Source organism: Pantherophis guttatus, chromosome 2 (assembly GCF_059756535.1).
Source record: "Pantherophis guttatus breed Tessera chromosome 2, ASM5975653v1, whole genome shotgun sequence".
Taxonomy (NCBI): Eukaryota; Metazoa; Chordata; class Lepidosauria; order Squamata; family Colubridae; genus Pantherophis; species Pantherophis guttatus.
The window spans coordinates 189,018,437-189,147,021 of NC_142064.1; the positions used below are offsets into that span (position 1 = coordinate 189,018,437).

General features: G+C 40.0%; 1 protein-coding gene and 3 long non-coding RNA genes across 9 annotated transcripts; 3 read left to right on the forward strand and 1 right to left on the reverse strand.

Moving 5' to 3' along the window:
• Window positions 1-1,450: 1,450 nt before the first annotated feature.
• On the reverse strand, window positions 1,451-48,265 carry LOC117656711 (uncharacterized). Of its 4 annotated transcripts, none has more exons than XR_015732562.1 (5): window positions 48,112-48,265; window positions 39,723-39,821; window positions 7,747-10,807; window positions 2,878-6,676; window positions 1,451-2,533 (listed from the first exon to the last, which is right to left on the reverse strand). It is a non-coding gene; the product is annotated as an uncharacterized LOC117656711 (long non-coding RNA). The 4 variants fall into 4 exon arrangements; XR_015732564.1 differs by lacking the exon at window positions 1,451-2,533 and having other exon boundaries at window positions 5,791-6,676; window positions 7,747-7,893; window positions 10,637-10,807; window positions 48,112-48,253; XR_015732563.1 differs by lacking the exon at window positions 1,451-2,533 and adding an exon at window positions 29,098-29,245 and having other exon boundaries at window positions 5,791-6,676; window positions 48,112-48,253.
• SPRY4 (sprouty RTK signaling antagonist 4) lies at window positions 47,274-68,596 on the forward strand. Of its 2 annotated transcripts, none has more exons than XM_034404822.3 (3): window positions 47,274-47,599; window positions 49,937-50,032; window positions 63,419-68,596. In XM_034404822.3, exon 3 carries the CDS (start codon window positions 63,447-63,449, stop codon window positions 64,335-64,337), a length of 891 nt encoding a protein of 296 aa, XP_034260713.1. In that variant the 5' UTR covers window positions 47,274-47,599; window positions 49,937-50,032; window positions 63,419-63,446; the 3' UTR covers window positions 64,338-68,596. The 2 variants fall into 2 exon arrangements, with proteins under 2 accessions (XP_034260713.1, XP_087743553.1); XM_087887427.1 differs by lacking the exon at window positions 47,274-47,599 and adding an exon at window positions 48,498-48,872.
• A 6,521-nt stretch (window positions 68,597-75,117) lies between these two features.
• On the forward strand, window positions 75,118-76,719 carry LOC117656717 (uncharacterized). Its single transcript, XR_004588997.3, has 2 exons — window positions 75,118-75,197; window positions 76,431-76,719. It is a non-coding gene; the product is annotated as an uncharacterized LOC117656717 (long non-coding RNA).
• A 6,628-nt stretch (window positions 76,720-83,347) lies between these two features.
• Window positions 83,348-89,258, forward strand: LOC148115461 (uncharacterized). Of its 2 annotated transcripts, XR_015732566.1 has the most exons (4): window positions 83,348-85,168; window positions 85,652-85,846; window positions 86,004-86,165; window positions 88,571-89,258. It is a non-coding gene; the product is annotated as an uncharacterized LOC148115461 (long non-coding RNA). The 2 variants fall into 2 exon arrangements; XR_015732565.1 differs by having other exon boundaries at window positions 83,385-85,846.
• Window positions 89,259-128,585: the final 39,327 nt, after the last annotated feature.

The following is a 128,585-nucleotide window of genomic DNA, read 5'->3' on the forward strand; positions in this document are numbered from 1 at the left end:
TTGCGACGAGGCCATAAAGAGTGTCTCAAAAAACAGTGCTAAGATCCCCCACTCTCAGAAGTAACATGGATGATAGCTACTCTTTTTCTGTTATGGCTACCTATCTTTGAAACTCCTTTTTCAAAGAGGTTTTCTTGTGTTCTTTTCAGCGCCAGTTTTGCTCTTTTATTTTTCCAGACCATTTAGTTGTTTGCATTTACACTGGACTATATTTCTTCCATTTGTTTTATTATTGATACTTATTCTGTGTTATACATCAATAATTTACATAAATGTGATGCCAAAATGATTGCACTTAGTCTGGCATTCTAATCTTAGTGAACATGTTCTGTTCTTGTGGGTCCCTCAGAATGAGAAAAAAAAGTCCACACAGCCAAGACCAGGAGAAAAAATATTAGTCTTATTGTCAGACAATAGGAACATTCCTTGGTTTCTTTGGAAATTGAAACTCTAAAGAGGTAGGAAGGAGACGGATGTTGATGCCAGTTTGAAATTAAAAAATATTGTAGATATTGGCTGGGTAGCAGCAGTTTTAAAAGCGTCTTGTTTCAATTGGAGTTCCATGGAAGTCAGAAAAGATTGATCATGCTTTAACCAAGCCATGAGGTTTATGCCTCTTCCTATCAAGTTCCCTTGCTCCTCATATATCCACTATGTAAGTCATCCTGTTCACAAAACAAGTAACAAAACTGATCATATAATTCAGGATCATTAGTTACAGTGGTGGGTTGCTACCGGTTCGCCCAAGATCGGGTGAACCAGTAGGTGAGGCGGCGGGAGGCTCCATCCACCCTACCCGCCCATCTCTGCGCATGCGCAGAAGCGTCACACACATGCATGAGTGTGCACACGCCCACGAGTGAACCGATAGCAACGGGATTTGAAACCCACTACTGATTAGTTACCTTTCTTCAGTCGGTTCCCACAGATACTTTTTTGCCACATGACCCATGTTAAGCATAGTATCTGGCTAAGAAAAATATAAGACTTATTTAATTCACCCAAGGGAAATAAACTTAATAATAGATAGGGTATTTCAATTATTATTAAAGAATACTTCAATAAATATAAAATATTGATGCAATATAATAAATAAAAAAATATAATAAATTCAATATAAAATAATTGAGAGCCAGTTTGGTCTGGTGGCTAAGGCACCAGGTGAGTTCTAGTCCAGGGGTGTCGAACTTGATTTCATTGAAGGCCGCATCAGGGTTGTGTTTGACCTCTGGGGGCTGGGGGGCATGGCTGGGGGGCATGGCCAGATTGACATCACTCATTAAGGCTCCGTTTTCAGGTGCGATGGCCTGCCCGGACTCTGTTTTCGGCCATGATGACCTCCTGCAGCCCTCTGCCAGCGAAAACAGAAAATGGAGAGAACAGAAAACAGAAAGCCTTCGTGGCTGAAACCAGAGCCTGGGCATGCTGCACACGGCCTCCCTGAGCTCCGTTTTTGCTGGCAGAGGGCTGCAGGAGTCTGTCATGGCTGAAAACAGAGCTGAGGAGGGCCGGACATGGCCCTCCCAAGCTCTATTTTCACTGGCAGAGGCACCATAGGCCAATCCTTCGCTGTTTCCAATGTGGGCTCGTGGTCCAGATCTAAGCATCCCATGGGCTGAATCTGGCCCGTGGGCCTTGTGTTTGACACCCCTGTTCTAGTCCCATCTTAGCCATGAAAGCCAACTGAAAGCCAGCTAGGCCAGTCTCTCACTCTCAGCCCAACATATCTCACAAGGCTGTTGTGGGGAAAATAGGAAGAGAAGAGTGCATTGGATATGTTCAGTTTATTACTTGTAAAAATAATAAAGGCGGGATATATATAAAAATAAAATTATCAGTATCACTACCATGTAAATAATTGTAAATAATATTTCAGTGCAAAATGTTTGTTACATTCATCACCTAATTTAGAATATTAATAATATTAATATTTAGAATATAAATAACAGGAACTCCCAAAACTTCTGCTATTAGTTACTTATCTTCCTATGCTTACCCAGGAAAATGGAATAACTGACCAATTCCTTTTGCCTGGAAACACTAAAAGTCCTGATATCAACAGGTACTATTATCTTATTGATTATTGATCTCGTTAAAGTTAAGCACTCATGGGTGAAATAGGCTTAATGTAAGTGTAACATATGAGGATAGTATTTGAGCACCACAATTCCAATTACATGAATCCCTTCCCCAACCAGATATTTTTCAAATGAGTTAGGATTATAGAATATCATGCTGGCTAACAATTCTGAGTCTTGTGGTCCTAATGCAACTGAAAGACATTATATTACAAAGACTAAAGTATATTCTTGCCTTGCACTTACTACATTAGATCGTTCACTTGTAGCTTTTGGTAGAACAGTAGAAAGTTGTTTTGCTTTTCTTCTGCTGTGCAAACTATCTTACTTTTATTAAAGAATAATATAAATACATTTTAACATGTGGTCTCAACTGAATTTTCATATGACCCAATAGACAATGTTCCTTCCATTCTGCTCCATGATGTGGTCTGGATTATGGTTTATGGTTTACTCTAATGGAAGATGAAAGGGAGAAAATGGATTAATTCACTGATGCCAAGTCGTCCATTGCCAAATACACTGTAAATCAGAAGGAACTTCACTTCTCTGGCTATTCAAATTGAGCAGCTGGTTGCTGCTGGGAAGATGATTTTCCACTACTATAAAGAGCATCTTGGGAACTACAACTGCATCTTTGAAAACGTTTTTCAAAATTTATACTATAAATTTATACTGCAGAGTATCATTGGATTCTATCTTCATTTCAAAGTTTTTCAACATTTACATAACACCCTTGGGAGAAGTCATTTAGAGATTTATGATGTGATAATGTCAATACATTGTACTAACTGTGTACCTTTATCACAGTTCCAGTTGAGGCAATGGAATCTCTGAACAGGTAGATTCACGATGGGGCTAAACATGACCAGTAAATTAAAACATAATTTTATTTATTTAATTGTATTCCACCTTTATTATTTTTACAAATAACTCAAAGTTGCACACGTATTCAACATACCTTCCTCCTCTTATTTCCCCCACAACAACCCTGTGAAGTGAGTTGGCCTGAGTGAGAGTGACTGGCCCAATATCACCCAGCTGGCTTTCAAAAATATGTGGGACTAGAACTCACAGCCTCCTTTTTCCAGCCTGGTGCTTTAACCACTAGAGCAAACTGGCTCAAGTATAAGGTTCAACATGACCCAGATGGAATTGAACTGCCTCAAATGATCACGATCATTCTAGAGTTCTATTCTAGAGTTATTTCTGCATCTAAGGAGATCCAAAAAGGCGTCTACCAAGGAATACCTAGTAACAACTCAGGCTAACATGCTAGATGTAACTTTTTCTGGAGAGAAGTGACCCTGGGCACAGTTTCCTGTTTTGTTAAAATGACTACTTTATCTAGTGTCCTATGCTGATTGAATTATCATCTAAGGTATATTTATTCCACTTTTCTACTTACAAAACACTCAATAGATGAAGCTGTTTTTGAAAAGAAGTCAGAAACTTAAATTATCTGGATGGGACCTAAAGCCAACCTCCTCTGTTCCAGTCCAGCTAATGATCCCCAGCAATTAGTTTAGTGTCCTATTGCCCCTTATACCAGAAGTGACATGTCCTGCATGTATTGAAAGAATTTCATTGCCTTCCCATCCATCTCTGAGGACCCTTCAAAGCGCTGGCAGCTTAGAGCAAAGCTATCAAAAGAAGTCTACTCCATACCAATCTGTCTTTGTGCTGATGGTTATCTGTTGGCAGACAGACAGCCCTATCCTCATTTTATATTGCCATCCAATGTAGCAGAATAGTTTTAAGGACACCTACTCCAGGAATAAAATTGCCATTGTGACTCTTAATTATTTTGCGGCTTCCACCAAATTGACATGATTTACTTTGTCCGGTTTGTTGATACAAAATATATATGAACTCTTCTTCCAAATCTAAAATCAACTTTAACTGGTAGCAAGGCCCCTTTTGTTCTGGTTTCTGTTGCACTCTTTCCCAATCCTCTCGACCTGTCATCCAGCTACTGTTGTCAGAGGAGTATTGTCAGACTAATTTAGATTGAAAACATCTCACAGTAGGGATCCTTCCTCTTGCATTTTAACTCCTGTCCTCTGTTTCCAAGCTCAATAAAAAGGTGCAACAGAAGTAAGAGATAAAATAGTCATGAAAAGGAAGTGACAGTGGAATGTTTTTGAAAAGGATGCAAGAATGAGGTGGGAAATTAGATAATAATTACAGGAAAGCTTTCCCAGCAACATCTGGAATGACTGAGCACTTCACATTATATTGTTTCCTGGCAACTAATGAAAATGCAGAATGCTGGCAGGATTGAAGAATATTCTCAATATCTTGATTAGAAGATATCTGGCTAGCATGCAAGTTGAATCCCATTCCTATTGCGTTTATCTTCAGTGTGCCAACACATGGAAGCCCTGTCTAATCCTTTTTTTTTTTTTTTAATTTGATTTATATGTCGCCCTTCTCCAGAGACTCAGGGCGGCTTACAATGCGTTAAGCAATAGCCTTCATACTTTTGTATATTTATACAAAGTCAGCTTATTGCCCCCACAAACTGGGTCCTCGTTTCACCTACCTTAGAAAAGATGGAAGGCTGAGTCAACCTTGAGCCTTGGAGAGATTCGAACCAGCAGTAAATTGCAGGCAGCTGTGTTAATAACAGGGTGCGTAGACCACTGTACTATCAAGGCTCCTTGGTTACACAGAAGTAAGTCATTTTTCCCTCAGTGGAACTGATGTCCAGTGAATGCACAGCTGCAACCTTCTCTCTGTATTAAGTAGTTTAAACCTAAACTTAAATAAGGAAGACAATGTCTTATTGTTATTATTATTAATAATTTAATTATTAATCAATTATTAATCTAATTATAACTTAGTTGTATTTATTTGATCAATATCTTAGTGTCTCCTCGAAGTTCAGATGTCAAAGGCACAGAAACTCTGTGAGGCTCTTTGAAAAATAAGTATGTATCCCTAACACCACAAAGTTGAAGATGTTGGCAGCAACAATGAAGACAATCTCTCTGTGCGATGCTGGAAATGATGTTATATTCCCATAAGTCTCCAGAGTGTTACTATATTAAGTGACATTTCCAGAGCAAGGGCTCCAAAGCGTATATGAGATAGGCAGAAATTAACAGACTAATGTCCTTCTATAAATACCTTTTTGGGCTAAGAAAAACCTAGATTTCTGCTTGGGATCCTGATATTGAAAGAAGAAGGGAAAAAAAATAACAGGGCTAACGTCCATTGCAATTTGGTGTATAGGTTAGGGCACCAGGCTGGGAGGCTGGTGAGTTCTAGTCCCAGCTTAGGTGCACAAAATCAGCTGGGCAACCTTGAGCCAGTCATTCTCTCTCAAGTCTAGGAAGAAGGCCATGGCAAACCACTTCTAAAAGTTTTACCAAGAAAACTATAAGAACTAGTCTACACAGTTGCCAGGAGTCAAAACTGATTTGAAGATGTACACAGAGCATCCATTAGGAAATTCCCAGCTTATTCAGCAATTAATCTTTTAAAAACATTCCAATTCAAAATCATCTACCTTCTTTGGTTCTACCTTTTATTCTTTTCAATTGTGAAGATAAAAATTTTGTTCAAGTCTCCTTTGAATCAAGTTAATCTCTTGGTATCTTCGTGGACAGCTGTCTTTGAAGTTTTTCATGCAACTTTACAGAAACACTTTGCCACTTTTTCTTTCCTTCTGGAATGTTTTTGAGACTTCCCATCTTGACCTGCTTCCTTTTTTTTTTTTAAAGAACCTTTATTTTCTCCACCATAATCAAAAGACCTTCTGTTTAACTGATGACTTTCTTGGTAGACTCCATCCCAAATACCTGACCAACAGGATGCAATGAGATTTTTCTCCCATCCTTTTTATGCACATTGAAGGGACACACAAGATGTATGCCCTAGAAGTTCTAACTAGATCTAAAAGGATAGCAGGTATTGCTGTTTAATTAATGCCAAGAACTATGAGGTGATCTTGTACCTGAGATACTTAGAGGTGATGCAGTATAAATAGGAACTGAAGAGTATTCTTCCCTATGGGGTCTCCAATCTGGCACCTCCAAAAGCATTAGCATGAAAACTCTTCAATTGCCACCTTTCTGGCTGAAAAGTTGGAATCATTTCTGGAAGATTCCAGATTGGGGAAACTGTTCTACAGTAAGAACACTGCTCAGCAACAAGTCTCCAGGGCACACCCCTTTATACAGAAGCTAATTCACATTTCCAATAAAAGGTTGTGTTTATTTAAATAAAATAACACAGCAATTCTCCTTGCAGTTAAAAGAACTAAAGATAGAAACACATTCCTCTGATTACAGCACTTCCTGGCACCTGCCTCTGGCTGAGATTTGTTCTGGCGTAGAGGAATGAAAACAAAGCAAAACACAAAACCGACTTGATAAATGAGAGGGATATAAAAGGAGAGGAGTGGATTTGTGGCTTTCACCAAAGATATAGAGTGAAGTGAAGGCAGTTGTTGTTTCAGGTGTCTTCCTGGGAAGCTGCTTTCTTAGAATCTGGAAATGACACGTGTTCGTCAGAAAAGCATGTCAACAGAAAAAGCACCACTATAACATCTCATCTCGATCCTCTTGTACTTCCTGAAGACACTATAGTTCCTGGGAAAGAAATCCAGAGGGTAAAAAGAAAGCGAGATGAAAAGACTTTACCATATATGTTCTGAAGCACTGGACTGATTAAATCATTATCTTAAGCTTGCTTCCTAACTAAGAGGCTGGGTGGGTATTTAGGACTAAATACTAAATGACATCATCAATAAATACATCAAACTCCTGGATTTACATTGAGATGCCCATCAGTACCAATGCACCAACAGACATTATCCCTACCACACCGGACTGAATGATTGACAAATGCCTGTGTAGATAGATGAATGGATGGATGGATGAATGGATGGATGGATGTACATTGTTACTTTAGCAGTAGGAATTAAAAGCTTGCTTCAAAACTAAATAACAATTCTGAGCATTGTAAGCATGACTGCAAAATAAAAATTGCAGGGCTATGCAGCCCACTGCTCTGTATACCCCACCTGCCAAGGAAGAGACAAAGGTAAATGATGGAGAGGTTAGATAGCAGCCTGGGGAGTTGATTGGTTATGGTGAGCAATCTTTGGGGAAAGGAGTATTTTATGATATGTAATTCTTCCCATACCAGTTCTTACCTGGGGATATGCCTTACAACATTTGATGCCACAGCATTCTACATATTCATAATTCCAAAACTATCAAAATAATCCATGACACCAGTACTACACGACACACCTGACCTAACCAAATACACTAAGATCAAAATAATCAGATGTATGAACCGCATCAATTTCTTCCTCACTACCTAGATAGACAGCAACAAATCAGAAGAACACTGATAGGATCATCACTCTAAGGACTCATAGCAGTGACTCTAATGAAGTCTCTAGAAACTATAGCACTCTCATGCGTTCACCCAAAATTATATGGATTCAATATGTAGTTGTTATCTTTGTCATAATAAAAAAGGAACAACTAAAGAACAACATGAAACTCTTAACAACATCTTCAAAGGAATAAAATTCACAGGTGAAGAAGAAAATAAAGCACTATCCTTTCTGGATATCCTCATCAATAAAAGAAATAATAGAAAATTAGAAATGCAAGTCTACAAAAAAAATCAGCAGTAACCACCTAACCTGGTGTAGATATCAACTTGACAGGTTCATAGTTTCCTGGTCCCTCCTTCTTCCCCTTTTTGAAGGTAGGGACAATATCCTCTTCTGAAACCCTTTCAGTTCTGCTGAAATCTGCAAAGTCCCCTGAAGATGGGCTCCAGCATGAATCTGAAAGCTCAAAAGACAAAGTCTCTGGTCCCAGTGACAGACCCAAATTGGATCCTGAAATAAGGGTTAGGTTCAGGGGTGAAATGCTCCCGGTTCGGACCGGATCGCCTGATTCGGTAGTGATGGCGGCAGGTAGTTCGGAGAACCGGTAGCAAAAATCCCTGCGGCCCCCCCCCACACACACACACACGCACACCATGCCCAGCTGAGCCGCATGATCATCAGAGGCTTTTTTTTTAACTTTTAAAAGAATTTTTTCTACAACTTCGTCCGCCGAAAAAATGCTTTTAAAAGCGAAAAAAAAGCCTCTGATGATCACGCAGCTCAGCTGGGATCATCAGAGAGACTTTTAAAGCATTTTTTTCTGCAACCTCTTCCGGGAAAGAGGTGGTTAAAAAATGCTTTAAAAGTCTCTGTGATGATCCCAGCTGTGTTGCCTGATCGGCAGAGCCTTTTCAAAGCAATTTTTTGCATTTGCAGAAAAAATGCTTTGAAAAGTTTTTTTTTTTTAAAGTTGGCCACGCCCATCCAGTCACATTACCCCACACACACACCAAGCCATGCCCACAGAACCGGTAGTAACAAATTTTACATTTCACCCCTGGTTAGTTGCTGCATAGTATATAAAGAGAAAGTGTTGGGGGATGAAAACCTTATTGAATGCGTTTGGCTAATCACCACACTCCTGGGAAGATCCAGTTGGACCTGGCTCTTCCCTTAGGCATTTGGGCCAGGAGGTTAGATGAGTTCTGCTAGTAATGCTGCTTTTATTACTTGAATGTATTGTTTTAACTGTGGGGATAATGGTTTAGATGTTTTATCTGGAAGACAATGGACATCCGGCAGTCTCATATAAAGTTTGAAGATAGTCACTACTGGGACTCTCATCAAAAAATCACTCACTGACACACCCTTCATAATCTTGAAAGTGATTCTCAGGTTTCTTTGATTTGTGGCGGTCCAAGCATATCTCTCAGAATTCTATGGCAAGGTTGCTTCACATCAAGGAGGCTGTGGATTATCTTCTAAAGCACGGGTATCAAACTCGCAGTTGTCACGTTGCTGTCACATGATGTTTCGTTATGTTTTTTCCAGTGGTGAAATCCAAATTTTTTTACTACCGGTTCTGTGGGCGTGGCTTGGTGGGCATGGCTTGGTGGGCATGGCAGGGGAAGGATACTGCAAAATCTCCATTCCCACCCCACTCTGGGGTGGTAGTTGCCGGTTCTCTGAACTACTCAAAATTTCCACTACCGGTTCTCCAGAACCTCCATGGCATAGGACCTAGCTATCTTCGAGACCACCTGCTGCTACCGACGACCTCCCATCGACCCGTGCGCTCCCACAGAGAGGGCCTCCTCGGGGTGCCATCAGCCAAACAGTGCAGGCTGGTGACCCCCAGGGGGAGGGCCTTCTCTGTGGGGGCACCTACCCTCTGGAATCAGCTGCCCCCAGAGATAAGGAGAATCCAAGACCTCAGTGCCTTCCGTCATGCCCTTAAAACCCATCTTTTCAAGCAAGCCGGGCTGGCTTAAGAAGAAATTTTTAAATGTTTTAATTGGTAGTGAGTTTTAATTGGGCCAAATTTATATATCTTTTAATTGTTTTTTAATATTTGTACTGCATGTTTTTTAATTCTGGCTGTACACCACCCTGAGTCCTCAGGGAGAAGAGCGGTATAGAAATTCAATAATAAATAAATAAATAAACCTGTCAGAACCTGCTGGATTTTGACCCTGTTTTTTTCCCTTCGCGAAGCGCTGGGGTGGACATGACCTATGCATGACGCATCCGGCCCACAGGCTGCCAGTTTGACACCCCTGTTCTAAAGGGAAAGCCTACAAACTCTTCCTGAGTTGCACTGACCTTGAGTGCATTTTGACTTTGGGGGGTCACATGTTTTCACATGTTGATCTGGTCAAAAAGAGTTTTATTTATTTATCAAACAAATATAGGATATCAAATCAAGAAAACTTACAATCATCAATCAGATAACAGTATAATATAATACACAGAGATGAAGAAAGTTTCCTTGACCCAAGCTTTCTTTCATTTCAGGTAATTCTCTCTTAACAATCATTCATACAGCAACCATTCAAAGTTACAAAGTCATTCCCCTCTCGTCATCTCTGCTCTTTTGACCTGTTCTTTAGTCCCCTACTCCCCCTATTGCCTCAGTCTCTCCAGTTGACCTTCACCATCCTCTTCCTTCCACTGCTGATGAGGTGCGTCCAGTCAAAGCAGCTGCTGGCCCTTTTACAAGTCCCTGCAAGGCTCCCCAAGGCCTCAGAGAGGACTCATGCAGGGCTGGCAGCTGACTTGACCAGGCATGCCTTGCAGCAGTGAGAGGAAGAAGGTAGCAAAGGCGTGTTGGGGGTGGTAGGGGTAGGCAGAGAAGTGCAGGACAGTCAAAAGGGGTAGGCAGAGATGTGGCAAGGTGGGTGGGAGATGAAGTGTATCTATGGACATGAAAGTGGGCAGGGGGCCATGGTGGCTCACATGGTAAGACACTGAGCCTGCACTCCACTGCGGTTGACAGCTCGGCATCTTGATTCCCGTGAGCAAATAAACCATGTAGAGACAAGAAAGGAGTCTCCCCCAATTGCCTACTGGCATTCAGGCGTCCCGTGGGTAAGATAACACTGCACAAAAAAATTCCTTTCACAGGCAGCCACTTTGGTGATCCCTGGCTAACACGTGCCATACGCTTAAAAAAAAAAAATGCGGGCAGACTTCCAGGCACCTGAATTTTGATTGTGTGGCCACAGGGACGCTGCAATGGCTGCAATGTTGAGGACCAGTTGTGACTACCATTCGCTCAGCATTGTTGTAATTTCAAATGGCCACTGAATGAACGGCTGTTTTTCTCTCCAAAGACTAGTGAATCACGCTTTGGTACAGCTGTCTGGGAAGCCTGCAAGAAATTAAATGCAAGAAGTCAAACTTTTATCTACTAGCTTGGTATATTTTCATTCTATTTCTCTGAGATTTTGGAAGGATAAACTATCCTTCGTTTCTATGAGCCAAAAATCCAGCCTACCCTTGACTTCAACATTCCTCTGTGATGCGAGTATACCAATTAGAGCTGTGTTGATTTTTTGTTTTGTTTTGTTTAGAAAAGAATATCTTGCATACATATGCTGGTCTTGTGTCTTTAACGCAGTTCCGGGACAAGCAACTTCAACCCAAATAAGACATTCCAGGACGGACACTGTGAATCTTTTGTGTACTTGTTGTTTCAGGTGTCCTATATCATAGCTCCCATTGGGGAGAGGAAGTGTCCCATGTCACACTGCTTTGTCCTCTAGTATTATGATATCAAAGGATCAGTTAAATAGTTCCTGTGATCAGTGGATTGTGGTTTAGTTACTTTCCCATCCTATCCCATCCTAATACCAGCTGTTATGACTCTGAATATGCCTGGCTACTAAAATAAGGAACAAAATAAGGCTTTATTTAAGAAGCTTCTTTGAACTGGACAAAATAAAGGAGGGAGGGAGGGGGGGAGGGAGGGAGGGAGGGAGGGAGGGAGGGAGGGAGGAAGGAAGGAAGGAAGGAAGGAAGGAAGGAAGGAAGGAAGGAAGGAAGGAAGGAAGGAAGATTCTATTGAAAAGGTAACCCGATTTTAATCCCTGACAAGAGAAAGAATGATAAAACTGTACAGTGCAGAAGACCGAAAAATAATTCTTCATATAAAAAATCAGTAGTATTGTTGTGTAGTAATATAATTTTAGTTCCTTTCATGTGAGCACCAAAAACACATAGCTCCCACTCACCACACACGTTTTTGTTTCTTGGTATATTGTCCTTGCAACTGAGAAATAGATGCCTAAACCAGTAAACCTGTAAATTTGATGTAAAATCATATAAAAAAGGCTTTCTACATATGCCGACATACAAACACACCAATGTAATACAGTATGCTCTTGGAAAAGAGAGATCCCTCAACAGTGAGTACACAGCACAGACCTCCAGATATCTATTGTTACCATTCCTTTGGAATGGTATTTGGAAAGGAACAAGGATAGCTATCTGACTAGCTGTCTAGTATGGCTAAAGTTTAACATTTTCTGCATCTACTCCATGGATCAATAGATCTGGTTCCTGGATATTCACTACAAAAAAATAATAATAAAATCATAAAGCTTCAAATACAGTTAAGAGTGACCTGAATATGATAGCTTAGAGACACGGTGCTCTCTAGATCCATTTTATTTATATCCCACCTCTACTCCAAGGATCTCAAGGTTACATGCAGACTCCTTCTAGCTTCCTCCATTTTTACCACAGTCCCATAAAATAGACTTAGTATGAGAAAATTGCCCAAAGTATTGGACAACAATTGGCATTATCCCTTAGCATATTGCATGGCATCATGGAAGCATGATGTCTGGCATTATGGAAGTGTAATCCTAGCATATAGCCCTAATCATTTTATTTAAATCCTGTGGCATGGAGATTCTATTTTACTTTATTTTTAGCAACAGAAACCAGTCCAAAAGTTCCAAAATCTAAATGCCTCATCTGTGAATAAAGAAATACAAATTAGGTGCTCACACAATTGTGAACCCACACAATTGAAGACAGATTTAAAAACCTAGCCTGATTGACAACAGATGTCTATTTTGGGAAATATTTCTAAACTTTGCATTGCATTTTACCTATCCAAGCTTGTACAGCAGTTTTAACAAAATCTGCTTGGTTAAAATGCAGTCCCCATTTCAAAGAGCAAATATTCTGTGTAATCATAGCAGCTACATCCTCACATTGATAAGAGTTCTAATCCTTCCGCCTTTTCAATCTGCTTTGTCTCATCAAAGTCTATCAGCCACTAAACTGCCAGAGGTCATTCACTATTCTTTGGCTGAAGCCATACAGGAAGGAAGCTCTTCTTCACAGCCATGTTAATGTGCCTTCCACTAATCCTTGAGCCAAATGAAAAGTGTAAATTGCACTGCCACAGTGCCCAAACATGGCCCTAAGGCGGAAGGCTGGTGCTGCCCTTAGAGAGTTAAAAAGGGACAAGTTAAGGAAAGCAGTTGGGCGAGTTCCTTGGCTTTGCTGTGCTTCCCTCCCACACAGTGACACTGTCAGTGGAAAAATCATCCACGGGTTGTCCTCAACTTAAACAGTTCATTTTGTGATCATTCAAAGTTACAACAGCACTGGAAAAAAGTGACTATGACCATTTTTGGTCTGAGGACCAAAAATCCGAGGACCCAGATTGTTGTGGGCAATATGCTGACTCTGTAAACCGCTTAGAGAGGGCTGTAAAAGCACTATGAAGTGGTATATAAGTCTAAGTGCTATTGCTATTTTTCATACTTAACGACCATTGCAGCCATGCCCATGGTCAAGCGATCAAAATTCAGATTCTTGGCAACTGGTTCATATTTATGACGGTTGCAGTGTCCTGGGGTCACGTGTGTCAGCCCTGGAGGCCATCGTTAGGGGTGTTACTTGGAACCCTGACCAACGTGATCATCTTTCGCGACCTTCTGACAAGCAAAGTCAATGGGGAAAGCCAGATTCACTTAACAGCTATGTGACTAACTTAACAGCTGCAATGATTCACTTAACAACTCTGGCAAGAAAGGTCATAAGAGAGCGCAAAATTCATTTAACAAATGTCTCACTTAGCAACAGAAATTTTGGGCTCAAGTGTGGTCGTAAGTCGAGGACTACCTATAATTGCTAGGTAACATGGACCAGGGGATGGGGGACAAGTTCTGACAGACTCATCGTCTGTCAAAGTATGCTCTGGTTTGACCCAATGAATGCCACACTAAGGAAAAGTGTGAAATCTATTTTAGAAGGAGCTCGGTAACGATGGGGGAACTTTCCTATGGGGCCAAGCAACACCCACCTTCCTGTGCTGTTATTATGCGATACAGCTGTTATTAAAATAGTAAATCAGTGGTATAAATGATACTTTTGAAAAGAATGCTTTTCCCCACCCTTTAATGAATGCTTTCCTGGAAATTTAAAACCCAGGCACCTTTCTCCTTCCACAACCCTCACTGCATTTTAAAGGTGTTTCCTATAAATATAAAATAATAATATAACTTGCGTGCCATTCATCTCTCAACAACTCTGGGTGGCTTGGAGGTGAGGGAAAAGGTTGTGGGAGTTGCAAGCTTTAAAGGAAAAGTCACAAAGTCCTGTCAAACAGATTCAAACAGATCCAAAAAACAGTTTGTTTGTAGAACTGGTTGGTGTTCAGGGAGAAAATAAAATGATTAGTAGGAGTAGCACTAGGAATAGTAGCAGTACTAATAGTAGCGACTGGAGTAAAGACCCTTACTCAACAGCTAAAAATAATCTTTGGGAGCCCAAGAAGGTCCTAGCCTCTGGCTGCTTCATCAGAGAGATTTTACACAAGACTTGTGTCAGGAAAACAGGAAAACACAATTTCACAACTGGAACAGTTAAGAACAAATTTAGGTGGAAATGATATGGTGTGACATAATCAGGACAAGCACCTTTATGTTGTGGTTAGCAGGACGTGACTCTGTAGGAATAGCTCTCCAGGATTTCAGACAGATATCTTTCCCATCTCAACATAGATATCCCAGAGAGACTAAATTTAGGATCATTTGCGAGCATGAACCAGGCCGCTGCGCTTGCAAGATTTTTTAAATGAAAAGTGGAGATTAATGGGAATTATATGCAACATAGTCAAATTAAAAACGCAAATGAAATATCAGTAAGATTTGGATGGGAGAGAAACACTCATTTATGTACAAAAATCCTCTTGTTTATTTTTAAGCTCTGTTTTGGAATTATCTGCAAACCCAATAGTGGGAGAACTGATATGGTCCAAGAAATTCCCAACCAGTGCTGTTCATATGAACACCCTCCCCAGAGTTTTTTCTAACTCTTGTAGATGGAGTGCCCATATAGCAAAATGCAATCTTAGATACAGCTCCCTGAAATTTGCAAGAGAACCCAAGAAGTTAAGTATTGCAGTACTGAATTTGGAATAATTAGGTACCAACCCTTCCAGAAACCAGAGAAGCTATCTGATCCTTTTAAAGCCGGAGTGTCAAACTCAAGGCCCTTGCGCTGGATCCGGCCCATGGGGTGCTTAAATCTGGCACACCTGGAAATAGCAAAGGACTGGCTTGCGGTGCTTCTGCAACCAACATGGGACGCAGGATGGCCTCACGCGCACCACCATCACCAGCACCCCATTTTCAGCCTGGACGGCCTCCTTCAGCTCTCTCTCTCTCTCTCCCTCTCTCCCTCCCTGTTTCCCTGTATCTCTCTGTCTCTCTCTGTCTTGGCACTGTAAAGGGATTAGATAGCAATATATATATATTGCATTTTATCTCCTGGCTATCATGAAAACGAATTGGGGGATTTAAGTTTTACCACATCTGAAAGGTTAGTAATCAAGAATATGCTGATAATTACCCATCCCACTTTGAATGGGAAGTGACTGGAAAGGACTTGCCCTTGACTGTGTATGGTGTTATGGAGAGCGAGAAAATGGCTGTTTGCATGACGCACTGAATCACAAGCTCTCCAACTCACATTTAAATCCAGTGCCTTGTGCAAACCCAGAAAACGGAATTAATCGATTAAGCATGTAGCACAAACACAGAGAAAGAGATTTTGTTCCCATTGCTATTTCTCACGATACTGATCCAGCCAGCCTACCAACAACTACACATGCTTTGCACAGGTAGTTGCCACTGTGAATTTGGATTTTAGGATATTTCTTTTCGTAATGAGAAAAATGTCCTAAGTGAGAGAAAACTGCTCATCTCAGGCTTGGACATTTGACAAGGTTTTGTTTATTTAAAGTCATTCCACCTCATGAACTGTTGAGGACAGTTCAACTAAAGCAGAATACATTGATGGACAGGAATATTAAGCAAGCTAATCTTTGGAATTTATAGCCTACTTAGATTCCTGATTTCCCTCCTTTGCACTTTGTGCAGCTGTTTCATTTCACACCTCAAGAAGTTACCTTTCTCCCCTCTGATAGCCAGGTACAACTGCTTTGGAGTGTCTCAACTGTGGGCCCAGCCCAGAGTAAGTTAATGTTCAAAAGGCTTCCATACTGGCAAAGGACATTAGGTCAAATTACAAGTGGCACAAACCTCTGAAGGTCCCAAGCAAAGAGCTGTGACTGAAAACATATATCTGTCAGCTTGGAATAGCACTCCTGTAGCTCTGTGTACAAAACCTTGAGGAAAATATGTCAGAGAGCTACTTCAAGGGTCAGATGTCACCAACGATGTTTGAAAGAAACCAACTTACAGTTGTTTCCCATCCAGAAAAAGGAAACCTCTATTTAAAGGCTGTGAGCATCTACATCCACAAAGATCAGAAACACTGATTCCCTTAGAGACCCCAATTTGTTGAAGCAACTGAGCATATTTGACCATTGATTCCCCTAAGATCGTCAGGCTGGGTAAGGTTAATCACAAAATACTTGGGCCACCAGATCTTAACTGCAAAATTCCAGACCGTCACTGCAAAGAGTTATACTCTAGTAGTCATCCACATTTTGGCAATCCAGATGTGCTACATGTGCAAAGCACCAATTTATCTGAACAGGAACTCACTGAGTTTGTTCTCACCATATTCTCCAGACCTCCAAAACACTATTTCTCTCCATACCTACAGCTTTCTTTAGCCTTTTATTTCCAGATGGATTGCAAACTGCATGGAAGGTCTCCATGAACAGAGGAGACTTCTTCTTAGAGACTGTTGGCCTTTCTACAAAGAGAGGAAGAAGGGCAGCATTTGTGTTTACTCCTGTTCTCTTCCCTTGTATTTCTTCAGGGCCACCAAGAGGCTCAAGCCTAAGGGCATTTGTGCACTTTTTGCCTGGCCCAATGCCAACATGGGCTACTCACCACTTCCTGAGTGCAGGAACAGATGACATCATCCTACACTTACTCCCAGCCCATTGCAAATGCACTCCACGCCCATGTTCTCCGGCTTCAGTTCAATTCTTGTTTTCCAACCCAAGCTATCTTGAGCCTTTCAGAGCAGGAAGTCTCCAGTGCTTCAATCCATTCCATAGCAGCCCCAGCTCTGATTGGCTATAATTCACAAGATGACCCCTCCCTTCCAGAAACTGGTTGCTACCCCAGGCTGGCACTTCATCCTGGGTTACCAGTCTGCTATTGCATGTTTTTATGATCCTGCAGTCAAAACCAGTGGTGCTCCATCAAGTCACTGAACAATCTTCAAATTGGAAGTTCAGACTCATTGAATTTTTATATTTCCCTTTCAGGCGAATTGTAGCATGCTTTTCTTGCTTTCCGATCCCCTGGCCACAACATTACAAAGCTTCTCTCCCCTTCATTTTTAAAAAATATATTTAACTTGCAATGTAGAAACTTTACTAATCTGTTTTTATGAAGCTGAATTATCAGTTCTTGCTGCCGTGGAAGCAGGACCTGCATTAGTATCAAAAAGCATAATAATGGGAAGGGAATGTTACGCCTTCCATGCAGTGGTGGGTTGCTCCCAGTTCTGTCCCGGGAGGCTCCACCCATCTGCCCGGACATCATAATTGATGCTCAGAAGCGCGTGCACGTGAGTAAGCGAAACAAGCACACACACACTCCCATTGCGAACCGGTAGTAAAAATAAGTAGAACCCATCCCTACTTCCATGTATGCAAATCTGGGAAAGCATAAGAAAGGCACAGGGTCAATTGAAGAAAGAACACCCCTAAAAGAAATTGCAAGCACAGGTAGACTGATCTACAGAGGAGTCAGCCAGGAAGGATTGCCTTCTCTGTATGAATGGGAAGATCAAAAAGCATCTGTAATGGTATGTGGGAATGGCCTTGGAGACACGAGAAAGAACTACAGAGTGGACAACTGGCCTAAAAAAGATTTCTCAGCCCACAGATGGAGGGGAGGTATGGGAAGCATTTCAAAAAGGTCCCTCCTTTATTTACCAGAGAGTAAAAGGAGGGGAGGGGAGAAATCAGGGGTGAAATGTAAAATCTGTTACTACCGGTTCTGTGAGCATGGCTTGGGAGGGGGGGGGAGGGTAATGTGACTGGGTGGGCGTGGCCAACTTTTTTTTTTTTTAACTTTTCAAAGCATTTTTTCTAATGCTTTGAAAAGCCTCTGCCGATCAGGCAACTCAGCTGGAATCGTCAGAGAGGCTTTTTTAAAAATACCTCTCTGCCAATCAGGCAACTCAGCTGGGATCCTCAGAGACTTTTCAAAGCATTTTTTTTACCACCTCTTTGGCCAAGAGATTGCAGAAAAAAATGCTTTGAAAAGCCTCTGACGATCCCAGCTGAGCCGCGTGATTATCAGAGGCTTTTTTTTTTACTTTTAAAAGCATTTTAAAAGGTTGTAGAAAAAATGCTTTTAAAAGTAAAAAAAAAAAGCCTCTGATGATCACGCGGCTCAGCTGGGCATGGTAGGGGGGCGCAGAGATTTTTGCTACCAGTTCTCCGAACCACCCACCGCCATCGTTACCAGATTGGGCGATCCAGTCCAAACCAGGAGCATTTCACCCCTGGGAGAAATACTTTCAGTCTTCCAGTTCTGTTAATGTAACCTTACAGTAATCATAAGAGTTGGTACTCATAGTTGTGCTTCTTATCTGGACTGCCTCAAATGGCTAACAAAAGAAGAATGACCCGTCAAACCTTCCATAGCTCAAAACGAGCACCAACCCAGCCCGTTTGGCAATCCTTTGCAATCCTCACTGAAATATCTGATATTGGCTCCAGAAATGGATGGAAACAGCATGGGAGACAAGCAGCTTAGGTTGCAGTGCAGAATTGGCCTAAATATATTTGGCAATCAATATGTCATAACATCCTCATTTGCATAGACATCCATGGGATTGTGGGCGGGGAGAGGCGGCAAGTGACAAAACTCATGTTGTGATGTCAAAATGCCAACCTTGTGACTTTGGTACTCATGTCTGACTTTGGAGAACATAAACACAAGAGACCAGGTTCTCAATGTAACAAATTGTTGCGCATGTCGATCATTTTTTCTTCATCATGGTTAGCAGCCGGTGTCTTATGATCATTTCACATCTCCCAACAAATCAAGAGAGGGGATATATGTACTTAGTGTCTCTTTTTTGTAGCATCTTAAGAAATCTCAAATACTTCCATGTCTGTAATCTTGTTGCTATTGTAATGAATAGACATACTCTTCCATGTAATAGGTAACAAAAAAAAATGTCCTAGATGATCTGTAAACACCTTTTAAAAGAATACACATTTCAAGAGTTGTTTATGATCCAGAACCCCAGCATCTTCTCCTTATCCTAAACGTCCTCCAGTGATTTCTTCATTTCAAGCTTAGTGTGACCAAATATTTGGAACTGCCTACCTATCCTTTCAGTGTCCTATGCAATTCCCAGAGGGTAGGAAATTCTCTCATCATATAAACTTTGGATGCGTTTTCTTCTTTTGGAAATCTAACGCGGATTGTAACAGTTTACAGGGTAAGTACCAAAGTCTAAATTGTTTTACTGAAATTAATGTCAGTTACTGACATACTTAAGAAAGTGACGCACAAGTTGGTTTAGCACATGCGTAACCTTTCAAACCAGTGTGTGGGTGGGTGGGTGGAAGTCTAAACAGAAGAAATGAAGCCAACTAATTAAATCCTTGTTAACAGACAGGATTTTCTTTTTCCTAGTCAAACCTGGTGTTAAGTGATGTCTAGGGTGAGGGAGGGCAGCCTGAAAAAAGTAATTAGACTTCAAAAATTTTGTTTTGCACACTGGAAGATCTTAGTGAGTTCATACTCTTTCCATGTAAAATGTACTCTAGTTACCCCAAGCTTTTCTTTTATTACAGCTGTATAATTTGGCTGTGGTATGCCGGGGAGATGGAAGAATGTTGTTGCTATTATACGGCTGTCCAATACAGGTAGTCCTCGACTTACAACAGTTCATTTAATGAATGTTCAAAGTTACAACGGCACTGAAAAATGTGACTTATGTCTCTGTTTCGCAGTTACAACCTTTGCAGCATCCCCATGGTTGTGTGTTCAAAATTGGCAACTGGTTCATACTTATGACCGTTGATGTGTCCTGGGGTCACGTGATCCCATTTTACGACCTTCTGACAAGCAAAATCAATCGGGAAGCCAGATTCCCGTAACAACCAGATTACTAACTTATCCACAACAGTGATTCACTTAACAACTGGGGCAAGAAAGGTTGTATGATAGGGCAAAACCCGCTTAACAAATGTCTAACTTAACAACAGAATTTTTGGGATCATTGTGGTCGTAAGTCGAGGACTACCTGTACATACAGTGACTTTGGGCATCTTATAGTATTAAATTTTCAGGCAGCAGTCACGCGATCACACCAGCCATTTGATTGGCTCTGTCTCTACCTGGATACCTAGGCCTGCTGACAGAACCACGTGTTCAGAGCCTTCCAGAAAAGTATCATGGTGGGGACCAATCTTATGTCCAGGGCAATGGTATTCCACAGAGAAAGCCTTTTTCTTCGGGCTCATTAGATGTATTTTCCTAATACTGTAGATGGAACCTGCAACACACCTTGCATTCCTGCTGTGGTGGGCCAGATAGATGTAACTGGGGAGAGATGGTCCTTCAAATAACCTGGCCCATGTAGGGCTTTAAAGATGATAACCAGCACCTTGAATTTCACCAAAAGCAAATCAGCAACCAATGCAGGTTTTGCAAAAGAGATGATACATGCACTGATCTCAACTTACACAGAACTATGTGGGCTACTGTATTTTTAACCAACTGAAGCTTCCGGACACTCTTCAAGGGCAACCCCATGTACAGTGCATTACAATAGTCCAAAAAGGAGGCGATTAGGGCATGAATGACTGTGAAGAAGGGAGGTTAGTCCAGGAATGGATGTAACCAGTACACAACTTGCAGTTGCACAAAAGCTTTCCTGAACATAACTGCCACCTGTTCTTTGAGCAGGTGTCAAAAGTCGAGAAGACCTCCCAGGTTACATATCCTGTCTGTCTAGGGAGTGCATCTCCATCCATGATCAATATTCGCCAAAACCAAGGAAGCCTGAATCCAAAATCCTTCCATTTTGCCAGGGTTCAGTTTTAGCCTATTGGTCCCATCTAGCCCCAACAGCTTCCAGGCATCAAGAAAGGGTGGTCCCAGCATCACTTATCTCACCATAGACAGAACTGTATAACTTGGTATTATTAGCATATCATCCATTGTGACAGATGATTTGATCCATCAGTTTCACACTCCTGATCAACACCTACTGAAAACACCCTCAGAAGAAAGAAGTGAAGCAGGTCAACACAGTGCCCCCCTCCATTCCCAATCTCTGGAGCCATTCCATGGTTGATAGCATTGAAAGCCATGGAGAGAAGGATGGATACACTACCCCTGTGCTGCTCTTGCCAAAGATCATTGAAAAGTGTAACCAGTGACATTTACAGACCTAAATCCTGCCTGAAAGGGGTCCAGATAAACCCATTTCATCCAGGATCCTCTGGAATTGCAGCACAATTACCTTCTCAAAAACCTCAACAACCAGAAAAGGAAAGTTGGAGACAGGATGAAAATTATCGGTGAGGGTAGGATCTAGTGATGGCTAGATGGGCAGCAAACACCGAGAGAGATCAAGGTCAATCCAGGGGTGGGCTGCTGGGGGTTCGCAGGGGTTCGGGAGAACCTCTAACTAATATTCTGTGCAGTTCGGAGAACCCCCAAATCCCACTCCTGGCTGGCCCCGCCCCACCCACCCCGCTCCGCCCCTCCTAGGAGTCTCCACACGGCCTGTTTTTGATGCAGGTAAGTGCAGGGCGCACGTGGAGGCTCGGGGGTGAAAAATGGGCCTACCAGAAGTTTGGGAAGGCGGAAAACGGCCCATTTCTGGCCTCGAGAGCCTGGGGAGGCCGTTTTCGCCCTCCCGGAAGCTCGAGAAAAACCTCTGGAGCCCGGGGAGGGCAAAAACACCACCCCCCCGCCGCCGTGGTGCAAGAGGCTGACTAGGCCACGCCCACCCAGCAACCGGGCAGAGAACCCCTTGCTAAAATTTTTGAAGCCCACCTCTGGGCTAATCCCATCCCAAAGGCAACAGAACATGGAGTTGTTTTACATCAGGGTCTGGAAAGTGCTTTGGCAGAGAAGAACCCATGGCACACAAAGCTGCTTTCTTGACTTTCAAGCTATGGCTTTCATTCAAGGTGCCCTTAACAAACCAGGCCATATAATCTAGCCTTTCCCTTAAAAGGTACTGCCCCAAGTTTGGCAGTCATCAAACAGGCCATAAAATGAACTGATTGCTTGACGTCTGTGTCAGATTAAGTAAACAGCTAAAGGAGAAGTGCTGTTGCTCCTTCCCAACCCCCTCCTATTCCACATCTTCACAGTGAGGTTTTCCAGGTCCTTTCTGCTTTCTCTAGGGACAGAGACTGGGTTTCAAGTGAAAGCTGTTGCCTTGGTAGGCTCCCAGGCAGGCAGTAGCATCAGGACATTCACTGAGTTCAAGAAAGCAGAGGAAGCCAGAGTATAAAATTGACAGTCTCTTGAGGTTCAGATGGAAACTGTCCAAATAAGGAAAAGGAGTAAAGGTACATCTCCAGCAATATTTCTTCCAAGCTACTTTTTTTCCATGCAAGGGTGCCTTGCTTTGATTTTGCTTTCCAGCTATTCCAATTTCGTCAAAGTCATTCTTGTTTATTGCTTGGAGTGTTGTTGGGCATACTGACCAAGTTCCTTATTCAGACCTACCATCTGTGATTTACGATTTATATGATCTGAAGAGAAAGATAGTTGGCTTCAGGTCATGCAGTCCATTAATTATTAATTAACCAGCCCACTAACTTCCAAATCATTTTAGGATGGAATCATATGCCTTTTGCAGATGTTTTCATTTACATCCAGATCCAGCTCAGATAAGAAGAGTCACATTTTACTGGGTTCCTGTAAACAACATTCCCGTTACAGGTAATATCACTCAGGATTATTCAGCTGGCTCTTAAAGTACTACCATTAGGCACTAAAGTGGTAAAAGAACACAGAAAAGTCATTTGGGATAAAAGCTATTGCTAAACTCCATTTAAAAAAATATCAGAACATTCCACTCCAACACATCGGTTGAATTCTAATGTTCAGCAACAATTCCTTCTCGTTACTAAATAATTTGCTAACCATACCATATAATTTTTAAATAAATCTTCACGTGCATATTAACCAACTTGTCAAGTTAATGCATAAGCAAGTCATATTCATATTTTACAATCTATAATTATTGCCTTGTCATTTTTTCAATATTCTCATTGCATTTTTGTCACTAATATTTATAGTGCTGCTTTCAATTCCACACTTCAACATACCTCTACTATTCTCATAAAGATCTCTAAAATTCTCTTTCCATCATTCCCTTACTTCAGTTTAAATCCTAATAATTTTATCAATTTCCTTTTTAGTTCAATTTCTTCCAATAGAGGCAACTTGGTTGAGCCTCTTCCTCTACTTCCCCAACTTCCAAAGTATTTTCTTTTGTTTCCATTAAAAATGGTCTATAATTTCTCTGCCTGTTTTACTATTGAGCATTTTTTAATTTTCTTTGCCCATATTTCCAACTTTTTTTTCTCTGTACTCAGAGAAAATCTTTCTCTTAGCCTCATGTTTTTCAGCAATAATGTTCTTATATATTTTTTCATCCACAGCTTCTTTCACTTCAACGTCCTTTTTAATCCTTTTCATTGCAGTACAGTAAATCCACAAATTTCTGAAGCACTGTATAATACAGGCTTAAGATACAAAAGGATCTTGACAGACTTGAATATTGGATGCTATCTAACAAAATGAAATTCAATTGTGAGAAGAGTAAGGTTCTACATTTAGGCAAGAAAAACAAAATGCACAGGTACAGTGTATGGATAACTGTGAGAGGGATCTTGGAGTCCTAGAGGACAATCACTTAAATATGAGCCAGCAACTGCTGCAGCTGCCAAAAAAGCCAACACAATTCTAGGCTGCATAAACAGAGGGATAGAATTAAGATCATGTGAAGTGTTAATACCACTTTATAATGCTTTAGTAAGGCCACACTTGGAATACTGCATCCAGTTTTGGTCGCCATGATATAAAAAAGATGTTGAGACTCTAGAAAGAGTTCAGAGAAGAGCAACAAAGATGATTAGGGGACTGGAGGCTAAAACATATAAAGAACGGTTGCTGGAACTGGATATGTCTAATCTTATGAAAAGAAGGACTAGGAGTGACATGATAGCAGTGTTCCAATATCTCAGGGGTTGCCACAAAGAGGAAAGAGTTAAGCTATTCTCCAAAGCACCTGAGAGTAGGACAAGAAGCAATGGGTGGAAACTAATCAAGGAGAGAAGCAACTTAGAACTAAGGAGAAATTTCCTGACAGTTAGAACAATTAATCAGTGGAACAACTTGTCTCCAGAAATTGTAAATTCTCCAACACTGGAGGTTTTTAAGAAGAGATTAGATAATCATTTGTCTGAAGTGGTGTAGAGTTTCCTGCCTAAGCAGGGTTTGGACTAGAAGACCTCCAAGGTCCCTTCCAATTCTGTTATTCTATATAGATATAGTACTTTTTACCATGTTACCTTCATCATTTACATTTTCTTCCCTTATGTCCACTTTTATTTTATTCTGTTGGGATTTTTTCATATAAAATAATTTTTGCAGCCCAATGTGCACTCCATTTCTTTAACTGATTTAATGTCTATTTCTTACACATTATTAAAATGAGATTAGTAAAATAAAAAATATTTTGTCTCAGGTTCAAAATTTCTCACGATCACCATATATTTCACTAATTATGTCAATATCTCATCATTAGTGAACAAATTGATTACAATTTTAAGATTTATATTCATTCTTTTTCCGTATAGATATACTATTTATCCCAGAATCACACATTTGAAACAAACAGAACTTTTTCTAAGTAATGATTCATCTAAGTGTTATTCTCAGTTTGGGGTCTCCAATTAGCCTAACCCTTTTTTTATGTGGTATCTCATTCTTTTCCCACCTATTTATCTACATCACTTACCAAAATACTCTTTTACATCTGGATCACATTCATTCAAAACATTACACAATTTTCCCCAAAATTCTCTTCCTATTCCCAAAATGGCTCTTCCTATTCATGGGAGCATAATATACAAAGATAACCAGCTATTTTTGTAACAGTGACACATACAGTTTCTCACAAACCTTTTAGCCCTTTTGTTTATAATTAAGCCTATCCCTTCACTTCCCTGTACATATTTATCAGCAGTGATCCACAGGATGAGACCTTCATTCAGATATCTAACAGCTTTCCTTTATCTCCTCTCTTCCGGATACATTTTCTTTCATTTCAGTTAATAAATGCTCTATTTACTATTTACTTTTTTTCTCCAAACCACAGTCGATTGTATTTTATTCACATATTAAAGAAAATGTAAATTAACTTGCAGCCTTAGTCACATTTATATTATATGCTTCATTCCCTAGGACAATACATCTTAGTTTGGGCATATTTTGCCACAAACTAAACCAATGCCAAGTGCTCATCATTATATTATCAGAAAACAGAAACAAATCCAATGTGCAGAAGCTTTATTTGATTCTAAAGCACAATTTGGCAATTGCACCTTCTATTCCAGGTGTTCCGACAAACACAGAGCAGAAGAACCTGCCAAAAGTATTAGCTTCCCCACAGGACCAGCAAGACCGAGTGGGCACCACTCTAGGAGTGCCATGACTTGCGGGGTGGGGGGGCACCCAAATTGAAGACTTCTGAAAAATACAGTAAAATAATGAAAAGCAATAACAGCACACTTCTTGAGCCAATTTGTCAACTTGAGTGTTAAACATAATTAAGAAACAAGAGAGTGCCTTTTTGAAATTGCTAACAAAATCAGAAGATGAACCAAATCATGAGGGTACCAAAATATGACTTTTCTTAGGGGCCTAAATGTCTAAAGTTGGCCTTGCCGACTTGGGTCCTTTCAGTTGTTTCCCATTAGCCCTCAACTAGCATAGCCTAATAATCAGGAATGAAGGGAAATGAAGATTAAAACAACTGGGATGACCCACCTTCACCATCATTCTTTGAAAACTGAATTCAGGACAATTGGTCCAAGAATTTTAAAAATATGTCTGCCGTTTTTTTTTTTTATCATGTATTTATTTATTGCTTTTTTGCTTAGTATAAATGCATATCACACCACATATATTTGGATCATGGCTTCTATGTTAAGGATGTAATTGAAGCCGAAGGACAACTGGATAATCACTGTGCATATACCAAAAATATCTAAAAGTTGTAATTTGAAGAACGGTGCTAAACACACATGGCTGAGAATGGGAATCTCTTTTTCAGTTTCCAGGGACTGGGTGATTTGCACTGTATGTAGCCTGTTGTAGTTCTTTTCATCCAGACTTCCACTGACAGCATCTCTTGATTACACTGGGGGGGGGGGGGGACCCAAAAAGTCCAGTGGAATCTGCAATCCAGTTTGCAATTTTAAGTTAACTTGTGGTCCTGTTTCATTATTTTTAAAATAAAGGGCAAAAGGGGCTAGCCCTCCTCCTCCCCCCCCCCCCCCGTAAAATTGCTACATAAAGGAACAGCAAACAGTCAGAGGACCTTCTTTGCTCTTTGATCCTCCCTGCAGAGAGCACACCATGAAGCATCTGTTAAGATGTTAATCCTATTTAAAACCAGCTTTTGAATAGTTTAAAAGAGGAAATGCCAGCTTCTTATTTCCCACTCAGCAGGGATGGGGGGGGGACCCTGTATTTTCCCCTTCTATATGTTACTGGCGTATAGATCCAGGGCCAATCATTAGGTTGTCAATACTCAAGTGTGTTCCAACAGCCAAAGGTGTATTTTTCAGGAATCGCTCCTTTGAAACTAAAACACCTAACATAGGTGGAATGGGAAATAGTTTTGAAATACCGTGACTCATATGAAGAGGAAACAGTGGATAAGAAGGCTGTGAATCACAGTAGTTGAGATAGGATGTCCTGAAGCATTGTTGCTAAATAAATCCTTCTTCAACCCCATTATTTTCTTTATAAACTAAACCAGTTTACTCAAGACAAAAGGAAAGTAAAGAGCCTACTTGTGGTTGGGTGGCTTTGTTTACGTTCAGACAGCTGCCTTTCTGTATCAGTTACCCTAAATATCACACCAGAAGTCAGGCAAATTAATTGACATGACACCACCGCACGTTTGCTCAGAAATAAATTCCACCACACTCATTCAGGCTGCTCCCAGGTACAAATGCCTAGGAAGGGCATCCACAAGTTTTAGACTTCAATAATCCAGATAGTCTTTTCCAACAAAGAAAAAGATAGAGATAAGCTTTAAAGTACAGGTAGTCCTAAACTTACAACAGTTCATTTAATCACCATTCAAAGTTACAAGGGCATTGAAAAAAGTGACTTATGACCATTTTTCACACTGTTGTAGCCTCCTCATGTTCACCTGATTTGGATGCTCGACAACTGATTCATATTTATGGCAGTGGCAGTGTCCCATGGTCAGCTTTTTTGACCTTCTGACAAGCAAAGTCAATGGGGAAGCCAGATTCATTTAACAACGGTGTTACTAACTTAACAACTGCAGTGTTTCACTTAACAACTGTGGCAAGAAAAGTTGTAAGATGGAGCAAATCTCACTTAACAAATTTCTCACTTAGCAGCATAAAGTCTGGGATCATTTGTGGTCATAAGTCAAGGACTACCTATACTAAGATATTCAGTCTTACATATGCCTGGATCTGATTTTTTATGGTAAGCAGAGTTAAACGATATAATTTAATGATTGTAGTAAATTATTAAATCAGGAAAGAGTGGTCTGCAGTCCACATGCATATGGGCTCTTGAACCATGACACATACACAAAGTGGCAGGCCAAGTAGAAAGGGAGGCTGATCCTTTTGCCTTGATATGTTCATTTCCTAGATAAATGAATTTCTGGTATGAGAGATTTAGATATGCGGCTTTACCTCTTCAGTCTGGAAAAAAGCAATAACATTTGATTGTAAAAAAATCATTTCCAGTAATCCTACCTGAACTTGCTTTCCTCTCATTCTTTCCCTCAGCCTGTTTAATTTCCGCTTACCTTGTCTCCTTTTATTTTCCTAATGGGCCCAGAGTGTATGCCTCTGTGAAGCAATCATATTGAATTACTTTTCCTGCATAGACTTTTCTGTTACAGATGCTTGACTTCATTGAATGATGCAATGTGCCACATAAGGACCAAAATAGCACCTTTTCTACTCATTAGCTGCACCAATTGCCATTTCAGGTCTCAGTATAGGCAAGTAAACTTCTCACGCCTATTTTCAAACAGAACACAAACCAAATAAAAGTGTGGGCCTGTATGTATGTAGATACAGAGAAACTTCTGATGGTCATGAGCAGAATCAATCAGAATAGAGCTAGATATCTTATAGTCCAACCTCCTGCTCAAGCAGGAGAACCTATACCATTTCAGATAGGTGGGTGTCCAGTCTGTTCTTTAAAACCTCCAGTGATGAAGCACCCACAACTGTTCCACTGGTTAATTGTTCTCACTGTCTCAATTTCTCTTTAACTCCAGAGTTTCCATCCATTGTTTCTTGTCTTGCTTTATGCTGTTTTGGAAAATAGGTTGACCCCCTCTTCTTTGTGGCAGCCCCTAAAATATTGCAATACTGCTATCATGTCACCCCTAGTTTTTTTCTCTCGACTAGCCTCAAACGAACAAATGAAGATATAAAATGAAGTTCCTATTTTTTTCAAAAAATTGAACAAATGTGTGTATTTTTTTCTTTAAGAGGGGCAGTTGGACACAACCCCCTCACCCTTTAATTTTATTGCTTTTATCCAAGGACCGGGTGTTAGCAGAAGCTGCTAATACCTCAAAGTAACACTTTGTGACAGGAAAGACATAAATTATCAATTAACACCCCCTGCCTAAAGCACAGCTGCTAGAAACAGCTGTGATAAAATGCAGGTTCCTCCTTTCCTAGTGAGGCAAAAGCAGGATCTGGTGTGAATATGCTCTTCGCTGCTGAAGGCAAGACCTGGGAGATGCTGTTATTTGATAACTTAAATACAACCAAAGATGTGACTAAGAAATAGAGGGGGAGGAATAAACAAAATGGAACCCGCAGAACCACTTTTCTCTCGCTAGATACTTCATTCCCACAAGGAGGGCCCTTTTCCAACAAACAGGACAGGAATGCTCAAGTGCAAAAACTCTCACTTGGGATTCGTGCATCTCAAACAGCCTTCTGGTGATGTGAACCTTGGGACTCAGGAAGAGCTCATGGAGAAAATTCAACCTCCTCTTATCTTGCTGGCCAGGAATGGGCCCAACCCCCTATTTGCAGCTCTGGAAATCCTCTTTATTCCTATTTTGAGGCAAGAAAGAAACGAAAAATGTGACAAATGTAAAGTAGGCCCTTAAAAAAGGAAATCTTTCAAGTTGAACTCAATTCCTGGTGATTCCATGCACATGTCCATATCGTTTTTTTAACAAATTTGGGCAAGGGAGTTTCTATGATCTTCTTCCATGGTGTTTATTGCACTTTGTAGCTTCTAGCCGTTTGCCCTAGTATTTTCTGATGTTTCCCATCTAGATCTTTCTCTGTTTAGATTTCTAGGTTAAAAACAAGTGAATATAAATGCTTTTCCCTAGCTCAGTGTTTCTCAAGCTTGGCCATTTTAAGATGTGTGGACTTCAACTTGCAGAATTCCATGACTAGCATGCTGGCTGGAGAATTCTTTGAGTTAAATTCCACATATCTTAAAATGGCCAAAGTTGAGAAACACTGTTGTAGCTTATTATGATTTATTGTTACTAAGCAATAGTACATTACACTTAATAGATAACCCAAAGGTGCTTCTTCAAAAGGTAGCTACCAATTGCCTTTTGAAGAAGTACCTTTGGAACAACCATGACCTGGATGATTGAGAATCTCCATAGACACTTAACAGATAAGTTACTACAATGTTACCGAAGTAAACTGCACATACACATACACATTAGGAAAAAAAGAGAAAGTCCAAGCTCTACTATCATTTGATCCCATCTACTTTGTGCCATGACTGCAATCAATGAGCCTTTCTCCGTAATCATTACATGCAACTCCCACCTCTTAAGGTATTTTAATATTAATGTGAACGGAGGATGTGCAAAAATGGAAATATGAATTTAGACCTACAATACCCCTTCTAGGGACTGAAGCCCTGGTGAGTTAGGGTTCCCATTTCCATCAGCTGGGAGCACATATATGCATCTGAAAAGAAATAACCAGGCACAATGGAAAACAAGATTTGCATGGATTCTACCAAAGCAATTCCAGCTTTGCTGATGGAGTTTTTAGAGTATCATATGAACATGGATAGAGATAATCCTGTAATTGGTGCACCCTTGGATTTTCAAAAAAACAGCTTTTTAAGTCAACTTTTTCATCTTTTTTCAGAGTAGTGTGGATTATTTTGTAGCAAAGAAGCACAAGGTCTGAAATATATCTGAATTAGTTTGAATATTTTTGAATATTTTTGAATATTCCTTCCAGAAAACTCAAGTTCATGTGTATGCAAGAAAGAAAAAGTGGAAAGGGAGCTGCAGTGACAAATCCATGAGCCATTTACAATCTTAAAACAATTGGACTACCATTTCGATTCATCCTCATATTGGTTACTCTAAGCAAATGTAGCTCCATGCAATTCCAAAAACTCTATTTGTTTGTTAGAATAGTTTGTGACTCCACACTCCTTTTCGTGTTAGAAAAAAACCAGTGTATAGTGCAAGCATTTTGCTGTCTCTCCATCGTAGTCTGGCATTCTGAAATTAAATACCTTAAACCCTTATTTAGAAAAAGCTTATTGCTGTGACTTGAATAATGTATACAAATGTGACCTCAGAAACAAAGGCTGGCATACTAAAATGCTTCCTCTTTATACCATGTTGAACTTTTAGGTTCAGGTAGTCTTCAGTTAGCTACATCCTTGTTTAATAACCATTCATAGTTAAAAATGGTGATGAAAAAGTAATGTTGCAACCAATCCCTGCATTTCCAATCTTTGCCAGGTCTGTAAAGCAAAGAAAATCTGAAGTAAAATCATAAGCACAGTCACATTCACTTAGTGATTGCTTCATTTAACGATCAAGTACAGGTTCCAACTGTGGTCCTAAAAAAGGAAAACCTGTATTCTTACACATACACACACACAAAGATGACATTGGAGAACTCAAGCTCAGTTTAATCCCCAGTGTCCAGTTTCAATGTGTAGGTAACCCTTTTGAATAGCAATCAATAAATGATGTAAACCCAAACATGTACTCTAAAGTCTGGGTTTATATCCTGATTAGCTTTTTGTGAGAACAACGCCTAAAATAGTTTGCACATGTTATGTTTGAAGGCGCCTAAAGCAGTAACCCTTGATGGTGCACGAGATCTTTCCTGGGAATCCTTTGAATATCAGAAGAAGGATCATCCTGTGGTGTTGATCTATAGTCAGGGCCAGATTTAGATGAAAAGAGGCCCTAGGCTATTCCACTTATGAGGCCCTTTCACCTATAGTGAAAGTGTAATTTTAATTTTGTTAACAATTTGAATGTAGGCCCCTCTTGATCTTGAGGCCCTAGGCTGAAGCCTAGTTAGCCTATAGGAAAATCCGGCCCTGTCTATAGTCCCCAGCATATCTCACTATTTGCCATGCTCAGTGGGATTATAGGCCTTGTAGTTCAGCAACATCTGGAAGATTATACAATCCCTACCTTTATTGCATATAAAACCATGCTCCCTCCGTGAGGAAAGAAACTGGAGTGGAAATAAATTTGTTTCCAGTTTGCATTATGGAGCTGTATCTTCACAAAAGTAAATCCTATTGGGTCTACAGCAGGGGTGTCAAACTGGCGGCCCACAGACCGGATGCGTCACACGCAGGCCAGCCCACCCCAGCTCCGCGAAGGCAAAAAATGTCGCAATACATCACCTGACATCAACGTGACGCAACGAGTTTGACACCCGTGGTCAATTGGAATTGACTTCCAGTATCAGGAGGAATAGAATTGCTGCCTTAAATTCCTAAGCGTATTTTATAAATTATAGCCCTTCCATCTGCTTGGATTTGCAACATGAAACACTGCAATCTCCTAAAAGTTTTGGATCAAAATATAGAGATAAAGAAAAAAAATACTTTCAATAATAGACATTTACCTTTCAAGGGGAAGGGTTGAAAATGTCCTAAAAATCACACCCAGACCCTAAAATTTTAAAGACTTACATGTTATCTGCAACTAAAAAAACTAGAAAACATATTGGGGAAAGGAGTTAACTCTGACAAATTAAGCTATCTCTGGGACCCCCAAAATAGCATTTTGCTACTACATTTGGGTGGGTGGGTGTGTGTTTTAAAAAACACCAATCTCAATGACTGAATAAATCAAGATAAGTATGGAAGTTATCTTGGAGTTGCATATCAGTTATTTTGAGAAGGGAGGTATCCAACTACTACAGGGATACATCCATAACCAATTAACAGATTGTCACCCTTTAATCCTATGTTGCAATTCAATTTCCTGCCTATGATTTAGCATCACTGTTAGGCTGAGAAGTCAAACCTGCAATCCCTTCTTCAAATGTAGGAATTATCTCCAAAATATAAGCAGGGCCAAGCTTGGTAATTACTTGGATAGAGTAGCATCAGGAAATGCCAGAATTGGAGACTCGGCTGCGATTTTGAAAAAACACCAATCTGGAAGAAATCAGTGGCAAAGTACTCCCATACTATTACTAGAAAAACTATAGAAACATATCCCTGAAGTAACCCAGAATCAAGGCTTGAAGGAGACCACGTTAGATGTACCCCACAGCTATAATCCCAGAATACATTTGCAGGCATAAAAGAATTTATAGGCAATCCTGTGCCTACTTATTCAGAAGTCGTACTGCATTCAGTGGGACTTATTTCTAGTAAGATATACATAGTTGTGTATGCCTTGATTTTGAGTAAATATGCATGGGACTGGACAGCAAACTGTCTTCCATTCAGCAATATAAACATGCTTTTATGGAAGCCAACATTATTTTTTTTATATAAAAAAAAAAGCTAATTCTGCCAACTGCCAGCAGTTCGATCCTGACCAGCTCAAGGTTGATTCAGCCTTCTATCCCTCCGAGGTTGGTAAAATGAGGATCCAAATTGTTGGGGGCAATATGCTGACTGTGTTAACCACTTAGGGCTGTAAAGTACTATGAAGCAGTATATAAGTCCAAGTCAGTGGTGAAATCCAATTTTTTTTACTACCAGGTTTGTGGGCGTGGCTTGGTGGGCATGATATGGCTTGGTGGGTGTGGCTTGGTAGGCGTGGCAGGGGAAGGATACTGCAAAATCCCCATTTCCACCCCACTCTGGGGCCAGTCAGAGATGGTATTTGCCAGTTCTCTGAACTACTCAAAATTTCCGCTACCGGTTCTCCGAACTGCTCAAAATTTCCGCTACCAGTTCTCTGAACTGCTCAAAATTTCCACTACCGGTTCTCCAGAACCTGTCAGAACCTGCTGGATTTCACCCCTGGTCCAAGTGCTATTGCTATCAGTCAGGCTTGTATACCTCTATGTGGGCAAGTGAATACAAAGGGCTTTTCATGATTCCTCTCTGGCTTAAATTATTTGAACTACATAACAAGGACATCTGTTGTCCATCTGCAGGACCGTAAGATCATATTTGGTATTTGCCATCTTTTTTATTCAAAACAATCATAATATATACATAAATCACAAATTCCAACAAGTAACAAAATCAGTCAGTTGCGTTCGGCACTAATCATTGCAAATACTTCTCCAAGAATCCATTGGTATTAAATCCTATGGTCAAGACTGAGTCCAATAATAGATTAAATATCCAGTTCCTCTAAATATTTTATTTTTTTGGATTTTTTCCCCTTGTTTTGGCAGTTATCTTGTTTCCTTGACTTTATGTAGCAGATTTTCCTTCCCTATTTATCAACAGGCATCCAAAGCTATTTTCTATGCTTGTCAGAAATAAATCAGCCAATACGACTTATTCTCAATCTGTTCTACAGGCTTCTTCCTAATAGCATAAACAGAACTTATTTTTATTTCCCACACAAAATCGGTGGGGATATTGCGGTATTAGGCTTGTTTTTGTTTTTCTGTTAATTTTAATAATTGAGTAATTTGTTAATCTCAAATTATTCAATAATGACTCAGATGCTCTAGTATTAACACTAGCACTGATGTCTAGCACTGATTATGTTACCTAGTTTGGGTAATAAAACATCTGCAGAAAACAACCAAGCTGAGAGAGCACCAAAGACCCCTCAAATACTGGTATTCTGTTATATGATGAATCCAAACCCATTATCTGTTTAGATACATGGAATCAAGGGGAGTGCACATTATGAGTGAAAAAATCTTTGCGGCTGTAGATTAATCAAGGTTGCTGCTTTAAAAATAAAAAGAGAGCCATCATCTCTTGATATATCAGCCCTGGCACACTAGTTAGAAAGTGGCACTTAACAGGGTTCTCTAACTGAATTATTGGGAAGATTCGCTGGATTTCAGGGATTTCCTGCAGGACCAACTCTGTTATTCTGTGAGATCTCAACTACAAAAAGAAAAAAGAAAAAAGAAAAAAAAGGTTAAAGCTAATGGATTCCTTCCTTCCCTGCAGAGAGAAACTCGCATAGGGAACGCGCCCTCTGCCTCCATCCACCAAGTGCGTTGTGACGGATCTTTAAAAGGGGTCGTAGGACGGTCGCCTTAACCTACGACAGCCAGAAATCGAGAGTCTGGAAACAGCTTCACCAACTACCAAACTTCATGAATTTATACTTTTTTAAAAAAAAAAAAAATGTGCTATTTTACAGTAGTCGGGAAAGGTGCTACCCGTTTGCTTACAAAAAGTAAAGGGGCCCGCAACACCCATGAAAAAAAGGAGGGTGGGGGGCACGGATCTGGACTTGGGGGTTCAACAAACAGCGGAGAAGCGAGCGCGGAGCTGCCCAGGCGCAAGAAAGCCACCGGCTCAGCGAAATTCCCTGGGCTGAACCCGGCGCAGGCGCAGACGCTCCAGGGCTGCGGGGGTGGCAGAGGCGGAAGCGAAGGAGGCAGACGGTTGGGATGTTTAGAGGAAATTGACACTCATTTCCTCTCTGTGGTTTGGTTACAAATCAACAACATCCTGTTCTTTTGTGAGGCTCGGCGGCGTCTGCCAGGCGGATGGCTGCAGTCCCTTAAAGCTGCAGAAGCAGCAGCAGCGGCAGCGCTGAAGCTGGCTGGGCTGGGTGGAGGAGGGGCGGCGAAGGCACCCCCCCCCCCGGAGCCCGCGCGCGGGGCTTTTCCCTATGCACCGGTTGACAGATCGAGAACTGGGATCCAAAGATCTAGTTAGGAAAGGGAGCGACCCGCTCTCCCCTTGGCTCCTTCGGGGTGCACGCCCGAGCCGTATGGCGGAGCTGCAGCTCTTTCGCACCCTTTTAAGCTGGCGGCGGCTTTCCACCGCTTTTTGCTTTTTACGTTGGCTTTACTTCTCTGAGTAAGCATCTCCCGAGCAACCCTGCGTAAGGACGGGCTTGCTTCGGGAGCAAGGACAATATTGACAAGGAGGGAAACTCCGCTGGGTTGAAGGGAGTTTATTATCCCGGGTAAAGAGATGAAGATGGCTTTCCGGGAAAGCGGTGGGCGCTGATCCCATTCCCCTACTCCGCCAGGCAACAGCGAAGCGATGTTGAATAAACGGGGCTGTAAGAAGTGTAAAATCCTAGTGGCGGGTCAGCTCCAAACTGGGTGCAGGACAACTAACTCGGCGGCGATAAGTTTTTATTCTCCTTACAGCCCCCATTTAGCATTCAGAAATAAACTCATCTGTTAAACGGCGCTTGTTCGTAACACGTTTTGTATTTTTAAGATTAGAGTGATTAAATCGGGTTGAAATCCATGTCTGGTTTGGGTCGTTTTTTGGGTTTTTTTTTTTTAGTAAACCTGCCTATAATCCAGTTAGGGCCACTTGAAAAAACGGCTATTATTTAGAAATTCCTTATCTGGCTTTGAATTCTAATGGCATGGTCTGCATCAATAAAGATTATTCAGCAAAAATAACAACAAATACTAGCTGTAGATTAAAATAGAAGGAGCTTTCCCCAAAATGGCCAATGAATGGCCTGTTTAATGGTCCTGAAATTCTGGGAAAAAAGAAAACATGAAAAAACAAGAACAAAGCAAGGGATAGCAAAGCTAGAGACTGAGGTGATGTTACAATATGTCAATCAGAAATACAATACAACAGAATATTAAATCCAGCACCTATAGCTTTTTGGGACCCTGATCAGAAACCTTTGCTACAGCAACATTTAGAAGCAGGAGTTAGGACCCATTTTAAAATCCTAATTTCAAATAAAGGGTGTGTGTGTGTAGATAGATGCTGAAGATATTTCAGTCTGAAGTCCTGCATTAAATAAGCGGCTGGAATGGATAACTGAAATTATCCCTTCCAGCTTTACAATTTTTTTTTTTACTTCACAGTTTCAGAGCATGAAAAAGCTGTGCTATATAAACACATGCACACAGAACAAATTTTAATGCTAGTTTTCTAATTGCAGACTTAATTGTTTTCTAGTTTCTGGGTTAATGTTGGTCCCCCATTTGCCAATCTTTTGTGGAACTAACTTCCAAATAAATGCTATCTGAATTGCAGTTTTATTGCCCAGTCCTAATCATGTTTACTTAGAAATAAAATGCCTGTTGTTTCCCATTTTACTCTCAGCTTTATTTTACAATATTGAATCTAAAACAGACAGGAAGGAAATATTAAAACTTTTTATGGCAGTGTTGTTGTTGTTTTTTTTAAAAAAAAGCTTTTAATATTTTTGGACTTCTCTATATCCACTTGGCTAATTGTATACCACAGACGAATATTTCTGATAAAAGCTTAAAGGATAAATTCTAAGTTAAAATGTACTGAGTTCTTTCCAGAATTTGGTTTGTAGTGAAATGGATTCCACTTCCACATTTCTTAATTATAGGAACCAGGGAAAACATGGGAGATCAAAAAGAACGCAACTCAGCAGGCCTGGGAAACTGAAGAACGAGAGTCCAAGGGAAATACAAGTAGCAGACTAAACTTTTCCATCTCATGTAATTCTAGCATTGTACTTGGCCCAATGAAACTAAATGGCAGTGGAATCTTAGGCAAAATGCCCTCCTGGAATACTGCATTTATAGAATTGCCATCCTACAGTATGGAGATGACAGCTAACTCTCTTTAAAAGAAAGGAATACTTTTTTGGGAGGAACAGCTATCAATGGCTCCTAGACTTCAAGCTTAATGGGATTTGAGGCTCAGAAGTAGAATCAGGCCAGTTTCTGAAAAGCAATTGTCTGACTCATCTTTCCAGAAACTCGGGAGTGAGAAATAGAACTCCTCTCAGGCTATAAGACTCTATTTTTTAAAATATTCAGCATTTATATTTATATCTCAGCCATAAATAGCACCTAGTATATTTATTTTTAACCTGTAGGAGTTGGAAGTGCTGAGTTTCTGGCTTGCTTAAGGTGGTTGGAAATTATGGGATCTGTAATATTGTAATAGATGCTGTAGCTGTAATCTATGAGCAGCTCTTGAGGAAAGACTCATCCAACCACTTTCTATACAGCAATAACTCTTAAGACAATACCTCTAAACCAGAGGTATCAAACTCAAGGGCACCAAATCTGGCCCGTGTGTACTTAGATCTGACCCGTGGGGCTGTCCTGGAAATGGCAAAGGACTGGCCTGCGGTGCTTCTGCCAGCGAGAATGGGCTCCCGAGTTCTGTTTTCAGCTGCCACAGCATGCAACCCTCTGTCAGTGAAAACGGAGCTCCATTTTCACTGGCAGAGGGTTGCCGGAGGCCATGGCAGCTGAAAATGGAGCTCGGAGGCCCGTTTTCGCTGGCAGAGTGCTTGGGCCACCACAGTTGCCCCCGACATGAGTGATGTCAAGCTGGCCACGCCCACCCTGGTCATGCGCCCTCCCCCCCGCTCTCCCCGATGTCAAACACAACCCTGATGCGGCCCTCAATGAAATTGAGTTTGACACCGCTGCTCTAAACCTTATGAAAATTCACAGTAACCTGGAAAATATTTCAGAAATCTGTTTCTAGGGTCTTGCAGTCAAGAGTTAGTAGAAAATCCTGCTAAAGTATTAAAGTAACAATTCTTAAGAGATTCCCATTCTCTAATCAAGTAATAGATTATTAAACACCAGTTCAAAATAATATACAAAGTCCTGACTCTGTTGTTTCTCTCTCGAGGGGATATTTTAATCATTATGGAAAGGTGAGCTACAGTATTTCTACTACCTGATCTATTGTATTTGCAAAGGATACAGTGGCTAGGATCTAAGAAATCCAGTACAGCCATACTGTAATCGTGCACTGCTCTGAAAGCTTGTTTTCAAAGAGCAGCTTTCTATTGTAGATGCATGCTTCTGAAATTAAAAGACTTCCAAAAGCAATTTGCTATGTGACTTGAAAGCATACTTTCATGGGGGAAAAAAAACCCTGAAGAAAAAAATTCCTCCAAGTGTCCAAAACTCTATTGCTAAAGTAGTTATTTAAATGTCGTTAGTATAGCACCTTAAATACTAACAAGAGTCGATATCACTATCCCTCTAACTGAAGGCTGCTATGCAAAGTTAGCTACAGCTTCTCTCACTGATTTAAATATGTTTATTTCAAAAAATATAATTAATGAGGTTAAACCTCCCCTGAATCTGCATCGGAAGATGGAAGTGCCATTTACGACCCCCATCCTTTTCACCCGAGGCAATATGTTATCCTCATCTTTGCTGTTTTGGTCTGCTTAGATCCCAATTGCAGTAATTAAATGACGTCTCCTCCAGATTTAATACTAGCACATCCGGGATGTATTTGTTTACAGTACAGTCATTTCTTCTCTCTGTCTCTTTGCTATGCTTTGGGCATTCACCATAAATATCAAAGTTATTGCTGATTTCTCTAGAGAAAAGTACAACATTGATAATCATAGGGGAAGAAGAAAAAAGATATCAGTGGCTTGTTGGACCTGATCCTATGATGATATTATTTCTAATCTGCCAACTAGCTGAAGGGGCTGCATTCCAAACAGATTTGAAAGGCACTTACAACCCAAAGACAGGCTTTAGAAAACGGAAGAAAAATAGTAAAATAATAAAATGCTTATGAAAAATATGAAACATTATTCCACTGTGGAATGGGCACTGAAAAAATAAACAACAGAAATGCCAAGAAGAGGGGGAGACTTCAATCAGCCCTAAGGAAATAATTTACCAGGGGCATCCCCGGTGCTACAATCCATAAGTAAGGGCCCAACAATGACTGAGGACTTTGAAAGATGACCATAGACCCAGGGAGGAGGTTTCCGAAGATATCACCAGAATAAGGCATATCTGTGCCTAGCTACAGTGTAAACACCCTGAATCCAGTAAGGCCTAGTTCCAGGTGAGCACAGGAAGGAGCTACTAGAGTTGGCAGACACCTACACGGTACATTCCTAGTATCTAGTTTTGCAGCTACAGCCATAAATCAGCAGTTGAAGAGTCCCACAAGAGGAAGCACTTCAGTCAGCAGAAACACCCCAGTAGATTTATCTCTGATTTGAAAAGGTTCCTGTTTCTCATTTTTAAAAAAGGGCAAGTATATTAGCCACTCGCAAAAAAAGCAGCAAAGAGTTTTATGGTATCTTGAAAATTAATATATTGTATTATTATGATGTCAGCTGTCATGGGCTAAACTAAGATTGCTGCTGCAGACAAACAGGTTTTTCTCCGTCAGCTTTTTTTAAACAAAAATAAATAAATAAATGAATGTGCTCACCTGGTTTTCTGGATTCTCTTAGCTTCTCCCTTTCTTAATTTTGTCAATTCATTGTAAATTGTCTCAAGCATTCAACAGAAGGGTGGACAATTCAGAAATCTGTAAGAAAAATATTTGGCAGTAACATACAACGTTTTACCTCTTGTTTTAAAAAAAACATATTTTCTGCTACTGGTAAGTCCAGAGAAAGTAGTCAGCTGACTACCATAGGATTCATAGAGTTAAGAACTCAAGGAAGAGAACTGATTAGTTCCAGATTAAGTTTTGGCAAATAAGTATCTTGCCCATGCTATAAAATGCTATTCAGTCCATGGACCACCTAAGTTGGTATGCATTCATTTTGGATCATATATAACCCAGTTTGATCTACTCCAGATAATGAAATGGAAGATGGATCTACTCTAGAAAGTGCCATGGACTATGTAGACATTCTCTTTAGCATAGAAATTACTTGTCTATGGAGATTCTCAGTCATCCAGGTCATTGTTGTCGCAAAGTTGTTTTTTTCAAGAGGCAACTGGACTTTCTTTGAAGACATTTCGCTTCTCATCCAAGAGAACTGAAGAAGCTTCTTGGATGAGAAGCAAAACGACTTCAGAGAAAAACCAGAAAGTCCAGTTGCCTCTTGAAAAAAAGCACCTTTGAGACATAGAAGCTGTACCAATATACTGCATTTTTCTATGCTTGTATTTGTCTGTTTCCACCACATTCAACCTAACTAATTGAAGCAATAAAGATTTAAAATCCTTTTGGTTAAGGAGCTCACTGAATGATTTTGAGATTATCATGTTCTCCTGGCATAGCCTATTTCACCAGTTAGGTGCTATGACAACAAAATATGAAAAGATCATTCCCTGAGCCATATTAAGAATGCTGAAATATAAAATTAATTAATTAATAAGATTGAACCCATGACAGGAGCATCATTTGGCTTCTATTCAAGTTAGATGCATAGTCAGGAGACATATAGGAAGCAGTCAAAAATAACTCGCTATGAATTTTTCTTGGAGAAAGGCTTTTGATTCTTTAGAATGAAGTACTGAATAAAAGAAATAACATGGTATATTGTGGGAACTAGGTAGGTTCTCAGAAAACAGAATGAGAAATACTTATCATAGACTCAGTTTCAACTACAGATTATAATGGCTAAGCCCCAGTTCAATTTCTGGACCATTGAGACTCATTATTATTATAATCAAGCAATAAAATGCCACTACCTTATCTCACCAGCTGCAATGCATGATGTCAACTGCTCATTCAAAAATCAGGATGCTTTCCTCCAGTCCACAGAGCAAAAATAAAATTATTGATTTACTAGAATGAACTAATGATACATCTGTTTATAGATAAAGATGACTCTGGCTTTGTCTGCAAATCATTTATTTTGTAAGCCATACTCTGCACTCTATTTTCACTCAGATCAAAAAGGATACATTTGATCTGCTGAACTGTGAAATCCTGTCCAGGAAATGTCCATTTACCTATAAAGCATTGATTTAATCATTGGCTCCAGTACAAATCAGCTTGGAAAATATTCCAAACTAACTATCACTGTCTGCTAAATATGAGTTTTAGTTGTGGTCCTTGTCATGTGTTCAGCTAAAGAAAATAATTTCTTCTCCTGATTAGAAAGAGAGATGGTAGCTACAAATGATATGACAATAATACCCAGGAAGGCACCAGCTCCACCCATCGAAAGCTACCCATATACATTCTGGTTATCAACTGTGTCGCTCAGTACATTTGCCAGTTTGATTACACAAAAGTAAAAACAGTGAATTCAGATAATTAGAAAACAATAAGCAGGTGATTTAATTAAATCATTCAGAATCTGAATTTCCCTGATAGAGAATTGAATTGGTAAAGATAATTCAATGCAATAACTGCTATAATTTCTCAATGGGACATATTGACTTGCAACCTTGCTTAAATTTTCATCAGACCCACAAGAAGTCTTTACAGACAAGAAAGTATGGAAAATAAGATATGATGGGGAGGAAATGTCATTCATTCAGTTCCTGGATTCAGAGTGCTCAAATATCCTCATAGCATACAGCCCCTTAGGTCATGAGCTCCTGGGCATAATGCCAAAGGCCTTTAGGCACAAACCATGGGGGAGAAATCATCTTGGACTCAACCACAGCAAGGAAAAAGGGATCTAGGTTTTTTTGTCTCCCTAGTTCTGGTTAATATCATCTTTAACTCTTGCTGTGGTTGCACACTCCCTGAGAGAGCTTGTGTGCAATTTGAGGTCCTCAAGGAGCAGGTAACAGCTATTGCTGGGGAGTGGGGAGGAGTTGCATAGATATATCTTGTGTGCCCGTTATGTCCATTCCTAGATTGGGAAACCTAGTTCACAGTCATCCACGACCTGGTAATTTCTCATCTGGATGATTACAATGTGCTCTACAACGGGACTTCCCTTGAGTCCATCGAGAAATTACAGCTGGTTCAGAATGTGGCAGCCTGTACAATTCTGGGCTGTTTGTCCATGCTGTGTGAGATACACTGACTTCCAATTTCTTTCTAGGTGCGATTCAAGACACTTTCTGTCAGGCACAGATAACCAGTAGCATTAATTGAGTTCAAAGCACAGAAGAGTTTCTTATTGCTACCTATACACAAGCATCTAGTCAACTAATGGTCAAAATTAAATTTGTGCTAGATAAGGGTCAATGGAATTCACAAGGTGCTGGGCTTGGCTATGTAACCTCCACCCACCCCCAAATAAGAATCAGTCATGAGTAATTCATAGAGGATATAAGTACCAGGTATTAATGAGGCAGGAGGAAAAGCCAGAGGTTTCATCTACGTACATGACAGTATTTGTTCCACTCTTTAGTTTTAACCCAAATTTGGGAAATTGAAATAAATGTCACCTCCTGAAGCCAAAAAAAGTTAGGTTCACAGATGACCACAGATGAAAGAGAAAACAATTTCATTGTTAGCACTAGTTTTTATTACTTGGCCTTGACAGTGAAGAAATGTAAGACAATATGTATCTCATACATATTTTCATCCGCAGTCTGAATCCTCCATCTTTTATGTTACCTTAACTTAGGATAAATCATATCTGGATGGCTAGAAAGAGTCAAAGGGGAGGGAGAAATGTTATTTTAGACTTCTCTCCTTTGCTCTACAAATAAGGATTTGGGAATACAGCCTGCCTTGACTGAACTTCAGCATTGTTGAAACATCTGGCCAGATTGTTGAATTATACACATTGCTGAGGTTACCTTAAATGCATGTTTCCAGAATTAGGGAAGAAATGGATTTTTATAGTCCATACTCAATATAGCTGAAACTACTGTCTACCTAGTCAGATTATTGGCTCTACGGGTCAAGGACATGTTTTTCTTCAGAAGTTGAATTGAAGACATAGATCATGGACCTGCACGTTAGGCCAGAGAATGGGAACTCCAGATGTTGTAGCCTCACTTGCACATTTTCATCTGGTGCCCTTTTTGATCTTTTATGAAGAGAATGTCACATCCTATGCTGAACCCTATCCCTTCTACCCACCTTGGATTTGCAAAGTTGGCAAACAATTAAGCTGGGATTCAACCTCCCAATTTAAGGGGCAAAAGAAGGTAGCCTGCTGAGATAGCACTATCTATCATGCTGAAAGAGGAAGGATATTGCTATGTTGTTCTTTTTCAGGTTTTATTTTAAGTTCTTGAGGCTGATTCATAAATTTCAGCAATTCAATTGATGGGATTACTACCTTTTCTAGCAAGAAGCTGCTGCATACCTAAAACTGATTCAGGAAAGCAATGACAACACCAACTGTTTTCCTTCCCAAATATCACATTTGAAGCTAATGAAGGTGCAACAGATTATTATTTGAGGGGTCCTTGGTGTTCTCTGAGCTTGCTTGTTTTCTTGCAGATGTTTCATTACCCAAAGCAGGTAACATCATCTAGCACTGGTGATGTTACCTAGTTTGGGTAATGAAACATCTGCAAGCTCAGAGAGCACCAAGGACCCCTCAGGTGAACCTTGAGCTACAAATATTCTCCTTTATTAGATTATTATTTTACTTCAGGTGATTTGACTGTATAAAATATGATAGCCTTGAGAAGCTGAAGGGTTAACACTGTGTATCATCCAACTACTTTAACCTTCTTTGCTAAAAGAAGGACTATGGGTGACATGATAGCAGTGTTCCAATATTTGAGGGGGCTGCCACAAAAAAGAGGGGGGGGGGCAACTATTCTCCAATGCACCAGAAAGCAAGACAAAAAGCAATGAATGGAAATTAATCAAGGAGAAAAGTAACCTAGAATTAAGGAGAAATTTTCTAACAGTGAGAGCAATTCATCAGTGGAACAGATTTTCTTCAGAAGTTGAGTGCTCCCATCACTGTAGGCTCTTATGAAGAGATTGGACAGACACTTGTCTGGAATGGTATAGAGTCTGCTGCTTGAGCGGTAGTTGGACTAGAAGACCTTCAAGTTCCCTTCCAGCTCTGTACAGTATTCTGTTCTTTAGCACCCACTCCCTAAGAGGCACTCACATTGCCCATGGATATAGCCAGCTCTGCAAGAAAACGATACCTCCTTTTTTTTTTTTTTTTGCATAGCTGTTCTTAAGCTTCTCAGGAGATATTTATTGTGTGATTTAGTTTTCTGTTCTAGAAATTCAAGCAATTCTAATGTTATCAGTAAGTCTTTGAAAATAATGTTTTGGAGTAGAGATGAAGTTGATGTGAATTTTAAAAAAATTACAAAGTGTATACTCAGGTTTTGTTTTGTTTTTTTCTTTCCTGAACTTTCACGTGAAAAAGGTCTCCGTAAGCTGAGAAGGAAGCAATTCCCTTTTGCATTCCTTAACTTATACAAACATACAGGCATTAGCTATCAGTTAACAAAATGGTTACTATTCCATGAGGTAAACTCTAATGTGTTATACCTTTTAATAAAATGTGTTAATTTGAAAAAGTGCTACCAGGATCCATCTGATTCTATTCAATATCTTTTATATATTAAATAGTAATTTGTATTTCTACGTCATTTTAAATATTCAAGGGGCCATTTTCAATTTATTCTACAATCCAGAATAATACGAAGTCTTCATGGGGGGAAAAATGTTTCTGAATCTCCCTTCGTGTTTACTTCCTCTATTAAAGTGAACGAGAGGCACTTGCAATTAATATTTAACAAGGTTACAGGAACAGTCGAACGTTATGAGATTATTGAACACATCAACAAGTTAAGTCTTCAGAAATTCTCATTCACTGTTTCTTGAATCATGTCTGAATGTAAATTTAATTATATTCCAATTTCCTGGAAATTTTCTTGGCACTTTAGAGAGGTGTATTTCTGAGTCAATACTAAGATGAAAATTTGACTTGAACGGGAGGTTCCATTCCTACATAGAAGGCTATGCTGCCGTAAATCCCAGTGCTCTTTACAAGGATCAAAGGCACTATAAATTTCTTGCCCATTGGGGCAAGAAAGAGTTCCACATAGAAAATATACTGACTAGAATTGCAATGAATTCAGTTAAAAAAGGATCATATAACTTATATCTAATTTACAACGCAAGTGTTTAGCTAGAAAAATATATTCAAGGCTTTTACTGACGATTACCCTGCTTCCTTTATAGAACTGTAGAGGCAATGTAATAATTTTATCTTCCATTCTTCCCTCCTACTGTTTTTTTTTTTTCATATTTTATTTTTAATACCAAATACCTATTAACATTTACCAAACATCGCTATTACCAAATATGGTTATACAGAGACAAGAGTAGCAATGCCCTGTCTTTTGATTGACAGCACAAAGAGCCCCTTTAGCTGGGAACATTTACTGAAATAAAGAGATCTTCCATTTCTTTCTATTTCCCATGATTCACACAAAATGGAGAAATATCAGACTGTAGGTGGTCTGAAAATATTCTTTGAGCCTTTCCACTGAGTGAAAGTAACAGCTACATTTCATTTTACCAGAACACCCATAAAGGTGTTGCCATAGATTTGGATTGCATTACTTGGATAAACTGTTTTGCTTAAGACTCATCTGCATTTCTGCCCTATTCTGCCCTTCTCCCCATTTCAGGTTTATTTTACTGCTTCTAAAGTTCAGTGATGGTGGATGAGACCAAATGTGATGGACTAACAGCTTCCATTACCCACCCCCCTCGGCTTGGGGGTGGAGATCATTATAGTCCTACACAACTGGAGGTCACTGAATTTGAAGATGTCAGCTCACATGGTTTTGCCCAGCTTTTCTGGATGATCCAGGTTCTGCTCTTGCTTGGGAAGATATTCTGGAAAATCAAATGCTCCACGTTAAACTTACAATAACAGTAACACCTTGGAGGTCAACTAGTCCAACCCTCTGCTCATTCAGGAGACCTGTACTAGGGATTCGAATCGCCGAACTGCCGACCTCCCTTTCTGATCGACAAGCTCAGTGTCTAAGCCACTGAGCCACCTAGTCAGGCTAATTTTTTATTCTTTACCCTGGGGTTGTTGTTTTTTTACTCAGGGTTCTCAGATGCATTGAATGCAGCTATGATATAACAAATGAAACAAACAAAATGTTAAAAAGTTATGATATTTATATACTTACTTACCAAGCACATCTACATTATATCAATGTAACCAAAATACTTTTACAATTCCCCCAAGACATTGAGCACACCTAATGTTTGGAAACTGCAAGTTGAAAAATTTGACACGCCCTATAAATACGACCCTGTCCTGGGGGAAAAGAAGAGAGGAAGCTGATGGGGTGGAGGATTAAGGAATGAGTATTGATTTCCAGCTCGGCCGTTTTCCATCGATTCAGAGGCCTTTTCTCAAACACATCCCTTCCTTCCTGCTGTCCTCAAGGCTGACAGGAATGCAGACCGTGTCCTTTAAATGAACAACAATGCAATATCCAATACAGGGAATTCCAGATTTCTTCTGAACCGTTGACGTGGGAAACGAATAAGATCGGAGTAAAGCCCTACACAATTTCCAGAATTGTGAAAGGATTGGGAGAGGGGGGCATGTTCTCCCACCCTCCCAGTGTCGTCTTCATTTTTTAAAAGGTCTCCGAAACACCTGGACTTCAACTTAATTAAACCAGAAATGCCGTGGCCGCCCTTCAGAGAAGGAGAGCAGGCATCGGCGTTGTATCGCGATCCCGCGGGACGTCCAGAGGCTCACTACAGACCTCGGGAAATGAAAGCCCAGCACCAGCCAGGAGAAATACTCGCAAAAGGATCCGAAACAACGTTCAACCGCACTTTCTCTTACGCCCTCTCCGCCCGCCTTCCTTAATTACTCATGAGAAATCCCAGCGGCCGCCCTCGATCGCAAAGACAAAGGATATTTTTCCACTACGACCTATTTCCTTTATTTCACTCTTAACCGCACATCCACTCCCTGCCTCTACTGTACTTCGCTTTACCATCAGCCCGAGGCTGGGGGTGTGTACTGTGGTGCATGCGCAACTGCCTGCAGCTACCGCGTTTCATTCATAAAAAAAAAAAAAGAGGAAAAACACCAGTCTATAGTCATCCTTAACTCTCAATGAGTTCCTTCCGGCCCCCCATTCATAAAATGAGAGCAGAGCATGCGCCTTGGAACTCCAGTGCCCACCCATTCATAGAATTGGGAGGACAAGCATGCGTAGTAGAGGCCCTTTCCCTCCCATTCATAAAATAGCCATTTTCCCAGGCAGCGGTTGTTGCAACAGCGAAGCGACGGCTGCCGCCGCTCCTGACAGCGCACCACTTGTTCAGGTTGCTCTCTGAGCCCCGGGTGTGTTTCGTGTCGATTTTAACCTCATCCTTCACCACCCACGTGCAAGTACAGCCGGGATTTTTCTCGGATTTAGGATTAACTCGCCTGTTGAGATATGATCTGGACTGGATTGTTGAAAGTAAGTAGGAAAAAAAAATCATCGCGGGATTGAGGGAGCGGGAGGAAAGGGGATGAAAGAAGGGGGGATCGTTCTACTTCCTCGTCTGATCTTCTGCGGGAAAGGCGTGTGCCCTGAAACTTCTTGATGTATCTTGAGAAGAAGAAAAAAAAACCCCCACCAAGACCAAGCTTTATTCTTTTTTCCCCCCACGAATTGTCTCTTCGGCACGGACTGTAATTAAGTCCGATGCTCCTGCGATAGAGACTCGTCCCTTCTCCCTACATACCCGCCTTATTAAGGCACTGTGTTAGTCGCAGGCACCTGGGCGTTCGCTGGGATTAAGGATCGGTCTGTCGGCCGCATCCTATAGCTGCGTCTGCCCCGCTTGTCGCTCGGGATCAGCCCATACAGCCAAAGGGACTGGACTTTCCGGCTTGCAGCCCGGCTGCACGGGGGAACGTCGAGCTTCCTCCCCCCCCACCCGCCTTGCCTTTGGCATCTCTGTCTCTGTCTCTCTCTCTCCTTCCTACCTCGTTAAGCTTCATGCGGTTCCGACGCCTCGGCTGGGATCGGGGCAGTCCCCCAGCCAAACTGCTTGCTCGCTGCCGTGACCTTTGCTCTTTTTCGCTTGCCTTTTATTTCGGGTAACCATCCTGCGATGCGGTCTCGTTCTTACCCCCACCCCCAAAACCCACCCCGTATATGCTTCGCTTCGCCTGGTCCCCCTTTTTCCTTCTCTCCCCCCCCCCTCCCCAAACTCCCTCAGCGGCTTGTGGCTTTGAACTACGAGATTAGCTGGGAGGATCGCGCTGCGCTAGAAGGAAACGGCGCCAGCTGGGTGTGCCAAGGGCTTTTTTTTTTTTTTTTTGTACCTGTGCGCAGCAGACGAGCTAGAGAAAAATAGCGGGGGGGGGCGGGTGGTGGTGGGAAGCGCTGATCTCGTCGGGGCCTTCTCCACCTATTGCGTCGTGGAGATCTAGGCCGAGGCTCGAACCGGCTGGGCCTCGCCAACGTCGCACAAGATAGGAGAGCTAGAACCCCCCTCCCCCTCCCAGTGCGGCCTGGTTGCAGGTCCAGGGCAGAAAATGGAAGGCGCCGAAAAGAACCCAGAGGCTGAGCCAGGCGAGGAGGCCGCCAAGGAAGGGTCTCGATATCTGACCGGGATGGGTGTGTGTGTGAGAAAGGGGCCTAAACTGTGGCCACTTCCGAAGGTCCCCACCCCGGTCGGAAGGGCAGCCTCGAGAGGGTGGCGTTGCAGTCTACCGCTTTCTTGCAGTGCAGCCCCTGAAATGTCAGTGTCATTTTTTTTCTCTCCTTTTATCGAATTTAGTAAGGGTGGAAAGAAGGGTGGGCTGCCCAGGCTCTTTCCTATCTTCCAACACGTTTGATTATTTTATTTAAAAACGCCTGGCGGTCTAAATATTGAGTTTCTGCTCTGCTTGACACCCCTCTTTTAACAAAAATAATAATAATAATAATTAATAATTAATTAATTAATAATAATAATAATAATAATAATAACGTCATCAAATTCACAAGGAAACAGGACAGAATATTTCAGTCCTGATGTTAAAGCTCTCCCTCACACACACAAACACGCTTGCTCTCATTCCCGTATTGTTCTTTTCTATCTTTCCTCTCTCCCTCTAATATTACTAATTACTGTAGTATGTTCAACGTGTAACCTAGTTTTCTTGATCTGGAATTGTTTTTAAAAGAAGTCTTGTAAATTGGATCGTTGAATGACCAGGATCTCTTCCACTGCTTTCCTTCTACTGACCCTCCAAGTTCCCATTATATAAAGGTGAACAGTAGAGGAATTAAGGAAGCATTAAAACATTTTCAGGATATTGGAATGCTGTTGATAACGTCTCCATTTGATAAATGCTGCTTCCTACAACCTATCGGTTGTTCAAGGAGTCTGTATGGGATTCCTGTATTCAAGCACCTCTTTTTAACAGCTGCCTTCCCCTTCTGCAAATGATCTTTTCACCTGCAAAAAATTGAAAAGGTTTATATACTACATAAAATGAAAAGGTTTCTGCTGCGCCACTTCTAACTCTGCCTGTGCAAAGCCATGGTTTTGTGTGACTGGGTTTTGTAAAATGGCTGCAGCAAGAAGCTTTCCCTTAGCAGCAACTTTCCCTACCTGGTGCTTTCCAGGCAGGTTGGACTACAAGTCTCGCCGTTCCCAGCCACCACAGTCCATTGGGAATTACAGTCCAACACATCTACAAAGGTCCAGGTTATGGGAAGATTACTTTCCATTTACCTTCATGTTCCCATGTAGGGCACCTATTGAGTATAATGTTCGTTAGACCTTTTGAGAGCAAAGTTGCTTTTCCCTTTTGACAGATGGAGTTGTGGTGGTTGTCGCAGTCTTAAAAGACCTGAAGCCTGATCCTAAGCATGTTCACTCAGAAGTAAGATTCACTGAATTCAGTGTGCCTGGTAAGTGTGTTTCTTTGGTCTGGGTAGTGGCAGCTCAAGAATTATAATCAATGTCTAAAAAAAAACCTAATTTATTTATTTATTGCTTAGAAATCAAGCAATACTGTTGATGTGTAGAACACAGATAAATTCACAGGGTGCTGGATGGTTTTCCTGTAAAAAAAGAAAGTTTGGTGTTTAAAGTGAAAAATTTGAAGCACTTGAAACATTTGATTATAATTCTCCTAAAATATTGCAGTTTTACCATCCCGATTTTAGAAATTTAATCAATTTGCCATTTCATTCCATTTTATTCATTTTCTTATATCTGAATGTGGCTTCTTTTATACCAAAGATTTATTCCAGGTAGACTAATTCCATTGCATCAAAGTCACTCCCTTGATTAAGTAGAGCTTGAAATTAGTTGAGGAAGGAATTGGAAGCAAATTTTCTGAAGTACATGAGATATCAGTTAAACCTAGAAAGAGATAGCGTGTGTGAAACTGGATGCTCCTGATTTATGTCAAGTGTTCCCTTTAGTGTAGTTTGAAGTCTTCTGATGCTATTCAGTGTTAAACACTACATGTTCCATGGGGATTACAAGTAATTTAATCCTCATTAACTGGCATTCCTGTTCTCCTGTCAGTTTGGTCAATGCAAGGGAGACTTTTTCCTTGATTTGCATACTGGGAAATTCTTTTGAATGTTCCATTGTGTTCTGTCCTCTGTATCTTCCCTGAAGATACAGTTTTCAAGTAGTAGTTGCTTTTTCAAGCATTTTGTAGCTGAAAATATTTCTAGATTAGGAATCAGAAAACCTACAGTTCATCAGAAATTTCATCATCCCTCACTATTGGTCTTGCTGGCTGGAATTGGCTTAGAGTCAAGATCAGAATGGCCACAGATCCCCCCCCTTTTTTTTTTGAAATCTTTTTTGAAATCTTTCATTCTAATACAGCAGGGCGATCTTCATAATTGAGATATTTACATTCACCCTTACCAGACTGACTGTTTACAGTTGTGCAAATGAGCACCCAGAATATAGAGCAACTATAGACAAGGCCTGGGTATTTGATCAGACATTTTATTGAAATTCCAATGAATTTCCTTCAGAAGGTTTACTGCTCAGGAATGTATGGGAAGCCCAGCATTACGTCTTACTAGGGATGGTACTTGTCTTGTGGTTTTGTGTACATGAAATTGCTGTACCTACTGTTTCTAGTTTCATATTTCTCCATGCAAATTGAAAATTTGCTCAATCCTCTGGATCATTGTCTACATATGACAGATAATCTGCCCAATTTCTAACCCCCCAAATGGTTGACCCCAAAGTAAGAGTTTCTCCTCAGATTCTTTCACTGTTGCCTTGCCTGCTTCTAGAAGTCTTTTGTCCGAGTGGAATGAATACTTTCTTATTCTCTCTCAATTCATGCCAGGATTCTCTGGAACATTCAACAAGAGCAGTTGAAAGTTCCACAGCCATTGCATGTTTACTCAATTCAGTAGGCTTCTGCTCTTTCTTGAACAGCTCTTTCGGGGAGTGGGGGTGGGGGGGGGGAGAGTAAAGTTTCCCTTAAAAGAAGGTTTTGTTTGGTTTGTGAGAAAAATCGAAATCTGTATTAAAACTCTACCTTTTGTAAGATTTATAAAATAATAATAATCTTCCAGCTTTTCAAGGGTAGACATTTGTTTTCTTCCTCAAGATGATTAAAAACCAAGACCCAAAAACGAGGGGAGGGAAACAAAGAGAAAAACATCGGCTTGTATTTGAGCCAGATTTGTAGCAATTTACATTCTTCAATGGAGTGAAGACAAGACTCCAAATTGTGTCCTATTGGTACTGCTTTTCCACTGATAACTCTGCACGAGAGATGGATCTAAATACTTTGATGTGTTCTACAATTGCCCAGGCACACCTAGGGGTATGTTTAACTCAGCAACTGAAAGCCACAGGACTTGGAAATCTCTAGAAAGCTGTTGCTCTTTATCTTTACATTGAATATACACATAGTAAATTTATAAAATAAGAAATGGCATATTTGTAGAAATTCTACCATTTCCCCCAAAATAAGACATCCCCTGATAATAAGCCCAATCAGGCTTTTGAGCGCATGGCAATAAGGCCAAGTGCTTATTTCAGGGTTCAAAAGAATATAAAACGGGGTCTTATTTTCGGGGAAATACGGTAGGTGGGGTTATTTATTTATTTATTTAGCATGTGGGTTTGTTTGTTTGTTTGTTTATTTAGCATGCTGCCCAACTCCTAGTGACTTTGGGCAGCTCACAAATAAAAACAGTTTTAAAAAATACAATAAAAAACAAAAATAAAGAATAAAAAAATGACAAAGGCAACAACAACCAGACATGAACTTCAGAGTGGTGGGCAGGGAAAAAACTAACTCACGCAATCTGAGGAGGCTTCTCCCACCCTCACCAAAGCCGTGGAGAAGAACAACGTCAATGTTCCAAAGACCCAGCCAGATCTGATCAGTTGGGCAGATACTATGGCAGATAGTAACTGCCCAACTGATGAGAGGCCCTGTGATTACTGGATTACCTATGATTATGAATCAAATACATGGGACAATGAAATTGATTTATGTTTTAAGATTATATCTAACCTTCACTCTAAATGAACTGAAAATCCTTTTAAGTCATACACCTCATTTCTTCTGCTATGAAGTTGGGCTACAACTAATGTTCTACTTGGAGATGAATCCCAATGTACTTGGTACAACATATTTCCAAATAAGCATCCTTAGAAACACGACCTTAATATATTCACCATGATTATTTTGAAGGAAGTTATACTCCATAGCTATCTTCCATTTTGTAGGATGGTGGCCAGATTGCACCTTCATAAAATGTGCAATTAAAATATAAGGCTAATTATTAACTGAGGCACTTTCTTCCACCTTTGAGAGGGATTGGTCTAGTAGTCCAAATATTTATAGCTTTATTCTCTTAGTTCAAGCCTGCCTTTCTTGGGATTCAGGTAAGAACTCTGAATCCGAGTCTCCTATGGCCTAAGTCAACCACTAGAACTATGCTTAGTAAATATTCTATTCAGGATTTTGTTAATATGACTTCTTTTCAAGGCGTCTCTTTCTGAATTATTTTGTTATTTTTGAATTTCAGTATTTTCAGATTCATATCTGAAATAGCAGACATTGTTGCTTTAACATGCAATATCTTTTAGCATAGGAAGGAATAGACCGTTTGAGCCTTGCTTGCCGTGATCCTGAGCTCTTGGCTTTGATGACAGTGCCTGACGGGAATTGACAACACAGGATTGTTATCTAAATCCTAATTTAGAGTCTATAAAGGGAGGACACAATTTCCATTGATTCAAGGGCCACAGCAGACTTTGTATAGTATAATAAGGACTGTGTCTCCCAAAATGGGTAGAGTCAGCTCCCCAACTACTGGGAAGATTTGAATTTCATAAAGGGTGAAATGAGACCTCAAGTCCCTCCAGTGCTTAGTGATCCAAGTGATTGCTCACAACTACCATTTCCTGTCCTGCTCTCCAGACTCAACATGGGAGGTCAATGGGTAAGGCTCATATAGAATGGTAACCTTGCTTCTGTTGCTACATATGAGTTGCATAGAAAAAGCTATCCAAATGAATGTTGTGAACATGTTCAGTTGGAGGGACAAGAGAGAAAAGTAAAAAAAAAACAAACAATTATCTTAATTTCCTGGAAGATTGCCTGCAATGAAATATTCCTTTTTCATGATTTGACTTTGCTCAAAAAATAAAACGGCTCCATTTCCAATCCATAATTTATCTCTGTGTGTGTTCCAACCACTTTGTTCAGTTGTTTTATATAGAATCGTCTCTAGTGCTGTTGTACCGATTTAAGTTTCATAGGCCATGTTGTTTATGTTGCTTATATTGTTCCTAATAATAATAATAAGAGAATTCTGTTCAGAATGCATCCTGAAAGTAGATTCTTATGTCGGCAATCTGAAATCCCTCCTACCTTTGCAAGCCTCATTTCTCATGTTTTCTCTGGGCTTGACCTTGAGTGCTAATTAATTAGCAATTAGTAGCATTTTGGATCAAATAGTAATGTGAAAGATTATATTTGGGGAGTGTGGGCATATAAGATATGCTATTGAATTATATGTCAAATCTCTTAGCATCTAATTTAATATCCAAATGCTTTTCTTCTTTGCCGCACAGTGCAGGTACTCTACTGATAAGGCTCAGGGGACGATTAAATTACGGGATCCAAACATTATCTATCAAACATCCATGGTTACATGAGAGTTGCTTTGTCACACTAGTTATTGTTGAAAAATCCTGGGTGGTGAACTTTTAAAGCTGAAAGCATGATTGTGGGATCACAAGTTTGTTAGTTCCAACCGCAATCTCACAAGTTTACCCAACTTTCTATGAATACCTATACTAACATTTCATGAGATCTTGTGAGGTGTGGTGCTATTGTGTGGTTTCAGCTGTAAATAATCTCTATTTAATGTTGGGGGCATCTTAGTCATGTTGCTTTTTGTCACAGAAGCATCAACTTCTGTTTTAAGATTCTACCTACCTTCAACATACTTTGAAAGTTCTTCAAAAGTATTGAAGAATTCTTTTTATTTTAATTTTTAAAATTCCTTTTTTTGATTGGGGTCAGTTGTTGTACAAGTAAGGTAAAGAGTTGTTGCCTGCTCTTAATCCCCATCAGTCATAATAAAAATGACTTTAGTAAGGAACTCTGCCTTTTTACAATATATCCACATCAGTCCTGGTCAATCCCTATACCATTGTATTATATGATCTACTGAACTTATTTTAAGTATTTTGCTTTTCTTTTCTTATTGTCCATTGGATGCAGTTCAGAAATAAGCTTCCACACAACACAGAGAGAGGGGGGAGGGAGTTGGAGAGGGGGGAGGGAGGGAGGGTGGGAGAGAGAGAGAGAGAGAGCGAGAGAGAGAGAGAGAGAGAGAGAATCTAGTTCCCAAAGGCTCTGAATTGATTAGATTGACTCAATCTAATCAATGGGTCAATTCTGGCATATAAAATGTGATTTGTCCAGATGCATAATTTTCTTTTTATTGTTTTCTATTTTTTTTAAAAAAAATCTAAGTTACTAAGAGACATTCTGAAGTTAACCACCTCTAGTCCAGTGGAGTTGGGTGGCCAATAAATTTTTAAAAGTACATTTCTTGAATTCTGTTATTTATTGTACGTCTCAAAATATTGATAATTCTTGATTCAATTCTATATCTTATTTTTCTCTTCTGTGAACAAGAGCTCCATATCTTCATTGGAATCTTACAAGTTTTCCGAATATTCAGATTCTGCTAATGCTGTTAATTAAGTTGTACAAATGACTTTGCATTTGAAATGTTTGAAGTTTATTCTGTTCTGAATTCGAAGCCTTTATTCCTACCATTCCAAATGTGTTTTGCCCTTGAAAGTACAAAACATCCATTTTAAACTCAGAAGAGTTGTTTTGAAGTGAATGTATCTTGAGAATGGTCAGAACAACATCAGAACAGTTCTAGGAGGATCTGATTTATTCATTTGAACATCAGCTTCCTCTGACTTCAGCAAACTAATATTAAATTAGAAGTAATATATTTCACAATATTATTCCTACCTGAGCCCAACTTTACCAGAGCTGAAACGTGCAAATTGCAACAAGATTATATTCATATTTCATATGGGTGATTTACTCCATCTCCTATATAATAAAGTTTTATTCTTTAAAGCACAACTTATCATGCATAACTTGTCTCTCACCTGTTCCTTGTGTTCTTGACGCCTCCCTCTCCTTCCAATGCTGATTATTGTGACCACCTTACACTTTTCTGAATGACCTGAAGGTCCCTGATATGGCTTCATCTCTGAGGCTAAGCAGGCCCGAACAAGCCCACCTCTGACTTAGTTGTTTGAAGGCAAGGATGGAATTCAAAGGTACCAAATAATGTGTACCATAATCCCTGTAACTGAGGTGCAAGGACAGTTTTGAGACATCTTTGCTGAAAGCCACTATATAAGTAGAAAAGCCTGCCTTGTCCCAAAAATGATGGAATGCATCATGTTGCATGTGCTGCTTCAGATCTATTTCAGAGGTTCAGAGACAGCATGATACATAGCTCCTCCCAGATGATCATACCTTTAAAAACTAATATGATATTCAACTTCACTTTCTCCCACTTCTGTTCTAAAATAAGTGTATGACAAGAGAAAATACAGTCGTAGCGTTTAATCACCTTCTTACGTAGCTATGATTTTTAGCGTCCAGTTCATGCTGGTGATAAGTTTAGCAATTAAGTAATTATTACTAATATTGTTAATGTACCGTAGTATGCATTTCAAACCCTATCATGGTAAAATATAAGATGCATGTTACAGTTGCACACTCAATCTTTTCTTTCAAAGCTTGATTTATTGATTCTGTCCATGCTGGAATAAAGAGCAAATAACTATCCACCTTAATTTCAGGTTTTTTTTTTAATCAACCTCAATCAACATTTCTGTCATCAATAATCAAGGATGGAAACCAGCTGTCCACAAATACAATACACATTTTTAAGCTTTCAATCTTAAAAGTCTCCTTTGTTGACCCAAGCAAGCAATTAGTCTACTCTAAGCCCGCCTTCTTGTATCCTTTAGGAAGCAGGTCAAAATCATCTTCTTCCTTTGGGCATTTGGCGATGAGTTATGAATGCAAGACTTTAAAAAATTCTATTGCCTCCATAGATGGTTTTGTGTTAACAGGTTGTAAGCTGTCTAGAGTCGTTCAAGTCGAAGGCCTACACAGAACTGAAATAAATGCTCATAACAATATAATTACCTTAAATATATTTTTGAGATTGGAATTTGCAGCAAAAAGAAAATGCAAATTTAATCTTTAAACTCATTTTGCTCCTAACAAGCTTTTGGTTGCTTTAAGAGCTTAGCAGCATTCCTGGTGAAAACAGGCTTTTGAAATCCATAACTTTAAGTGATCAGTCAATTCCAAATACTTTAGGGATTTATTTTGAATGACAGAAAAAGTCAAACTATTGTTTAAAATCTGACATTGTCATAAATGGCAATGCCACTAGCAATTTCTTCACTCTTGACTTGAAATAACTTCTTGTCTTATTCCTCCCATTGCACAAGGCTTGTTGTTATCAGGTTCTCATTATCCAGCCAAGTAATCCTGAAAATGAATACATAATATCTGCAAGACCAGTTTAATTCCCTACCTTTGGCTCCTTCCTAGCTCATACTGGAAGTGCCCCGAGCTCTAGAAAGTGAGTCAAACAGTGCCAAACAATTTCAACACAAATGTTGTTATTGTCTTTGCAGTCAGCGAACATTGATTTACTCTCTGCCTCCTCTGCCTCCACCCCTCAGTGAGTATAGAGTGAGCTGAAGATTTTCAGGTTCAACTCAACCTAAATGCAGAACTTCTTTCCTGTCAGTGTCACTGAAAAAGCAGATTCTGCCACATTCTGTGTCTTGGGATAGGACTCCCTCTCTGGAGTTCCAGCAGAGGAGAAACCAGTTCTGCCAGTTTGCAGCAGAAATCGGCTATCCTGTGCTCCGATTGGCTGGAGTTTACAACATCACAAACCCACCCACTTGTGCAGCTCGTCAAAAATACATGTTTCTTTTTCTAAACTGGGGGAGTGTTACTGAAGGGCCAAACAAGGGTTTCAACCATTCTGGTTTTTAAGAACAAAAAAAAAAAAGGTAGTCCAGCTAGAATTCCGGCTAAGAGGCAAGGCCAAAGGCTGGAAATGGCATTTGAATTGCTGATAAGTGTGCCTGGTTTACACAAAGCAAGGGCGAAGAAGCCTGATCCACAGCATGCATTGAAACTGAAGTTTGGATTTAATGGGATGAAAATCAAGATGTAGCCCAAATGAGGGATTTTTAAGTCTCATTGGATGTTGAATGGAGTTCTTGCTCTTTCTCTCTCTCCCCCATGACTTCTCATGTTTACTCATTCTGTCCCTGAACTGGTGTTTCCCTCCAGTTCTCTTTTTCGGCTCACAGATTTCAACAGCTTCTCTTCAGTCTCAGCTAGGAATGCTTGGGGTTGCTTGCCTCTCTCTTTTTTTTTTTAAACATAATTAATAAAGAATCTAAAGGTCACTGCAAGGAAGTGGCAACTCCACCAGAAAACAATGTGTACTCTCTAAATTTGAACCAAGCCATTTCCGTTCTTTGATTTAAGTTTAGTTGCTTCCTGTGGTTTCATGTCCTCCCCTACAGTTGAATCTCTGGATGGGCTCCAGTATAAATTGCACTCTTCCAATGAAATTAGAGACTAGCAATAAAGGGATTGGCTAGTAAACAGCATTTAAACCAAATATTATGTGGTGTTTGGTGTTTGGATGAAAAAATAGTCTGAATATTTTAAAGGATTTTGTGTCCTCTGCTCTGATTTGCAGCTCAGTCATTATGCTCCTTTTTTGCAAAACAGTCATGTTAATGCCTAAGGATGTTAATGCCTAAGGAATATGCTTTTAAGGAATTTATATTTGGCTTATTTTTACTGGGAAGAGAAAATGTTTTGCCTATGTTTGCAGTTAAAAAGTAAATTATGGCCCCCTCCCCCAATTCAGCAACCTGTGGCCTTCCAGAAATTCTTGGGCATCAGCTCCCATCTTCTACCTTCACCATTAGCTGGGCCATTTGGGTGGGGCTGATGAAACTTGGACTATAACCACAGTTTCTCCTATCCTGGTTTAGCATTGCGAGAACATGTTGCAGCACATGTTAGGGCTGCACATTGCATTTCCTCTGATGCAAGCATAGCAGAGAATTTGGAATTTTCCATTGTAGATTAATCACATCTGAATGTACTTTCCATACTATAAACTCTGGATGCTCAGAGATGGGGGTGTTAAGCCAATTTCATAAGCAGAGGGTTTAAAAATACATAGTTAATGTTACTGAGAGTTTAGTTTATGTATATTGTTAATCTGTGGTTTATTCTAAAAAGTGACTTTCCAATCTGGTCTTGGCCATGCTGGAGTAAAGAGTGAAAGTGAGCCCAAAGCTTGGTATGATTGAACTTCACACTATGGGTTCATTACTAGGTTATGCAAGTAATTCTTGACTTTATGACCACAATTAGGACTGGAATGTCCACTGCTAAACAATGTGGCCATTAAGTGAGTCATGCATTTATGAACTTTTTTGCCACGACTGTTAAGCAAACTGCCTTGGCAAATCAGAGGGCTGTTAAGCAAATCCGGTTTCACCCATTAATTTTGCTTGTTGGAAGTCACATTGACTCCGCTTGTTGGAAGCTTGTCAGAAGAAATGGGGCAGTCACAAAATGAGGTGGGAATGTAGTCTGGATTCCCAGGAGGGATGGGCTGCATTCCAGAGGAGCAAGAAATAGCAAAGTTAAGATAGTTCAGTTGAGAGGTAGAGGGCCAAGATATCTCCTCCCTAGGAGTTCTCAAAGTTCATCTTTAATGAAGCAAGTACCTGCTTTAGTTTGGCTAGATTTCTGTCTGTAGGTGAGAAAGTCCAGCCTTCACCATGATTGGGTGGCTTTGGGCCAGTCACATACTCTCAGCCCAACCTACCTCACAGTTGTTATTGTGGAGAAAATAGGAGGAGGAAGGTATGTTGCATTTGTTCACCAGGTTGAGTTATTTGTAAAAATAATAAAGGCAGGATACAAATAAAACAAACAAACACATTAAATGAAACAATAAAGGAAACGACTTAGAAGACACTCACTGTATTTCTTGGTAAGAGCCATGGTGGTGCAGTGGTTGGAATGCAGTACTGCAGGCTACTTCTGCTACCTGCAATTTGGCAGTTCAAATCTCACCAGGCTCGAGGTTGGTTCAGCCTTCCAAGGTCGGTAAAATGAGGACCCAGATTGTTGGGGGCAATATGCTGACTCTGAAAACTGCTTAGAGAGGGCTGTAAAGCACCATGAAGCAGTATATATAATAGCAATGTTATTGGTATTGCTATTTTGGAACCTGATACAAATGGTGTTCATGTGACTCCCAGAGGCTCCAACAAGTGTCAATACATGTTGGTGTCCCAGAGTCCAAATTTTAATCACATGACCCCATGTCATCACAGGGACAGTGCAAGGACTGCCATTGTAATTGAAATTAAATGAATGGTTGTAAATCTAGACCTACCTGCAACATAATCATGATATATTCCTGACCTGTGTCCTGAGGATTCAGGGAATTCTTGAGGAACACACTAAGACAGTGTTTCTCAACCTTGCCACTTGAAGATACATGGACTTCAGCTGCCAGAATTCCCCAGCCAGCCATGTTTCACATGACCAAGGCTGAGAAACTTTGCACTCTTAAATTTTGGAAATAACTGAAGGTCTGAAGTTACATGCAAACATAGTCACTATGTACTATGCAATGATTGGCTGATAAAAAGTTGAAGTAAAGGGTGGGAGGGGAAGGAACCATTGTCCTGCTGGTCTAGATATCGGTACCATTCTAATTCCAAAATATACATGAGGCATTCTAGTATAAAAGCTGATTTAGAAAATGGGTATTCTTCTGGCTTATTGATTGATTGAGTGAGTGAGTGAGTGAATTATTTCCAGCCCACCCTAGAGCAGTAAAATCTGAGCTTGGCACAAACGTCTTAAAAAAATCAAAACAGTCATTATCTATAATCCACTCAGTCTTCATCAAAATGGAGAGCGATGGCATGTGAAGGCCATGAAATCCAAAGATTTCAGGACAGACTTAGAGTTGGCTTAATGTCAGAATCAACATTGATGCCAAATGGACCTGTCCACTGAGCTCCTTCCAAAACCAGAACCCCCATCTGGTGATGGTACTCCTGTATGTTTTAGCATGAATATCTCCCGATAGTAGGATGCAGAGAAAGGTTTTACTGGAGGATTTTAGTACCCTGGCATTGTTATTTTCAGATATGTAAAGAGGAGCATGGAATCCAGATCAGGTGGAATAATTATTTCACTTTTCTCAGCTGGAATCTTGCCTTGTTTGGAATCTAATGTCTAATACTCGGCATCATAGTCTAAAATTGGGATCCCTGAACTAGAGTTGGTTGAGGGGGGGCTATCAATATTTCACTATCAGATTCTACTATTAGGAGATTTTAAGGGTTATCATATGGAAGAGGGAGTGGACTTATTCTCTGTTTCCTCAGAGGGCAGGAATTAGAAACCCATGAGTTAAAATCTCAGGGAAATAGATTCAGGTTAGATATTAAGAAGAACTGCCTGACAATAAGGGTTCTTAACCAGTGGAATAAATAGCCTCATGAAGTGGCATGTTTCCCTTCACCAGAAGATTTCAAAATGAAACTGGATAGCCATCTATCCAAAATGCTTTAGCAGATCCTGTCCTGAGCAGGAGAATGGAGTAGAACAGAGGTCTCCAACCTTGGCAACTTTAAGACTTAAGACTCTGGGAGTTGAAGTCCACAAGTCTTTAAGTTGCTAAGGTTGGAGACCCCTGGAGTAGAAGACATCTGAGATGATTCCAGTTCTTTAATTCTATGAAATCAGTCATTTAGAATGAATTGACATTTGAAAATATAAAACCGAGGCTCAAGAACACTTATTGGATACTGTTGATGTAAAAATTGAGAGTCTCCTTCTCTGTGTTTTCCAAGTCTTCTAGAATCAGAGCATCTGTACCTTGATTTATGCAGGGGACCTTTCTCAAAATGGAGCCCTCAAGATGTGCAGTGATTACACGATCCAATCTTACACGATCACTATCTGGAAATTCTGAGAGTCATAATCTTAACATACCTGGAGGGCATCCAGTTGACTAGCATACATTCATGGCCAACCTTTTTTTAAAAAAAACCTGTGAATGAGTTAAGAGTGATGAGCGATGACATTACTACTCCCTTCTTCCGTTCACAGATATTTCTGAATAAGCTGGCAGTGCTTGTTTTTGGCTGGATTTTAGGCGATATTTATGTATGCATTTTAACATTTCCTCTTAATTTATCATCTTTTACTTTTGGACCTTCAGAAACTGGGTACGGATTCAACAAATGAGTCATCATAACTAGTCTGCTTATTTAGAGACTAGAAAACTGAGGCTGACAGATGGCACTGTGGGCAGCAGGCCCAGAATTTATGTGGCAAGAATCAGTGTCATTAACTCAATAGTACAGTTCCATTATTTAAGACTCTTGATTCCAGTTCTGCGCTCCAGGTTCATAGGACAAACTAGTCCTATTCTACTCATTTTATTGCACTCCGCAGAAAACTATTGGCAATGTCTGGGATTGTACACCTCTTTTATTTCAACTAATCCCTAAAGAACATGTAACTTTCCATTTAAATTCCCTCTTCTGCTAGGTCATATTTGAAGAGACTCATAGAAATCAGGTTAATTCCAGAAGATCCCTTTTAATTTCAGTATGTGTGCATATATGTGTGTTACAAAGTTTCCCTAGAGAAGCAACTTGTGCAATACATTTATTGATTATTAAATTTAGATACTGGCTCCCACAATTTTGGCTATCCAGAAATATTTTTTTTAAAAATGAGAAAAAGAATTCCTGCAGAGGTCATGAAGAAATTGTCCCCATGGCTCAAAAAAGATAGGAACCCGTGCACACTGAAGCCACATTGGCTTGAAGTCTTCACCAGAAGGTGGATTTCTAGGTGGACAGCTCCTAGTGCTACCCTCAGAAGTCATTTGCCCTAGCTACTTATTGTTAGTACTCCATTGTCCCATTTTTTTTTAAACTACAAAAACAGTCCTGTGAGATATTGTGAGAGAGTGAGTGAGTGGTTCAGAGTCCCTAAGAGGGGTTCCCACTAGACTGCACTAGACTGGCTCTCTTACGCCATACTAGTTAATCTATCTTTTTTCTTCTTAACAGCAATAGATATGTTTTTTTTTCCCCTTTCCCCCAATATTAAAAAAAAAAAAATCCCATGGAGGTGAGATTGCAGTTCCAAGTTTTTTGGAATGCCACCATAGTGTAGAGCCATCCCAACTCCAGTTGCACAACCTTACTTTTTTTTTTTTTAATTTGATTTATATGCCGCCCTTCTCCAGAGACTCAGGGTGGCTTACAATGTGCTCAGCAATAGCCTTCATCCTTTTGTATATTTTATACAAAGTCAGCTTATTGCCCCCACAAACTGGGTCCTCATTTCACCTACCTTAGAAAGGATGGAAGGCTGAGTCAACCTTGAGCCTGGTAAGATTCGAACCTGCAGAAATTGCAGGCAGCTGTGTTAATAACAGGGTGCATTAAACCACTGTACTACCAATACTGTCGCTTCTCCTCTATGGGACTGACAACACTCCAAAGAGTTAACCTGTAAACTGCCAAGATTGACCCTGGGACAACCCTGGCAGAGGAACAGCTCAGCTCTTTGTTGGAACTCTGACAGCAATGGATAATATCTCAGCCTCTTTTTCTTTATTCTCCTTTTTTTTCAGGACACCTAAAAGCAGCCTGAAAAATAAAATGGAGCCTCGAATGCCTCACAACATGACTGTGGTGCCCAGTTCTACCATGGTACAGCCTCTTCTAGAAAGCCGGATCCCTTATGGCAGACTGCAACATCCCTTGACTATCCTGCCTATCGACCAGATGAAGACCACACATATGGAGAACGACTACATTGACAATCCCACACTGGCTCAACTGGTGGCTCAGAAGCCTCCCCGGAGCCACCACGAGCCCACCCTTCCACCACGGTGTGAACAAGATGTCACCCATCCGTGGATCTCCTTCAGTGGGCGACCCAGCTCCATCAGCAGCAGCAGCAGCACGTCTTCAGATCAAAGGCTTTTGGACCACATGGTCCCAGCTCCCGTGGCTGACCAGTCCTCCCCAAGAGCAGTTCGGCTTCAGCCCAAGGCAGTTCACTGCAAGCCCTTGGATCTGAAAGGACTCCCCTCTCTGAAGCTGGACAAGCACTTTTTGCTGTGTGAAGCCTGTGGAAAATGCAAGTGTAAGGAATGTGCCCTGCCTATGACTTTGCCCTCATGTTGGGTGTGCAATCAGGAATGTCTGTGCTCAGCCCAGAACCTGGTCAATTACTCAACCTGCATGTGCTTGGTGAAGGGCATATTCTACCACTGCACCAACGAGGATGACGAGGGCTCCTGCGCAGACCATCCCTGCTCTTGCTCCCACTCGAACTGCTGTGCCCGCTGGTCCTTCATGAGCGCCCTCTCCCTGGTTTTCCCCTGCTTGCTGTGCTACCTGCCAGCCACCGGCTGTGTGAAGCTATCGCAGCGGTGCTATGACCGAGTGAGTCGGCCTGGATGCCGGTGCAAAAACACAAACAGCGTGATTTGTAAAGCGTCCCCGGACGGGAAAGCTGACAGCAGACTGGAGAAATCTTTTTGATTGCTGGAGAGATGTTGGGAAGTGCAGGATGGGAAAAGAAAACAGAAAGGGTGTTTTGTCACCTGTGTCAAAGTATAACATATGTCAGCCTTTTGTAGGGAGGGAAGGAAGGAAGGAAGGAAGGAAAGGAAGGAGGGAAGGAGGGAGACAAATGGATATGGATATGGATATGGATATTTTGCTGTCCAAGGGCCAAAACAGACTACATAGAGCAATGTGAAGACATCTCCTCTCCTAGTCCTTAGTCCTGGCAGTTTGATCAATCTAGAGATTGCAAGAATAATCCAGAAGTAGGCTTGGCATGTACATCAGCAGATGGAAGCAGGACTTCAGTTCAGGGCCACCATCCAATTAACATATTTATAGGTTATGGGCAGTAAGGGCTAAGTTTCCCTCAAGGCTTTAACAAGAATGTTCCTTACCGCCTCGTTTTGTTGTTGTCATTGTTGTGTCTGTACGTTGTAAGAGTACTCCTTTTAAAAATAATCTTTCTGAATATGTAGAAATCAGTAGCTCTTCTCAGGTATTAAGCTTCAACAGAGTATTCAAACTTGAATAAAGAGTTCAAGACTGATCAGATGGATAGATTCAGGGATAGGGCATTCTGCGCCCTCCCTATAGAGGTTTAAATGCCCTGGGTGAGCTTAACACCTGGATTAGTGCTACCTTTAACTCCTGTTGATTTTACTGCCATTAAGGCACAGTCTTGAAAGTCTGAATAACGAGAAAATATCCCAATTCTCTTCCAAAATCATCTCTGTCTCTCTGTCTCTCTCTCTCTCTCTGTTCTTTCTAGAATGATCACTACAAAGAATATATTCTAACTGATGGATTACTTCCTTATTAAGTGTTTCTTGATCTCTTGTAACAGAAATGGTGGGGAGGGGGAATTCATTCCTTTTTGCAAGTTCCACAAAGAATTCATACCAGCGGCCACCAGACTGAACTTTATCCATTCAGGTCAAGTAGGAGCAAATGGTAACATAAGGCTTTTGACGTTTCAATGCTGGAACAAGTTTGAAAGCTATGATCCAACTTGGTCATAGTTTCTAGGACTTTTAAGCCGATTTTTGCATTTCAGACGCACAAAATTCTGAGCATACATTTGAAATAGCGTATTATGTTGCTTGATCATTATTGCACATTTTTATTGCACAAATAAGATCCTGCTACGCAAAAGAAAAAAGAAAAGAAGGAAAACTGAGCTTAAGTTTCAAGGGAACTAATCTCGGTACTTTCAGGATAAATATAAGCAGCTCAATTCTCCTGAAATAAATTATAAATTAAATCAGATGATAGAGATGCTTGAGCTGAAGCTTAAGAATTAGCCTCTACTCTGCATCTGAAGGATTAACCCAAACCAAGCACAATGTATCTGAGTATCTTGGGACAGTTAGAAATAGATCAGCACAATCTCAAACTCTCTTTGAAATGGAATTGTTTTTGACAAAACAGCATACACTCAATATTTTAATTCTCAAATTAGATAGTTGCTGCTTAATTCTCTTTCTATAAAGCAACATGCTGCTGTTCTTACAGGAGGGTTGCTAACTTTTTTTTTTAAGTGTTGGGGAGGGAAAATAAGCTTGAGGGGCATATTTCTGACAAAGTGCCTACAGTTTTTGTCTTTCTAGATATCATCTATCAATATCAAACTTCCTGAACTGGTGCCCCCTGGGTAGGTTGGATTACAAGTTCTGCGGCTCCAGTGCTGACTGGGAAGGATAGAGAAAACAGGAGTGGAATATATTTGAAGGGTTGAAGGTTGGAAAGGTTAATCTCTGTACTTGGACAGCAACAAAGGCTGTTAAGATGTTTTTTTTAAGTGGGAAGGATCCCTGCTCAAGGCTAGTGGATTAACCTTATTACAAGATGCTAAACAGGAAGTCACTGACACTACACAACAAATGGGAAAGAGAGGCATGTAAAAAAAAGCTGATCTGTAAAAGTGAAGAGTATGTCTCTCTTTAATTAGAAAAGAAAAATCCATGGCACCTTTTCAACCAAATAGGATTTCTGATCCAAAATTAATCAACTATGTAGAGAGAAAGGAGGCCAATTTTATTATTATTTTAGGGATAAGCAGGTAGAGTAATATCCTCACTTTCTTCACAATGGAGGATTTATTTAGAATGGTAGGTTTGGCTGGAAATTATTTTTAATATTTTTAAATGTTTCTGTTCTTCTATTTTATAGGAAAGAGAATTTGTTTTATGAGTCCTTAAAGTCTGAGATTAGCCTTACCAAGGAGATACTGGGGGTGGAAACCTTTGTTCATTGAAATGAATGGTGGGAGAAATCTGCAAGAGTTTTCTTCTTCCACTCATTTCAGTGGAGATTACAAGTTCCTGCTGGATTCTGCTCAGTGTGTGTTATGGATATTCTTACAAATACTTGAGAGAATCACAGGGGCATGGGGGTGAAAGCAGAGTGAGAGGGGAAAAAGAACCTTAGTCAACATATTGTTGAATGTATTCATCCCTGTCAATATTCATGGTAATGAAGTAGCATTATCCAACCATAAATGCTTTGTTACAGCATTCCTCAAAGTAGTGTCCTCTAGATTGATTAAAACGTCAACTCCATATCCTCCTGACAGCAGGGGAACTAATGTGTAAAACATCTGGAGGTCGCTAAATTGAAAATGCTGTCTGATTGTCTCTTTTGTTCCTATTAGTGTGCAGCAGTACTGATCAAGCAATATATATATTTTTAAAAAGTAGAATTCTAGCACTCTTAAGTCAGACAAAGAAGCAGAATATCCAAACCGGTGGGTCAACATTTTGACCTTTTACATTTGTCTTATTATTTCTTAGACTTTTTAAGAAAGAAAACTTGGGGCTTTTATTGTTACTGTACATAGTTGAAAACCACTTAAATTACTGCGTGGGTTTTTGAAGCTTGTTTTTAATCTATCGGTATCAATGTACTGGAGATGGATTATGTGTGAAAAAGACCATGGCAAGGAAAGACTCTGAAAATGCAAGCAGAATTTAGCTGCCAGCCTCCACAGCTTCCCCCTCCTCCTGACTATCCCTCTTGTGTAGCAGTCGGTCCGCATGTTTCTACAGCTCTTTCCTCGAGACCTAGCAACACCACTGACAACATTTTTGCCGAGCATTGAAAACTTTCTGGGTTAGTCCAGCCCAAGAAGACCCTGAACGGCTTATGCTATTCCTTTGACATGGCCTTCTTGAATGCTTTGCCTGAAAAGTTCTTCCCTAGCCACCTTCAAGCCTTTTGCCCTTTCCGTTCTACAGCTGATCCTTGTCTCCTCTCTCCCACTCACCCTTCTGACCACCTCACCCTCTCAAAGGGTTATAAAGACAGAACCACCACACATCTATGTGAAATTAAGATCTGACTGGCTAATCCAGGGAAACTTCCTTACACTTTCCCAGCTGGTCAGGCTGGATCCTGATTCACAAGGAAATTGTTCAGGAACATCAAAGTGCAATCTACATCAGGGGTGTCAAACTGGCAGCCCACAGCCCGGATGCATCATGTGCAGACTACGCCCACCCCGGCTCCGCAAAGGCAAAACCATCATGTGACGTCACGTGATGTCATGTGACGTGATTGAGTTTGACGCCCGTGATCTACATAGATAAACCCATGGGAAAAGCAAGGAACCCGTAGGCCTTCCTGACAGCTTTCTGAATGGCCAGTGGTGGAAAATGCTAAAGGTTTCTTCTCCTTGATCTTCCTCTTCCTCCCCTACCTTCCCTGGGTGATTCCTGAAAGCTCCCCTCACATGGATAGTAGCACCTTCATCTTTCAACAGGACAAACAAGAAAAATGCATACCAAGTAAGGGACATAGTTCCATCCCTTGTTCTGAGCAAACATTATTTCTTCCAAGACATGCCCGGCAGCATAATTCTATACAAAGCAAGGAGACGGAAAGTGGGCAACACAGTGGCACAGCACTTGCTATTCCTGTCTCTTGTTGCTTTAGCAAAGTAAAATAGCTGCTTTTTCAAGTTGCTGTCCTGAGCTCTGTGCATGGTTAGGTTATTTTTATTAATCTTTACAGAGAGCAGTCCAGGTTTTCCCTCTTCATTACTTCTTTCCTCGACTGAAAAAAAAATTACCACAGAAGTTTTCCTTTGTATAGAATATTTATTTCGAAGCTCTATTTTAATAGTATTTATTTTAGAAATTTACTATTGTAAGAGTTCTTCTGTTTGTGAAGAAAAACACATTAAACTGAATGTACTGATCTAGAAATTATATATTAAATATATATTGTTAAATATGTGGCAATCTTGTGGTTTTGTCCTTGAAAAATGTTTTTGTTACTTGTGGCACTGTCATCCCACATGGCTGCTCTTGGAAGAACACTTGGAAAAATGGGAGACCATCAAAAAGGGTATAGATAAGGGGTGTCAAACTGGTGGCCCACGGGTCAGATGCATCACACACAAGCCACGCCCATCCCAGCTGTGTGAAGGGGAATAATGTTACGATACATCACATGATGGCAAGATGACCGGGAGTTTGACACCCGTAGTATAGATGGATCTAGAAAGACAGTGGCAAGTCACATTGTATGGCTACTAAGAAAAACTACCTAGATTGTTACATCACTAGAAGTCAAACTCTGCTCAGGGAGCACCAGACTTCATACACATTCCTGTATTGACCAGTATCTATCACATAAATACAACCCACTTAGAGCAGGACTCAAACTCTTCAGCTCATCAACCCATTCAAGGACTTACAGGTTGTTCAGCAAGCCCCAAACATTGGAAAAGCCTGACCTAGAATTTTTTTTCCCAAGGGAACACTGCGGTTTGTCTTGTAAAGACTTTCATATTGTACCTCTATGGAAGGGTACACTGTGTTCCAAATCACCACAAAGGCACAGGTGTGTTTTTTTTTTAATGGTCACCTTGTCACCTGTCCATTTTTCAATCTCAAGAAATCTAATGCAGGATTGTGCAAGATCCAATCCCAACACAGTCTGCTGGTTAAGAGTTAGAGATAGTTTTTTAAATGTTCCCAAAGTCCATAAACTATGTACCAGCCTCCCTCCTTCCTGTCTCTTCCATTTCTGCCCCCCCCCCCACCTTTAGGATTTCTTCTAGTTTTTATTAACTTTGAAACCTTGATCCCCTAAGCAATATTATGGCACTAAAACTTTCTGGAACTGGAATCATTCCAGCATGTATTTCTGCTTTTCTCTTGAACTGGAATAAGCAATGCTTCAGCTCTTGCTAGATGAGCCTGATCCTCATCACTCTCTGCATATCAACCAACCCCCCACCCACTCATACATTAAAATGTTATTAGCATTTACAATAATCACAGGTATACAAGGCATTTACTTATTTTTTATTGCCTTGATTTAAGTATTTATATTAGTTTATCAAAATATCAAATACAAAAATACAAAGAAAAATGAAAAAACAATGGGAAAATAGGAGAGGAAAGGGGAAGGAGAAAACGTGTAGGGTAAAAGGCGGTATACAAATCAAATAAACTAAACTAAACTAAACTAAACTAAAAGGGAAAAGAAAAAGAAAAGCATCGACTTTTTACTTTTAGGTAAAGATTCCCCTCACACATATGTGCTAGTCGTTCCCAACTCTAGGGGGCGGTGCTCATCTCTGTTTCAAACCCAAAGAGCCAGCGCTGTCCAAAGACGTCTCCGTGGTCATATGGCCAGCATGACTAAATGCCGAAGGCGCATGGAACGCTGTTACTTTCCCACCAAAGGTGGTCCCTATTTTTCTACTTGCATTTTTTATGTGCTTTCGAACTGCTAAATTGGCAGAAGCTGGGACAAGTAACGGGAGTTCACCCCGTTACACAGCACTAGGGATTCGAACCACTGAACTGCTGACCTTTTGATCGACATGCTCAGCATCTTAGCCACTGAGCCACCGCATCACTTTTTAATAATAATAACATAATAATATGTTATATATTAATAATATATTTTAATAATAATAACATATATTATTATGTAAAATTACTTTTACATAATAATATATGCTAGCCATTCCTATAACAACAAACCTATCAAATCAGCAAAACCCAAAATCAAAGTTTCATTTTGTTTCCACCACAAAGTCCAGAAGCAGTTTCCAAGTAGCAACAACATTAATTGTATTTCTTTCTTTAACCAAAGCAGTTCAATTTAGCCATCTCTGCTAATTCCATGAACAAGCCATTTTTCTGAGGTAATTGACTTGTGAGGCAGGGAGAAGCCACAGCCCATGATGACTTATCTTCTGTTGGTATGTGTGATTGTGGGCTTGTGAGTGCGCCTATGTACAAGCATCTTTACAAAAGCACACAAAGATACATATATACATCTCCGATCGCATCGCTTCCCACCCAAAGAGGAAGCTGCAGTCTTCTGAGTCAGGTTTTTGGTCTATCTAGAACTGGGCTGGACCCCTTGAGGCCCTAGGATTTCAGGCAATTTCAAACTCCTGGTTTGTGGTTCTCTAGCACCAGCCCACAAATGTCAAAATTAGGAAACACCATTTACCACCGTTCGGGGGTTAGGCATTTAAAAATATAAACCAAAACCAAGTATAGGCCTTAAAATAGATGAAATGAGTTTTTTAAAAATCCAACCTTCCACCAGAATTCAAAGGCAACCTCAGAAAACCTTGGTTTTCCCATATGTGTCATACGTGTCCTTGGTATTTTACATCACACCCAACTCACAGCAGCCCTTGTTCTTCCACAGGCCTCCTATCACAAAAATCTCCCATTGCAGCCTTCTTGATTTGGATCAGGGGTGTCAAACTCGATTTAATTGAGGGCCGCATCAGGGTTGTGTTTGACCTCAGGGGGCCACGTGGGCGGGGCCAGGGTGGGCATGGACAGCTCGATGTCATTCGTGTAGGGGGCTCCTGTGGGGGCCTGAGCGCACTGCCAGTGAAAATGGAGCTCTGTTTTCGCTGGCAGAGAGCTGCAGGAGGCTGTTGCAGCCAAAAATGGATCTTGGGAGGACCACGTAGGGCCCTCCCAAGCTCTGTTTTTGCTGGCAGAGGCGCCACAGGCCGGTCTTTTGCTGTTTCCAGAGTGGCCCCTGGACCAGATTTAAGCAATCCGTGGGCCAGATGCAGCCCACAGGCCTTGAGTTTGACAACCCTGATTTAGATCAAGATTGTTGGCACAGAAAGGGGATAGTTTTTCATGTTCTTATTGGAGTTTGGGAATGGGCATTTAACCAATTTCCGGGGGAGGTGGGAGGTGTCTGCATGGAGGTGGTTGGTCAAAATAGCCAAGATACCAGCCACAAGCACACAATCAAAGCTTGTCCTTTTTATGCACACTCAAGGCCTTCTACCATGACTTCTCATGAAGGTAGCTTCTTTGAGACTTGGATTTTCAGATGGAAAATCTAGTGTTACATGCCGGGGTTTTCCTAACTGACTTTTCTTGTGAATGTGAGGTGGTTCCATGAAAGACTAATGAAGAAAAATGAAGCCAGGTTTCCTATCACTAGAACTTTCCTCTTGATCTGGATTTTAGGATTTATTTTTTTAACTAACAAGTTCTGTGGCCTGAAAAAGTTGAAAAACCCTTCATTTTAGAATCCTGTTTGAAAAATTACACAAAGCTATAAGAAAAATGCTTGATTTGGTTTAGCAAGTGTGAATTCAGTTCAGTTCAGTGATGGGTTGCCCCCAGTTTGCACCAGTTCTATAGAACCAGTAGTAAAACCAGTGGGAGGCTCCGCCCACCGACCCCGACGTCATTAGAAAGCTTCTGCGCATGCGCACGGCCCCGTTGAAAACCAGTAGGAAAGGTAAGTAGAACCCACCCCTGGTTCAGTTGTAGTTTATTCAGCAAATCATGATTAGCCTAACTATGGCTTGGCCTACTGCGTAAACTTACCCTTGTTATTTTAAATAGGAAACCTGGTTAACTACAGGTAATCCTCGACTTACAACAGCTCATTTAGTGACCGTTTGAAGTTACAACAGCCCTGAAAAAAGGAACTTATGATAATTTTTCACACTTATGACCATTGCAGCATCCCCCCCATGGCCACATAGTTTACATACAGATGCTTGACAAATGGTTCATATTTATGATGGTTGTACTGTCCTGGAGTTTCGTGATCAACTTTTTGCAATCTTCTGACAAGCAAAGTCAATGAGGAAGCCAGATTCACTTAACAACCGTGTTACTAATTTAACAATTAAAGTGATTCACTTAACAAATGTGGCAAGGAAAGTCGTACATTGGGGCAAAACTCACTTAATACATTTCTCACTTAACAACATAAGTTTTGGGCTCAATTATGGTGATAAGTCAAGGACTACCTATATCAGTGGTGAAATCCACTTACTTTCGCTATCGGTTTGGGAACAGGAGTGTGCGGGAGCGCGCATGCGCCTCTTCTGTGCATGCACAGAACCTTCTGTGCATGCACAGATGGTAAAAAAATGGGATGTAATGACATCCTGATCAGCGGGCGGAGCCTCCCGCTGGCGGCGCTACCAGTTCGGCAAGCCAGATAGAACCGAGGGCTGAGGGGATTTCACCGCTGACCTACAGTATATGCTAAGTGTGTTAAAAGTTAGCCTTGGTCCTATGCCACAATGAAAATAAATCTCTGACCATAACAAAAGACACACAAAAGACCAACATCTGAAGTTGAAGCTCAGACATATTTTCAGGAAGGTTTTCTTCAAAGGGTTCCTTGCATTGCATGGCTTCTCCCGGCCTCTTTCTTCAATTGTGCCTTCATAACAAAACCATTACAAATCCACTTGAAATGTTCAGTCATGACAAACGGCATTAAGGTAAGCCCACAGCTTTGTCCCAGGAACCAGGAAGGAGGCGGGGGGAGGGCAGGGAGGGCAGGGGACATCTAGGACATCTTGTTCCCTTTTTTTCTACTTCTTCCCCCACCTCCTTCCCCCAGCAGCTGAAAAGTTGATTCTTCCCCAAGTTTAATGAAACAATATCAACGTGGCCTGAGGCAGGTGCAATGTTTGTAATTTATGGGTCTCGGAGACAGGAAGAAAGCTCTGAGGTTTATTGTGCTTGTTCACTAAATGACATTCCAGTTGTCGAGGGATCATTCTTCCTTGCTGGGCTCTCTGGCAGGCATGCAAGCTGCTTCGGATCCCACCTGGGCCTGCTTCCCCTCAGGCAAGGGATAATTATGAATACATCTGTATGTGCTAAGCAGGAGATGAATGAAAGAGTCTCCTCGTTTCCCCTTGTCATTAGAAGCAACTTCCTGTATTGACACCTATATTAGCATGTAACAACTACAGGCTTAAAGCAAGCTTTCTTGGGTTTGTCCATAATCTTCTTTTAACATTTGTCTCCCTTTCCTGAAATAGCCCTGCGAATCCACTCTAGAAAATCCAATGCACTCTAGCAACCCACTCTCTATGTACTGCAGAGCTTTTTTTCCATATCAAAGGGATGTGATTGTTTGGGGGCAAGCCGAAATCTATCAAAGCACTATTAATTGAGCTCTGAAGTGACTGTGGAAACTGGTGCAGTCACATTGATGTATGATTCCCAGAAGCAATTTGGATATGAGATTTCATTCACCCCCACCTAGGATTGCAGCTTTTTCTCCTGAAATCAATACTATCGATGAAATGTGCATTTGCAAATCCAAATCTGATAGATAGAAAGTCTCTAGAAGACAAAATGTCAGCTTTTATAGGTCAGAACAATTTAGAAGTTGGAAAAGTTAAATGGTTAGGTGAAGAGTTCTAAAGTTTGCATAGCTTTGTAAAACTTTGAGATGGCCTTATTCCTAGAATTCTTTGCATTTGAAATTTCAAAAACTAATAAACTCATTTTTCCCCAAATAGATTGCGTTTAATCAGCTACCAACAAGAATCTTCTGTTGTGAGTAAGATAGAAATATTGTCTGTTAGAAAAACAAAAGGAATGTTTTAGGACAAGTTTTGTTCAGGAAAATAGCATGCATGCAATTTAATTCCTAAACTAGTAGGTTAGATTTATCAGACTATAATTGTCATAATTTATTCTGCTAAGTGCCAAAGATTGGTAGCAATAGAGCAGAGGTGTCTGCAATCTAGGGTCAAAAAAGGTAAGACAGTGGCCATAATAGTGAGATTGAATCACTGTCTGTTTTTATATATGTCCCACATGGATGCATATAAAAAACAGGAAGAGCTTAAATCACATTATAGCAGCCAGCATCCTGCCTTTTTTTTTTTGACTGAACCAGTGGTGGGTTTCAAATTTTTTTACTACCGGTTCTGTGGGTATGGCTTGGTGGGCGTGGCAGGGGAACAATACTGTAAAATCTCCATTCCCTCCCCACTCCAGGGGAAGGTGACTGTAAAATCCCCATTTCCTCCCGATCAGCTGGGACTTGGGAGGCAGAGAATAGATGGGGGGGGGGCGGGACCAGTCAGAGGTGGTATTTACCAGTTCTCTGAAATACTCAAAATTTCCACTACCGGTTCTCCAGAACTGGTCAGAACCTGCTGAAACCCACCTCTGGACTGAACCCTGCGGCTCTTCTTGAAAAGTAACAAAAAAATAACCCCTCCGAAGATTATTCTTGTTCTGCCTCCTTTGGTAAAGATTCTGTCAGGCAGGAAAGATCAGGTCCACATGTGAAGGTCCAACTGGTATTTTGTTAATCATGCCTATGCACAAGAATCTTCTCAACTAACAGTTAACACCTGCATGGAATTGGAAAAGGTCAACAGAATTGGGCTTTGTTCACTTGTGGCTAAGTAAGGATTGTAGGCTGATCCCTCTTTTAACTCTGACCCCAGGTTCTGCTACTCCTTCTATAGATTCATTGCTTCCTAGGTTCCCCAATCAGCAGCAAGGTTCTATAGAATCCTGATTGGTCGGAGGGCAGGATAATCTAAGAAAGGAGGTAAGAATTCTTTGCGTTTTAGAGCTCCAGAGGAAACATTGCAAAGCTGTCTCTACATAGTGCTGCTTCAAAACCAGTGGCTGCACCATCAACTCAGCCGACTCAGATCACCAAAAGTCCAATGATGTTGCAGGCATACAAGGACGTTGACCCCAAAACAACACAACCCTTTTGTGTGTGGAAGTAACTTTGCTTTTCAAAAGTTACCACTTTTTCAGTTTTAATCAAAATTGTCATTTCAGTTAGCTACTTCCAGATGCTTTTTTCCTGCATTTATAGATGTTAATGTTGCATGTAGGCATGGCCTTGCTCAATGAGTTAGGGAGAAAGTGTAAAATTTAAATGCAGACTTATATAAAAACAGACTCCCTTTGCCACAACTTCTTCCAATGCCTGCATTTCCTCCCTGGCTTTATTGAAATTGGATGGACATTCTAGGCTTGATCCCATTATGAGCTCGATCGAGCGATTTCAGAGATGACCCCTTGCCGCTCAAAGCTTTCACTCCCTCTCCATGCCCACCCCCCCTAATGTGTCAGGTCCTGCATGACAAGCCAGACCCAAGCATAGCCTGTGTGGGCAAAGCTGCAGCACAGGAAGCTTTCAATTAGCATGGATTGAGTTTCATGGCCCCACTTACAGCCTCAGCAGCCTGACTCAGCATTTCCTCTATAAATAATTTATAACAGAAAGAGCAAATGGCAGAATTATGGCAGAGACTAGAAAGAGGGTGCAGTGTTAATGCAGGGAGTTATGTCAAGGAGGGATTCCTTTGGCTGGGTGGGGATGATGACTTCTCCCAGACAACGCAAGAGCAGTATCTGTCACCTCCAGTAAAAAGATCTCTGAAAAGCATCAACCAAACAGCTGTCAGAGAAAGCAACTCTCTCTGGATTTTGCTTTACTTCTAAAGATAATAACCTCTTGAACGAGCCAATGATTTGCCAAGGCCCTTTGGCCTCAGAGGAACCATAAATGTTATAGATTTAACTCAGAGAGTCTCAAGTAACAGCTAGAGCTGAAGACAGGTACTAGTCACTGAGTAAAATAGCAAATGCTTCTTCTAAAGTCTATGTGGGGGTGCATGTGCACGTGTGCTTCAAAAGTCAAGGGTAGGCATATGTTTAATTTGAACTTTTGCAAAATAGAAAAATCTAGGCCATCCCCAAGTTAATCTAAACGGAACTCTTACCCTGAATCAATCATCTCATTCCATCGTATTTCTTTATGCAGCTTCTTAAACCAGGAAGAAAAGAAAAAGAGAAAATGTGGAAGTGGACAAAGAAGGACTCAGTCATGCATCTGTTGGGTGGGGGGGATTTCATAAAGGCAGAGCCACTACCAAAAGGGCCCTGTCACAGGATCTCCCAAGTGAATTTGTTAAATGACTAGGTGGGTGAACCGCTGTATTGCAGAACTGCTGTTCCTTCCAGAACTTTATCACTCCTCACTGTGTAAGAGGCAAAACGGCAATTGTATTTTCTCTTTCTAGCCTCCAATAAAAGGAAACTGACCAGGAGAACTTTTGGACTTCTGTAGTTTCTATTTACAGCATTTTGGAGGAATTTTGGAGCCTTTGATCCTTTTAAGTCACCAGCTGTGTTGATGGTCTGCTGAATCAACCCCTTTTGGCCTCCATCTCTATGAAAACGGGAAGCCCTTCCTCTTCTTTTTCTATGGGCAAACCGAATTATTCATCCATCCATGGGAGGGAAGTTCAGCATCATTTTAATTCCACAGAATATCCTTGCAGAGACCACACAATTGCATTCTTAGCATTTTCTTTTTTTAAAGGTATGAGCTAGCAGGATGTTTGCAAATATCAGAGATGATAGAGGTGTAGAAAATAATTGACAGTATTGCTCCAGTCTGCAGTATTGTTATTATTTACATTTACTGCTGTAAACTGTTGTGCAGTTGGCAAGATTTGGCAACCTCTAAATGCAATAAACAAACAAACAAACAAACTTGAGCTCCAAGAGATTGGGGGGGGATTTTAGTAAACACTCTAATAATAAGGAACAACCAATTTCTAATAAACTTTAAAAGAGATAAAGGTATAAGCAGATGGCATTGAATAATAGCATTTTTCCCACCTCTCAAGATTGGAGAGAGGTGGAGATCTCATATCAAAGCTATTCTTTTGCTTGCCTGGTAGCCTCCCCCACTGGATTGCTGTTGCTTATCTAATATTAGAGAATACCCCAAAGCTGTATAATATCAACTATTCTATTTGCATTGTGCTAATGATGTGAAAGTGGTTACTGTTTGACTTCTGCAATCTCTTATCCTCTAGTGTTGATCCAGCACATTGGGAGGATACTAAATTGGGAAAGCTGGAGCAGTGGTATAGGATGATTTCTACAAAGCGTGGTCCCTCTCTATTCAAAAATAGATTTTGGCTGGGAGCTGTACATTTCCAATTGGACTCTAGATGCGAACAATTATAGGAACATGACAACAGCAAGATCCGGTGCATTCCTTGGGAAGCGCAACTTTGAACTCCTCCAACCCGTCTGCCCCGAGAGGAAATGGACAAGAAATAGCAGCCTAATGACTTTCAAGAGGAAATGTGGCCTTTCTAAAAATGAGTGGATCTTTAGACTTCTGCATGTTGCAAATGTGCTGGTAATTGGACAAATTGCCTTCTGAGAAAAAGTTGCTCATTCAGTTAGGAAATTTAGGGACCTCCTGCTCTGAGAGGGTAGGCGGCTAGAAGAAACATTTAGAAGGTATTTGTGAACTGGGGCAGTGTGGCATGGAACAAGTGGGAGCCTGCGTTGTCACCAAGTCTAGGAATGTGACTGAGTCAAGATATTCTCATTAAGTCTTCTGGCCCAGAATTTCATAGAAGGCAAAGTCTTATGTATTATGGTAATGCATGATTAATACCAACCCAAGAATCTGTCTGCCTAGGTTTTAACCAAAGCAAAAGTAACAGAATTCAATTTACACACCATCTTTAGCTCCTTTATATTGAGCATAACCCAAATGTGTTGATAATTTGGGATGGGCAGTAACATCCCTGATTTTAGTCTTGAATCACATAAAAATGGAGTGAACAGACATAATATGTTTTTATCTAGAATTTCAAAAGTCCTGGAAGTTTTAAACTTTGGTTCTTGAACATCAAAACAATCAGGGAAGACAGTGGTGAAATCCAAATTTTTTTACTACCAGTTCTGTGGGCATAGCTTGGTGGGCATGGTGTGGCTTGGTGGGCGTGGCAGGGGAAGGATACTGCAAAATCTCCATTCCCATCCCACTCTGGGGCCAGCCAGAGGTGGTATTTGCTGGTTCTCTGAACTACTCAAAATTTCCGCTACTGGTTCTCCAGAACCTGTCAGAACCTGCTGGATTTCACCCCTGATGGAAGGTTCTCAGGGATAGTTTAATTTCTTGACATCCTTTTTACGAGATTGAACTTTGTTCAAATTATCTGTTGCTTTTTGTCAGCAGAAACAGGCAGATTTGGCGTTGAGGAATCCACTCTATGTTATGAAATATTTCCAGATCAATTAATCAGAGACAGGTGCAAAATAATGGGTGAATGATAGGAGCCAATAGAAACAGCTAGAAACACCTTGAATTATCCAGACACAGTTGCCAGCTTCACTTTTTGGAGCCACCCTACAGATGCTCCTGAGTTTTGTTTGCTTGTTTGTTTGTTTTTACTATGTCTCACCTATAAGATAGTTTGCTACTATTTCTGATGTTATGTAAAGATTGCAGTATTGCTGCAGGTACTTGATGAATAGGCAAAACTGTTCTTTTTAAATAATTGACCTTTTATCAAAGGTCTTTAAATTTTACTAGATATGAAAACTTGCTTAACTCACCAGGCTTAATCTAAACCTAAAATCTTTTCTGGAAATGCTTGCTCTTCTTCAGATATTAAATATTTTGTCGAAAGATCCAGTAACTAACTTGAGAGATACACATATAGAGAAATGTGATTCAGAGACAGGAGTAGGTTAGCCTCATGCCATTAGCCATGGATCTATATTAGAGGAAGAGTGCATAACTTTCCCACTTGGTGTGGAACTTCATCTCCCATCATTCCTAGCCAGCATAGCCAGCATAGCCATGACTTGCTGGACATTAAAAGGAATTGTAATCCAACACATCTTGAGGGCATCAGTTTAAATAAGACAGATACGGCTGCAGTCATGCATGTGCTGGAAAAATGATCCACATTCAGTATGTCAGGATGTGGTGCAGTCAGAAATCTCTATCATTTCTAACTTTCTATAAGGTAACTGCCTCAAGGCAGTCAACAACATTTCTCATGTGTGGGAACCACACACAACGTTGTCCTGACAAAACGAAAGCATGGTCTAAAATACACAAACATGACTGAAAGAAGGAAAACCATGGAATTAAGGAATTATAAACAACAAAAAGAGACTCTGTTAGTGTTTATAAATCATCAGGATCTTCCGGTCTCATCTTATAAATTGTGGGAGTCCACACTGGTACATCCTCTTAAACCACCGAGGTGCTATTTTGTTCCCAGATCAAGTAATAAAAGTGTAATGGATGGGAATCGAGTCATTTTGTGGAGCGGGTTAAAAAAAGCTGCCTGTCTCTTTCTCTCCGTCTCTGCCTCTTCCTTTCCTAAAATGGAAAACCAATTCAGAAGGTCAAAACACTGCACAGCACATAAATAGCACTGGCTTTGCGAGCTTGGTGGATAAGCTCACTGTGTTCTAGCCCAGACCCAGCATAGTTTTCCAACAACAAAGATTTCACGCTGGAAAGGACGCACAAAAAAAAGAAAATTCACAGAGCAGGGAATACAGCATTACTGGTATAACTTTAGTTAATACTCTTTGTCCACTTATTATATTGTTTGAAAGAATATGTTTGTTTTAAATACACAGATGAAAAGAGAATGAAATATGAAGAAAATTCAAACAAAATCTTTTCATCAGCTTATTATTTTCCTCATCACTTATGGAAAAAAATCTTTCACATATAGAAGACTAAACTTCAACTCTGCAGACTCCTACTTCCATTATCTGGGTCAACATAGACAATGATAAGTGATGATGGGTATTGTAGTCCAAAACCTGGAAAGCATTTTATTGCCTGTGCTGCACTTCTATAGAATCTCATAACCATGTGAAATGAAAACAAAAACATTTTAAAGCCAAAACTGTGGTTTGATAATATGGCCAGCCAGACTTCACAATATCTTATTGCCACTCTGTGAAAATCTCTTTACATTTTTAGGTGTAGAAGATAAAGTCTGAAACAGTGGGCACGTATGACATGGAAATTAGCTTTAGCTTCACTTGCATTTCTGATCTCTTTAAAAAGAAAGCATTTTAAGCTTTCAAACACAAATATTTGAAATTTACAATTTAGTCCAGCAATATTCTCTGATTAATGTAATTAATTACTTGATTAATGTAATAAAGAAGTTTGAAATTTAAATGGATGTATCTTGTCGTAATCTGGACCATTGCTAGATAATGCCAATGAATACCAAGCACTAATAATAATAATTGGCAGCAATTCTCTGTGGCCGCTCCTAGTCCAGATATTTTTCTTTTATTATTGTACCATTTATAGTGCATTTAATAATATTTGTGTGATTACAGTAGTAGACAAAGTTGTGACAAGGTGAGATACAGTCTCCATTTTAAAATCTGGGACTAATTACCTCAGATTAGAAATGAAGCGATTTTACACAGCAATCCAAAAACTTTTAGGTTAAAATTTTCCTTGTTCTTCGAATATTCAAATAAATAAATAAAGTCATATTCAAATAAATGATTAATGAGGATAACAATATATAGATATATATTAGGTCGATGATATGAGAATCTAGGTAAATTGTAAATTGTAAGCTATGAATTTGGTGAATGATGCACAAAAGACTTGTAACCAACTGACATGCTGTTTGCAATTGAAGATGGTTTTATGTATGTTTGTTTAAAAATAAAAAACTTTTTTCAAAAAAAAAAGGACAACATGTATACTACACTTACTGTAAACTTGCAACAGTCATTAGAAACAAACACAGAAAAGTACCTTTTTAAAAAAAAGTAAAAGTTTTTGTAGTTGCTGTGCAAACCACTATGTGCATTTAATGCCTTAAATTTGTATATATAAATTGAATTGTCTGTGTATCTATGTCTGTCCGTGTGCATGCACATTCATTCATTTATCTCTCTCAATCCCTCTCTCCAAGGAGACCCACCCACAGGAAGGAACTGTCAGTCACTTTACTGGAGAAGAAAAATAGGAGCGGCACCACAGCAGGGAGATTATCCTATGGGAGGATATAATGGCCTGCAATCCAGACTGAACACCTTGCAAGCTGTTGGCAATCCTGTCAGTAAGAAAGGATTTTCTTAAGCTGGTTTAGAATCAAGTCATAAGACCATTTTAACCAGTTAGTACAGATGCACCATAAGACAAGTATTGTACATGTTATTTTACTTGATGCTTTCTATGCTTTTGTTAAAAAACAGATCTAACTTTGAATTCAGTTCAGTTTGGAACAAATTAATTATGTTCTCATGACATATTTACTATGGCAGTTCAAAACAGCAAACCCACAACTTCCACAGGCAGGCTGTTCCACAGCTTTTACCACCCAGAGACTTTTTCTGAAATGAAACTTAGGTATTTGATCACAATTTGTGACCATGATTTCTGATCCTTGTTTCTGTGGCAATAGGAAATTATGCACCCTTGTATGTATCTGAACACTGGAATAATATTTCACCTCAGTCTTCTATGTTCTTGATTAAATTTCATTTCTTCAGCCTGTCCTTATAGGGCAGGGGTGTCAAACTGGAGGCCCACAGGCCAGATGTGTCATGTGCAGGCCATGGCCACCCCAACTCCGCGAAGGGGAAAAACATCACGTGACGGCAACGTGACACAGCAAGTTTGATACCCGTGTTATAGGGCAATAGCAATAGCAATAGCGCTTAGACTTATATACCACTTCACAGTACTTTACAGTCCTCTCTAAGCAGTGAAAGAGCCTTGGTAGTACAGGGGTTTAAGGCACCCTGTTATTAAGCTGGTTATTAAGACCAGCTGCCTGCAATTACTGCAGGGTTCGAATCTCGCCAAGGCTCAAGGTTGACTCAGCCTTCCATCCTTTCTAAGGTAGGTGAAATGAGGACCCAGTTTGTGGGGGCAATAAGCTGACTTTGTATAAAATATACAAAAGGATGAAGGCTATTGCTGAGCACATTGTAAGCCGCCCTGAGTCTTCGGAGAAGGGCGGCATATAAATCAAAATTAAAAAAAAAAAAAGTTTACAGAGTCAGCACATTGCACTCAACAATCTGGGTCCTCATATTACTGACCTCGGAAGGATGGAAGGGTAAGTCAACCTTGAACCGGTCAGGATCAAACTGCCGAACTGCTGGCAGTCAACAGTCAGCAGAATTAGCCTGCAGTACTGCATTCTAACCACTGCGCCACCACAGCAGTTCCTGAAGTCACTATATCTTTGACCATTTTCTTCTTGCTATGTTCTGACCTGTCAATATCTTTCTACAACTATAGTACAAGAATTGTATGATCTCACTCATGTAATGGAGAAGAGAAAAAAAAACCTTCATACTTCTTGGATGCAGAACTTCTTCTAACGCAATGCAGAACTACACTAGCCCTTCTAGGAACTCACTCATACTAGTAGCTCATGTACAGCTTGTTCACAACAAGCACAACAAATTCTTGTCTGATGAAGTATTTCCAAGCCAGGGATCTCCCATCTTGTTGGATGCTGTATGGTTTTTTTTTCTTTCCTAAATATAATACCTTACATTTATCCTGGTTGAAGAGCCTCCATTTGCTCTCAGCTCAGTCTACCAAGCTATCTAGATTAGATAGCAATCTCATTTGGTCATTCTGATTGCAAGCCAATCTTCTTCCAGTTTTGTGTCCAGGCCTCCCAGTTTTGTCAAGCACAATATCAACTCATTAATAAAAATATTAAATAATGCAGGTTCTAAGATGCGGTGGCTCAGTGGCTAAGATGCTGAGCCTGTCGATCGAAAGGTCGGCAGTTCAGCGGTTCAAATCCCTAGTGCCGCGTAATGGGGTGAGCTCCCGTTACTTGTCCCATCTTCTGTCAACCTAGCAGTTCGAAAGCACATAAAAAATGCAAGTAGAAAAATAGGGACCACCTTTGGTGGAAAGGTAACAGCGTTCCGTACACCTTTGGCGTTTAGTCATGCCGGCCACATGACCACGGAGACGTCTTTGGACAGCGCTGGCTCTTTAGCTTTGAAAGGGAGATGAGCACCGCCCCCTAGAGTCAGGAACGACTAGCACATATGTGCAAGGGGAACCTTTACCTTTTTAAAGACAGCTCCCACCTAGTACTTTTCAGTTCAAGCCATCAGTGCTGAATCTGTGAGTGTGGTTAGATAGCCAGTTGTGGATCCATCTCACTGTAGTACCACCCAAACCACACTTTAATAGGTTGTCAATAAGAATGTCATATGAAACCCACTCAAAAGCTTTTATATTTATTTTATACTATATCTGCAGCTTATCTATTGCAGTACTTACCTGTCAAAGAAGGAAATAGGATTTGTTGCTCATAGAGGCTCTTAGCAATCATGCCACTGGCTTCCAAGTTCTTAAAAAGAGCCCACTTTGTCTGTGCAAAGAAGACATGCTTCGCTTCAATGCCAACCCATGAAAAGTAAAAGTTGTTCATTCTTTCATTCACCTGAGAGTCCATAGAAAATTTGTGGCAATGAAGAACTAATAGCAGCTTCTTAGAGAAAAAAGCAGCATTTATTAAAAGTTGGTGGTGTTGCTCCAATGTGCCTAAGTTGTGATGTAAAGGGTTTTTTTAAGGAAAGGAAACAATTCCAGTACAAATGGGCACAGGAATATGTTTCACCTACCGAGGGCAGAGGTTTCCTCTGGAAGGGTGAAAGAGAGATATGCTGGCAGAAAAGATGGGGAAAACATGGACGTCATGGTCTTTGTTAGATCAAGCGGAAGAAAAGAGAAAGGAAGCCAAGAACATAACAGCCCAGCATAACAGCAATAGCAATACTACTTGGATTTACAGCAGTCTCTGGGCCCTTTACAATATCAGCATATTGCCCGCAACAATATGAGTCCTCCTTTTACTGACCTCGGAAGGATGGAAGGCTGAATCAACCTTGAGCCCCATCAGGATCAAACTCCAGACTGTGGCAGAGTTTGCTTGCAATATTGCATTCTATCAACTGTGCCACCAGGGCTCTTTCTAAAACCCTGAAATGGCCATACAGGATGGTGACTATTTGCTGGAGGGAAGGGGACATGTGAAATATTGTAGGCCGTTGCAGCTGGGAATGTCACTAGACTGGAATGAAAGACACAGAGGACTCCAGATGGAAAGCGGAGCTCCAAAACCCAGGTGAGTTTGCCTTTCATACCGGCTGGCATTCCTGCACTCAATAAACAATTGGTAACACAACAGTGGACAGTGAAGCAAGGAGAAAGGATAGACCTGGCCTGGAATGGAATGCAGTCTGGACTCCCAAGTGGGAGGGGCTGCATTCCAGAGGGCAAAGAGGAAGCAATATGGAAAGTTTAGTCAGGAGAAAGAAAGTTAAAAAGGTTCTTTCCTACCCATTCCCAGAATATAGCTATAGTGATGCAAATAGTTGCTTTTAGTTTGGCAAGATTTCTGTCTATAGGTGAGGAACAATAAGGGAAACTACTTCGAAGTAACTCCACATGTCTTTCCTGGATCTTGGGGTCTAACATGACCTTGGACTTCCAACAGTTGGGTAGGGTAACTGAAATCTCTCGTAACGCTCCATGGTTGTGTGAAGCTTCAGTTATCTACTTTACTCTTCATTTGTCTCTTGTAGTTATGTTAATTTGTAACCGATTCCTGCAGGTTATTCCCTCGGTTGACTTGCCTGTTTATCATAACTCACATATTTTCACCGTTCATGTTATTCCAAGTCCGCTGGACCCTTCTATAGGTATGTTCAACCTTGATATGCAATGCTAGGTCACATTCTCACCTGAGTTGTGTTTTCCTTCTCCTTTGTTATTATGCCTTTGTGTTCTTTTGATTTCTATAAGTTGCTTTGGAACAACTGGTGGATTACATGTTTAAATAAAAATATTTTAGTAAAAAATGAATTCATACCCTGAAATAGTCTTGTTTTTCCTCTTAAGTGCAATTGAGTAATTATGACCTGGGAGGCTGGAATTTGATAGACATCTGTATTATTTTAGAGGCAACACCCAATTAAGATTTCACTCGACCTATGCACGCACACCCCAACTGTTCCATGTTTCCAATTCATTCTATATTCCCATATTTTAAATAGAAAAGAAGTCATGTCAAACTATGAGCAGATAATTTAACTCACTTAAATCATAGCAAAAACCAAATTTGCTTTTACCTCTAGCTACCAAATGTTTAATGAAGTTGACACCGTGTCTTTTCCCCCTCCTAGCTTCATCAGCACTGTTTTCTGAATAGCACATGGATTTCAGGAACCTGGCTCTGGTCATTAGGAATAATTTCTTCTTGCACCCCTGAAATGTGCCTAGGGGAAGGTGACAGTTCCCTTTTGTTTTTGTTGTTATTAAAGAAGAAGGAGTTGGAAATCTTGAAGATAGACTACAAATCATGCCTGGAAGATTGACTGGTAAATCCCGATTTACATTTTCATTTGACTCTTTGGCAGAAGTTACACCAGTTAAACTGGTATAACATCCATGCTTATAGTCTCTCTTTATTTCCTGTCACATATTTTAACTGACACTAATACTCAGCACCACCTTTCCTAATTTTGTCTCCTCCAGATGTGTTGAAGTGCAAATCGAGCATCTCTCAGTCAATGTCCCAATGGAGGGCAGACGTCTGAGGAAAGGTGCTGCTGAAGGATGCATTCGCCCTGGCATGTAGCAGGAGGATACATCCATAGACTTTGAAGTCTTTAACAAAGCAAATGAAAACACAAGGAGGTGAATTTTTATTTATTTATTTGCTAGCTTGCTTAGTAGATTTATATGCATCTTCAATCAACAAGGGACTCTGAGTAGCTCACCCAGTTCTTGTAATGGTGAATTTAAAAAGGTCAGAAACTGATAATAACATTGCCAACCACTATGGCAATTAATGCAGAACAAAAAAAAAAAAAACATAGTGCCTTAAATTTCCAGAATCAACAAATATTCCCTTGCAGGAGGAACCATCCCAGCTTGCTGAAACAGGTTGGTGTTAATGGTCTTGCAGAATGCCAAAAGCCTGAGGGATCACTTGAGCTCCAGGGAGAGGGACAAACTGTTCCAAAAAAAGAGGATAGCAATAGAGTAGACCTGCCTCTGAGGTTAAATACATTCCCTAAAGGTAAGAACCTGGAGGAAGCCCCCCCCCTTTAAAGTTTCATTGGAGGGGTAGAGGGCATAGGAAGAAAGCAGTCCCCAAAATACCCACATCAGAAACCTTAAAAGTTTTAAAATATGACATTATATTATATGATCTATATTCATAAGTGTTCAAATAACGAATGCAGCTATCAACGTAGTGATATTACACAAGTAAACCAATTAATATATATAGCAACTTGAACTTGGGCATTCTCAATGGATTGCAGCTTCTGAGCTGCACTGGCTGCACTGGCTCCCAGTGGTTTTCCGGGTGCGATTCAAGATGTTGGTTACCACCTTTAAAGCGCATTGGACCTGGGTACCTTCAAGATCGTCTTCTGCCACCAGTAGCCTCCCACCAGCCAGTCTGCTCCCACAGAGAGGGTCTCCTCAGGGTGCCATCGGCCAAATTATGTCGGCTGGCGACACCCAGGGGGAGGGCCTTCTCTGTGGGAGCCCCTGCCTTTTGGAATGAACTGCCCCCAGAAATGCGTAAGATCTCCAACCTCCGTGTATTTCGCTGTGCCCTCAAAACCTTGTTGTTCCGCCAGACTGGGCTATCAATGTAAAGATTTTAATTGGTTTTAAATGTGGGATTTTAAATTTGGGGGTTTTATAATTGAGCCAATTATTTAATAATTTTAATAATTTTAAATTTTGTCTGTCTTTGTGCTTTTAATCAGGCTGTACACCGCCCTGAGTCCTTCAGGAGAAGGGCAGTATAAAAATAAAATTATTATTATTATTATTTATTGGTTAATCTTTAGTGAGATTCACAGCCTTTGAGGCTGGTTAATAGCTCAGCAGCTCGAGTCCTAACCAAGGACCTAGGAACTGTTAAGGTATCATCGGAGGATGTAAGCTGTTCCGACTAAGGTGGTTTTTTGTAGAGTCAAAATGTTCAAGTCCGGCAAATTTAGAATTTCTAAATAGCGGGGTAGCCCTTTGGGTATTGCTCCGAGGGCTCCAATTACAATCGGGACAACACACGATTTCTTTTTCCACAGTCGCTCAACTTCAATTTGTAAGTCCCGGTACTTTGTGATTTTTTCTTGCTGCTTATCTTCAATTCGTGCATCACCAGGTATTGCAATGTCAATGAACCCTACTTTTTTCTTTTCAACTATTGTTATGTCAGGTGTGTTGTGGACCAAGTGCCTGTCAGTCTGAATCCTAAAGTCCCACAAGATCTTGAGTTTCTCATTCTCTAAAACTTTCTCAACCTGATGTTCCCAGTGGTTTTTGCTGTACTCAAATCCAAACTTCTGGCACAATTTCCAGTGAATGATTTTAGCAACACGGTCATGGCGTTGTAGGTAGTCAGTTTGTGAAATTTTGCTGCACCCACTGATCAGGTGGTCGACTGTCTCATCTTTCTCATTGCAGAGGCGGCATTTGCTGTTGGTGGTAACATGTTGAATTTTTGCCTTCATACAGTTTGTGGCTAGGGCTTGTTCTTGAGCTGCCAAAATAAAGCTTTCAGTTTCTTTTTTCAGTACTCCTGATCTTAACCAGTTCCAAGTTAGTTTCTGGTCAGCTTTGCCTTCAATACTTTTCAAGTATTGGCCATGCAGAGCTTTGTGTTTCCAATTTTCAGCTCATTATTATTATTATTATTATTATTATTATTATTATTATTATCAAGGGCAGCCCCATGTTTAGGGCATTACAACATACCAACTGAAAGTTGACTAAACACAAGTGACTGTGAGTATGGTTCCAAATCTAGAAAGGTATAATTGGTTTATATGCTGCAACTGTACAAAAACCTCCTAGCCATAGCTGCCATCTGCTCTTCAAGCAGGAGCTGTGAGTCTAGAAGGATTAGCAGATTTTGGACCAGTAACATGTACACCCTTAACTGGGATCAGAAATTTTCAGAGCAGGTCCAGGTCAGAAATCCTGTCCCTGCAAAACCTTCCATGACGAAATGTGGGTCGTGAAAATGTCATTTTTATATCCAGTTGTATCATTGTATCAACGTGTCATTCTATCTACAGACCCCACACATCCTGGACATAAATTGTTTCAACTTCTACCCTCAAAAGGATGCTACAGAGTACTACACACCAAAACAACTAGACACAAGGACAGTTTTTCCCCGAATGCCATCACTCTGCTTAACAACTAATTCCAACAACACTGTCAAATAACATACTAAGAGTGTATTAATATTATTCTTCTCTTCCTTACTAGTATCTATCTCTTCCCACTTATTACTATAACCATGTGCTTGTATCTTTCAATTTATATTGTTTTTATTTGTTTCCTAGTACGATTTGTTAGCTTATTAGGAACCTTGACTATCACTAAGTGTTGTATCTTTTTATTCTTGTTGAATATATTTTATTCTCCTTATGTACACTGAGAGCATATACACCAAAGAGAAATTCCTTGTGTGTCCAATTACACTTGGCCAATAAAGAATTCTATTCTATTCTATTCTATTCTATTCTATTCTATTCTATTCTATTCTATTCTATTCTATTCTATTCTATTCTATTCTATTCTATTCTATTCTATTGTGACAATATTCAAAGTGAGTGCCCCTCACTTTGGAGTTATTTCTATAAGTCTTTAACAAGGGACAGAAATTATTACTGTCACTCGTGTCATTCTAAGCTAATGTATTAATAGCATTTCTGTGATGTGTCATACTTCACTCCAGCAAATACACTCTGCATTTTGTTTTACAGTGGAACTATGGAACTGGGGCACCTCTGTCTCATACCAGTCTCAGTAAGCATAGCTTCTGAGCAGGATTAAATAAAGTCAGAAACCAAAACACCTGAAGAGCCATAGAATCCCCATGTCTGATCATGAATTAATAAAAATAAATGCCTCTTAGTCGAGTCAATTCTGCTTTACTGTGGGCCTTTCTGGGCAAGTAGATGGTATGTTCTAAATGCATTTAGACCTAGATCTAGTATGTTATAACCTTCCAGAAATTAGGGTACATCTCCCATGACCATTTGGCTATGCTGAATTGGACATAATGAGAACTGAAGTCGAACAATATCTATTTTGGCCTAATTATTGCTGCATTCATTACCCATTACTTAGGCCTATTCAGCTATAGTAATTTCACTGTCTTGGACGCAAAATTTACTAACTGTACTGCAATAATAGGAACACTTGCCAAGGAAAGAGGAAGTTGGATTTTCATCCTATGCACTTTGAGCTCTAGTAAAATACCTATTCACCACAACAATTATGCTTGCTATAAAATAAAGATGGGCATGTTTCCAGCCATAGCTGCACTTTCTCTCGTAATTGAATTATCATCTGCAAAAGCTCAGGGACAAAACCTCAAGATCTATTTTACAGGAAATAAAAAAAATCTGATCATAGGAGCACTGAACATGTGGTTCCGGATTTTAATACTTAATGTTTAATTTATTTACTTTTTTCTCATGCATATGCAAAATAGACAATCTGTCTTTATTAAGAGGAAGTTTTCTTAATGTCTGCCCCAGTATAATGCATTACTAATCGGGAGGGCAGCTGGGAGACACAGGATAAATCGGATTAAGGGAGGCGATTCTCTGACAAACATAAAACTGGAATGTAGCTGAGCCTAGATTGAGCACTGAAGATGAGTATCCTCTGCTGTCTAGGAAAGGAAACTAGTTTCAGTCCATTAAAGAATCACATTCCTCCAGATACATGGATTATTAAAAAAAAAAACCTTTATTTTAAAATAATAAAAAGTTAAGAGGGGACCATGAGCTCACAAGAAAGGTTTGGTACATTCTTTCCCTTCAAACTACTGAGCCTTCTTGTTCCTTGTATGTGATGGGCATCACCCAATGGTGAAAGATACAGTTTGATAATATTCAATTCGAGGCATAATTTTAAGCCTTTCTGTTCCTTGTTCTAATGGGGTCTTGGACATTAGCCCAGTAGTACCACTGCTGCTTGTCTTTAAGTTGTCTTCAAATGTTTTTAAGTTACTGGGTGTGGAATTGCTTCCTCCCAGCTCTTCAGTCACTTGTTTTTCTTATTCAAAGAACGTGTTTTACTCAAGAGAAGGAAAGCTGCCCAGGGTGGTAGGGAGGCAAGAAAGAGGTTGGGCCAAATCGCTGAGCAAATATGCTGTAGCCAAATATTTATTTTCTCCTTAGTTCCCCCTTACATGTCTTAATCCTGCCCCCATCTCATGAGTGAAATAGATTTTAATTGTCCTTAACTGTACCCATGCTTCTTATTCCATTTTTGCCCAATAGTAGCTTCAAGATTACTGGGTCAAGATAAAATCAATTTGGCTTTGTCACCTATATCCTTTGGGGAGTCTGATAATTGGCAAGAATTAGGAACCAACACAATACAGGATAGGATAGGAATCATCAGTAGGGACAGCAAAATGCATTCCAATATAGTTTTCTGCTAGCGTAGATGGGTGGCTGGGTAGACAGTGGGAAGGCCCATGCTACAGACATGAATAGGCACATGACTTAATATTTATCTGTTTTTCAGCCTGCTAGTGGCTGCTAGTCCAGATGCAGAGCAAATCTTAAACAACATGTTCTGAAGTGGCCAAACCTTATCTAGGCCAGCATATAAGAGGTTGCCTCAGTATGAATGTCTGGACAAGGAGGAGAACGGTGAATCACAGGCAGTCTATTTCAATAGCTTAAATAAACCACAGAAGCCATCATTGTCAATGGCATAGCTATCATGGATCATCTTACTTCATTTCCAGAAAGTAGGTCTTTCACAGACCCAGAGATCTCCTTAGCATAAACAATCATCACTGAATATATATTCATTCAGTTGAGAAATGTATAATGATGCATCAGGCTTAAGCTTGCTACATTCCTGTCTGCATAACAAGACCTTATCAAGTTATATTTACATAGCAACCCTAGAATATTGATCCTTTTAAAAGAATCTGAAACATTTCACACACTATGCCTCTGGCTATTAATTACTATCTTCTTGGTGTTTGCCAAAAGTATGCCTCCTTACAAAACCCATTTGGGGAAGTTAACTCTCCATCACAGTGGGCAATGGCAAGAGACTGTGAGAGGCAATGGGTCAAATCCTGAAGTCAAACCTGCCTTACTGTGCCAGATCAGTGATCCATTGAAGAACAAGGGCAGCAAAGCCAGAGGAATCCGCCAATTGCTTTGATAGATACAGTATATGCAAATGGCTTAATGGGAAATGGGAAGCCAGCCAATTTGCCTTAGTGCATCCTAGTCATTATAAGCCATACTGGGGCAGATGAACCAATGGTCTTACTGGGAACAGCCTGTTCCAGTTTTCTCCCTGCTGTTTATAAGTCTCTTCTAAGAATGTTGATTCTTCAGGAGGATGAAATATGTTAGAAACGTAAACAAGTGCTTTGTTTATCAGGAAAAACAAATGTTTGTGCTAACATAATAAACAAGGTATCTGTCCTCAGTTGGACAATGTAGGTTCTAGTCCACTAACCACTCATTTTAGAAAACTCCTCTTGAAAGAATGACTAGAAGAATATCTGGAGCAGTCAACCTGGCCAATAGTTATGCCTGCCAGGAAAACAGAAACTTTAGTTTAATAAATGTGGAAGACACAGGATTGGGAATGGGTATGCAAAAGAACTAAAAATGTGCATTTTTAAACAGTCCCCATCCTCTTATTTCAAGCTCAGCACAGAGAGCAGGTTATCTTAGTAATTTGTTTCTAAAACTCAGTACCCATATTCTAAAACAATATTAGTTAATATTAATCAGAGGAAAGCAATTTTCTGGCCTCCAAGGTTACATTTCATGTATGGCTGCTCTCCAGCCCACATAATACCTCCACATAGCTACACAGGAAACAAAAACTAGGGACAGGAGAAAGTCTCCGAAGGGCCGTAAAATTAAAGAGAAGGTAAAAGTATGGTAAAAGCATTCACATGTCAAGCTGAGCATAAACTCACCTTTGCAGCTGTCTTAGACATAGCAAGACACAAATAGATCAGATGGGCAAGTTATCAGGACAGGAGCCACAATAGTGAAAAGAAACATAGGCCTCCTGCTAGTTTAGTCTCCCAGGAAGGTAACATGACAAATAAAGGTGACTATATCTAGGAGAATGGTAGAATTTATTTCTCAGTGAAAGAATGATAGCAAATTGCTACAATTCTGGTAGAGGAGGTGAAAAATAAATTGTGCAGTTTTTATGTTCACTGAAACAATTTTGCCTGAGTGCAAATACAATCTCTATGTATATTACTTCTTTTAGTGCAGTCAAAATGACGTTGCCGGATTATGTAGGCATATAAATCATTGTGACATAGGCATTTAAATTTTGCTGAAATGGCAGTTTAAAAACACCCCTTGGTTTTGCAAATTTTGGGCAAAACTAGGAAGCTCGAATGACTTAACAGTATATAAAATTCCTAAATTATTAGCATTATTGGAATAGGCTTTACAGTAGATCATCCTACATTTAGGCTATTTTGTTTTGAAAGAATTGTAGCTAAAGTGGATTTTAATTATTTTCAAGAACTCTAAAAGAACAAGCTGAGATTGTCCTATGTTAGAACCTCAATAACAAAGGGTTTTTAAACATATCAAGATACAGTATCAGAATTAATGAAATCAATGTTGTTATAAAATTATGAAAATATTATTATTAATTTTTCATGTTTCTTTCTCAAGCATTTCAGAAGGTTGCTTATCAACTTCATTCCAATGGAAGAGTAAAATGAATAAGACAGGGCTGAAATCTACTTACCTTCCTTACCGATTCGGAAGTGCATGTGCCGCATCACATGCTCGCGCAGACCCTCTGCGCATGCGCAAAATCTTCTGTGCATGCGCAAAGGGTAAAAAACACCTTACTTCCTGGTTACCAGGAAGTAACAACACCCGGGCGGGTGGGCAGAGCCTCACACAGCCTTCGCTACCGGTTCTCCGAACCACCTGCCACAATTGCTACCGGATCATCCGATCCGGTCCGAACCAAGAGCATTTCACCCCTGGGATAAGGGGACACTTAACACCCATGATTATGGGCTTGTTGGTTCAAGAACCATAAGATTGGTTTGGAATCCATAAGATCCATAACATTAAATTGTTACAAAGTTCATTACAGTTTAAAGATATAAACGTAGTTTTTTGCATTTCAGAAATTTGGAACATTACTAGCGTATGAGGAACTGTGAATTGATCCAACATGGAGAATAGCAAACTGTTCAATGTCAGAAAGATAGAGGCTTCCCAGATTTATAACCTTAACAGTATGTGTTCTCAACACATAATTTTGGATATGTACAGTACATTAAGGAAATGCTGTTTAAAGTCAACAGCAGAATAGAATAGAATAGAATAGAATAGAATAGAATAGAATAGAATAGAATAGAATAGAATAGAATAGAATAGAATAGAATAGAATTGGAAGGGACCTTGGAGGTCTTCCAATCCAACCCCCTGCTTAGGCAGGAATCTCTACACCATTTCAGACAAATGGTTATCCAATCTCTTCTTAAAAGCTTCCAGTATTGGAACATTCACAACTTCTGGAGGCAAGTTGTTCCACTGATTAATTGTTCTAGCTGTCAGGAAATTTCTCCTTAGTTCTAAGTTGCTTCTCTCCTTGATTAGTTTTCACCCATTGCTTCTTCTCCTGCCCTCGGGTGCTTTGGAGAATAGCTTGACTCCCTCTTCTTTGTGGCAGCCCTTGAGATATTGGAACACTGCTATCATGTTTCCCCTAGTCCTTCTTTTCATTAAACTAGACATACCCAATTCCTGCAACCATTCTTCTTATGTTTTAGCCTCCAGAAGGGAGAAAAATGTTCAGACTTCTTGCAAGGTTAAAGAAGTGTCCACAGTCAGGGACACCATTCTTGGGGATATCTAAAATGCTCCCAAAACAACTTTGAGATTAGAGATGTTTGAGGGAAAAGGGTTAAGAAAAAGAAGACTGGGAATATATATCCCCATTGTCCACAAGCATAAGTAAGGTATCCAGGGAAGGTCCTGGAACCTCTTAAAATTGTATGCCTTGTTTTTGCAGTCATCAACTCTCCGCCATTTTTCTTCTCCTGAGCAAAGGAGGAAAGGGAGGGCACTTTATTGTTCCATTCACAGCAGCAGTATTTGGACTCATTTGGACTCATCCCTACCAGGTTTCCCTACCAGGACCCTTAGGTCAAAAATAGAATATTCCTTAGAATAAGATATTCTGCATTGGCCAAGTGTAATTGGACAAACAAGGCATTTGCCTCTGATGCATAAACTCTCTGCGTACATACAAACAACTAAGTGTTAATTCATAAATCATAAGCTACAATCATAAATCATAAGAAACAACAAAGTGATATAATCTAAGATACCAATAGGAGAATGTAATAGGAAAGATTGGAAGGATAATAGCAATACAGCCCTACTATATGGGTAAATAACCTTAGGCGTAAGACAGTGCTGTGGGAATTAGTTGTTCAGCAGAATGATGGCAAGGGGGAAAATTGTCCTTGTGTCTGGTTGTTTTGGCATGCAATGCCCTATAGTGGTGTCGCAGCCCTAAAATAGTTATCCAAGGATTCCTAGCCAGAATGACCACACTCTGGAAATCTAAAAGGTACAATTTTCACACATCTGGAGCGCATCACACTGGAAAAAACTGATTTATTTTGAATACACTAGATTCCATTGATTCATTTATTGTGTAGCTGTCCAGCACACACATATATATTGTGCACCATATTGTGCACCAAAAAGCCTACAAAAAAGCATAGAAATTTAATGCAAATTTATGCAAATTTAATGAAAAGTAAAACTATGAAAATCAACACAGTAGATGCTATCACGTGAATCTTGTAAGCTAGATAGAGACAGAAAAAAATTCTGTGCTTGATCCAGGATCTGACTGGCTGTCATCAAATAATAAAGCAAGATTTTCTATAGATCAAGAGAAGTTTCATCTTCTTAATTTTTGTCCTGGTGTGGTATAAAGGATGAACCAGAAAACAAGTGGCATATTTCTCAGCTTCATTTCATGTGAAAAGATTTGAAATTACCTTCAATGGAAGAATGGGTGGTAAAGTTGATGGAGCTGGTTGAGATGGCAAAATTGACCCAGTAATGTTTGTTTTAAAATAAGTGCTGAAATATTCTGAATTAATGTCCAACTCAATGTCCAGTTATTTACAATTATCTTTTGGAGAGGAGGTGAAAACTGAAAAGTCTTCTTTATCAAAATCAAAACAGAAAATCAGAAGAGGGGAAGGTTTCTTTCAGAAAAATAAAAATGTTTGCTTTGTTTTACTAGGATTCATGCCATTATCTGAAAACCCACAATGCGGAAGGAAGAGAAGAAGAATGTTTTCCATAAAAATAATCAGAGGCATTTTGGCAACTACTTCTGAATGCTTTTTATTACTTGGATTCCTGATAAATAGATCTGCAAAACAATTTGTACTTAGCTGAAATGCTAAGACAGCTCAAAGCAATGAGTGCAAATTCGGTTAAGTCAATGGAAGATGCTCCATATTTAATAATATACAAGCAAAAGATTGTGAATGTGCTTTGCCATTCAATTCCTGAACGGTTCTAAGTGGCAAAGAAATACCAGTAATACAGGTAGTCATCAACTTGCAACAGTTATTTTAGTGTCAGTTCAAAATTACAACGGCACTGAAAAAAGTGGCTTATGACCATTTTTCACACTTACGACCATTGCAGCATCCCCATGGTCACATGTTCAAAATCCAGATGTTTGGAAACTGTTTCATATTTATGACCTTTGGACTGTCACGTGATCAATTTTTTGCAATCTTCTGACAAGCAAGGTTAATGGGGAAGCTAGATTCACATAACAACTGTGTTATTAACTTAACAACTGCAATGATTCACTTAACAACAGTGGCAAGAAAAGTTATAAAATGGGGCAAAATTCACTTAACTAATGTTTCACTTAGTAACATAAATTTTGGACTTAATTGTGGTCGTAAGTCGAGGACTACCTGTAATTGGCTTCTGCTTTATTCAACGGGAAACAACATCCATTGACTTACCCAAGTTTGGACACATTTATGTGAGTTGTGCTTACTATGTATGTATGTATGTATGTATGTATGTATGTATGTATGCCACCATGTACTTTTGTTATAACAAAGTATTTAATATTTAAGGTAGCTCACCTTCAGATCACTTCCCTTCTCTGGTTAAAAAAAAGTTCAGAGGAATTTTATATATCCCGATTCTGACATAATTTCCATTCAACATTTAGAAGAGAAAAAAACCATTCTTTTCTTCTTTCTAGTTGTAGTCTACATGATCTGGCTTTCTTCAAGAAAAGTTTTAAAAATGCAAATAAAAATGACCTCAAAATTTTTCGGTGGGGCGGGGAAATTTAAGCTCCAATTCTAACTAGATTTAGCTAGAGGGAATTCTATTGAACTCAGCTGATTTTACTTGGTTATGAGCTGTAATGTCAGATGTGTCCTTCCATGAGTGATATAGCAGATTGTCAAAATATTATTTAAAGAATGATTTTTTTGATTATATATTTCCTTATTGTAATCCTCAAGAAGGTACAGAAGAAAGCATCCAAGCAAAGGGGGTGCAGCAACTGTGCAATGAGGAAACTTTGCAATGTTTCAGGATTTTTAAATTTAGGAATCCGTTGGAATAGAGAGCATTGAGAAAGGGCTGAAATATTACAAGTGGTATGTAGAAGAATGATTTGGAAGAAGGTTTTTTTTTTCCTGCTTCTCTCATGGAATCAATGGTGAATGCTGAGCAATACAAGAGAGACAAAAGGAAATGTACTACTGAACTTTTGAAATTGTTACTGGAGGTTATGAGGAGAGCCTCTAGCACAGGAGTGGTCAAACTCGATTTCATTGAGGGCCGCATCAGGGTTGTGTTTGACCTGGGGGGGGTGTAGTGGGCGTGGCCAGGATGGGCGTGGCCAGCTCACCCGTCCTGGCACACTCTGCCAGTAAAAACAGAGTCCAGGAGGGCTGCGTGCGACCCTCCTGGGCTCCATTTTCACTGGCAGAGGGCTGCAAGAGGCCATCACAGCCAAAAATGGAGCCTGGGAGGCTGTGTGCAGCCCTTGCAGCCCTAACAAGCAGGCCAGTCCTTCACTCTTTCCAGGGCGGCCCCGTGAGCCAGATCTAAGCACCCCGCGGGTCAAATTCGGCCTGCGGGCCTTGAGACAGCCCTGCTCTAGCAGAAAGGCCTTTAAAAGTAGTTCGGGCAATCCATGAAGAGGACCACTAGTCATAAAGCTAAATCACACCTCAAGTTTGGAAACAGAGGTAGCAGATTGATGGTAACTTTTCTTGCTTTTTGGCATCCCAAAACATCCAAGACCCAACCAAGACTATATAAAGGAGGCAAGGTCATTGTGATTTAATCTAGCAAGATTTTTCTTGTGATTTCATATTTATGTAGGAGCATTTCCTGCTGCTGGTCAAGCTAATAACGGCACAAAGATGGAGACTTAAACAACATCCCATTCCTGCAACTTCCTCTTCTCCAGGGAGTCCTGAGAAATGCTCCTAGCTGAAAACTGGAAGGTTTCTATCAGTCAGTGTATGATGGCCATAATGAGATCCATGGGCCAAATCTATAATTTGTGATAAGGCTGCCTTCCTTTGGTTTTAGCCACACCCTTCCTAGTTTTCGGCATTGGCCACAGAACTCTTCTTTCATCAGGATTTCAATTGCTGCTTGCCTGAACAGGCTACTGACACTCCTTGACAACATTGTCAACACCTTGTCTTAAAGGGTGTTCCTTCCGTGCCCAGAAAGGGGGAAAAAAATGTTGGCAGGCGTGACTTCTTCTAGCAGGTGGGAAGCACATCTGCCTAACCTTCTTTGAGAAGTTGGTTACTGCCAATATGTATCCCCCATGCCTTCCATCTGTGTAGGCCAAGGATCTATAGAAACAATTGGATAATATCTTTTCAAATAAAGATCTACATAGATAGGAAGGAAGAAGTGCTTCAATTTAAAGAGAGTAAGAGTGAAAATATTGATTATGATTGTAGAAAGAAATATCCTTCTGGGTTCAGCTCCAAGTGGGGAAAAAGACACTGGAAACATGGAGACTGCTTGGAAAGTTGGTTTAATGGTGGACAGGATCACATGGTTTGAGTTCCTGAACAGAAAAAGGGATAAGACGCAGTGAGTCCCTGGGTTTTTTGCCCTCTCTGGCTTTGAACTTCCTGGGGCCCAGAAAGAGTATCCTGATTGGTTGTCAGACTCCCAGGAAGTGGGGGGTCTTAGCTAGCCTTGCTGGCTAATGTAATCTTCCCAGGTGCCATGTGGTGAGTTTCTGTTTCTAGATGGGTTCTATTGTGTTAGTTTCTGTTGCTAGATGGGTCCTATTGTGTTGCAGATGATGGTCCATTGACAAAAATTGAGTTTCTGCCTCTGGCCCATTGACAAAGGGTGGGGGCAGGAAGATGGGAGCTGCTTTGTCTTTAAAACATGCTTCTCCATTTCTCATCCAGGGAAACATAATATTCTGCCTTTTTAATATTTCCCAAAATATTTCATTCTTCTAAGAAAGGGGTGAGTACTAACTTCCTACATGACGTAAGAAATGCTGCAGAAACTGAATGTTTCCATCACCATTTCCAATCTCCAAGCTCTCAAAAGCAGTTTGAAACTGACAAGTGAATGACTTGATCAGACAAATAATGTTGACAGCAACGAGTGAAAATCATCATGGCTTTTCTAGCTGCCTCTCCCGGTCCAGCAGTGATAAAAATTCCTTCACCCAATCCTCTTCACATAAAAGAATTTTTTTTAAAAAAAAACACCCATTTTGCCCAGGACTAAAGAGAAAAGGAAAACTAATGGATTCTACCATACTTTGTTTCCTTTTAACTTTCCCTCAGCTGCTTCATCAAATAAGAGTTATTTTAGGGAGTCAATAAATGATTGACCACATTCAGGAAGAATTAAAATACTTTTCATTGTGACAATTTCTTTTGGAAGGGGAAGACATAACTTGGTTGAACTTTTCCAGGTCTGCAGATGATTCCCTGGTGTATTGGACAGACTTCTTTCCTTTCCTTTTTCGTAATTCCTTATAGGCAAAAGATTCTTTGGGCTGTTTATTTTCCATCTACCCATATGTTCCCCACAACATCCAGCCTACCCTCTGTTTTAAGTTTAAACTTAGAAGCCATAAATGTAGCAGATGAGCAAATGTCTGAAGCCAAGCGGAAACAGCACAAGTGAAAACAAACACCATATGTCTCAGGGTGCCTTCTTTCCCCGAGAAGTAGGAGCCAAAGGCAAAGAAAGGTTCATATGCAAATGTATGCTATATTTTTCTTCCTTTGGTGATAGTCATTAATATTCCAGATACACATGCAAGATATAATTCAATGCCGCTTATGTGGAAAAACAGCACATGCATATATGAAACCATCTTGTTACATACTTATAACTACGGTGTTTTGGTTATGTGGCCAACTGATTTTATCAGCCAGAACTGTTGATAAGAAAGAGGCTGAAAGCATCTCATCTTAAATTGCACTAACTCATTTAGGGTTTTTTTTCCTAGTGGGTACATTAGGATCAGTGGTGGATTCCTCCCAGTTCCGCCCAGTTCCACCGAGCCAATAGCGGTGACGATATGATGTCACCGAACCAGTTCTTTTTGTTCAGGAGCTGGGCCCTCCCTCCCCCGCGTTATCCGTACCTTTTATTTGGCCCCGCCTCCAATCTATTTGCTGCCTCCCGAGTCCCAGCTGACCGGCTAGAAGGAAAAAAACATTTAAACTCTTGCCGCGGGGCTTCAAAGGGCCACCCTATAGCTGATCAGTGTTAAAAGGCAGTGTGGTGGTAGACCGGTGCCTCCAAAAACAAATGAGTAGACTGATACAGCTCTGCAAGCAGTTAAAAGCCTGGTAGACCAGTACCTCTGCTAAATCCTAAAGAATTGTCACATGACCATCAAGCCACACCCACAAAATAAGTCATGCCCACAGAACCAGTAGTAAAAAATTTTAGAACCCACCCCTGATTAGGATGCATTCCCTAATGTCCTTAGGCTGTCCCACATGCTTAAATTTTCATATATTTTGGTAGTGAGAGGTGCCCTCCTCACTAGTTTAGTGTGGTACTATCTCAAAGCAGAGCATTGGTTGATTTCTCCAGTTTCTTCTCCTCTTCCATTCAGTATCACCTACTGGCAGGAAAACAACCATCAATCATTCCATGTAATGTATCAGGGGGATAGGTTGGGGGACTTCAGCAAGCATCCAACTGCCTTTCAACAGATCTATTAGAGGAGGTGGGGTGGATATAGGAATGCCAATGTTCCAAAAGATGGATATTCTCATGTCCCAAAAAAGTTTTGGCTGACAGGTTGGTGAGGCAGAGAAGGGTGCAAGGTGGAGCAGGAGAAAACTTGCAAACACATCAACAAAGTTATGTCTTGCTTCAGCATGTCAGCTAGCTGGAATATTTATTTATTTATTTATTAGCATATTGCTGGTTTCCCAGAAGATTTATAGACTTGTATTCAGGAAACGTTTTTTTTTTTTAAAATCCCAGCAAGTTCATCCTACTCTCATATATCTCCACATGAAAAGTACAGCACAAGGATTGCAGTGCTGGCAGCAATGACTTGCAAACAACAGCATCCAAAAGTATGCAAAATAGCCTTGGAATGGGCAAAATAACTTAATTCTCTCATTTGAAAAATGTAATGGAAAATATGACCACATAAATCCCCTATTGAACCCACACAGTAAAAACTGTTGGCAGAACCCAATCTTCATTAGATAAATAAATCAGCTTTTTTTTAAAAGGCAGGTTTACTGGTCTTCTGCAAGACCACTAAACATATGTTGTTATCTCTTTAAAAATATACCACTTTTCCAGAAGACTGATAGATGCATAGAAATCAGGATAATGTGTAACACCAATCTGACATTTTTGCAAAACACAGGTGAGGACGGCCAATCTTCTCAACAGCCAGATATCTATTCTTCCTTCTTGCTGAAGGTAAAATCATTATCTGGGCCCTGTGACTGCAGGGTAAAGAACTGTGTTCAGAAGCTTCAGATGGCTAATCCCATCTCATGATTGACATGATCACAAGGCACTGTTATTATGGCAAGATTTGTGGTGAAAGAAGAGGGGAAAACACCATTTTAATAGAGAAAGCACTAAAAACTATGTAGGTGATTCCATAATTCATTGGAAATGAAACAGAGACCTGTCACGAAGATGAGTCCTTTATAAACAATTGGATGATGGGACAATATCTGCTGCCACAATGGAGCAGTCCTTGTGGCAAATAGTTCTCTGCCCTTCAATTTCTGGCATGAACATCAATAAAATTTCCTATAAGGCTTAAGAGTGACATTAAGGTAAGCTAAAACATATAACTCCTGGACTCATTTTCCTGATATAAGAAAAAAGATTACCTATCAGTATAGACAGAAAATTATCTGATTAACCGAGTGCCATAAGGTGGGAAAAAATTCAGAAAAATAGAAAAGTGTCTCAGGGCAGTGAAAAAGGGTGTTGGTGTTTTTTTTCCCCCAGAAGCTAAAGTGGTACACAATTATCCCAGCACTTCTCTGCATCTCTTCATGTTTCAATCTTACATGACATAATTATTCTTCATCCATCAAAAATGTATGATGAGATTAACCAGGATTTTCTAGATCCCATGACAGTCCTCACTGTCAAAACTAGCCATGTTTCAAGTATTACTGATGTTCTCTGCCATCCTCAACTCAAGAAACGGTCTCAAGCCCATTCTTATATTCATCCTCCGTTTCACACAGCACAACAACAATTTACAAGGGTTGTCAGTGGTTTTCTACGTGAACTGAAATATCCTTGGAAATTGGAGACAACATCAGGAAAAATGGAGTGGTTTTGGTGCCATGTGCATTTGGAGAAGGAACAAAAAACGCATCCTGTTTGACAATATATTGGAGACAAGTGGCCATCTCCAGTTCTGTCTGGGCTTTTAAAAATATCCCAAATCCTCTGCAACATAAAATGTACCACTCACACTATGGAAAGAACGAAGGATAGGGGAGCCAAAAGTAGACGATTGCTATTCCTTATTTTATTAGTAAAAAGTAGAGGGGAATTACTAATAATACAAGTTTTGAGTCTCTATAGTAATTAGGAAGTAGTCTTCTATTCCCTGGCCCACTGAAATCTCTGGCCAAACCAAGGCAATACTTTTCTTTTAGCTGGCATATAATACCCATAAAACACAACACTGACATCCAGTCAGGAAGATTTCTGTGTCAAACTAAAATAGGAAAATATTGCTGAAAAATAGTTGAATACCTCTGGATGCAAGCTTTTCTTCCCATCTGGCACTTGTTCACGCCAAGATAGAACGAAAAACGGAAATAACCCTGTTTTCTCCATTTCAGGACCCTAATTTAATTCTGATAGCTTGCATAAACGCACCAAAACAGCTGCATGTGGTCTATGTTGCTAAATAATGCTTAATAGTTTCCATATTTGCTTACATGTTGCCATGTTCCCTATGGTCAGCTGCTCATCATTATTATGCACGTATGGTGAAAAAAGAACTGTAAACTGCTCTGTCTCACAGGGTCTACTGCAAAGGTTCAATTACAAGCGTGCTTCTAAGAGCCAAGTGTTGGTCTGACTCTCAAACTTAAGAGTCAAGAGAAGGCAAGGAAGGGATTCCAATTTCTCTTCGGCTAGAGGTTGGATCTGAGATAACCTGATGGACTGAGCAGTAAATGCTGCAATAGCCAAGAACCAACTCATCACTCACTGGGCAATGCACTACTTGTTTATTATTTTTAATTGATTTCTGAAAATTTGAGCCACTTTTCTGTTTTTCCCCCAGTTCAATCATGTCTGATTTTTGGAGACTGTCTGGACAAGTTTTCTTGGAAAGTTTTTTCAGAAGTAGTTTGCCATTGCCTGTTTGTAAGGGCTGAGAGAAAGTGACTGGCCCAAGGTCACCCAGGTGATTTTGTGCCTAAAATAGGATTACAATTCACAAATTCCATATTTCTAATCTGATGCCTTAAAAAATACACCAATTTGGCTCCCTTTCTACCAATAATCAAATTAGCTATTTTGGATGGGAAGTTGGGAAATAAATATTAAAAACAACAATTGTTTTATTTAGGTTACAACTAATTCCTGTTGAATTAATTGTCTGGGACAGTTTATTTTATTTTATTATTATTTTATTAGTTTGATCTATATGCCGCTCTTCTCCGGAGACTCAGGGCGGCTTACAATGCATTAAGCAATAGCCTTCATACTTTTGTATATACCTGCTTAGTAGGGCTTTTGAGGCCCCCCTAAGCGGTGTTCTATTTTATACAGTCAGCTTATTGCCCCCACAAACTGGGCTGTTTGAGCTAGGGCAGGGTTGTCAAACTCAAGGCCTGTGGGACGGATCCAGCCCGCGGGGTGCTTAGATCTGGCCTGCAGGGCTGCCTGGAAACGGTGAAGGACTGGCCCACGGTGCCTCTGCCAGGGAAAACAGAGCTTGGGAGGGCCGCATCCCAGCTGAAAATGGGGCACGGGAACTCATTTTCCCTGGCAGAGTGTTTGGGCCATAGGCACCATCAACACAAGTGATGTCAAGCTGGCCTCGTCCACCCTGGCCATGCCCCCCCCCAGGTCAAACACAACCCTGATGCGGCCCTCAATGAAATTGAATTTGACATCCCTGAGCTAGGGTGTTCACATGATACATTATCCATGGGACATGAGATTTTTTGTTGTAAATTTGCTTCAGAATTCTAGAAGAATAAGAAGATAACCACGAAGAAGAAATGCAAGGACAATTACATTTATACCAGGTTAGCCCTAAAAGACAAGAGAGGGTGAGAAAGAAACTCAAGATTGCCTTACCTTGATTCTCGTTAGTAGAAGGGAGGAAAGAAAAACTCTGTCAAGTTTTCAAGATTCTTTTGTTATACCCTGCAATAACAAAGTAGAGTTCCAGCAATACTTGTGAAGTCTGTTTCTGGGCCTGGCCTACTTGAAGAAGTACACGTAAACATTAATGACATTTGATCCATGTATATGAGGACCAATGATTCCCATCCATTTTTGCAGCTGTGAAACACACTTACTCAATACAGAACAGCTAAACACAGAACATCTTCATTGCACTTAATGTATTTGGCTTGGGGAGATTTAGTAACAGTTATTTGTTTATTTACAATTCCACACCAGAATCTTGTGGTTAATTTGTGGTAAATGTTAATCCATAAATCCAATCTTAATACATCTAGATAAAGGATACATTACAATTCAAAATAATAATCTGATACCTTGGAAAGTCCCCATCTGTAGGAGGAACAAAAAAATAGGTATTAGTTCTAGATGAACTTGGACACACTTATGAAGGACACCCTTATGAAGCCTTTTTGCTTTTCATCATTGGTAACTATGACAATTGAAATCAATTCTGTTCTTGCTCTGAGAATCCCATACATTTGATGATGTACCCACTTTGATCAGGATGTTATATGTGTTCTGCATAATACATCAAGGAGTAGAAAAGACGACCTCTTTGATAATTTTTATCTTAAATAAAAGATAGTAAAAGTCACAGAAATTACGTCTAATTTAAATTTATAGATTTACTGACTTTAAAGCTGCTTCTGAACAAATCTGACTGACTGACTGACTGATTGATTGATTGATTGATTGATTAGATTTTACCTAATCTGTCTGCTTTGGCAGGTACTATTGCTCAATCTCCTGAATGAATTTTGGAAATTCATTATTGCTATACATTTTCTTGAATGTTCTGTGAGAAATTCACCTATTTAAACATTTAGGCCTTTTGAATGGACAAGAGAGTAAAGTAGCATTTCATAAATTACAAGTTCATTCAGTATATTTACCCTTCAATTCCCCCAATGAGAACATAATTAGAACTAGAAAGTTGTGGATTTATGCCTGTATTAATGACCTGATACTAAAGGAATCTGCCTGAAGTGGGAATACAAACTAGGCAGGAAGTAAACATGGTTGACACTGAAAGTTGACATTTTCTAGATGAGTTGGGACTTCACTCTTATAATTCACAGCCAACATAGCTTCCATGCTGGCTTGGAGTTGGGAGTTGGGAGATATCTGGAGAATGAAGAAATTGGAAAAGGTGCATCATGCTATTTTTATTTTATTTTCATTTGGCAACATGTTTGAAAGAGAAGAACTTTTTACAATAACATTACTTATATGGTGATTACTTTGGAACATAACATTTCTTCTTGGGCAGATTTCAACTGTTTGTCATATTGCTGGGATCTTGTGTAAACATTACACTTACACTGTTATCGTGGCAGATGAAGACTGACAGTTAGCCAAGTGTTGATTATTGTAGATTACATATTATAAGTATAAGATAATCATTCATTGTTGGGAAAAATTGTTCTATGATGATCTTGTGATGTTGTTTTTCTCTCTCTTATGTAAGCTATTCCATGATAAATATTAGATTGATAGATGATGATAGATAGATAGATAGATAGATAGATAGATAGATAGATAGATAGTAGATAGATAGATAAATTTGATTATAATAATAAAATCTAATATGAACTAAACTTATAAAAAGAATGGAAAGGAGAAAAACATGCAAGAAAAACGTAAGAATATAATAAAGAAAGAGAAAAGAAATATATAAAGAGGTAACTTCCAACCTTCATTACAACAGATATAAAGAAATTTAGTCACTCTTCACCCCTCTATGGTTACAGATGTTTGTCTTCTCATCTATATCTCATCTCTTACCTATAAACAAATCCACGTCACATCATCTTTCAGTCCTGGTGTCAACAGAAAATCCATAAAGGATTGTCAGTAACAATCTATTTTGTTTTAATTTTGATCAAATAAACCAACTTTATATTTCTTTGATTTTTAACAGATTACTTCTTTGGTTCATTCAAATATTGACACAGGATTTTATTTCTCTTCATTTTTTCCTATCACATTCAAGTTCTTCAAGACTTTGACATCTCTGCTTTGTAAATCCAGTAGAAAAAAACATCCAGATTATTGTCTCAATTTGTCATTTTTGTTTTCTTTTTAAATTATAAAACCTCTGCCAGTTTATTTTGTAAATCCAATGAAACATCAAATCATTCTCTTGGTCTATCAGTTGTAAATCCATTTTGATGCCATATCTATCATTCAAACATAATTTGTTCTACACCTGTCATTTCTTCATTGGACACAGTCTATCCATAGGAGCAGACATGATTATTGATGTTGATATTGTGGCTAATATTTTCTGATTTTATTCTCTAAAACTCTCCTTCAATGTTTTCATTGTTATTCTGAGTAGTAACATTTTATAGGCTTGCAAATCTTTCTTCTACCTGAAAACTTTAATCTCATCTACTGTCCAGTTTTTGAAATCATGAAATTGTTTATCTCTATTAGGTCTCAACTTACAACCACAATTGACCCCAAAATTTATGTTGTTAAGTGAAACATTTGTTAAGTGAATTTGCCCCATTTTACATCTTTTCTTGCCACAGTTCAGTGGTGGGTTGCTCACAGTTTGGACTGGTTCTATAGAACCGGTAGTAAAACTGGTGGGAGGCTCCGCCCACCAACTCCGACGTCATCAGAAAGTTTCTGTGCATGTACAGAAGCGCAAGCACGCGACCGAGGCAAGCAAGCGTGTGCGGTCCCGTTGTGAACCAGTAGTAAAGGTAAGTAGAACCCACCCCTGCCACAGTTGTTAAGTTAGTTACATGGTTGTTAAGTGAATCTGGATTCCCCATTACTTAATAAATAAACTTAATAAAACCATTGACTTTGCTTGTCAGAAGGTCGCAAAAGAGGATGACGTGACCCCGGGACACTACAACAGTCATAAATGTAAACGACTTGCCAAGCATCTGAACTTTGATCACGTGACCACGGGGATGCTACAATGGTCGTAAGAGTGAAAAATAGTCATAATTCATTTTTTCAGTGTCATTGTAACTTTGAGTGGTCACTAAATGAACTGTTGTAAGTCAAGGACCGACCTGTAATAAAGGCAAGATACAAATAAATAAACAAATAAATAAAAATAACATCACAAGCAAGAGTTAATCCCATCATATTCAGGCACTGGAAAATCATTGTCCTGCATTCCCCTTGTAAGAAGCAGCCATCCAGAGCATAGGTAAGTGATCTCCTGTCCTTTCCTTATAGAGAAAGGTTCCAAGGAATCGGTATATTCATCCTTGATCTTTGCCCTGGTCATTGGGCAGAGCTGTCTTCAGTTCAAACCCAGAAGCCTAAGCTCTCCCATGAATTCTTGATAATATCTTAAAAGTAACTGCTTAAGCTCTGAATCAATAAGTAGCTTTATCACTAAGCTTTAAGTCTATTGTCAGTGCTTTTAACTGGCACTTACGGTAGTTATGATGTGCTTGGCTAGCATTATTGGAATCATTAAAATAAGAATCCTCTAGATTCTGGAAAGGAGTCCCAAGGAGCATAACTTTCTTCCTTCTTTCCTTTCCTTTAACTAGAAAAGACAGACATTCCAAAGTTTCTTTCCCACTTCTGTAGGAAGTTAACACCCACCCCTCTCCTAGGAAAATGAGATATTTTAGGAAATATTAAAAGGGCAGAATATTTCCCTTAAAAGGGAAGCAGAAACTCAGCCCCCACCACCACCTTTGTAATGGGCCATTAAGGCCTGGGCCAGTCTATTCTACATAACAAAGATCTACCTCCTTCAGGCAGAGCCATAGTAGGATTTGCCCAAAGCCCTTTTGTTACATTATCACCCAGCAAGAGTCAACCAAGCTTGGGACTCACGACAGCCTACAGAGTTGTCCCTGCATGGCCCCATGGGAGTCTGACAACCAATCAGAATACAAGCTCAAATTAAAGAGCCCAGAGAGGGCATAAAACTGGGGCACTCTCAGCATCTCTTCCCTTCCCCCCCTCAGGACCTCAAATCATGTGGTCCTGTCCACCATTAAAAACCATCTTTCCAAGCAATCTCCATGTTTCCAGTGTTTTTCTTTTTCATTTGGAACTAAACCCAGATGGACATTTCTTCCAACACTTCCAAACACTACTGTCAAAAGAATCCCAAGAGAGATAAGCTTACTTGCCCCCACAAGATATGCTAAGAAGAGCTATGAATTCAGAGGATTTAAAACCTCCTACCTCTCCCTACAATACTGCAGAATTGATTTATGTCCTACAGTGCAGGGGTGGGTTCTAAAAATTTTTACTACCAGTTCTGTGGGTGTGGCTTATTTTGTGGGTGTGGCTTGATGGTCATGTGACAATTCTTTAGGATTTAGCAGAGGTACTGGTCTACCAGGCTTTTAACTGCTTGCAGAGCTGTACCAGTCTACTCATTTGTTTTTGGAGGCACCGGTCTACCACCACACTGCCTTTTAACACTGATCAGCTGTAGGGCGGCCCTTTGAAGCCCCGCGGCAAGAGTTTAAACAGGTTTTTTCCTTCTAGCCAATCAGCTGGGACTCAGGAGGCAGCAGTAGATTGGGGGTGGGGCCAAATAAAAGATAAGAATAACGTGGGGGGGGCAGAACCGGTTCGGTGACATCATATCGTCACTGCTACCAGCTCGGCAGAACCGGGCCGAACCGGGAGGAACCCACCACTGCTACAGTGGTCCTGGAGCAGACATAATAGCTCCATTACTAGACCATGCTGGACTCATTCAGTAAATTCTATTTGGGAAGGAGATACATATTATTTATAAAATAATCCTTAATATGAAGAGATTCTTACTCAAACAAAATATGAACAATCTCACTGGGCTTCTGTTAAAAGAGAATAATGTATAGCATTAAGTATGTACAGACTGAATTTAAATTGTGGTTTTTCTTGTAACTCACAAAAAGAAACGGTAATGCAAATAAAGCCCATATTTAAGCTCCCTGGTAGCTATGTTTAAGTAAAATAACAACTCTGTTTGCACAACAATCATTTTATCTGAACCTTTTGAGCCTCTGAACACATTGCACGGAAACAGAACAGAGAGAACTGCAAGTCCCTTTCAAAAACGAACTGTAATCATGGGGATGGTGAGAACACAGTTATAGACCAGAATAAAAAAATGACAACTCATCAAGTTATACTTTGGAACAGAAATTCCCAATTTGTGTTGATTGTTGAAGTTTAGCACAAATAAAAAAAAGGGCCAGTTGCTAAAGGAAAATGCAGAATATCCACAAAGAGTAAGAATTTCATATGGTTGTGGTTTTTTTTTTAGAAGAGGCTATGATGAATTCTTCAGCCTGGCCTTCAATGCAAAGCAAAGAGAGATACCCTCCTTAGACACCCCCTTAACGTTTGCAGGAAGGAACCTGTAGCTTCAGTCAGAATAGACACAGAAAAGAGAGGAGGGAAGAAGATGGTTCTTGCAGGAAATCCATTTTCCTCTCCTAGAACAGCCTCGTGTTTTCAGCCAAGTAATCTTGGCTGTACATGCTTATTGTTTCAAATATGTATGAGGTAATTCACAGTAAACTCAGGAAGTTTGTGGTCCTAAAGATCTCCTTCCGCTAGAACTCCAGCTGGAGAGGGATTGGGTAATGAATTGTTCCTGTCTGATAAATATCCCACTACGCAACAGGCAAGGATACACAGGCCAAAAAGAAAAAGAAAAAAAAGATTGAGCCTTTCACGCAAAGGACATGTCCTTCTGTTCTTTGGGTTACCTTTTGTTTTGCCAGCACTGCAACTATGAGTCAATACACAGGTTGGCTCAGTTATTTATTTATTTGCTTTAAAATGGCCTTATTTGCTCATTCTTCACTCCATGGGAGTAATTGTTTAGATAGTTTTCCTCAGCAGAATGTACTCAGGAAAAAGAAGGGACATGGAAATGAACCCAGATGGACCCAAGCATGTGCGCAATGGAGGAAAAAAGAAACAATAACAAAAACGAGGACAAAGTAACGAACAGAGGTGGGGGGACAACACACGCGCAACTCAGTGAGAAGTATTTTCCCCAATGATAGCACATGCGCTCCATTGCTGATTCTCAACAAATCTTTGTCCCTTGGATTTCACTGGGTTCATTGTGCAGGGATGGTTTGGTTTGTGTTTTCAGCTCAGGTTTCTGAGCCCTGTTCGCCTCCCCAGAGATGATGCCATTCAAGCAATGAGCAATTAGGTGATTACCTTTTTAGAAAGAAATAGCCAGCACAGAGGTAGGTAGGTAGGTAGGTAGATAGGTATGTAGGGGTGTGTGTGTGAGAGAGAGAGAGAGGGAGAAAGAGAGAGAGAGGGAGGGAGGGAGGGAGGGGAGAGGGAGAGAGAGAGAGAGAGAGAGGGAGGGAGAGAGAGAGAGAGAGGGAGGGAGGGAGAGGGAGAGAGAGAGAGAGAGCAGCAACACAGATTCTAACTCTGTCTCTGCTGCAGTCTTGATGCCCAAGGCTTCCTAGCAGGTCTATGGAAGAAAGACTTCTACGAACAGGTTACCATGAATGAGAGTTTTTCCTCTTGTGGAAGTGGGTTCAGGTAGTCCTCAGCTTACAACCATTCTTTTAGCAACCGTTCAAACTTACAATGGCACTGAAAACTGTGACTTACAATTGGTTCTTACCCTTGCAACCGTTGCAGCATCTCCAGAGTCACATGATCAAAATTTGGGCACTTGGTAACCGGCATATACAGTATTTACAACAGTTGCAATGTAGGGTCATGTGATTGGCATTTGCGACCTTCCCAGAGGGCTTTCAAGAAACAAAGTCAATAGGGAAGGAAGGCTGGATTTGCTTAATGACTGCATAATTCACTGTAAGAACTACAGTGATTTACTTAACAACCATAACAAAAAACGTTGTACAATCATGTATTATAACTCACTTAATGTTTGCCTTGCTTAGTAACAGAAATTCTGGCCCCAATTGTGATCACAAGTTGAGGATTACCTGTACAGGGCCTAAAGTGAATCCAGAGCACAATGAAACAAGAAGGTTTGTGGCAGTATTAGAGTTCCATTTTTTCCATCTCAGACTGGATTGAGTTTTTGTCATGGCTGCTCTCAAATTATTTAAAAAGGCTTATGCAATTCACCTTGTTTCTCCCCAGATTTTGAACAAAGAATGGAGACCTTTAGTTCAACTATATGGCATGCAAGCACAGGTATGCAACTATCGGGGCCATAATCTGGCCACCAGCCATTACAGTGAATTTAGTGGGATTTTAGTAAACAATGTCCACAGGACTTCATCTAATCCCTTACTATGATGTGAGAAACCATTATATTATTATTATTATTATTATTATTATTTTCCTGCTTTTCTTCAAAAGAAAGATCTGCTAATTAATTTGGAATAGCTTCAGAACACATCTAGTGGGGGCAAATGAGCTTCAGGAAACTTTGATTAGGAATTTGTCTGTAGGGAATTTGTCCTCCAGATGTAGGAACAAGCTTACAAATAGAGAACAGCAATCTCCTTGCACTTTGTAAACAATGAAATGTACACTATTGTGGCATTCTGGCATCATGTTTTTTTTAAGGCTATATGTTATTCAAGAGCTGCCCTCTACTGTGTCCATCTGATACCCTCCTTGCATGAAAGACAGAAGGCCAGGGTGAGTTGCTAGTGCAAAGGTACTTGTTACAGTTGCCAAAGGCCATTTGGGGTATGAAAGCACTCTTTGGAAATGTTCTGTAGGAGGTAATTTTAGTTCACAAATATTTGCGCAACATTGCATAACCATTTCTTATTAGCTCTGTCATGGATCCAGCCTCCTACTTGAAAGTGAAATGCTTAAGCAATTACATGAAACAAGGGATATTTTCCAGCTCCCATTCACCAATGTCTTTCCCATGTTCTTCAGAGATATCTCTGTTTGTTTGTGGGCCAGATAGTGGTTGACAATGAAGGAACAACCTCAGTGGAAAAAAGCAGGCTTTAGGCCAAGAATGGACCATGAGCCGAGGATTTGGAGCTTCAGCTCCTATTTCAAAGATTCCACAGTCCATATTAAACCATAAAAACAATAGATTTCCCCCTAACTCTTTGATATTATACAGCACTTTTGTAATGGAACTTGGGATACAGCAAAGTTGGTTGGCTGGTTGGTTTCAGGAGGAATGTAATTGCTATTTTCCTGCTTGCAATAAATAGGAAAGTTGTATTAGTCCATTTAAAAAAAATTTTTATAAAAAATACCAGGAAAATAGGATGGGTCATCCTAACATCAGCTTATACAAATTGAACAAGTTTAGAATTATTGTTGTAAATGAAAGATATATCAGTGCAAATAGTCTAAGTCAGATTTGTGCTGAGCTACTTAGAAGAACTGATGTTAGCTTAATGAGCTTCCTGTTTTGATTTTGTACTTTTCCCTATGTGTATATAACACTATCATTTGCAAAATAAAGGAGTAAATTGCTTAGATAGTAACAGTACTGCTATCCAATGAGTGTGCTTAATATATATCCAACATGCAGACAGCATCAATAATTGGTGAATGTGGCAGTTTCAGGGAAAGTAATGAAAACATGTTGGCCTCATAATACTAGCTCTTCTTCCTGCAAGTATTGTTGTGTCTGCAACTTTTCTCCTAATCAAGCATTGGACTAGGTCTATAGCAGACAATCTTGGCAACTTAAAGACATGTGGACTTTAGCTCCCAGAATTCCTCAGCCAATATGAGAACCCCTGGTTAAGAACATGCCACTACAGTAGGCACAGTGGGCATCACAGTGAGACTGTCCTTCCCCCCCATCACTCATGATAGGGGTTCCAAAGGGACTGAATCCTTATGAATTTTCATTACTATCTTTGATTTTAGAGACTAAGGTATTGGGCTGGCATAGGGGCGACCTGGGTTCAAATCCACTGTTATGCTGTGATTCCCACTGGCTGGCTTTGGGTCAGATATTCTCTCTCAACCTAACTTCTAGCTCACAGAGGTGTCTGTGTGGATAAAAATGAGAAGAAAGACTGTGATGTACACTGCCTTGAGCTCCTGAATGAAAGGTGGGATAGAAATGTAACAAATCAACAAATGTATAAATCAAGTATGCGGGCCAATTTTACTTTAGTTTGAGAAATCAGGACATTTGTTAATTCATAGTCACTTTCCCCTAAGGCTATTTGGTCTATTGTAGGAATTCTGAATTACACAGGACCCAAGTTCAATAAATATAATTAAGGATAATTGATTCTTATGTCACTGAGTAATTTTCCCCAAACTGGTACCTTCTGAAAGAATTAGGAGGAATCAAACATTAAGTATGAAAGGACTCCACTTTTCATTTGTTCACTTGGTATCCCCTTGTAAGCTTCAGATGTAGAGGCTTGCTTTATTGGATGCTGTTGTGACACCTGGAGTGCATTTGTCCTTTACAAGCTTTGGAAACTTCAGAAACTCATCAGGAACCAACTTACTTGGCAAATACATTGAATGGTTTTGCCTGAACGAAGTAAAGCTACAATAGTTTTATGAGGCATCAAGCCCTATCTTTGCTGTCTTCTCTGTTGCAACCAAGCAATCACAGTATGCCCTATCACTGCCAGAAAAATATTCAGAGTAATGGCTAATATTTAGATGCTTCTCCTGGTTGTAAATCTACTTCATGTTGCATCATGAATTATTTTTCCTTATTTTTTAAAAAGCAGACCAACTTCATTTTAATAATGGCACTCTCAATATTGTCTGGGAGCGTGCGTATGTTATTTTGCGATTGATAGTAAACTGGGGTTGGGGAAAAGTCCTACCATCAGAGTAATTACAACATGTTCGATTCTATATGTTCCTTCGAGACATGATAAGAGCCTTGGTAGTGCAGTGGTTAGAATGCAGTATGGCAGACTGACTCTGCCCACTGCCAGGAGTTCGATCCAGACTGGCTCAAACTTGATTCAGCCTTCCATCCTTTTGAAGTTGCTAAAATGAGGATCCAGATTGTTGGGGACAATATACTGACTTTATAAGCACTGCTTAGAGAGTGCTGTAAAGCACTATGAAGCAGTATTTAAGTCTAAGTTCTATTGCTACTGAATATGCACCATTTTATTAAACACCAAAGAAAGGGACAGGAGAGTATGTAACTTCCTTGAATAAGCTCTTGGTGTTCAGAATTCTTGTTGATGGGATGGTAAGAAGGAGATCATCTAAGTCTTCTTTTGGATGTTGATAGACAGGTTCTCCTTGCCTCTTCCTATTTTCTTTCCTCTTCTGAAGTTCCCTGATCCTTTTTAGAGTTTGTGGAGAATATTTGAAAACCAGCCTCTTCAAGAAAATCTTGATTTTACTATCAAGGAAAATGTTCAATATCTAATGTTGTAGATCTAGCCAGCCAATCAGAAATTATCAAGTGACTTAATCTACCTTCTTAATGGCCCTAAGTGGAATAATAAGGGCATCATGTGCCAGTGAATAAATGGGAAAATTGGGGGAGGAAATTTGGGGAATTTGAAGTTGAATTCAGGCATCTCATCATGGGGTCAGTTTCAGAGATGCTTCAGGAGGCAGAGCTGTACTGTGCCAAAACAAGGAACTTCTTGCACACCCCTTTTTCACACACAGAAAGTGACTAGACTTGAAACAGAATTTTCTTTCTACTTTGGCTAGATCAGAAGATTCCAGGATAAAAAGAGGGAAGGGGCAATCATGTTATCTGCTTAGCAGTAGGACCATGTTTGACTATGCCCAGTGAGGTTTCTACCTAAACTGTTGGTCTAAGCCAGATTCCTCCAAACAAGCTGAAATTATATTGGATGTCAAATCCCTCAGTCCTCAGCTGGGGATATGGAAGTTGAAATTCATGGTATTTTGAGCAGAAAATGAAGAAGTGCTGGTTTAGAGCAAACTTGAAGAAATGCTAAATCCTACACAAGGTAAAAAAAAACTCTGAGGACCCTGGCTGGAGTAGGAAAAAGAAGCAGTTACAGAAGTGATTTCTAATTACAGAAACAGATATAAAGATTATTGTTATTAAAAATAATAACAATAATAAAATAAAATAATAATTATAATAAAATACAAATAATAAAATAAAACTGCAAACTCTTCTCCAAACTCCCCCACCCTTCTTCTTTGCCTCTCCTTTTGTCCTCCCCCCTCCAGTTACAAACCCTTTCCCCATTTCCTTCAGCTGTCCTTGTTCCTCCACACCACTTGCATTTGTAAAGTAGACCAGCTCCAGGTTAATACATAACTCAGACGTTTCTATGTCTCCTTTGCCAAAATAGCCTTTTAATCCAATTACAAGAAGACAATTGAAAACTCTCACCTAAAAAGTTTATCTAGGAAATTAGGAGGTGAGAAACAACAGATAGCCCACCCTAATCAAGTCTGCATGATTGTCTCCAATTTCCATCCTCTTAACTATGGAATTGTTAGCAGCTTTATTTTACAATAGAAAAATGCATCTTCCTTTGTTTAAGTGCCCATCTCACTTGCTCAAAATGTGTCCACAAATCAGGTCCTTTAGATTTTCTATCCCCCAACCCCAAAATCTTTAAAAAAATCTTTATCTTCCTATTGTTCAGGGTCTCTTTTTTTGCAAAGCAAGCACCCAATGCTTATTGAATAAAGTTTGCCATTTCTCCTCAGAGCTGTGCTTCTTTCGCTGGTGAAAATTCTACAACCCTTGATTGTTCTATGATATATGTTCATATATACATGTACAAAAAATACAGAAAATGCCATCTATTTCCCGAGAAAACCAGATTTCTATTACAGTTACAGCTGCCTTGATAAATCATTTCAATGTGGAAGTTCTAATAGAATGCTCTACTGTTTAAATTATTGATATGCTTCAGCGATAAGACAACACAGATGAAGTCTCCAAGATGCCAAGTTTAATTCCTTAATGCCTCCATATGGAGGCATCCATGCAGTCCTTGGTAGCTGAACAAAATAGGTTTGCCACTACCTTCTCTACAATGTTTTTCAGGCTTTCCAGTTTAGTCTATATAACCTTAGTTAGTTTCCAAGTTTGGGCAATATTAATCAGATGTTGCTGTCTGTTGACGCATAGGCATTGACATCATGAAGGAACCGAAGGATTATATCAAGTTCTGAGTGGCCAGGGCAACATGCTCTCAGTGGACTCCTAAAGAAGAATACACATTCATTGATTTCAAGACCTTAACTGACTCTTAATTGGGAAAGCTATCCTGAGAATGTTGAACTAAATAAAACCAAAAATCCATCTGTTGGATGCAACTGAATGGGATCCAGACAAATGAAGGAAAGCAGATTGATTTTTCATTGTTATAGGATGGAAAGGAAAGGAAGACCTAGAAAACATTTTATCCCTGATGGAGCTGGCATGTTGCAGAATGCCTTGTATGAGGTGTGGCTAGCCTTTTTCACTGTTGATCTGGGAATAAGGCAACAGTAGCATTTGATCTAGAAGCTAAATTGTTGGGTGAGGCTTGAAACCATTGTCCAATCACTCTGAAACAAACAGAAGATAAGATAATATACTGTATTTTTTATTTTGCAATATACTACCTTGTTATAGCAGGCAATGAAAACAAGTCCAGGCTGCAGGCTATATGTTGCTCCCTTACACTTTATTTCAGTTCATACACAACTTACCCAAGGACTCTGCAAGATAATAAAGAAAATAATGGCTTTTCTGTCTGTAACAATGCCTTTCAGTAATATAGAATCCAAGGTACTGGTTCTTCACCAAATAATTGTATCCAGTGATTAAGCATTAGGAAAATAAGTCACATCTAGGTGTATTTATAGCTTTAAGGGTTACTTAGGATATGTCCCAATATGCTTAGAAGTTCAGATCATTGCTTTTTAAAGCCAGGCTGTGTCCTTATCATGCTGTTAAAATGTGAAAAATAATTAGCAACATCTGATGACATTTCAGAATAGGAAACATTCTAGTCCTCAAGAGTTCTTCAGAGACTTATAGTGTTTTGTAGCTTTCGTTGTGGCTTAAGATGCAAAGTAAAACGTGAGGATAAGAAAATCTAAGCATATTTTGCCTAACTGATTCATGTTAGCCCTACTACTCCAACCCAGACACACAGAAACAACCAATACAAAATGCCTTTTAATTGCTTCCCATGATGTAATTGCTCATTTTGATGGCTTTCAAAAGGATTTAGGAAGTTAATGAAAGCTGATCTCTCTGAGGATAAGGAACAAATTAAAATATCCAGGTCTGGATGTAGCAGACCCTGAATACTGACCATTAGGAGCAAGAATAGAAGAAAGCTACTACCATATTCAAGGCTTGCTTATTGGCTTCCCAGCTACCACTGTTTAAGAATAATAGGGTAATGGATTAAGCTAAAGTTCTTTTTATATTGTTACAGCTGAATAACCCTCCAGTTCCGGTTTTACACAAACACACACACGAAGTAGACTTCAGTAGCAAACTTTCTACTCTTTTACCAGTTGGTGTTTATTTTTTATACCCCTATACAAACACACATACGCACACACAGCAGCAATCCTTCTACTCTTCACCAGTAGGTTGGTTTTAAATAGGATCTTTTGTCCCAAAAACTGACCCTCAACATCTATGTCCCACTGCAGAAGACTATTTTCCCTTCAAAACAGAGCCCCTCCCCCTTTGCATTTAAAACTAGTGCACACGCGTCTGCATGCATGCATAGACTGGCACAGTAAGTGCCAACCATAATTTCCCCCGTTTTATGCCTTAATTATACCATGAGCAAAGCAAGCATTTCTGGGTCCCTCTTGCTGACCTCCAGAGCAACCTTGAACCTGTTCTTCCAGCTTATGTTATTGGGCTCATGGGTCACTGAACCAAGCAATGACTGAAGGACGTAAAGACGTTTTTGCCTTCCCCCTAGATTGGGATGTTGTAAAAGGGTGGCAAAAAACGAGTCTATTCATCTTCTGTCAGGCATGAGATCTTGCTTTGAAAAAATGGCACCTACTACATTCAGTTCTAGCAGTCAAAACCCTTTTGATTTTTGTACAGTAGTCCTTGACTTAACAACAGTTCATTTAGTGACCGTTCAAAGTTACATCACTGAAAAAAGTGACTTATGACCATTTTTCACATTTACGACCATTGCAACATCCCCATGGTCACATGATTAAAATTCAAACAATCGGCAACTGAGTCATATTTATGTTGCAGTGCCCTGGGGTCAAACCTAACCTTTTGCTACACCTTATGATCAGCAAAGTCAATTGGGAAACCAGGTTCGCTTAACAACCGTGTTACTAATTTAACTGCAGTGATTCACTTAACAACTGTGGCAAAAAAGGTCATAAAATGGGGCAAAACTCACTTAAATAATGTCTCACTTAGCAGCATAAATTTTGGGCTCAATTGTGGTCACAAATCGAGGGCTACCTGTAATGTATTTCTACTTTGAAAGCGCTCATCTTGGCTAAGAATTATTTACTTCTTAAGTGAAGGCCTTAAGCAAGAAGTGGGAAAAAACCACCAAAGTGGGTGCTGAAAGATTTGAAGTCAGCTTGGTTATACATTATGAAACCAGAAAGGACATGTGGATCAGCTGACTTCATTATTTGCTTTGCACTTAAGAAAAACAAAATGAGCTTTACAACTACATGAAGAGATTATAAAGTGTTCTGAGTTTTCATTGAGAAAGCTTGGTCAATTGGGGTGCACCCGGAGGCTCCAGTTGGTCCAGAATGCGGCTGCGCGGGGGATTATGGGAGCGACAGAGCGCTCACATATAACACCTCTCCTGCGCGAGCTGCACTGGCTTCCTGTGGTCTTCCGGGTGCGCTTCAAGGTGTTGGTGACCACCTTTAAAGAGCTCCATGGCTTAGGGCCGGGATATCTACAAGACCGCCTTCTGCCGCCAATAGCCTCCCACCGGCCTGTTCGCTCGCACAGAGAGGGCCTCCTCAGGGTGCTGTCGGCCAGATAATGTCGGCTGGCGACCCCCAGGGGGAGAGCCTTCTCTGTGGCAGCACTGCCCTCTGGAACGACCTGCCCACAGAGATACGCACGATACCAGACCTCCGGACTTTTCATCGGGCCCTGAAAATACATCTATTTCATCTAGCCCGGCTGGCTTGATCCCATCCCTGCGGTTTTAATTTGAAATTGGTTTTAACTGGGTTGTTTTAAATTGATGGCCAAAATTATTTAATGTCTTTTAAACTGCTTTTAAATTTTATATGTTGTTTTACCGTGGCTGTTCACCGCCCTGAGTCCTGCTGGAGAAGGGCGGTATACAAATAAAATAAAGTAAATAAATAAATAAATGAAGATCTCAATGTTTTGGTTCTGCTATGGCAATTTTTTCTGGGGTAGGACTTCTTTTCCTCCCCTGCTCCCCAATAGCTATAACTAAATTGACCCTCTCAAGGAAAACCCAAAGTTTTAGAGATCAACTAAACATTTTATCCTGTCCATACAACGTCCTTCAAGGGTTTCTTCCAACACTGAAACTGCAGATGGAAATTTCTCTCCCTGCACAACTCACATATTCCATTATGGGTTAGATTTACAGTATATGCTCTCTATTTGATTGGAACCCAGGCTGGTTACACAGCATGACCCTCTGTTCTCCATTTTCTTCTCCACATAAATTCTACAAAATAGATTGGGAGGAGAGTTAGCATCTGCCTTGGAGCTTCTATAGTTAAGAATAGAGTTAAGGTTTCTCCAATTCTAGTCCAACACCATAACCATTATATCACACTGGCATCTGAAAACTTTTAGTCACTGCCTCATGAAAATAGCCATGCCGTCAGTTTTCCTTGGCTGAGCACTATGTTCTCCAGGTAGACCCATTTTCACCCTTTTTGTTGACATTTTGTACCCTGCTACAGAAAGCATGTGCTCTGACAGACTGCTGTGGCGCGTATTTGTACAATTACTATTAATTTTTATTTCCTTCTGGCAAACTGCCTATACCTTTAACATTTGCACAATAGGAAAACACAATGATGGAGAATGAGCACCCTATACCACAAAGTGTTAATTAGGATTCCTTCCCACAAAACCTATGGAATTATTACAATTCATACTTTCCATCTTTAGGGTAGGGTAGCGTAGGGTACAGTAGAGTAGAATAGAATAGGATAGAACAGAACAGAACAGAGCAGAGCAGAACAGAACAGAACAGAACAGAACAGAACAGAACAGAAATAGAAATAGGAATAGGTTGGAAGGGACCTTGGAGGTCTTCTAGACCAACCCCCTGCTCAGGCAGAAAACCCTATACTATTACAGATAAATGGTTGTCCAGTCCCTTGAACAACATATGTAAATATATTTACATATTAATATATTTACATATAATATAATATATTGAGAGAGACAGAGACAGAGACATATACAACTCTGTGAACAAAACCCCACGTCTTTTTTTATGGGCATGTAATGTGTTAAAAAGGGACAGAGCTTCAGTCACATAGTTGTGCTTGCCATCTTGAGTTTTTCTCAACCCTATGGACACCCATAAATACATATTTTCTTGAAAGGTTCCTTACATATTTTTCTTTTCCCCATGTGTGTATCCTTTTCTGATTAAACATTTCAAGAATTCAGCTCTCCTTTTCGGCTGAATGATGTAGCCACATCAACTGGTGGACATTGGAGATGAAATGATGTTTCTTACGATTTCCCCATCACTTTTTCTCCTCCTCCCAGTGGTGATGCTGGAATGGTTGACTGGCATCTTTTCAAAGCTTTCTGGAGAATGCTGTGAGAAAGGTCCATGAAGAAGTGAGTTGGTGGACTGCCATCAAAGGTAATAAGCCTTGCTTTTTACACCCATGTTTCAGGTGAAATTCTATTCCTGCAGTTTTGGACAAATCTGATGATACAGCAGGCAGGCACCAGGTAAACCTATCAACAACTGGCAGTCCTGGGTTGAAGGACAGAGCCGTAAGTGTCATGCAGCCAACCTGCACTTCATTGGTCCTACCTATCTTGTCATTCTTAGGTATGATTCTTAGTGTTCTGTTGTAAGGGTTAAAGCAAAACGCCAACCCATCTGGTTTCCAATGAGAGCCAGTAATAGGAGAGTAGCTAAAAATGAACAGTATAAATGAATATATACGTTTTTCATAGAAAAACGTCAGTTACGATCGCACAGTTTGCCCATAAGCACCAAACCGAGAACATCAGCCAGAAGATGACGAATGCGATTTCGTCGAAGTATCCTCCCTGTAAAGGTACAATGTGTCTTTTTCTTTTTTTTTGTAGGCTTTTATGTGCATATTCTTTCTAGCCAGGTTCCACCTACGTAAGCTAAGTTGTTCTTCAGCCCTAGTTCTGTGAAATCTCATTCACAAGTTTCTGGGCTTTTTGTATCCTGCTGAAAAGCAACAACTCTGTGCTGCAATTTGGGAGACTCAAATAGCTATTTCTGCCTTATAAGGCATCATCAGTGAGCCACACCCTCTTCTCAAGTATCCTCCCTGTAAAGGTACAATGTGTCTTTTTCTTTTTTTGTAGGCTTTTATGTGCATATTCTTTCTAGCCAGGTTCCACCTACGTAAGCCAAGTTGTTCTTCAGCCCTAGTTCTGTGAAATATTAAAAATATAATTAAAATATATAGATCTCTATAGGGGGGAGGAAAAAGAAAAAAAAAAGGATAAGGGGGGGGGGGAAAAAAGAAGAAGAGGAATGAAATGAAGACATAGGGGAAAAAAGACAAATTAACAGAAGGAAGACCATGATGAAACAATGCTTAAAAATGATAAGATATCTATATGTTGTATGTTATGTGAATGTCATATATGTGTTATAATAAAATTACAAATTTTAAATAAAAATAAAAAAAACAAAAAATCCCCGATCACATCACTTTTCCTCCTATAAATCAATTGTGAAACATGACAGAAGACTAGCAGTCAAAGTGCACATCATTTCCTCCACGTAGAAATCCCACGTGCATTCATTATTGATAGACAAGGGAAGGCAAGAATATGGTCTTCACAATGCTCGCTCTCATTTATCTTTCTCAGAATACTTTCATTTCTCCATTTCTTACTGCTCTTCTCTCTCCCTCCTCCCCTCCCTTTCCTCTTCTTTATCTCCCCATGACTTTGTTATCATTATTATACTATAATGTGAGACTCTGTTTTTAACATTTTTTAACCTAGGATTTCTTCCCAGAGATGAGACTAACAGCAGGAAGGGTTGTATTTGCAAACTCCATTGCAAAGATGCCCCTGAAGGCAGAACAAGAAACAATGGATGGAAACTAATCAAGGAGAGAACCAATCTAGAGATACGGAGAAATTTCCTGACAGAACGATCAATCAGTGAAATGGCTTGCCTTCAGAAGTTGTGGATGCTCCATCTCTGGAGTTTTTAAGAAGAGATTGAACAACCACTTGTCTGAAATGGTAGAGAGTCTCCTGCTTGAGCAGGCGGTTGGACTAGAAAACCTCCAACTGTTATTCTTTTTGCGAAGAAAGCAGGCTCCCTAGATAGAAATTTTCTGCTGTCTCTGAATACCACTGGACTCCAAGCTGAGACAAAAGGTATCTCTCTCTTCAAAAACATTTTCTGCATTAAACAAGCAGGCTTCCAATTTCATCACACAATTCCATCTGGTTTTCCACAAGCATCTTTCAGATAAAATAATGTGGTCAGATATCAGCACTTTCAACTTATATCCTGCAAAAAATCTGGATATCTCTCCTCTCTGTAGAAAGTTATTAAGATGTTGTGTCCAGAAAGCCAATGTTTTCTGCAAAGTGCTGTCATGTGATAACAAACTGCAACTGTGCTAAGCAGTCTTATTATAATCCCAAAACTGATTTAGCACAATTACAGAAGCACAGGGTATGTAAAACAATGTTTAAAATTATTTTCCTCAAACTGCATTTTTTCTTCTTTGTGAAGTAGAAGCTGCAGAAGTGGACTTTCCTCAGGAATAGTAATGCAGGAATGAATTAAATTCACTCCTCATGTCTGTCCTGGTTCTGTAAATTATCAGTCCCCTTTGCAGGAGATGCTATTGCATTTTTAGAAATCTGAAAATAAGATATAAACCCACATACAACATGTGTGACTCTGGGTTTCCTAAGCCTATTAATTCAAGTCAGTGCTCTTATTTTCATTGTCTTGCAGCAATATTCCTTGTAGCCTCATTTAGAGGTCAAGCCAACACTGCTGTCATTGCAGCTGTGTTTGCACCGGAACATTTCAGTTGCGATCTGATAGTTAATAAATAATCACACCAAACAAGAATGTTACATAAATTATCTTGCCTCTGAGAAAAAACTTTACTGCTCCCCAACAAAACAAACTCAAAACTCTGCAATCAAAGATACCACAATATCAGGAAAAAAACAAGTGTCAGGACCCAGACCTTCCTATCCACATGTACTCACACACACAAAATGAAGCTGGATTCTTCCCTATTAGATATAGATTTTGGATGTCATTCAAGTGTAGTAAGCCATTAGGTGTGCTTGTTTCAACCATTTAATTCTTTCCAGCATCAGATATTATGGCAAAGTAGAAAGAGGAAGCCTTTAGGCTTTTTTATAAACTTGTAGCCAGACACTGGTAGAAATTAATTATTGGGCCAAGGAGCTCTTTGGGTTGATTCTTTAGTTTGGTTCTTATGTGCGTTTTCACAGAATTAATGCTGTTATACCTTCCCCAGGTATTCTGAGAATACCCCATCTCATGGCACCACTAAGACCGAACATCCAACAGATACAGCCAGAAGTAAGCACACTATAAGTAAAAGGCAGGCACCAGAATCAAATAGTTTAAATACATATGTACATAGCAGGCAGATACCAGGACAGACCTGCTGGAATAGGGAGCAAGGTATTATACATGCAGAGCCACAATCTCTGAATTCTGGGAACAAAACAAATGATCCTGGGTAAGAGTCCCAAGATATTCCTCAAAAAGCAACACAACTGTAGCAGTGTTCTATCCAGAAAATCCAGTTGCCTCTTGAAAAAGCACCTTGCTCTTCCAAATATTATGGTGAAGTTACTTAAGGATAAGAGGAAATGAAAAATGGCCACCTTGGCAACATCATGTATAAGTGGTAAGGTAGTAAGAATAGATTGAGTGTTGGCCAATAATGGGAGGTTGATCAGATAAACTCAGTCGCTCACATACATTGATTTCTATTGTGACCATTCCACATCACTTAATTATGGATGAGGCCCTCTCCAGAAATGTATTTTAAGACATATGGTGATCAAATTTTCTGGCCCATTGTTTTTTAGCCTTTCATTAATTCCATCAGTTGCCTAGGAACTGAGAAACACACTACTGCAACCCATACACACAAACAAACACAAGTTACTGCCACTAACTGTAGAAGAAAAGGCAAGGAACTCTTGCTCCCCATTCTCCATCGTCACCACTGATAGCATTTCTGTTGAGTCAAGAAGGCCAAAATCCCACCTCTTGGAAGTGTTGAAAAGATGAGAAGCAAAATGTCTCCAAAAAAAATCCAGAAAGTCCAGTTGCCTTTTGAAAAAGCACCTTTGGGACAACCACGACCTGGATGACTGAGAATCTCCATAGACATTGAAGTAGTTACTTCTCTTTTTCTGATAAGCATCCTCATTTCCTACTTCCTCGGATATAGAATAGTTAGGTAAGCAAGCAGGTGACAACAGAGAGGAAGTGAAACAGGTCAGAGAAGTTTTGGTCAAGTTCAGCTGATATCCCCAGGCAGCTCAAAAGAAAATTTGTTTCATTAGGATAGATAGCAGGCCAAGAAGAAAAGGCAGAATGCTGAAGCTTCTTCTTCAACATGGAACATTTTAGTAAAATCCAACAAAATTCCAAATTTTAAGCACTAATTTCACAGAAGAGCAGAATAGATACACATTGCTAGCCTGCCACAGAACAGTGAAAAGCTGCCCAAGTTGGTTTTTCTCTTTCTTCTCTTCACAAAATATTACCGACCCAATTGAATGGTGCCATTTCATCATTTGAGCCAATTCATCCTTGGATTTAGTTTGGTATTGTGGGTTTTTAGTGATGTTTCTAAAGTTCACTTTCCTTTTTTCTTCCCCAGCAATAATTATGTTTGTTGTAGACTTAACAGCTGGAGCCAATTGGATGTAATTTTTCTGTTGATGGTTATTAGGCACAGGAAGTGCCAGAAGGGGTTTGCCTTGAGTTCAAAAATCCATTCCCATTATAGCCACCGGGTCTTTAATTATAGATTCTATGCTGCTTCTGATTTTTTTAGTGGCTTTATAAAAAATAGTTCAGAGATATGTACCGAAAGTAACCAAAAATAATTTTTCAGAGAGGACCAATTGCTGCACTTCTGGCTCATTTCACAGTGGACTCTAGAGATTTCATGGCTTGCTAAACCAAGTCACATTCTTGGATAAGAACAGCAAGCTCAAAAATAATGCGCTTACTAAAATCTAAGCTCTGTTGAGGCTTAGCAGATGGTTCAGATATTTCCAACAACATTTTGAGCTTAAAAGGCACTTACTGGAGACAGAATTGCCAACCCAGGATGTCCTTAGCTGGCAGTCTTTTTTTCTCAGTTCCACATACCATCTATTACATATTTTTGGTTTTTTTTTAATCTTTTCATATCAGGAAAGCTTTCTGCCAAGATGTCCCAGTTTATTAATCACAATCCAGGGGTTTACAAGTATCCATTATCTTAGTACCACACCACCTTTACAATATTTTTTTTTCATCATTTGAACCTAGCAGGAAGGTATTGTGCAGACTGGGCAGCTAATTTTTCAAATTTTATAGCAAGGTCATGGAAATCCATCATAACACATAACCTGGTAAGCAATATCTCCTTGCCTTTTGATCCCTTTAGATTTTTCTAGACTTGTTCCCACCCTTCTGATAATGTCTTATTCTTGTTCCATTTAATGTTGTAAGCTGCCCAGAGTCACCATATGTGGGTTTGACAGTCATATAAATTTATTTAGTAATAATAATTGCTCCTCACAGCATCAAGCCAGATAAAATGTCCTTTAAATCAAATAGACTCATAAACCCATCTGCACAACATTGTTGGTGAAGAATGTAAACCTATTGTTTTATCCCAAGCTATTTTTCATTTTAAGTCTACAGCCCTTGTATTCCCAAGGGATCTCCCAACTAAATGCTAACCAGATCTGATTTAGCTTAGCTTCTAAGCCTAGACAGATTGGCCAGATGCTGCCACTTGCTGCAAACTTCTTGATTGTTATTAGAAACATCCCATCTCTTGTTCAGTGTCCTGGACATTTGTAACATTTACTTTCTGCTTGCAGCATTTCTTTAGGAAAACTCATCCTACATGTTGCAAAATATAGAATCTTGTTAATGCAAACTCTCCTATGAAGAAGGCTAAGGAATATGGTTTCTAAAATTTCATTACTTTCTTTCCTAGTAATAGAAAAACATTCAGAGGAAGAGTATCAAGACCTGGACACCAGTATGGTGTAATGTGGGGACCCAGACTTTGATTCACCCTCAGTCACTGTCAATCAATCACCTTCTTTCAATCCAACCCATAGATTCTTGTGGAGAAAGATACTATGTATAGATATATGCCCCAAATACATATTCTACTTCGAGAGATACTTTTCCTCATCCCAGATTTTCCCCTTTCTGACTTCAGCAGAAGAACCAGAAGCCTGACCTGAAAAACAACTATGTAAAAATAACATGGTGATGAGATATCCAGGGATGCATGCTTTATCCAGCTTTCACTGGTTTTAGAAGAATTAATCTTTTTTTCCTGGCTAACTAAGGCCGAAGCAAATATGACAACATTCCTAACAACCCATCATTATTCAACTGGCTACTCAGTCATAAAATACTGCTTCCTATTTGCACCAAAGGATGCAGCCAGCCTCTTAGTTCAATGAGGTTGGATAAGCAGCAATACCCAGATGAGATCAAGCCATATAGGAGGTTTGGATCCTTGAGACACAAAAATTTAACCTTCACTTATTAAAAGTGAAGTGTAGCCAGACATATAGCTAAGTGAGTTGCCTTGAAAAGATCCATTGGCAAGACTAGGGGAAAGAGATATTGTAGAAAATAGCCACAGTGTAATCCAAGCTGCTACCTGGTGCTCAGATAAGAATCACAGTTAATGATTCCAAGGTTATTCAACACAAATAGAAGCAACATAAAAAGGTATGTTGACAGCTCAGCAGCCTCAGAACAGGAAGTTATGTCCCCAATAGGAGTTAATCTACAGTCAATCAATATCTGTGTGCTAGTCAAAGTCATTGGGTCAAGACAAAATGAACCAGAGGTAAGGCTAGAGCAACAGTAATGCGTAATAAACTCCCAATTCTGTAGACATCTACACAGAAGGCAGTCATTTTGAGTTCAAAAGGACTTACTCCCAGGTAAATGCATATTGAATTGCAGCCAAAGACTTCAAGCAACTCAGGCTGAATTAATCCCGATTTTTAAAAAATGCCAAAAAAAATTGGCAGCCTACCACCAATGCTTTCCAGTTCAAACTCTAGAAGAAGATGTATTAGGAGTGTGAAAGCAAATTCTCTTTTTTTCTTATTAAGAAATTAGATGATATTTCAGAACAAAGTACTGATTTTAGATGTAATATGTTCATATCCTGCCATCAGTTCTAAACCTCTAGACACCAGTAGCTTCCTCCCGGTTTGATTACCGAGTAGCTGTTTCCCAACAGCAGCATTTGGTTTAGGTGTTTGGTGTAGCAAAATCAATGCAGGTATCTTTTTACACTTTCCTAAAAGCAGCATTTAAGCTAACTAGATCCAGGGAAATGTAAATAAAACTTCTTGAGAAAGCCACACCTGTCTAGTTACACAAAACATCCTTTTCCTCTACCTCACCTGGAAGTTGTTTGCTGCAGAGAATAACCCAACTTGCCCCATTGTCACCCCACTGAAATTCTAAACTTTGCACTATCAATACAAGGTAAACATGTGGCTGATTGGTAGGTGCAAATAAACACAGTTAAGAGATAAGCTGCTGATACCATGTTCCTGTTGCTTCCGGGAGGTCTATTTAAACATGATTAAGCTAACCCACAAAAGTTTCTTTGTGCATCTGCATCAGTGCTTGCTACTTCCCTTCCCCTTTTGCTCTAAATTAGGCCTGTATAATTTTCTTAATATTTGATGCACCACGCAAGTTTCATCAGGTTTTGTTGCAGTCAACACTAATGTCTA

Excerpts from the sequence above, each read along its gene's own strand:
- SPRY4 (XM_034404822.3), top strand. The coding sequence starts at position 63,447 with ATGGAGCCTCGAATGCCTCACAACATGACTGTGGTGCCCAGTTCTACC.